The sequence below is a fragment of the Trematomus bernacchii genome, unplaced genomic scaffold (genome assembly GCF_902827165.1).
Source record: "Trematomus bernacchii unplaced genomic scaffold, fTreBer1.1, whole genome shotgun sequence".
Taxonomy (NCBI): Eukaryota; Metazoa; Chordata; class Actinopteri; order Perciformes; family Nototheniidae; genus Trematomus; species Trematomus bernacchii.
Genome location: NW_022987720.1, coordinates 11,358,901 through 11,503,079, shown reverse-complemented (window position 1 = coordinate 11,503,079; position 144,179 = coordinate 11,358,901). Strand labels below are relative to the sequence as shown.

At 40.0% G+C, this 144,179-nt stretch overlaps 1 protein-coding gene across 1 annotated transcript; it reads right to left on the bottom strand.

Moving 5' to 3' along the window:
• Positions 1-26,595: 26,595 nt before the first annotated feature.
• Positions 26,596-127,966, bottom strand: hs3st4 (heparan sulfate (glucosamine) 3-O-sulfotransferase 4). The gene is made up of 2 exons (XM_034143532.1): positions 127,371-127,966; positions 26,596-27,487 (listed from the first exon to the last, which is right to left on the bottom strand). The coding sequence occupies exons 1-2, from the start codon at positions 127,964-127,966 to the stop codon at positions 26,833-26,835; spliced, it is 1,251 nt and encodes a 416-aa protein (XP_033999423.1). The 3' UTR covers positions 26,596-26,832.
• Between the last annotated feature and the right edge of the window lie 16,213 nt (positions 127,967-144,179).

The following is a 144,179-nucleotide window of genomic DNA, read 5'->3' as shown; positions in this document are numbered from 1 at the left end:
GAGAAGTGACTTTGAATACATATCTGATATATTGCAACTCAAAAGAGTGATTCATGCTGAGTTTACATTCAGGAAACACCACTGAGTTTCTGCTCACAGGTAACACTATGCTGTGTGTCATTACTTTGCTGCATACACTATCGTCTGATTCAATAAACAGTCGGCTCTGTCTCCCTTTAGCAGGGACTCAGAAAGCACTGTCAAAAGTGTGACAGTGCAAACTTCAGTTTTGTCATTTACTGAATGCACTCTTCTACAAGGCAGTGAAGTGTATCAGTGCATCATACAGTACAAGACTCCAGAGAGTTTATTAAAGTTCTGCAGATCTCAACCATGCTGTGCGAGTTTTATCTGTGTGTGTGTCTTTGCTGACACGAATAAAAAAACCCTGACATTAGGAAGTATTCACAATATTTTCCCAATTGAACGCCCCGACAGTAGGACTTTGGCAACTTATTTTCTGACCATGGTGTTTACCACTGTACTTCAATGTGTTAGTGTATGTTTTAGTATGCTCATATTCGATGAGCTAAACACTATGCACAGATGAGGCTCATAGGAATGTCAGCCGTTGCACAATACGTTTATATTTGTTTTGATGTGTATTTTTAACTTTAAATGTATCATATCATTTCTATTGAACTGTTTTTCACAATTGAATTAGTTTTTAATCACCTTACATTTGCAGTATTCCCTCATCACACAAACTCTATAATTGTGACAGCTCTTCGTAGAAGTACTGGTGGCTAGACTATCCTTTCACTTTCTCGTGTGTGCCAGTCTTTGTTTTGGCATAATTGGGGTACTGAAGGAAAAATCTGGATATCACTGAAGACTAAGGGATTTGTTAACTGGTGCCCGGTAATATTTATATAAACTTCTATGGTTATCCAGAAAGTATTTCTCAAGTTATTGTAGCCTGGACCAAAGTGACATTGACATTAATATTCCTCTTGCTGCCAGCATGGCTAAGAGGGGCAGTGAACTATTTTTGCATATCATCATATTTGTTTTCCATTTGAATTGTTTGAGAACATGTTCTAAAAAATACACTCATACGCTTTTGATTTTGGTTTACAATGCAACAATAGCAGATGGTGAACATGCCCTTCACACGGCTACAAAACAATTTCCACCACCGAGCCACAAACACCTCATGAATGTCACCTCGGCAACACAGGTTTGGTTTTCAATTACCGACATTCTCTGTATCTTTCTTTTTTTTTCAAACCAACCATATTAAAATCATTTGCATTTTAAAAGATCATTGTGAAATGGTAGAATAGAAATACAATTTTACAGCATGAAAGACCGGCAAGGATATGAGCAATTGTGAACCCATTACATGGGGAATTTATTTTAATCCAACAGCGAAACACAACACAGGCCCGTCAGTCCACTCTGATTTGAAAAAATATGGATTAGCCACAATATAAAAGGAAATAAAAGGGGTTATATTGAAAGAAAAAACTACTTAGATTGAAAGAAAACATGTCATTGATTAAGCAAATGGGACTGTGGACCCGAATAGCACAGTGTGCCTCCAGTACAAAGCAAAACATCCAATTTCTCAGCGGTGGCTTGATGTTGCCAGTGTGTAGTGGGGACTGTACTCGGGCATAATGATGCTGCCTTTCACTCTATTAGACTGATCCATAGGAGCATAGCTTGCATATAGTGATTTTCTTCAGCATGATATATGTGTTTGTTCCAAATTATACTGCAAAATGTTCACAGCAGGCCTTTAAACGTCAATAATGAATCTTGCAATCACGTAATAATAGCGGATATGTCTAGAAATATATAGAAATACCCATTGATTTAACAAAGCAGTGATTTGGCTCTTCAGTTCATGTGCTGGTGGTTGAATACTTGCTATTGGATCGTTAACAGCTTTCTCGCTGTGACGGCAAGAATAGTGTACACACAGTAGGTGGTAATTGTAAAGATTTGGAGTTTGTGGTGTGGTATTACATTATAAATCATATGAAGTGTGTTCTTTTTATGAAGGCAAATTGACAAGAAATAAAAGATGAACGCATACACACACACATACCCACACACTCTTTATATCCCTGTCTAAAAACTGCCACTGAGCCTCATTCTTGTGATAAGGAATGGCAGGCCTGTGATATTAGACAGCTGTTTGATGTATTATTGGAAAATACTTGTAAAGATTCCTGAGCACACACTATAAAGGACTTTTTTTAATCTTTAATGTTCAACCTGGGTTCATGGTGTCGTCATACTTTTCTTGAAGTGATTTGAATAAATTAGAAATATATAAAAATATTTGATAATAAAATAATGTGTCTTAAAAATGAATACTTTTGGTGGAGCCATATTATGATTAAAGGGGCCTTATGATGCTCATTTTCAGGTTAATATGTGTATTTTGTGTCTCTACTGTGACATGTCTCCATGCTTTAATGTTCAAAAAGCTCTTTATTTCTCTCATACTGCCTGTGCTGCAGCACCTCTTTTCACCCTCTGTCTGAAACCAGAGCATCTGCTCTGATTGGTTAGCTGGCCGGCTCTGTTGTGATTGGTTAACCACTTAGATATGTCGTCCACCCCCCCCCCCCCCTTACATTGCGTTGGGATGCTAGCCAGCAGAAGCGTGTTACATAGTGATGTCACTATGCAGAAGTAAAGAAAGGAGTCCAATCGAGGTGTTTCAGTGTGTGGGAGAGAAACTCCCTCTAGAGGGAACTTTGGGATTTTAGCCTTTGTAGACCATTTACATTCACATAAAACCTGTATAACACACTACAGGAAAGAGAAAACCCAAAAGCATAGGGCCCCTTTTTAAAAGAAATATTGGTAAATTAACCATTTTATATTAAATGTGTACCTGATGCCTTTATTTCTCATGAGATGTAATGTTCTATAATAAATAAACCAAGGTACGTGCTCTCTGGCTGTATTTCTACTAATGTATTTGTGTCACATGGTTTCACATGGGTTGAATTTATTGTTGTTTTTTATTAGATGAGTAAAACCTGGGAGTATGTTTATGTTGCAGTGATGTATGGATTTAGGACGTCTGTTAAATCCAGTGACCCACACACCCAGAGGACTCTGCGCTTAAATAAAACCAAATACCTTTGTCGATATGGGTTTATTGTTCCTGTTTATATTGCCAAGGGTCCCTGTTGCACACTTTCTGGTCACCCTTTTGCAATCAAAAGTCAATACTGCAAAACAAAAAGCTAATTGTTACATATAACATGGTTGTGGCAATACGGTAAAAACACAGTTTTGACAGACAACTGCCCAGCTGAGTAAAACGCAACCTAAAGCATACTGTAAGCCTTCCTCCAACATAATCGAAATCTGGGTTTTTTTTCTTGACATTGTGGGCAAAATGCAGGTGCATTCATTATCCTGTAATCACCCTGCTGTTAGTCTTCTGGTATATTATTCATTACATGCAATCCCCACACAGCGCTGTGACAGGAAAGGTAAAAAGAATGAGCTCCATAGATAGGATCAAGTACACCAACCTGCACTGCCATCATTAATGATACAGCCAGAAGTAACCTGCTCTCAAGGCCACTGCTAAGTGACACACACACACACACACACACACACACACACACACACACACACACACACACACACACACACACACACACACACACACACACACACACACACACACACACACACACACACACACACACACACACACACACACACACACACACACACACACACACACACACACACACACACACACACACACTCACACACAGCCAAACTAATCCTCATGAGGGCTTGTCTAATATTAGGATGTGACAAAAAAAAAACGATCTCTAAAATCTTTTGTTCCCATCACCCTGAGAATATACAATTCCAGTCCATTATCGTGGGTACAGGTGGCACTTAATCCTTGGACGTTTCTCATTTTGGTGCGGGAAAGCGCTAACAGCTGGAAAATGTAATGTTTCCGTAAATGATGTTTCCCGCTTGATGGTGAATCCGACGCTTGTTGACTGATAATGTTTCAGGGGGGTTGAAAGCAGGCCAACTTAGAGGGATTTGGGAGGATGTAGGGGAGAGACGGGACAGTGAATCACTCTGCAGGGATCGCTGCACAAGAGGAGCAGCTTCACCTGAATGCAAGCTAAGCTGGGGGGGCTGGATCCCCGTGAATAAGGCAATAATACAGCGACGTTGCATTGATCCACCAGTCATCCTCGCAGAGAGAAAAGCACACATCACCCAGAAGAAGTCTCATGGCAATATGACACATCATTACATTGAATGGAAGAAAATTAGATTAAGGGTCCAATTGGAAAATGTGAAGAGCCATAGAGCGAGATATGATATATGCAATGTGTAAAGATTTACGTAACATGTATGTATAATGCAGACCGGTCTCTCCTTTTATGTAGGCAGATGGAAGGTAAAGCTGTTGGGGTTGGGGTGTGGAATGTGATAACTGGAGCCTACGTTTTTCATGGATGTAACTTTTTTTATTTTATTATCCAAATGTTGAGAAATTGTTGCCTATTTACACATCCAGCAGCACAAAACAACATTAACATTAATTCGGACTCATGTTTGTGTCCATCTGATTAATGTAAGTCCATTTTTTTTATCTAGCTCTGTCTTTTGCGTCCACCATCTCCAGTGGGAAATGTCTTGTTTTGCGATTACATTTTTTGAATTTTCACAAAACATAACATTTGGGCAGTGAGATACAATACAAAGAATGAAGTACCTCAGAAAAAACATGACAGTAAAAACATCCTAATAACATTTCAGCAAGTCATGGCAGGAATAAAACCCAAGGAGAAAAACAAAGTAACAATTATACTAGCAAAAACCAATTCAAAACGAAGGAAAAAAAGAAGGTGTGTGTGTGGAAAAAGAAACATGGTTCATCAACGTCATACAGAGAGTTTGCAGGATCTCAGTATGTCTATAAAATGATACCACTCTTTTTTTTTATTTGGCGATGGAGGCATGTAGTCTCACTTTCTTCATCTTGATCAGCTTCCCATCTTGACTGTGTTGGGGGATGGCAAGTTACCAATAACGTTGATATAGTCACCTGACTAAAAGTGTTACAAAGGCGTACAAGTTGTCTTAAGAGGCAGGCAGTTGGGTATCTGGTGTTGGAAGAAAGACTAAATCTGCAATACATGAGGGCTTCAAAAGCTTGCTTAAAAGACAGTTTCTCTTGTACTGATTTCCAACAAGGAGTTAGAAAGGGGCAGGACAAGAACATGCGTGAGAACATCACAGACGCTATGGTAAATGTTCTTCTCTGTTCCCCAATGGTTGCTTACATAATGTATATCAGAGGGGTTTTGCTTAAAACTCCCTGCTATATCTGGATTGATTCTAAAGAGAGAGGAAAGACCAAAACAGTTAGAGCGCAAGCCATAAAACCAAAATAATGAGCTTAAAGCTAGAATAGCCTTGAAGATTTGGCAAAGTTGGATGATATTTATTTGTGGAATCATCATTAAGACATTTTTCACTTCCACCCATTTTCCACATAATAATAGTGCATTTTTTATACTTCTTTATTTGCCATAGCCATGATTTGTCCCTTCCCTTAACCACATAGTTGCGTGTTAATCATTTTCCAATATACTATACAAGACATGTTCATTGAAGGCAATCGTCCAATATCGATATTATAGGTATCTTACATGTGCCAAAAGCTTTAGTTATTCTCTAAATGCAGTCTCTCCAATAGGGGTAAGGCATTATTCTTAAACCAGAGAGAAATGGTGATTTCTTTGAGATTTTAGCATTTTTATACTGTCTGTTCTTTTCGTTCATATCACTGTTAAACTGCACAAGTTTCACAATTTTGTTCACTGCTTTGTCCGTTGCACGTCTTTGGTCTGACAAAATAATTCAGACTGCTCATCAGAACATCCCAGTATTGAAAAGATTAATACAACACATTCCACTTTAATGCATTTTGTATGAAGCACTGCTGTTGGTTTAATATCTTGGCAGTTCTTAGTGTTTTCACTTACTTGAGATCTTATTCCAAGCATAATCCGAATAAAAAGAATGTTCCACGTAATGACCAATTAAATGGCCATCTTTGTTTACCCTCTCCATGCTTGTCTCGGGATTACATTCAGAATTGATTTTGCTGCAGGCGATCCTGAGCTGTCCAAAACAGTCCTGGCTGTACCTTTCCCCTTCAACCTGAGGTCCCACATGGGGTTTGATTCTGGCCCTCATCTTGTGCCTCGCTCTAGCAGAATTTCTGCAATACAGCAACATTTATATTTCAACGGCTGAATATGAATTATGCACAATAAGCAGTGAGAAGGAATTTAATGATGCCTCGCTGCTACAGGCTTCCTCGACAAACGAAGAGTGATTCCCCCTGTCTTAGGTGTGGGGATGGAGGTGCTGATTTGAACAAATCTTTGACCTCATCCTTCTTGTTGCTCCAGGTTTGCAGTCAGAGCACAGGTTTGGAGGAGGGAGAGACGCGAATGAGGGTACCTCACCCTGTCAGAATATTGATCCGCTCTGACGTCTAATGTAATGATTCTTTGTCAGTAAAGAAATGATGGGACAGGCTGAATTTCGGACGTATCGCCAGCGACTTTTAATTAAGACTCCTCTGCCATCTCCTTTTGACCTCGTCATCTATAGCAGGCTGCAGCCAATGAGAGTTTTTTTTTTTTTCTGTCATCCAAAGAGCAAAACCCTTCTTCCACAAAAAAAGGGATGACTTATCCTCTGTCGCTCGGTATAACCTTGATTTGTTAGGCAGATAAAACGTCTGCTTTGAAATCAAATATTATTCTGTAACAGCAACAGGATAAACAAGTTATCGTATGCACAGAATGATTCCCCGAGTCTTGAAAAGCTGTGCACTTTCATCTGTAAGCCTCGTAAACAACAGACAGACGGTTTGGGCTGCCTGCACAAACATTTGATTTAAGCTTCGGGACAAATTTACACTTTAAAAGATTCATGTGAAACTCCCTTCCATTGGAAACAGTAGGGTTTATCACAACACGGGGATGTTGTGCCTCAACATAAGTTATTATATGCCAGATCAATCTTTTGCAAAAACATTTTTCTAGTTTAATTTGTAGTCACAATATAGAATACTATTGTGGAATGTATCAATATCTCTGATTGTGTATCTTAGGGACATTTACATCTACCTATGTCATTTAGCAATAGCTTGCTGGTGGTTCATCTGCATTGATATTTGCATAGTTATTCAAGTAGTTTCATAGTTTATTGGCCCTTTTTGTGTTGTTCACTTTTGAAATTACAAATGTTTTTTGGATATGAATGGAAATACATTATATTTATTAATTGCTTCTCTAATGTAAGTGGCTTTTTCTCTCACAAGTAAAACGATAGGCCCATTGTTTGGACCATGAGTCGTATTTTACAAAATTCGCATGAAGGACTAAGTAGTTTTAGTAAAATATCAAGACTTCTCCTATAGATTTGGTTCTGTTCTTGGACTGTAAAATAATATGTATTTTGCTAGGTTTGCTTTCAAAGTAGCTTAAATTATATTTTTACATATTATGTAATGAATGCTCAATCTCTATGTAGATTGACCCTTTATCCCTTTTCAAAACATTTGTACTTGTACTTTTTTTAATTTGAATTGAATAACATTTAAAATACATTAATCCGCCGGGGGCCAGGGCAAAACACAACAATATTCACAAAACTGTGTCTCAGGGCTTCTTAAAATGTAACAACCTATTTATGTTTCATACCCACTTAACGGGAAGAAACTCAGCTAACTGACGATATGATCAATTTTTGCCTAAACAAAACACAACTCTAACGCCGAGCGTCTGAATTAGCACTAAGCGAAAGAGTGCTAACGCACTTAGCACGTAACTCACGGAAGCAATCTTTTATACTTCATGCAATCTGCACAAACTAGATCATATGAAAGCTGAGATTCCACAGATTCCAATGGTAATCGTATCATCACTGTGCGACCAAAACTCACCGAAGCGAAAGCCAGCAAAGACAACACACAACTTCACTTTACGGGGCCAAAACGGCAAATAGGTCTTACCTTTGCTGTTTTCTGATCAAAAGTTGTGTTCAATGGCATCAAAACGCAGATAAACGCTGCTGAAGGTTAATCCAATGTCTCTGTGTCCCTTTGAAATGATTACTGATAATCCATCATAATATTTATGTCAATAAGAGTAGTTTTCATAGGCCCTTTCTCATTTCACTCATTTCCCCTCCTCGACTCCTCGACTCCTCGGTCCTCCGGTAGTGACCCGGAAATGGATTTCAGCGCGCCATGTTGAAAGACATCTCATTTCTCTAAATGCACTTCGAGGAGGCTCTCTGGAGGAGCTATAATCGAGGATACACTGATGGGTCCTCCGCGGATGCATTTCCGGCAACAGTGATGTTTCAAAGAGTCATGATGCACGGCCGGACTTATCTCAGCCAATGACAGCTCTGCATGCATCCCCTGGATATTATTTTATTAACTGCTTTCATTGCGACACGATGTTTCCAGTGAGAACAGCTGTGTGGTCCGTGCAGAAAGCAGAGCAGTGTGTATAATATATATCACTCAGTATAACAGGCCTACATTACTCTCTGTATTTGCTTTAGTTTAGTAGATATCTACAAACAAAGAGTCGATATTTTTCTAAAACCATTTAGTGCTTCACATAATAAAATACATAACGGCTGTATCCTGATATATATTATATGCTTTAGGAGCTGTAGGTGCGTGTTGTACAGTGTGTAGGTGCGTGTGGTACAGTGTGTGTATGTGTGTGCATTAGGGGTTTCACCAACTAATCGACTAGTCGATTAGTCGACTACCTCTACCACTAGTTGGCGCTGTAGGCCCTAGTCAACTAGTCGTGAACAAAATGGAGACAAACGTGGGAGATGAGGATGCCGACATTGGCGCTGAGGTGCTGCAAAATGCTCCGGCAAAAAATCCACATAAATAATTCCCATACATGCATACAAATACAAAAGGGACTGTTAGAAATAGTTGAAAAACACAAAGACCATTTTCTGGTCGACAATATTTAGCACCATATACACAAAACATTTATTTCAACGTGGCTTCTTTTTCTTCTTTATGAGTTCATCCTCATATTTTATTTCCTGTTGAACCCTAAGAGCAGTGAAGTGTTTCCTTCTGTGTTGAAGAAACATGTTAACCCCTTGAAAGACCTGGAAACCTTTTTATGCTGCTTTTTTAGCTCTCCTGCCAACACGATCATGTCAGTGTTTCACAGTTAATCAAACACTGACATGATCCACGCAGATTAAAGCAAACCATATTACTCATCCATCTTCCATATTCCGAGGTTAACACGGCATGAGAGGGTGTCCTCGTTGTGAGCCGTTGCTACACGCTAAGAGGTTAACATGGTATCATTCCTGCGTGAGCCATTTTGAGATATATTATTAACTATGATGACACAAATATGCAGGACCAAACAGCAGGAAATGGATATCTGTGGGAGGATTTATGGGGTTTGATTCTCTGCCAAATCAAAGACTTAAAATTAGAAGCCGCTGCCGGTGAGTCAGTGCTAAAATAGAAAGGTGAAATGTTGGCCTTGTGTCCTGCTTGGGGTGTGTTGGTTCAACTGTGGTGCCACATGGATGGATATTCATTTCTGGTCATGATATTGGAGTGCTATTATTCATAATTATATATCACTCCCTACAGCGTGAATACATGCATACAAAAGGCATTTTTTCTCTGACAATACCATTGTCCTTCCCCAGACGTCAAGTTTTGCTATTTTCAAAAAGTAGGTCAGAAAATAAAACACATTTGAAGGTGTGATGTTGATGGGTGCTTTATTTTTCAGGAGCTGAAATGGTTTTCAAAATGTTTTAGTTTGTCTGTGCACGGCCTCCGGCATTTAAGGCTTCCATTGGATTCAAGTCACAACACTGTAAATGCCTTTGGACACCCGCTCAGTGGTGAGCTATATTCAGTCCACTGCAGACTGGCTTCCTCCAAATAAATCTGGTCTAAATCAAGGGACAGATTATTTTCGTTGTATATCTTGTTTGCATATCTCTCAAACAACTGCAGATTATTTAGCCTGCTAGTATGCATATAATGTATTCCTTATATTTCTATATCACATGTAGTGGAGTTTTTGATCATAAAACCCAGCTGCTCTGTCTTTCTTTTCATGGCATGCAGTTATTTTGTCTTTTCTGCACAGCGTCCTCATCTTCCTATCTGCTGTGATGTCATATGCTGTCAATTTCCTATTCAATTAAATGATAAGCCTTTTTTTCACTATTCAAATGAAGGTAAAGTGTCCAAACAATTTTCAGGAACAGAGGTTACTCTACCTCAATTTAAGGCCCTTTGTTCAAAAGGATTTAACTTTAAACCCCCTAAAAATTCTCAGTTGCTTTTACTCGTAACAGGCTTTGTGCCTTTCTTTCAAGCTGTATTCCTGCACAATGTGTGGGACTCTACGGTAATATGGATCCACGTCTTCAGTCTTGATTGCAAACAAAGTCTTTGAGGGCTGGTTTCTGCCGTATGAAACACAAATTGGTGTTTCCAGCAGACGAGAGATGGTCTGATTTGTTGAAGAAATTAACATATTGCTTGTTGTTTGACAGCGGGCTGAGAATACCTGCATACAGCAGTAATCCCAGGAAGGTTCATTACTCTAAACCAGCTCAAACCTTATTCCCAGTGGGACACGTCTTAGAAATGCACACGACTGCTCGATATTTTAAGCTGTACTGTCTTTATATTAAAGACAGTACAAAAAAGAGAGAGTAAAAAAGAGCTCTTTTCTCACTGTTCACATCTGCACTGCAACATATGAAGCTAAATAATGAAAACAATACTCTTAGTATGACCAAGCATGAGCCGTATGAGTCCTGCTTCTGTAAGAGACTAATGATGTTTTCATGCACTCACCGTTGGTCCGCACTGTTTTGCTTACAGTAGCAGTTGGATTGCTCGGGGCGAAAACCTGACAGGACTTTGAGTCCTGCATCATTTATGTATTGTCAGCATCAGGATGCAATGTTTGCACCTGACTCAGTCCGGTGAACACACATATTGACATGTTGCCACACACTAAGAGATTAAATCAAAGCAATCGCCCGTTCCATGTCGTTTCAATGAAAACAAATCCGTTTTTTACGTTTTCTATTAAAGGTGCATTTCACATTGAAGTCTTACAATGTCAGCTGAGACTACAAACAAAGACATTAGGTTAATTGGGGGGAAGTAATGTTGTTAGTTGCATCTGTGCACATTCAATGAACATAGTATGTTCTGTTGGCCGGGAGGATGTTTCGGTGTGCATCTTGTGCATTTATGTTTGTGAAAGACAGTCTGAGCTGCAGGCCATGAGAGTCTAAACATCTGTTTTTAAAATAAAATCATTGTTGACAGGTACTTGCTTCTTCGTAAAAGGGTGGAAGTCAGAATTGGATTTTGGGAAGGGATTAGGTCAACAGGAATGATATCAAGGAACTGTCCTGCATTCCATGTTAGTTTGCAGTATGTTTGATTTCAAATGAAACCTGATTTAAATATTTGAAGCGATTCATCCTTTTGTTATGGCTGCACCTTTACATCAAATGGAAATAGGTCATTCATAAAAATGTACTTGTTCTATTGCACTGTATTTGCTGTACTGAACAATCTGTAAGGAAAATGGAAATAATTCTGGAAATACAATCCACTCAGCGCTTTTATCACTTCCACATGGTCATTTCAAGTCTGTCAAATAGTTGGAGAATATTATTTTGTTATACTGTTCGACCAATGTTCAAACTATACAAAATTAATTAATTCCAATTTTAAGATGGAGAAATAAAAATGTCAGACTGTCTGGTGAGAGAAATACTGTGTGTCAGATGTCGAGTTTCTAAACCTCCCGCAGCCTGACATCATGATTCTGATCTTATTTGCGTTCAAGCTCGCAATACTTTTTTTCATCACTCTTTGATTTATGCCTGCCACACGCAGGGTCAAGTGTACTCCCTCAAATATTATCTCCAGGCTGACAGAGGTAGTGCTGCTGCAGAAGTGGATAGTTTATCATTTAGTAACATTTAGGCGGGGGATTAATGTCAAAAAGAAATGTAAACGGTTTTCCTTACGAAGAGAAAAAGAGTGCTATCAAGCCTGATGAAATGATGCAGCTGTCAGCACTCTTGACCAGCTTTGACTCAGGTTATGTTTAATATGAGGTAATAATAAAACCAATAATAATAATAATAATAATGATAATAATAATAATTTCAATAATAATAATAATTACTATAATTATTATTAAAATACAAATAATTACAGTAACAATTATATTGATACAAATGATGATAATAATAATAATAATTATATTAATAATTATGATACTACCACTTATAATAATAATGACTAAAATACAAATAATTACAGTTATAATAGTGATACAAATGATGACGATGATAATAATAATATAATCAATAATAACAATAAATTATTCATAATAATAGTATTAATCACTATTTCTTACAATATAAATATTTTACCCAACTATGTTTCCCCATGCCTCCTGTACCCTTGCTATTCAAATGTTGTGACATCATTTAGTTTTGCACATTTTAAACTAATACATCAAGATTCAAACATACCTTCAAAGATACATCTGACTTACAACATTGGCCAATGAAAACTGAAATCTACAATTTATAATGTACCAATACTTTGTGTACCGTACTGGACATTTTGGATGCCTTCATTTTGAAATTACAAAAAAAGTCAACTTGGAAATGAAGGCAACCACTAATGACACCTTTCCCCACACACACTGCCCTCATTAGTGCCAGACAGTGGGCCACTGGGCGCTGATTCCCTCAAGTGTAACGGTTCTGCCTCCCTTTGGAAAGCAACACACTCTCTTCTTTATTCTACCTACGCAGTAAGTGTTCTTCCTCCGCCGAAACACGTCTTTTGATTTTGTTTAAGCTATAATATCTACACTGAGACATACACTATGTTCAATCTTTTCAAAACATAGCACTTTGTTTGAAGAATTCATTGTTCTCCCTCATGACATGACTTCTCTGTTCCACATACAACCAGCTTGCTTTATTTACCACTATGTACTTTATTGACTGCACCATATCAAGCCTCACCATTCTGAGCACATACGCTGTGTACACCTTTCTTCCAGGTGTCTTGTTTTTGTAAATCTCTCAGATTGGTGTAGGATTTACTGGACTCCTGTTGTAGGTGCTTTTCAGAGCAGTCAGTTAAAGTGAATGAGTGTGGAAGCCTGAAGTGAGTGAGGCTCATGTTAGGAGCCATGCTAGTTCAGTAAGCTAGTTCAGTAAGCATATTATCCTATCCTAATGCTGGTAGGAGGAAAAGAGCACAGAACCAACCGTTACAATAGGATCAATTAGGTTTATTTAAGAGTGAATGGAGTTGTCACGGTGACACACTTTAGTGACTGGCAGCTTTAAGGTCTTACCCCTTTTAAAAAGTCACTTGCAAGCCATGCAGTGTACTTATGTACTAGTGACAGTAAGTGGACAGCACAGTTTGACAGAACTTAGAAGCAATTGTAAGGGCAAAGGTTTCTATATTGAATTACAGCGGGGAGCTAGTGGCTAGATTGAGCTTTTTGATCAATTAATTAGGCCTCTAAAAGTCCTGCATCGCCCACATATTCATTTTTAGTTAACATAAGATTACAAGGATGTTTTCTCAGGTAGATTGGCCCTTAATAGGTGTTTTTTTTAAATAAGAAATGTACAAAAAAACATCTGTGTAAAGAGAAATGTGGCCAGAGTGGGGCTGAAACTAAAGATGATTCTCTTTATTGAATAATCTACAGATTACCTTCTTGGTTAATCATACGAAAGAACAAATTGTGAAAATGTGATGTGATTCTTGATTTTGTCAATCCACAACCCAAAAATATTTAGTTTAATATGATATCATAATATAACATGTGTGAGGCTGTGTGTGTGTGTGTTTTGCCATTATTGCATAAAAAAAGTTAGGTTGATTATATACTTTTTCTGTGAATTGTCTCTCTCCAAAAATCTAAATATTTACTTAAATATGATGTAAAAAAGAGAATCACAGGAAATATGAGAGGCTGATACATTATTTCATCATTGATCAATAAAGTTGGTTGGATTATTAGAATATTTAGCAATGATTTCTCAAAAATCAATAAATACAATTCAGTTGACTGATTGACGAAGCTTAAGGCTAGAGGGGCAAGGTTGCATTAACTCTATAGAGATGATATTCACATTAGCGTTTTGGCCGAAAAGTGTCAAACAAATGCGAGCCATCACAACAATGCATAAGACAATAACTCTCACCTTATTGCAGGGTCATTTCAAACGAGCCTAATAATAGTCCGCAAGCAATAATGATCGTCCTTTCTCATTGTCAATATCCATTGTTGCTCACTTCAGGTTTTTCAGTTTTATTATCTTTTGTATTTTCATTGAGGTTTTTGAAGTTGTTTGACACTTCTCAGCCACCATAAGAGCCAGCCATAAGAGGCAATTTTCAGAACCATAAAAAGTTCATTAAAACCTTTAAACTTCTTAAATTATTAATAAAAGTGCCCTTAGTCTGAGGCTAACAGAAGCAGTGGCCAGGTGCTGTACAGTAATCCCTGATCACCCGCTGCAGAGCTATGAGTATTCAGAGCATGATAATTGTCCTCAAAACACATGCATGACTTCACAACACAACACAAACAATCCAGCGTCACTTCTGGGGCACACAAGCTCCTTGTGAGGTGAGAGATTAGAGCAGTTGTGTCGGTGGCTTGGGGGGGTGGAGGGGGTCGATAAATCGATCATTTGAGTGTAAGGAGTCAGCTGGACATCGTGAAGGACCTCTAACGTCGGGAGCCTATTAATTGTTTTGTTTATGTAGCTCCAATCACAACATACCACACCTCTCCCACAGAAAATTAATGATTACTGGCAAAAGGTTAATATCCACTCAGCTGAAAATGAATCAACAGCAAATTAATGAGATCATTACCTGCATGGATTGATAACGAAATTAGTGTTCTTTCAATGCATGACTTTCTGGGATGTGGAGGTATTGACTTGAGGAATAATGCATGTGCTGGGGAAGACCTTGACCAGATGGCCTCTGCCGACTGCTGGAGGTCGCAGCCAATGAAAGACCTGTTAGGGCAGGAATTAAATGTCCTTCATACTCGTTAAAACCTACTATCATTGTGTGGTCTTTTGTATTAAAGAGGCCCCATTATGCTTTTTGGGGTTTTCCCTTTCCTGTAGTGTGTTATATATGTTTGTGTGCATGTAAATGGTCTGCAAAGGCTAAAATCACAGAATCTCTCCGACACCCCTTCCCCCCCACTGGCTGAAACGCCTCCATTGGAAACACTAAGGCCCAATTCCAAATCACACTCTACCCACTCCCACTCCGTGGCGGAAAGACACTCGCAGCTAAACGAGGCTCCCTCCTGTCAGATGGAGGGAGTAAATACAGCGGAAGCTTAAAATATTCTTTTAAGCTTTAACTGCCATTTTTACAAATAAAAAATATACATGCAATACAAATGTATTGCACAATAGCTGTGCTTTATTTTAACTGAGCTATGCCTGTGGCAAGCTATTAACAGGCATTGCACTGTGCCTTGTATTTTTCTTTTTTAGTGTAGTGGAGCCTCACTATAGAGCGTTTACCGCGATCCATCTTTGGTGTTATGAAGTGACTGAGCTCGTGAACTGTCTACGGGAGGGCGGGGGGAGCCTCGCTGCGGGGCAACTGTGCACCTCTGTCGCCTGTCAGCGCAACTTACATGATGCCGTTTAAAAAAATTAAGGGCGGTGCCGGCCGTCAGCGTACCGAGCCGGCCGTCAACGGCCCGCTGACGACCGGCCGTTCTGTGATTCTCCAGAACACACAGATGGCCATTCCCCCCTACCCTGTATTCCACCGGGTCACTGCGGCGCCACGGTGCAGACGGACCCGGTGGAATACAGGGTCTACCGCGTTTAGGAACCGTTAAGAAGAAATGGGGCGAAGCCTGCGAGCTAGTTCAGGCAGTCAACTCGTGCACCAATGATACATTAACACGTGACGCACCTCGTCCCTCTTACAACCAACCAAACACATTCTCCTAAACATGCCGCTCTATTTAAGCTGCCAGGTCTTCCTGCCTCTGCCTCGCTATGCTGCTGCTGCCACTGCTGTGTTCACTTGCTATTGCTGCGTTCATGTTCATGTTCCTGCTGCTGTGTTTCATGTTGCTGCTGCTTGCCTGCCCCACCACCACCCCAGCTCCACCCCAGCTTCCACCTGTAGGCTCGGGGGATAGTTATCTAATCATCACTCAATGTTCTTTGTAAATCTGTGGAGTGATGAGGCCCGAGCCTAGACGCCAAACTCAAACTATATGCTGCTATAATAAACATATTGAGTTGTCTGACTGAACTGAAATTGTGTATTTTGTATGGGTACCCGGTACCCGGCATTTTCTTATCGGTTCTCATCTGGAACCGAGTTTCGGTTCCCAACCCTAGTGACGAGTCCTAAAACCCAGACGTGAGTTAGCATTTACCACTACTGGTTCCCTCGTCTCAGAGTCCATGGGATTTCTCCATAGGATTTTGGAAAATAACTCAAAATAAGGTCTGTAGTTGACACAAATTTAAGAGACGGATTAAGTTTTGTTCTACGACATTAAATACATCAGCAGTGACCCCGCTGGTGATTTTGAAGAGTTTACGTGTCTGAAAAACGATGGTTGTTAACAAGTGGCTGAATAGGACTAAGTTGTCGAGGACGTTGTACGTCATTACGCCGAACACGTAAACACTCCCGCTAAGTTTGTTTGCCCCTGTTCTGCTTGAAAGCAAGTACCAGCGCTCTTGCAAACTGTTAAAACAAATGCTTCAACTTGTACAATTTTGAATTTGTATTTTTGAATATCGATCTTAAGTTGGCGTGACGTTGAAGTTGTGCGACCCTGCTGTACTCGGCTGTAGTTCATTTATAGCATAACGTTAGCATTTTGCTTCTGGCTCTTAGATTTATGATTCGAAAATTATAAAAGCAGGGTAGACATGTGGAGATTATCCGGCTGAACAAAACATGCATTTATCAAACAGGTTCGTTTTCCACAGACCTTATTTGTGGAGTTTTCCAAAATCCTATGGAGAAATCCCATTGCTTTTTTGTCGAGGGAACCCATGCGCAGCTTACTTCCGGGTCATCCGTGTCATAAATACGTCATACCTGCACCACTCTATAGACCTCCCTTTGTTACACTGGTGCTTCTATTCGCTAGTGCTCCAGCACATTGTACATGATAGGCTAAGGGGCGGGACATCTCTAAGTGGTTGACCAATCACAACAGAGCCAGACAGCTAACCAATCAGACCAGACTGGGCTCTGGTTTCAGAAAGAGGGTGAAAAGAGGTGCTGCAGCACAGTACTAGGAAAACAATTCATCATTTCTTTAAGATTGTCAACAAGTCAAAGCAAAGGCACAACATTCAAATATTAAACTAAACTAAGCTCTAAATAACACGTTCGATTAGTATTGATGAAGAAAATCAATGTTTTTTTTTTTACAGCTTCCTGTTTTTGCTGTATTGAAGAGCTAAACTATCAGCAGGTCCCCACAGTAATTTCAGGAGTGATTCATACACATGAAATATGTCTCTGCTGAAAATTGTTGCTGGGTTATTAATTGGCAGGGAGTCCGACAGTACTTAGAGAAGACTCCAGAGATGAGTTGATTCATCTTTCAATTCTTCATTTGAGCAGCACTTCAAAGTTAACCAGTCAAAGTGAGTCTGCAACAGAACTGCTCAAAAATCTATATAGGTACCAGCCTGTAGCTGGAGGGAGCTTTACAGTTTTCACAAGATCATAAAGTCTTGTTATATATATATATATTTATTTTGAGACACTGGAAGGTTTACATTCAATTTGATTACTTTTATCCCAGTAAAATAGGTACAAATAAATGCTGTTGATTTTGGAAAATGCTCAATTTTACTTTAATTTCCTGTTAACTTTCCCATTATTTTCCTGGACACAACTTGGTGCTGATAAATTCTGTTTACCGTGTTTGAAAGTATCATAAAAATACTACAGACTTTGGTGGGATGGACTTTGAATCTATCTTTTCTAAAATGTTGATACAGCTGCACTGCATTGTTTAATTTTTCATATTTAGACAACCACATTTAGTGAACTACTTTGCTTTTTAGCAATGCACTCACCAAATGACAACAGTTGTACAAAATAATCCAAAGTTACAAAGTAGACAAACTGAGCTTTTATCATTTGAAAGATTTATGTGCAATATGAGTGGTGTACTTTGTTGAGTGCAAGCATTGGTCTCTAGGTAAAACGCAGGTTATCATAGTAAACAGCTTTTAAAGAGAGAAAAGCTTGTGTGTCCAATGTCATTCAACTTCAATAAAAAAAAATCAAACGGGTTGAGAGCTTTTATTACCATCCATTATACAACCTTTTTCCTCCATTAGTTCAACTCTCTTTTGCAAAGGTATATTTTTATCTTCAAGGACCTCTACTGTCTTTGTAATAACTATATTTAAAGGTGGGGTAGGTAAGTTTGAGAAACCAGCTCGAGATCGCTAGAATTTGAAAATACACAACCAGAGAAAATCTGCCACTTCCTTATAGAGCCCCTCCTCCAACACACACGAACGCGCACATGACCAATGAGGGCACGAGATAAGTTTGTGCCCCGATGGAAGGCTGACAGGCAGGTAGGCCATCCAGTTATTTTAGCCGGGCCGGCTAAAATGATTGGTCGTACTTTTTACAGTATTACGGCTTCCACAGATGACATTTTTTGATGGATTTTTTGTCAAAGCACTTAAGATATTCATTGCTATCGGGATGTTAAGAGCATTCCATGGAATATAACAAAAAGTGTATCTCGAGCCGGTTTCTCAAACTTACCTACCCCACATTTAATGAAACCTTGTTTTTAGAGAGAAACTGCTTCTATAACTTATTTTGATCTAGCCTTTTCATATAATAACTACATCTGCACCACAAATATAAAGCCTGCCTCAACCCCCATGTTAACTATTGGAAGCTACAGTTGCCTTTTAGTCAGAAACTTTATTAGAATGTGATGGCATTACTTCCACATTTTGGATTAGTTCATTTTTCTACATTTGAGACACAAACATAATTAAAGTTGTCCTCCAGAATTTTTTTCCACTGTTGTTTTGGGCCAATAACGCTCAAATTAATTTAATTGATCAAGTTAATTCCAATATTATTACATCCGGTTCATTTGAGGATTTGTTTTGTGTTGAATCATTCCAGTTATGCAAATGTTCAAATTTGTTTTCAGTATTCAGTGAATGCCTGCTGGGATCCGCATTTCTTAGAGGAAATGTCCCATTTCTTTCTTCACAGACTGCTGATGTGTTTACCAATCAATAATGACCCATTAACTCACTGATCCCCGGAACTGCTCAGCTTTGATACCACTGATCATACTCAGTTTGTTTATGAACACATGCTCAATGTTGATGCTGCATTTGGGCTGTTTTTGTCCTTTTTCTTGACACTGATGCTTGCTTGTTTGTCCTCTGGCTTGGATTTTCCTATTCTGCAGCTCATAAATACACCGCCGTCCTTCAGCCAACTCTGAGCATGTTCATTAACACTGAGGCTTGGCTTCTGAATCCAGCTAAATCCATCTGAGACGTATTTGCCCCAGGCCAACACGTATCGCCTGCTGAGGGCTCATCATTATCAGAATTAAGAAAAACCAGTAGAAACTTATTTTAAAAGTTATTCACTCCTGCAATTGTTTTCTAAATGTTTCTATTCTTACTTTTTACAATAGTTACCCCATTCAGCACACACTCAAACTCCATGGCTGGTGCTAAGCTTTCTCAGCTCACCAGAGTTTCTGTTTCTGCAGCGTATTTTCTCAAGACCTTGAAAAAACAAGTACACTCCTGCTTTCTATTCTGTAGTATGAAGGCCTTCCACTCAAGGTGACAGAGCACCACCTATAGAAGAGCTCTCTAAAGGTGGAGTGCTGGGCTTTATGACAAGCCCTAGTTTTGGCCTGCAGCCAAAAACACTCAATTCTTCTCCTTGAGGCCTCGTGTCCTCCAGGTTTCTGCTGATCCTTCTTCTGATCCTCCTTCATAGCCAATGTGCGCCACTTGGTGCCAAGTACAGTAGATACCTACCAGGTATAGGATTATAGCTGTCAAAAAGGATCAAACATTTGCAGGGCACAGGCTCCCAGAGGAACAGACTAAGGTATAGGAGCTTTAGCAGTAGGAATGATGTATTCCTCCCTACAGAGAATAGGGGAAAACATGTCTTTGGAAAGCTTTAGTTGCCTGTTTCTAAGTCACATTCATCTACATTCAAAGGTATCACTTACTTCAAGACTTCTTCAGAGGATAAGAAACTGAATTGTCATCCTCTGGCTAGAGAGACATTTCATTTCAGTAGGCTGAATCTTAATCCATGGATAAAATAATGAGCATCCCACAAAGGATTTATTTTCTCTTCACTGCAGCCTTAACATAATTTGTTTTCTGTTTGTTTTCTTCCTCATGAGTGTCAAATTCATCTTATTTTTAAGCAAAACACCTAAAAACAACGGATCAGGAATTAAATCACGTAGACTTGAGTGGTGGGAAAATACATCTTATTGTGTTTTGTTATTTTTTGTTAAGGCTATGAATCCACTGATTTAAAAACAAAAAAATCATGAGGAATTTGGTGTGGTGAACAGTGGTTTAGTATTGCAAATACTTCCTTTTCTTAATATGTATACTGTGTACATTTCTTCCACTACCACTAAAGTCACAATGATGAAACGATGCCAAAGTTGGACTGAAAGTGTCAGCTTTTACCAGTTGTCAGTGGTGGAAAGTAACTAAGTATATTAACTCAAGTACTGCACTTATTTGACGTACTTGTACTTTCCTTGAATATTTCCATTTGATACTACTTTATACTTCTACTCAAATATCACTAGATTAATTTGATACCTTTAATTTCTTGTTAATGTTAATTCAAATTTAAATCGACAAATAAATTATGACATACTTTTATGGATTGAGATACCTGGCAGTCTGAAAAGTAATTAGAAGTTAAAACCAGCTGCAACATTAAAATTATGTAAACAATATTTGGTCAGTAATTAGAATCCAGTGATTTATCATTTGGAAAATGTGGTGTAATGAGCACTTGAACTTTTGATACTTCAGTATATTTATGTTTTTGTACACTTTATTTTTACTTAAGTAACACCACTGCCAGTAGTCCATTTCTATTGTCTATGAACTGAACTCAAAGCTGGTGTGTGTGTGTGTGTGTGTGTGTGTGTGTGTGTCTGTCTGTCTGTCTGTCTGTCTGTCTGTCTGTCTGTCTGTCTGTCTGTCTGTCTGTCTGTCTGTCTGTCTGTCTGTCTGTCTGTGTGTGTGTGTGTGTGTGTGGTTGTTATTGTGAGTATTAATAAAGAAGGAGGAGAGTACTGGGTTAATATTATTCAGATGCAACCGGATTACAGCACATTATCATAGCACAGTTTGAGGAGCCAAGGTGATTTTCTGCTGATTTCATTAAATATACATTAATTATGTATGTCTAATGTATTAGTCTACATTATCAACAGGTTTATCTTTCAGTAATTAGTGTTTAATTGGTGATTAAAAACTGTGACGCTGCATGCAGCCATTATTTTTCTTTGCTTTTAAAATCATGTTTGCTCAAGCAGGCCTTTCTTTTTTAACATCCTGAAGTACAAGCACTAACTGAACACAAAGCATCTCATTATTTAAAAGAACAGAGGAAAGTGAATTAATAGTAAACAACACAAGAAGGCTGAAAATAGCTTGGGAGATCATTCTAAGTGTGCTGGACCTTTCTGCAATATGTATTTCTGCAAAATTGCTAGTAATCAAGTTAACATTTTACTGTGGCCCACACGGGCAAACGCGCTACAACCACCCATCTTCACCAAAGGCGCTGCATGATCAAAACGCTGCAAAAAGCTAAACCCAGCAAATAAAAGAAATGCTGCAGGCAGCTCAAAGCACAAAGGAAACAGGGACACTAAAAAGTGATGCACACAGCTGGGACCAGAGCGCTTGTTGACGTTCTGGAAATGTTAAATTGGCCAACTGTCACTGTTACCAGAGTTAGTGTGTTTCATAATTATGAGTGTTTTGTCAGTATATTTCAATTGACTAGTGTATTAGCTAGCCAGCTTACAGCAGATCTACATTAATATTAAAAGGAATCATACAATCACACTGTTAAAATAAGCCAATTAAACTTACATTTTAGGTGAGTTGATTGTTGGCTAACTTTATACGCCCTAAACGTCAAAAAGTGCTGCAATCCCAGCTGTGAACAGTTGGTGAATGTGTTCTAAATACTGCGCAGTTGCTTTCAAGTTGGTGAAGTTGTTTATTTATACGATGTGTTTTGGCACATTTGTATTCTTATATTAACATAGTCTTTTAAACTAATTTCAATAATGTAATTGTTTTGGCCATTGTGGCACATTTGCCCCTTTCGGCCACTGAACATTTTTGTCATTTCTGAACACTTTTTCTAATTGTAATATCGTTCTGCATGTGAATGATTTTGATCAAGGAGCTCAAATATGTATGTTAGATTATTGCAGGCCATTGTTCATAAACACAAAAATAAAACCAATTTGAGTGGCTGTAAAGCCTTTACACAGGCCTCTGACTGAGAGGGGCAGTGGTGATGGACAATCCTACCAACAGAGGAGAGAATAGCTTTTGAGGGAAGATTTATGGCAGGATGCTCTTCCTCTCCTGAGGTGGTTGAAGAGGACTTCCCTGATTCAGGAAGCAGCACCAGATGAAATGATTACTTCTGGTACTGACTCTTGTCTGTGGAAATTGCAGGAACTGTTGATCTGAGGATAAAGGAAACCCTTGGTGATTGAAGACACTTCGAAACATAATTTCAGTTCTGTTGTTGTGGACAGCAGCTGCACTCCTAGTTTACTCATCAGCTTCAGAAAGGCAATAGGGTGGAATATGTTGTATTTCCACCAATCAAGGCATTTGGTGGTAGAGAGAGATGAGGAGGAAAAGCTGTCATATCTGGGTTGTGAATCTCATTATGTGCAGTCACCAATGTGATTGTTCATAGCAACCGTTAAATGCATTGTGCTCATTTCCTGACCCCCATTAACACCTATACACCTGAAGACAAAGATATATTGAAAAATAAGGAAAATACATAACTTTAGAGAGCAATGCAAGGATTTTGCTTAATCCTTTTTTTTTGTTTGATTCATAACATTTTGGTGCACTGGTAGCAGCTAAATTCAATGAGTGACTAAGCCACCTTGGGAACATTTCCATGCAGATACAATTGCCGTGTGGCTAAATGAATGATTTCATTACGGATGAGAAAGAGGAGCGCAGTGGGAGATTGTACAGTTGCATCTTGTTTCCGGCTTATTTCATTATGTGGATATTTGTTTTGCAATGATTCACAGCTGTTGTTAACGATGAACAAACACACATTGTTTTTGTTCATTTCAATGAATTTTAAACCTTAGTTAAAACAGGCTTCTCTCTTTTAGGATTTTGGATGTCATTTAATGATGCACGTTCAAATGCTAATACTGAGTGGATGAGGGGAAAGTGGCTTCTCTCAGTTAAAGTTAAAACATATTAGTTGCATATAATACGGCTGTCAGAATATCAGGTTTTAGTACAGAATTATCCTGACCACAAGAAAAGCAATATATTATTGTGATATCTATAGAAAGAAATATTTCAATAAAATGTATCTTTACATTTTTTGTTGTGTGTTTTATCTCTTATTTTGGCAAGCTAATCAACCCTTTGCTTGGCCCAATTGGCCAATCATAGCGTAGCATCAGCCAAGGTCTGACAACTTTAACATCCTGCTCCATATACTGTCATATAGCTTATAATCTCGTTTTTTCCCTTTATTTTCTGTCTGATTTTGAACTAGTTATTGTTATCCATTTTGACTTGGACACTTGCTCAAGTGACATTCATTACCTGTTTCTACATAAAAACCGGTGGAGCTAACAGGGTTCTCGCACATCATGAATTAGCGTTAGCAATTATATGCTATGCTAGCTTTCAAAAGGAATACTGAATTTATAGGAAGAACCTTAAAATCACTGAGTTATTCTGCGTGCAGATCTATCTGTTCCCACTTTACAGCCAAACTATTCACACTTGTTTAGTTCAAACCGAGCACATTCTCTGTACCCTTTCATTATGCAGTGGCATAGAATTGTAGATCATATAACAGAAAAGTGCACTTTAAAACACCTTTCATACACAGATCACAGCCTTTCAACCTAGAATAAACACATAGCTGCAAATCTTTTCACGTGCATTCAGGTAGCTATTTTCACGCCATAAATAACAGTTTCAGCTCTTTGCCAAATTGCCTGTAATGACTAACAACTACAAATGTGTTCTTAATTTTCACACGATGGCACTTAAGCAGTGACAGTTTGATGAGCAGGCGACGCTCATCTATCATCGCAATCCTCTTTACTTGATGCTGATGAACCACATAGACCCCCACCGGGAGGAACACATGAAGGACAGCTTAGCATGCCTTTCATGCGTCGTGACTCTCGCAAGATGTATCACAGTGCGCCGCCTGTTCCTAAAACAAGCAAAAGAAAAAGGTATATATGTGTGTGTGTGCGTGTGTGTTTCGGTTAATGAGAGGTTGGAAGTTTTAGCTTCAGAGAGGAATTCCCTCCTGCGTGTGATCGTGGAAATGCAAATGACAGCAGGAGTGCATATTCATATGAAAATGGAGTCCTCATCTGTCCTAATAACACTGTAGGGTGCTTTCTGCTGATGTCTGTGAGCGTCTCTACACTGAGTAGGAGGGACTGTCTGGTTTTGAAGGTGGATAATACATGTTACAAAGCTTGGGGGATAAAATGTGAATAAATAAATAATGATAAAGGCATTTCCTTAATGTATGATTCACATGTCTTGCTCGCAGTTATTTCTATACGCCTCCCCATATCTGCTCAGTGTGTGAAGAGAGAAAAGGGAGCAGGTAGAAAGGTTGTCATGAAAACACCAAGAAACGGCTGCACATAAAAGCCTTAAAGTGGAAGTTGTGACTCTGGGATAGTGAGACTCGGAGGTAAGTGTTCAGGCTTGGCGCTACAAAGGGCAGTATAGTGCTTACTTTGATTGAATCAATTGCTCTGTGTAAGTAGCTGCTGGTGCCGGCCTCCCCAGGGTGACAGAGAGGTCCGCGGAGAGTGAACCAATCCAGCCATCCGTGGCCAGAGAACAGGGAGGATTAACAGAGCAATGCATCATAGCTGTAGCAACCAGTGATGTGTAGCAGACTGTATTTATTGACTCATTGGCTGTATTGATTGTCTCAATTGATGAAAAGTCCAGAGACAACACACAGACGCACAGCGAGTTATGCAAAATATAATGAATAAAGAAAAATATAATGGGTCATGTGTTTTTTTTTCCATTGCATGAGTAAAGGAGCATTTCACAGCAAAACCCTGTTATTTTCCACACACATCTGCCCAGTTAGTCAAAGTAAACCTGTGATTACAACACATTTCCCTGCCACACATCATCTCATTAAGTACATACAGTAATGGCTTGGTAATTTACCTGGGCATGTATGTTGCTATTCCTTCTCTCTGACATTGACATTGTTCCAGCAGCAGCGGTTTATTTAACACCCCATTAATCTCTACCGACAGAAGACCGCGTCGCAGCAGATGTTTGTTAACAAACTTCTGCTCCATCCCCCTCGTGTTGTTCTTCACCCCCATCGACATGAATCACTGCGTCAAGAGGGTCACGACTCAAACGGTCGAGGACTTTGAGTGTTAACTGTTATTTCGGGAGCCTTTGTGACAACAAGAATTTGTTTTTGTCAAGATGCCGGATTGTTTAGTCCACAGCTCACCCTTTTGCTATTTGCACGACATGGATTCATTTGTCGAATTATGCCAAAATCACTGAGACTGTACCACATCTGAGTGCGTAGTCATCAGTATGCTAATGGCGACGATGTAGAGAAACAATCCAATTATTGAATGAGGGCCACTGTCCATCAGCTCTCTTATTGAATCTGTGTGCAATTAATGAGTGCAGAGCAACCAGAACACAGACACTGAGTAAATTAACACTTTGGTAAACTTAGACAGACAAAAACACGATTGTCTCCACTCAGAAAACTGAAAAAGATTAGCAAAAGTCAGAGGATTATTGTACTTTACGTCTCTCACTTTTCTCTTTCCTGTCTCTTCTGAAGCAGCAGGACAGTGTGAAAAGACATTATACAGAGCTCTGCATGGCCTTAGCCGTTTAAATAGAATATCTTCTTGTACCGTATGCTGGTGAGTGGGTGTGAGGGAAACAAACGGAAGGAAAGTAAAGGGAGAAGAAACAGGCAGATTTCAGCCTTAGGGCTCATGAGGTAAGGACACTTAACTTATCACATGCATTGCCATAGTCAACATGATTTTTATATCAGCTCTATGGTTTTAAAAACAAAAGGAATAAATCATCTCCTTTTCACAAATATAAATATATTTTATGTTTAGTATGTACAATAATGATTCGCCATCATCAACGACATTAGTATTGAAGGGAAAAGCATGTCAGTAAACTCTTGCTAATGGATACAGACACTGCAAAGACAGCCATGATTGATTGGCGTGCTCAAGCACTCTCTCTGAAGAAAAACGAAAGCGAGACAATAGAAGTTCTATCGAAGAAGGCTGGTGGTGTGGCTGCGCCGTGCCATGCCGCGGTCTACTAGTCCTGAGAGCTACGAGACCCACTGTCCTCCTCCAGCTCCCACTCAAAGTTCTCTCCGGTCATTTGGTAGAACATCATGTTAAAGGGTTTGTAGAACTTGTGCAGCCGGCGAATCACGTCCGGGTCTATTTTAGGGTGAGTTCTCCCTTTTGACTTGCCGAGGCATCGGGGAGTGCTGCTGTCCTCTGGCTTCTTCAGACAAGGAAATCCTTTCGTTTTATTGAAGTAAAAGTGTTTGTCTGTGACGATGCGTTTGAGTCCCAGGAAGTCCTGCACTTTGCCCATCTCGCCCGCGGGATCCACGATGAGTCTTTCCCCACTGACAAAGTGCATTTGGGAGAGAGGGAAATACTGCATCCAGCTCTCCAAGTGGAGCGCGTATATTCCGATGCGCAACGCACTCCACGAAGCGTCTATGAGACCCAGCGTCCGGTTCTTAAAAGCCAGAACCTCGAAGGTGTTGATCTCGGGTTTCTTGGACAAAGTCTGTGTGTAGTCCGAAATGGCTCTGGTGACGGGATTACGCACCACTATAATAAGCTTGATGTCCCTGGCCATGGTGTGGATGCGCTTGGGGGCATGGTTAGTCACAAAGTAGCTGGGTGTCTTCTCCATAGTGATCTGGCCCTCCAGCGTTGAAGGCATCAGGTCTCTGGGAACACAAACAGGGGAGGAGAGAGAAAGGAAAATCTGCTTAGCAAAGTATTATCCTCAACACCTCTCCCAGCGCACATGAAATACCCAAGGACACGGCACAAGCAAATTTGGTACATTTATTAAGCAGTACATTATTTGAAATTACAATTGAAAATAGCTGTTATTATCACTGGACATTATGTTGCAGGGAGAAACATACAGCTAATTACACCCATGGAGTAATATGCAAGAGATAAAAGAAAGAAGATGAAACGGCAGGCAAGCAAGTATGCTCATTGCTTAATTGACTCCATCTGTGTTACTCCAGGAGCTGTTTTGGAACTTTAATAATGAGTTTGCTGCATATCATTAATACTGGGGTGCCTGGGGTATTGTTTTGTCATACATTTATTATGCATGCAAGGCTCACACTCTGTGCAGGCAGTTTTATTTCTTATGCACTTCCCCTGCACTGGATGAAGGCTTTGCTTCTCCTCTCGGTGATATGTTTAAGGTTAGGGGGCTGTTCATTGAAGGAAGCAGTGATTAATTATCAGGTTCACGGTGATAATTTGTAGTACAATAGAAATGTCCCCGACTTTGGAAATGTATATCGGGAAGAAAGGAAAGCCATTTGCCATCGCCACAAATATATTTTTGGGTTCATGAGGATGAGTTGCAGGATACAATGCAGAGTAAATCACACGCATAGAAGAAGCAAGTCTTGTTTCAACACTTTCTATTTCTGTATCAATAATAAAGCATAGCATTCGCCTCAAGCAAATCCTTATCAAATGTTTACACTGATGTTAATTCCAATCCGTGCTGTTTCCTTTGTTTGTAGGCTATGTGATTCAGTGCTAAATTGGTACATTAAATCCTCTGCGAGACACGTTGTTTGTTTCACTCCTAACAAACACGTGCGCAGGAGCTTCACAATAAAATATAAAGTGAAACTATAATCCGAGCTAGACACAGCTTTTCCTCCCCAAATTAGGTGATGTTTGCATGAAAATTAATGTATAATCAGCCAAGCCCAAAATCCGAATGATTCTACGTGGAGACTTACAGAGTTGGTGCAGAAGTATTCTCTATCATTTCTGGGATAAAAGCTTTTCCTTTTCCCTGCAATATTTTTTTCCCATTACGCTGCCCTGCACCACAAACCTACAGTTGTAACGATATAGTCACATCAATCATTTGCATCTTGGACATATTCTAAATTAACTGTTCTCCAGCAGAGAATCCAATTTACTCTGCAAAACATAAGAGCTGTTATGCACATATCGACCACCCTCACACACTCACACTCACTCACACACACACACACACACACACACACACACACACACACACACACACACACACACACACACACACACACACACACACACACACACACACACACACACACACACACACACACACACACACACACGCGCACACACGCACACACGCACCCATGGATACTGGTCTGAAAGTCTCACAAGTGGCCTGGTAATTGCATCTCAGTAACAGTATTGCCTTCCTGATGGGTAATTTCCCTCTGGATTATGTTTGTCTCTTGACAGCATAGAACTGTGGTTACTTCTGGACCTGTAATGGGATATTAAACATATCAACTGATGGCATAGTCACGAGAAAGAGTATTCGTTTTCATTATATTTAATTATATTTCACACTTCTTCCCTTACGGTAGTGAATGGTTAAAGATTTGTGTAACCTTTCAAGGACTTTACCATCTAACTCAACTCCAAAGAGGGTAGATGGTTCAAGAATGCAACATCATGATGTATTGCAATAAAAAAAAAGGTCAAATATACCACAGGAAATCACCTTGGAGCAAACAATCTCCCTGTGTGTGGACCTGAGCTGCAGCGTCTCACTGGTAAATGTGTTGTGCATCTTTGGAGCATATCCAATCGACAGGACAGATGTACAATGTTCAAGGTTACCTTTTCCAAGGCGTGCACATAACAAGCTATCGTCCCCATGGGTGCAACGCTAATCATAATGCATTCAATTATAAGACAAAGGAAACTGCACAGGCCAAATACTTTGTTATATTACAGAGGCTCCATTTTGATTGGGAATCAGTCATGGATCATGTACGTCTCAAATGTCAGTGGGACGATGAGGCGGGACGGAAATCAAAATGCTGATAAACAAGCAAATCTCTCAGTGCGTGGCAAATGACACCTCTGGCCTTGCAGTCTACTGGAACTAGAGTAAACAAGAGCAAACCGTTAACTCTCGCTTCTTCTTTTTTCTCATCAGTGGCACAGCTCAGCACAGGTCATTCAGGTGGGTAGGTAAATAAAATCCATAGCGCTAAAGAGGCCCTGCGAAACCATCTGCTGTTTACTGCCTCAGACCGAGGACATAGCACATAACATTAAACTGTCCAAGGCTTTATTTACATAGAGGTGTGAAGATAAAGGCATTCATACTTTATGCATGCAGACCTTTAATGATCTCTACATCGGGATGCATGCAAGAATGATCTATGTGGCTTTCAGATATATAGTTGATGTAAGAAAATAATACGGACAGACTTTAGCGGCTCATAAATCTGGGATACTTCACTGAACAAAATGACAGCCATTTAATTATCTTTGATATGGAGTCTCAATACTGTTTTGTACAGAAACAAATGTATCCCTTGCAACCAGATCCATTCAATATATCATCAACAGTACACTAGTTGGATAAATAAAAACAATATAAGAAAAAATTAATCAGAATCTGGTTTATGGCCAAGTAGGTTTACACATAAGAGGACTTTGCTTCTGGTGTAAATGGTGCTTACATAGACACAGCAAGAGGAACACGTTATGGAAAGTAGCATCAAATAGAACAATTATATAATTATATATATATATATAAAAAGATAACCATAGTACAAATATGATAAATAATAAAGGGGTAGCCTATTTTCTCACAAAGGTTGTGTACATGAAATTCAGATCTGGCAGATATACCCAGTTGCCTCTTAAAGAGCTTACGAAATGAAGGACAATACTGTTCGTATTACGATAATATATACTATTATTAATGGAAAATCATTTGTCATTAATGACAATATGCCCGCTGTATTTATAAATCATGATTTATTACAGCTTTCCATGCTCGCTTCCGATGTTACTCGACCGCTCCGAACAAAACAGCTTTCGCCGGTCACGCACGTCACGGTACGTCACGAGTAGAACACTTTTTGAATAATACACTAACTATATGGCTGATGTCGGAGTCTGGCTCGGATATTTCGACAGAATCGAGTGACAGTGAGTCGTCAATAGACTCGGTGCACTTTCAAGAAGAAGAGGATTTTATTGAAGAGGATGCCGGTGTGGTGGAACCAGATCATGCGGGCGAGTCTAACGTGGTGGAACCATACCAGTTTTAGCCACAGTATTCAAGTAGCGGTAGAGATACAGACGGGAGCGAACATGGGGATGATGATCCTGGATTTGGCGGAGATCCGGTGCGGCAACAGAACACAGACTGGTATACATTTGACTTTAATTCATTTAGACATTTTCATAGATAGTAAATAAATAATAATAAATAGCAGGCACACTTGGCTCAAGCAACAGAACACAGACTGGTATATACATTTGATTATAATTCATAGAGATTTTCATAGATAGTAAATAAATAATAATACATAGCAGGTAACTGCATCATACTCTGCTAGGCTTGGAACTCACCACAGAAGTAGGTCTCCTCCTAAAAATGCAATTATTTCTCAACTATTTTTTGTACATTTAGGTGTACATGTGAAGAATGTACAATCATGGAAACAATTGAAGAGTGCCAATGCTGCCAAGAAAAGGATGTCATGGTGGCCAAAATGGAGGAATTCAATGAATATGAGGGAGATGGTTGCAAACATAACCTGCGTAATAAATCACCCAGGATTCCAATCAAATTGTCTGGATGTTTGGGTGTTGCAGACAGCCTACCATAATTATTCAAAGAGGGACAGACAACAAGCAGGTGATCAGCCACGTAATGAGTAAGTTACTTGTGTTCACAAATGTGTAGAGCTCAGAAACTTTGATGTATTTTTGGGAAGTCTAATGATCACTCTGGCAAAGTTACAGAATAAATAGATAAATAAGCAAATAAGGTGGATTACCATTGACATTTATGATCTTGTATTTTACAGAATGTATCGCTATGTGGCATACCGCCAGCTAGTGAGATTTTGCTAGGGAATACTTGGTAAGAACCACAGAATCCCACTGCCATCATGTGCCATTAAAAAGATCCAGGCGACGTTTCCATCTGACTACTACACGTCGTTCAAGTATCCAGCACTTGATTAGAGTCAATAACAAAACAGATTGTCAGTTCAGTGATTAAATCTGCTTCTACTGTAAACAGCACAACAGCCTCTCTCTTGTCTGGTTTTTCCCACCGACTGCTGAGTGGATCTGGGACATCGAAAGGTTCCTCATCGACATTGTCTTCGCACAAGCGTAGAGTCTCGGTCAAGAGTTCGTTAACATACTCTGCAAAAAATATGTTTTATAATCAAGAATTATATACTATATTTACTAGTGCCCCAATTATGCATAGCATGCCCTGAGGCACTTTGCATAATTAATCATTGTAGTTGAAACTGTACACTCCATTCTCACATAGCTCAATTTTCAATATTTACACAATAATGTTGTCCAAGATTGAATGTTTTTCATTAATTTGGTAAAACGGTACAATTCATTTTATTATACTCTCACTTTCACTTTCTTACCATATGTAGCTGCTGTATTCACACGTCTAACTACATGACCACCTTGCTTTGCTTTGGGGAATTTCACAGTGTATTGGAGTTGTCCTGTACTGGTTTTGGCATGCTTCCTGCCAGAGTTCTCATTGTAGTGCAGTGCTGCTAACTGGGGCAAACTGGTTGACTATACTGTGATATAGTTCCACCCCGTAGGTTTGCTGTGAAGGTGACATCTTCTTGACATCTCTGACAAAAGCTTTCTGGCTGACAACTTTATTCAGCTTTAGTGCTGGCACTGAATCTGAAAATACACAATCAAAAAAGGATATAGGATATACGATAATAGAACAAATATTAGTTCCTCACTGCATATCATTTTGCTTTACTGAAGACACAAAAACATTCCAACACAAAATTTGATGTGTGGTCCATTGTCGTAGAAAATATTATTACCTGCTTTGAGCCATTTTTTCTTGCGGTTCTGAGCTGCAGGCAGCCGACCATGGGCACATTTCTCGAACACTCTGCCATGTTTGGTATGAATGTTTACAATGTGGTTGTTGAGGGACAGCCATTTGTCAGCAATCATTTCTCCATTTCCATCCGGAGTTGATACGGCACACCAATATAGATGGTTCAGATTGGATTGTATCCATTCCCCAATAGCGGTACATTGCTTGTCCTTTGCAAGCTTTACCAGTTTTTTTTGTTAGGCCTATAAAATAGAAAGTTCAGTATTTTTTTAATTGTAGTGAATTGGAGAATTATAATTCTACTATTGTTTAAAAATTAACCTACTTTTTGCAAGGTGCCAAACGTCAAACCTATTGAACATCCAACACCTTATTTATTGTGAGGTCTTGTATGGTATAGGATCCATACTTGGCACAGTGACCAGGGCTATCACAGCGTCCATACCCTCCTAACACCAGTTATTTGTGTCTGTTCGTCTCCTTCAGTTTCTGCACAATGTTGTTCCGGTTCTTGGTCCAGACTTTCTTGATTGCAGGTTGAAGGAATTTCTTCTGATGATTCAGAAATGTCCTTGTTGTCATGGTGTATCAGTTGATGGATTTCAGTACCCTCAGCACTTTTGTTGGTGATGTAGCCGCAAAAAGAATTCCTGCTGACAACAGCAGATTTCCAGCAGGAGTTTTATCAATAAAAGGTTGATTCTGCCATGACCTGTGAGAAAAAGATATTCATTCAATTGTCTATCATACTATACAACCTGTATGAGTATCTCATGAATATGACCACCTGTCAATCATGGCCACAAATATCATTCTCGAATACATATTTTCGCATGGTCATCATTTAAAAATATTACCTTTGAAAACCACAATGTTTGCAGTTTTGATCGATTTCCACAAATGTGCCCATTGTTCTCCGAAGGCGACCTGGCGAGTTCTCTTTACACATCGGACAATGGGTGAATAGTGACATCAGGGAAGACATGAACACAAGCAGAAGCTTACTCCTAAGTGGATCATTGTCGTCCTGGTTGTCAATGTCCCTGTGAAATGGACAAAGAGTAAAATGATCAAGTCTGCAATAAATGGCTGGATCCGACCCTGCATAATGATAATGTAGCAACATTTAAAAAACATGACAGAACGATACTCATCAGCTGACGAATCAGATTCCACGTCTGATGGGCTATAAAGATTATCCTCTTCATGTTGGCTATTGTCGGCCTCAAGCTCTTTTTCCTCATCAATTATGTCCCTTTCAGGGAGGTTTAGCTGCAGGTTGCACTGGATCCCAGCATCCACAGTACATGTGTTTGTGTCCCAACAGTACACGCAGTTGGTTTGACTTCAATCCCTGAAAATAAGCGAAATGATATATATATATATGTATGTATGTATGTGTATCTGTATCTTACATATCAATATTTAAATATTATGATGCTGACCTTTGGAACAACCAACATGGATTCGAACTTGCTGTCCAGCTGACCTGAAACGTGGTCGTGCCTGCATGGACATGTGGTGGGGGGTTCGTTTCCACAGCAATTTCATTCTGAAATGTACAAAACACAGCACGAATTATAAACTACTAATACATCTTTGAAACTAGCTTGAAATTGTATTGCAAGTTTATACATAATATAATATCTAATAACATTCATAATAACAAATGTGGTTGAATTGATTGAGAGAGCAATGCTATCAAATCAAACAATTAAATATATGAATTATGTACATGCATGTGATGAAGATACAAATTGTATTTTTACACAGTCCGTTCTGTATACTTACTGGTGTATACACAGCTTCCTCCCCAGTGTGGATGTGCAATAGATTGTCGCTATCCTCAGTTCTGTCAGTCGCTTCATTGAACAAAGTTTCCAATACCTATGTAATAATATTGACACTTTTCATAACTTGAAGCGGTTGTATGAGGTATAATTTTACTATAAATGCTGTTCATGGGCAAAGTGCATGCAATAATATATGGCATCATGACTTCAACTCATAAATGTGTGAGATTTTACATGTCATTTTGATTCAGGCTTTATGCTTGTAAACATTGAACAACAAGTAGCGCGGCTTACCTTTGCTCTCTCCCTTTTGGCGAATGCATTTCGCCGTCTCTTTAGTGGAGGAATCTGCATCGGGGGACGTGTAGGAATCGGCGTGGTGGCTTGGAGTCTTGGCAGTATCCATTGTTGGAACAGCATCTTTGTTCAGTTTGAAATTCTTTTTTAATCCAATTTCCTTAGCGAGCATTGTGGATTGTTCGACACACGATCTCTCGAAGTGCTGCCCACAAATTGGTCCAGCAAAATCTGCCCTCGTACGACGCACTTGTTTGGTCCATATACGCGACATTTGATCATTTTTTGGCCATAAATCATCCCATAGCCAGATTTGGAAACGACCACACATCGCTTGCCGGTTATTCTTGGCGTCTTATTGCTGTGCATCCTTTGTTGTAATATTTGGCGCTTCAAGGCATTTAAACCGGACTGAGCTCAGCTGTGTTCTACTCATGACGTCACCGCCGGAAATGACCGAAGTTGTTGTTTCCAGCGCGAAGAACGATTGTTACTAACTGACAACTTTTGTATGCTGTTATAATCGTGATTTATTCAAAATACATCAATAATTAAAAAATAATATGGCACATTTCACAATACAAATGCAACCTCTATCATATACCAAGCCCACTAACAGGTGCTAATAGCATTTCGTAAGGTCTTTAAGGTGTATTCATCATTCATGACGTGCCGTATACCAAATCACAGCTAATCTTCATGTTTGTAAAGACAGAAACACATCTTTGAAGATAATCACAACTCTTGCTGCCTTTACGCCCACAACGCAAAAGCGCTTTGGAACATGGCCCGGCATTTAACTCCATGTTTCATTATGTTCTGTCAAACTAGTGTACAGGGAATATTCCGAGTCATGATGAGGTGAGGGATCATGCTAATTCACATTCGCAGATACTAATAGGTCCAAGCTGTTTCTGGAGGAGGAGAGTTTCTCCAGAGAAGCCGAGTTGTTTCTAATAAACTCTGGCACAGAAATAAAAGCTCCCCCAGACTCTCATTTGGATTGATCAGGGCTCTGCTGCAGAGTATCAATCCGCCAAGCTTCCTCCATGTCATGTCAAATACAATCAATTATTCTAAAAGAGTCCACTCATAATAAGCTCCTTAGTCCTCAGAGAGAATGTTTTGGAGACGGTGCAAGTGATGTGGGCAGACTACTGCCATCCATTAAATAACTCACCAAAAAATAAAACAACATTATGATATTGAGTTGTGAATTATACACTAGGAATGTCTCACTTTTTTGTGTTTTGTGTCAATATGGAGCCAGAGAGTAATGTCTCTGTTAGGACAGTGCAGGAATCCTTGCCCTTTGCAAAACGTTTTATATAAAAGAGCAGATGACGGAGAGCTATAGTCAATTTTATCTGGCATTTCCTCAGTAAACCAGCACCTTAACTGTCAGCGCAGGCAGACAATAGAACGGATAACGAAAAGGCAATTATATTGAGGTGTTACTCAGAGTCCGATTTCAAATATCAATCGAGGGTGCGAGTGGCTATTCATCAACCACAGTCAGTCAGGACATTTCAAGTGAGAGATACTGTGGTCAGTTTTCAATGAATAATCACTTTATTACACCCTGAGTGACATGATTGTGATTACAGCAAAAAGAACAAAGGCATTGGTTTACTGAGAGGTGGAGGAAAAAGAAAAAAACAATTGGTCATATGAGTCATTCTTCACTCTGCTCTCAACAAGTGGATGCGTACATGTTTGGCACACATAAAAAAACAAGCCTACAGGCCGGAGCAAAGGGTCTTAGTGGGTCTGTTATGGAGTGGGAGGCTTTGTTTTGTCATGGTGAAGGTGCAGCTTTAAGGAGAAAAACAAATACAGAGTATGCTGCCATTCTCAGCGATCGCATCAGGCTCAAGTAATGGTGGAGAGTTTGGTTTGTTTTTGTTTTTCTCATCCTGAATCCGACCTTTCCACCTGAGAGTAGAGGAAGGAGCCTTCGCTTGCCTTGAAGCTATCCACAGGATCTCGTTATGTAATAATACATAAACCTACTGCAGGCAGAATTTAGATATTTTTACATGAATATTCTCTTGTATGTAGAGCAATAAGTACTCCATGCATTTGCTAAAACCATATGTCTATAGCAGACTCCTGAAGGGGCAATATGCTGAAACATATCTTCACTTTATGTAATCGAGTAATGAATCACTTCAATGATTTTCCAAACCCTTTTATCCAATTAGTGTACTTCATGACACATTTATTCCGTAACCAGAAAACTATTTATTTTATGGTTCCTGCTGAATCTTTTATGATGCGCTATTCCTTTCTCTGTTCGCTTCCAATCCGATATGTTCTCCAACGTAAATGACACATTTCCCTCTGAGGCCAATTTATTCACTAATAGCTAAAACCAGTGCATCGGTAAACCATCCCACAATGATCACATTATTTCTGCCATTGCTTCTAAGAGACGACACAATTCTCATTTCCACAGAGGTTATCGTCAGGCAAATGTAAACTAAGGTTGTCCTAGAGGCTCAAAAATGTATTTTCTCAATCACCTTCCCACTATGAGTGAGGGAATCATTCATAAGCACTTGATTGTTTGTCAAAGCTAGAAGTTATTATTTCTCTCAAGGGATTTTTTTCTCTTTTGGCTCTTCTCACTGGTTTAGAGTGGGCGGGCTGAATTGGACAAATGTGATGTCACTTTTTACCACTCATGATTTAGAAAATATATGAATCAGATCTCAGTTGGCGAGTTGTGTGGTTACTGTTAATCAAATCAGACAAAAATACATCAGAAAGAGTCCTGATTAAACCTATTTAATGAGTTTTGAGCATTAAACTCTAAATAGAAAATGCTTTCTTACGAGGCCAATAATATTTATTGTTTTAAATAAATACTTAAGAATTTAAACAGGCCCTATTATTGGGGTTTTTCCTTTCCTGTAGTGTGTTACAAACATGCAGTAGGTATTTGTTTATGTAAATGGTCTGCAAAGGCTAAAATCCCAAACATCACGACTGAAGGAGTTTTCACTATGCAACACATGCGCTTCTATTGGCTATCTCTCCAACACATTGTACGTTATATGCTAATGAGAGGGAGATCTCTAAGCGGTTGACCAATCACAACAGAGCCGGGCAGCTAACCAATCAGAGCAGACTGGGCTCTGGTTTCAGACAGAGGGTGAAAATAAGTGCTGCAGCACAGGCTGAGTGCTGAGAAGAATAAAGAGCTTTTTGAACATTAAAGAAGAAGAAAAAGAACAAAACACACATATGAACCTGAAAATGACCATAATACGTCTTCTTTAAAACTAGCTTCAATGGAACACACAACCAACACAGTTGCTATCAGAAAGGCTTTTTTCGGTAATGTCACTGATATTCCTACTGTTAAACACATTATCTAACATGCTGATTCCTGCTGTCGTTCAGTGTGCCACAGTGCTGTGCTTTCTACCACCTCCAGCGTAGAGGATGTTGATGGATCACAGATTACACATACTGTATTAATTCAATCACAAATGTTTAAGCTATATGGATTTTAAAAGAATCATCTACATTATTAGTATTGGTGTCTCCTCAGCAAAGTTTGTTTTAGTGATATGTTAACCATATTTGTTTAATGGCAGGAAGATTAATACTTTGAGACTAATTAAAACACAACACATCCTCCCCACTATAAATAAGCCCATTATACTTGTCCTTCTGCAGGAGTGTGGGCTTCAACAGAAGAGTTGAGGACACAAGTGACAGCTGGTCCTGATCAAAAGCTTATTCCCTGCTCTCTCCTGAGTCCCCCCCAAAGACCGTCCCACTTCCAACAGTGGGCCGGCCAGGTACTTCTCCCTGTGTCCCTGCTGCAGCGCTGAGATCTGACACTGTTTTTTAGATGCCCTTTGGACAAAAAACATCATGAAATAAAGCATGGCGACAAGGGGAAATATGGGGATGTTTCCGATGCTGTACCACCCTGTATCATTGATCCATAAGTGTATATGAGCTGGAAAATTACGTCTATTTTTAACCGTTTTTTTAAGGTGGAAGCAATCTTATCTCACATCACAAACTCGGAGGATATTGCTTTTTCAACTTTTTGTTTTAACAATGCTGGCTATAAAAAAAAGGCACTGATGTCTGTTCACAGGCCTAGAAATAAATACCTAATATTATCTAAACCCAAAAATAAAATTCTTACATAATGGCTCATTTGCACTGTAATAAAACCGCCTGCCACTCGTCTGAAGAATGATTTTTCTTCTTTTATTGTTTTGTGCTTGTTTGTTTATTTTCCTTTGGATGAGCTGATGAGAGCTTATTCAATTTGATCACAATTGCCCTCAATATTCAGTGTTATTGATGTTGCCACTACAAAATGAAGCATTTGTGATGTGTTAGTCCCGTCTGCGCAGCGGCTGCCGCACACAGAATGTCAGTGTCATTTATTGATTTGAGTTAAACTCAGAGAGAAAACAGAACATATCAGCCAGTATGTTAAATGCATGCAGACTAATAACAGTTGGTCTATAGAAAATGGCATCTTACTGGCTTTTTAAATGACACTTAACCTTGATATATTGTGATTTAAGTGAATTATTCTGACTTTAAAGGTGGGGTAGGTAATTTTGGAGAAACCAGCTCGAGATCGCTAGAATTAGAAAATACACAACCGGAAAAAATCTGCCACTTCCTTACAGAGCCCCTCCTCCAACACACACGAACGCGCACATGACCAATGAGGGCACGAGATAAGTTTGTGCACAGATGGAAGGCTGACAGGCAGGTAGGCCATCCAGTTATTTTAGCCGGGCCGGCTAAAATGATTGGTCGTGCTTTTTACAGCGCTACGGCTTCCACAGATGAATTTTTTTAATGTATTTATTGTCAAAGCATTTAATATATTCATTGCTATCGGGATGTTAAGATCATTCCATGGAATATAACAAAAAGTGTTTCTGAAATAAATTACATACCCCACCTTAAGAAACCAAAAATAATGTATCATTCATCCCTTTATTCATCTTCAAACAGCCCTCTCACAATGTGTTTTTAGCTCAAAGAAAATCACAAAACGGCCAACTGTAATTGGAAGTCACACCTGAATACGTCAGAGTCAAAGGCTAAAATGTACATCCTGGAAATGTTGCAGATCCGGCTCAGTTGAGCAGAACCAATTAATATGACAGTTTGAATATGATAGATTTTCTTGTCTGAGAAAAATGGCTACAACTTCAGGATCCAATCAATTCACTGAAGTTGACCGCAGAGGAAACTTTGCCGCACCTGACTGCAGAATAGGAAACAGCATTTTACATTAATTCTCTTGTAATGTTCTTTCATGCTCATTTAGTACATGACTATGTCAAAAAAAGAGGTATCTTTCTCCCTTTTCACTAGGCCCAATAATTAACAGTGTTTTGGTTGATTGTTGATTGTTTATTTGACATTATTAAGTAGGGGTATTAGAGACATACTAGTTTGTTGTTTTAAAGGGGTTTAAAGATTTTTTCTGTGTGGGATGTCCAGTTGGCATGAAGGTGCTGGCCACTGTTGAGATGTAGGAAGATAGGCTTAAAAAAAAAAAATAGTTCTGCAATAAATCACATTCTACAATATTACATTTGCTCGTGGGTACAGATAGGTGACCATGGATTGAGATGTCAGCAATAACTAAGAGATATTGTATTAAATAGGACATATTATGCTCATTTCTAGGTTTATATTTGAATTTTGTGCCTCTACCGTGACATTTTGACATGCTTTAATGGCCTGCTGTGTTGTGATTGGTCTACAGCTTAGATGTGTCGGAAATGTCCCGCCTGTTAGCCTATCACGTATGTGTTGGAGCCCTAGTCAATATAAACTTTGAGTACTACAAAGTGATGTCATTATGTTACTGATGTGAACAAAAGAGTCCAATAGTGGCGTTTCAGGCAGGGGGGGGGGGAGTGTGTTGGAGAGAAACTCCTCTGGCGAGAATTGGGGATTTCAGCCTTTGTAGTCCATTTACATGCAAAGAAACCCAACCCGGTATCACGGCAAGACGTGAACATGTGACGATCTACCAAGCTGGGAGACGTGAATATGTCACGGTTTCGTCCCTTCAAACGTGACAGTTACACGGTATTGTTAACATGGCCCAACCAGTGGAGAAATACCCGGAAGTGCCTAGCAAATGGTCTACCGCGCCTATTGGTCGGTTTTTATTGTCAAAATTAGATGTTTTTAATTTATTTTTTAATCGTCACACTCGATTTTGCCGATTTTCTTGTTGCCCTAGCTGGTCGACACCTCTTTTAGCAGAAACAAAGGCTACATTAATGTATTACATCGATGTTAATCCATGTGTGTGGAGGTGAGGATGTGGAATTAACGGACGTGACGTAGTGCGATTGCGTTGCCAGGCAACGCAATTTACAAACTCTTCAACTACAACCCTAATTATATTTAAAAACATTTTAGACAGCCTCACGAAATACTTTAATGTAAATTAAAATGTAAATGTGAAGGAATGTGTGTAATGTGGTGATTGACATTATTCACCCACGGATCTATGGGTTGGGGGTATTGTTCCGCAGCACGGACATCTTAGTTAACCGGACTTACTGTTGATGTGAAATCCGAAAACATTTAAAAGAAATAAAATAATACTTTATTCCGAGTTTGCTTGCTTTTCTCTTTGGAGGTCATCACATAACGGCATTGTAATACACGGTTCGGCTGCATTAAATATGACATATCTGCCGTAGTTCTGTATTTATAGAGCCCTGATGAGAAGACTTCTGGACAAACAGGAAGCACTGCCGCCAAAACTGAAAACGTGACGTGGATCATAAATATATCAGCAATTAAACCACATCTTACATTTATTTTCACACAATACGTCTCCTTGCAGTATCAATACTAATTCGGCTGACTTTTATATTTGATCCAATTGGTAGATAGGCTGTATTTACACCATAATGGTGCACAGCTGATAGAAAGGCACATCTAGTGGTTAAAGCACGTTATTGAATTTTATTATTTTATTATTTTTCACAAAAATGAAACCATCAATAGCAGAAACAGAATTAACTGTCATTAGTAAACCACCCAAAAAAAAAGATCATAAATGGTTTTGTTTTATATATATTTTAAGGATAATAATAGCAATGTAACACTGTCTATGACACTTACTGTATAACACTGATTTGAAAAACATACAGAAAAAACTAATTCACTGCCCTTAATAAAGTATTTAATACATTTCAGGTGTGCTGTTTTGTTTAGATCATTGACATCTGGAGCTCTTTTAATGTCCTTTTTGATTATTGTTACACGAGGTCTTGTCAAAACCTTTATTCCATATTCAATATCCATTACTAAACAAAACAGCAATTCTACTCCACTACAATTCAGAGGTTAACCTGGTATTTTTACTCCACTACATTTATTTTAGTTACTTTGCAGATTCTGATTAATGATGTGAAATATAAACAACCCTTAAATCAGGCTTTAGTTACATCTGAGTAAAATTCAGGGAAAGGTGATTGTCAAGTGCCAACAATCAGGAGAGATATTTGATAGTTGCTGCTTGAGAAGACTAAACATTTATCTGCAGATCCCTATAAAGTATATTCATTACTCGTTATTCTCTACTAATAGTTCATTAAAGACTGTATATAATGGCTATTTTGCATATCCCTTTCAAGATTTCAAGATTTTCTAAGGATCATTGACATATCATATACACAACTAATTCAATAACGTGCTTTAACCACTAGGCGGTGCACACAAGGTACACACAGCCATAATAACTTTGTATTATTAGTGTAGGACACTTGTGTATGTATAACATCTGAAGATGTGTAGTTTTATTCATGTTTTCACATAATTGTACAGGATATTGCTATATTATTTCACATGTTTTACTTATAATATCTGATTTGTAAAACATCACAGACAGAAAGGTATATCCGTCATTTAACAGTAAGCTATTGCAATTCTGAATCCATAGATGTGTCTCCCATCACCCAAATCCCCTGACTATTCTCTCAACTCAGTATTTACATTCTTATATTCAAAGAAAATCAGTAATATCTTTAAAAACGACAAGTCCTTTTATATCAGCTGTGCACCGTTATGGTGTATAACGTATTTTTTTTCGGATTTCACATCAACAGCAAGTCCGTTTAACTAAAATGTCCGTGCGGAACAATACCCCCAACCCATAGATCCGTGGGTGAATAATGTCAATCACCACATTACACACATCCCTTCACATTTACATTTTAATTTACATTAAAGTATTTCGTGAGGCCTTCTAAAATGTTTTAAAATATAATTAGGGTTGTAGTTGAAGAGTTTGTAAATTGCGTTGCCTGGCAACGCAATCACACAACGTCACGTCCGTTAATTCCACATCCTCACCTCCACACACATGGATTAACATCGATTTAATACATTAATGTAGCCTTTGTTTCTGCTAAAAGAGGTGTCGACCAGCTAGGGCAACAAGAAAATCGGCGAAATCAAGTGTGATGATTAAAAAATAAATTAAAAACATCTCATTTTGACAATAAAAACCGACCAATAGGCGCGGTAGACCATTTGCTAGGCACTTCCGGGTATTTCTCCACTGGTTGGGCCATGTTAACAATACCGTGTAACTGTCACGTTTGAAGGGACGAAACCGTGACATATTCACGTCTCCCAGCATGGTAGATCGTCACATGTTCACGTCTTGCCATGATACCGGGTTGAAGAAACCACACACTAGACTAGAGGAAAGGGAAAACCCCAAAAAGCATAATCAGGCCTCTTTCAAAGTATGTTTATTATTCTGTGTGATTGCCTAAAGTTGTCCTCATCTGCACTTTTTATGTGGTGGCAGGAACGCAGACATATTCATGAGGCATTTTTTAGGAAGTGGGTTCATCTGAGGTGATTGGCTAAAGCTAAGTGTGACAAATTATTAAGTGTAATCTCAGTATGAAAGCTTTCCTGGCAATTTCCGAATCGCACAATGTGTACCGAGCCTGCAGTGATACAGCATCTGACAGGATGACAGGTTTGAAGGGCATCAATTACTGTGGGGATAAACAAGTAGCTGCAGAAGATAAAAACTGCCTTCCATCACAGCAAAGCCATATGGCTGAAGCCATCATCAAGAACAAATGGAATAAAACCCGTCATTAAAGACACAGCATCTGTGTCTGATTTCATTATGTGCAACAGAAAGCAGCAAATGATTTTTGTTTAATTTTGAAAATGGTATAATACCTGATTCTGCCTGTATTCTGCCTTCAGGTAATGTAGTAAGGAAAATCTTAAAAGGAAATAAAGATTGCCTGTCTTTTTACCCTTTGTATATCCGAGAGGTTATTTGTTGGCAGCACTATCAGTTAAACACCTGAACATGAACTTTTCCAGGAAATCACCCATCTATCACACTCTCTTTTTTTCTTCTCCGTTTTCTTAAAATTCATTTTGGAGCTGTAGGTCAGTGTGACACTACTAAGGAGGAGGCTGCACAAACTCTTTTCGTTCTCTGCACCAGACATTTGATCATATATCCAGTAATACAGAAATAACTTGATTCAGAGAATTCTGCACTTTTCCCCTTTGATAGAAATGTAAGGTAACTCACAAATGTCAAGATGAATATCAGGGTAATTTATGGCAGGCAAACGTGGTACTTTTGCCATTTCTCATATTGCAAAAATGGGTAATGTGTGCCATAAAACTTGGTGGGAAATGTCAGCGTCGGACTCTTTCTGCCAAGAGAATAGCAATACTACTGCTGGGTCTACATATTTTATCAACCATAAAGCATTTCCACTTTCCACACAGGAAGGCTACCTGTTAAGTTGACCATTTACTGATCATTCTTATTTGTTCCTTTTGCAACCAACAGTATTTTAAGATATAGCAATAGGAATTCGTATAAATTATCAATGTAAAATGTTGCTACCAAACTGCCGTAAATGCACGAAAAATATCCAATGAACACAAAATGCAACGGTGCCACAAATATATAACTTCACCAAATGGACTATAAATATTCCAGGGCTTTTTATGAATAATACAAGATGCTTTCAGTTTATTAGGGAAGTGGTAGCAGTGAGTCGAAGCCTTCTCATGGCAGCATTTCAACCTGATTTCACTCCGTCTACTCATGTTTGTCTCAATGCTGCAGTCAAAAGGTAAAACAGCTGTTCAGTGCACATTAGCATCCATTTCTGAGCAGCTATGAGCCACAAAGGCATGTTTGCGTGATGTGATTTGGAACAGAAGTATTTAAGAAAAAGTATGATGCTCCTTGTGTTCCACACAAAGTAAACCAGTATCCTTACATTCTACATTAAAGGTCACCTATTATGCAAGATCCACTTTTTCATGTCTTTTATACATCAACATGTGTCCCCTCTGTGTAAAGAGATTCTGAACGTTTCAGGAAAAAAGATTCTCTCACTTTTTGTCCTGATCCATTTATATAAAAACCTGTCTGAAAATGAGCTGATCAGATTTTGGCCCCTTTATGATGTCATAACGATTTTTTGGCTTGTGTACCCATTAGCCAATAACCAACCAAGGAATATATCCGAGACCTATAATATATTGATGAAAAACAGTATAATAGGAGACCTTTTAAAGTAAAAAGAATCAGCACGGTATAAAAAAGTCTTTTTATTACAGTCATGAAAGCACTATGATGTTGCCAGTCGGTTCATCTCAGACTTGTAAATATTCCTTGATTATGAACTATAAGATCCTTTCAAAACAAAATCTTGCAAATTAAATTCCCAAGTTTGTGTGATAGTTTGGAGAAATATTCATATGGTGTAGTTTGCTCTCTCACAGACTTGTAATTCACCATTCTCCATGCTCAGCAGGGATCTTACATGGTGTGAGTGTCTTGTGCTTTGTCATGAATAAAAATGAGCAAGGAAATGAAGATGACAATGACACATTTCATTCACAGCCCTGAAATATTTATATAATGGTCATCAGTAAAGGCTTGGCAGTCTTAGTTTACTTTCCAATATGTAATTTTGAATTCCAGCTAATGTGGAAGAGTTTAAGATCTGGAAAGTCTCTAACATAAAGCTTTATGGTTGAATTGCTCAATGGATGAATGTCCAACCTTAACAGTGCCTCTCAAGCATGTAATCCTCAGCAAGTGTAGTAGATGTTAGTTTTACATCACATTGAGTATCTGACAAAAGATCTTGAATAATGTGTTTAATACCTGGTTGCAAATGTCCTTTATAATTCTATCCCTGCACTTTTTCCATTCCAAACAATGCCAGTACTTTCTATAATAATTGATTCTGTTCTAAACATTCATTTATTGAGTTGCTTTATTAAAGAACAGTAGTGGAGTCAGAACTGAGGACTGATGTCATTGAAGTGAAATGGCTCTGTATTTCCACTTTGTTTATAGATGTACAATACTGAAGTGGAATGTGTATTGATTTGTCTTTCCTGTAGTCTGTTATATCGGTAATGTGCATGTAAATGGTCTGTAAAGGATACACTCCAAAAGTTCACATAGGGAGTTTCTCTCCCACCAACTCTCCCCTGCCTGAAACGCCTCCTTTGGAGTCTAATGCATTGTACAGTACGTGATAGGCTATGGGGCGGGACATCACTAAGCATCTGTTGACCACAACAGAGCCGGCCAGCTAACCAATCAGAGCAGACTGGGCTCTGGTTTCAGACAGAGGGTGAAAAGAGGTGCTGCAGCACAGGCAGTATGAGAAAAATAAAGAGCTTTTTGAACATTAAAGCATGTAAACACATCACAGTAGAAGCACAACATACAATTATGAACCTGAACATGTGCATATTATGCTTTAAAGTGGGTGTAAAAAAAAAATCTAATTGTGTTTAGTCAGCCGTTTCCAGCTGCAACTGGTCATCAACTGAATGTGACAACCGTAAATGATTTCCTCTCTCGAGGAGGGCTTTGTGAGACAGTGCTAGTGGGTGAGTGTGGCAGCCTGCTGCTGTGTTTGATTTTAGATCACCATAATATTTGTGATACTGTGCCGATAGCTCCTTGTAAACAATGTGTATCATTTTGAACATGGAGTGAATTGTGTGTGAAAAGTTACAGTACAGCATGTTGATACTGTCAGTAAATTGTCAGACTGTTATTCCTTGTAATATCTTCCTCACTGTGCTCTAGAGCAGGGGTTCCCAAAGTGGGGGTCGCGAGACCACGAGGAGGGGTCGCGAGATGATTAAAAATTAAAAATTATAAAAAATTATAAAAAATTAAAATATTATTATTATTTGTTATTATTATTAATATTATTATTATCCAGTGTTTCCCACATAATTTGATTCTATTTGTAGGGGCACCACCCCCACCCCCCCATGCAAATGAGCCATAATCTCATTAAATATGCACATATTTTAATACATTTCAGGAACACAAATCTGAACATTGGATAAAGTCAGGTTCGAAATTCTTGTTTCATTTTGTAGTCATATTAGAATCTAAGGAGGGATTTTGGATATCTCTTTTTATCACTCCATAAATCAGAAAATACTGTCAACAGCCCTAAAATATTAATTTTCACCATGTTTTTAGGTATAAAATGTTATATAATTCAGGCTATGAATGATATATGAACAAACCATTCTGTAAAAACCTTCAGAATATTGATAGGAATATAACTGGAAGGTTTGGTGTATGTAAGTGCTACTGAAGTGGAAATGTCTCACTAAGAATATGAGAAAAAACGCATTTTGAGAAAACAACCTTTAAAGGTCCCATGTCATGGCCATTTCTACTGATCATAATTCCATTGTTGAGGTCTACTAACATAGATTTATATTGTGCAATTTTCCAAAATCACATTGGTTTCTCATACAGCATCTCTGTATGTGTATTCACTTTCTGTCCTAAACGGCTTGTTGGAGCTCCTGCCCCCCCCTCCCTATGAGCCCAGTGGCCGTCTGCGAGACAGTGAGACACAGCGAAACCCAGCCCGAAACCAGCCTGAACACACACACCCGCAGCCTGGCTGGCTGGGAGTTTGTGTGTGTGCTCACACACCGACTCACAGCCTTGCCGCGTCCCGCCGTCTCAGGGAGGAGAAATCGGCGGAGCTGCAGCTGAGAAAAGATTGAGTGTGTGTGTATGAGGAAGTCTGCGGACTTAACGTAACGGCTCCGTGGACGTAACGTAACGGCTCCACAGATTGGTCCATTTGGGTATGGGCACGTCACTGTACCCAGGAAGAAAACAATGGAAAAAGAGAAATCTCCAAGGAGGCGTTCTGGGGCAGCATAGACAGATCTGAACGAATCACATTGTCAGAAATTGGCACCAGCCGATTGGTTGCTGATACAAAGGAAATGACCATATTTGGATCAGATGAGATTGTGCAGGAGAGACGGAGCTTTCCAACACCTATCTCTGATTACATGGTGCAAACAGCGGTCGCGGTACTTTATGTTACGTTAGAATCAGTGGGGTCGCCTGCCCCGAATGTTTTTTCTGTAGCCCCGGACAATTCTCCCTCAATAATATAATCAGGGGTGCACATAACTGGTACGCAGGTACGCATGCGCGGCACAAATCTGAATTGCGTAACGTCACTTGTATCACTATACGCGCCTTTGTGTACCTCAAAACATCAAAACAAAACACATATTTCATCTACTCGTGTGTCTTGTCAACACTCAATGGAGTAAACTACGAGACATATAAAAAAAAACAAAGACATTAAGCAGCTACGTTGCCATTTCGCTCCCTGCAAAACATCTTCGGATTTTCTATGACTGATTGACCTGGGTGCTGGCCGAGCCGCACAGGACATAACCGACGGACCTGTGAAGCTTTACAGGAGGCAGAGGCTTTACCACTGGACCAGATGACAGAGTTGTTCACCGTGTGCACAGACAGGGTTAACGTCAGTATGAACAACAGAATTGCGCCAAAACTCCGCCAACTGGCTGCAGTGGGAGACTCCCCTGTGCACATTCTGTGCCCCGCGCACACACTGGAGAACTGCACAAAATCAGCTGATCACAACGTTCACGTTCTGTGGTCAAGCTGCTGCAGTTTTATTTACAACAAACTTACTCAGGGTGTTAATGGAAGTGTTTGCAATCAGACAGAGGTGGAAGAAGTACTCGGATCTTGTGTAGGAATACTCTGTTACAGTAAAAGTCCTGCATTCAAAATGTTACTCAAGTCAAATTAGAAAAGTTTTATAAAAATATAGTTAAAGTACCAAAAGTAAAAGTAGCATCAAAGTCAAGTAAAGTACAAATATCTCAAAATTGAACTTAAGTATAAGTGTACGTAACTTCCCACATCTGAAATCAGATATGACTTCAAGTCATGTGATCATTTCTTAGTATTTGATCCTTCAACTTGGCCTCAGGAAATGCAAGGACTTCACAGTTTTGGCAACACGTTTTGGAGAAAACAAATCGGAGGCTTAAAAAGAGACCGGGAGGTGCATCTTCATCATCTTCATCATCTAGCATGCAAGAAGTGTAAATAGAGGACAGTGAAGGAGACACTGAGGAGGACCACGCTTCGTGTGGGGTGAGTACCAAACGCTGTCTCCTGGTACTTATCTGAGTAACTCACTAAAAATGAAATACTATATGACAGTAAAACAAGAATAAAGTTTAAAAGGGGAGTGATTTGTAAAATATCCATAAAGAAAAAGAAAATCTGTTTACAGTTCTGTTTATGTGTTGAGAGGTCTCCATATAGTAGATCTCTTAATTTTGCTCTCAAAGTGCACCAGATTGATGCATTTAACTTCAATATTTTAAAAAACATCTTCCCGGGGGAGCATGCCCCCGGACCCCCCTAGAGGGTGTTAGGTCCACTCCCCACTTATAAAAATAGCACTTTACCCCTGCTTACACCTACAGTATATGCCGTGAGCTGATTATCGAGCCTTCATTGTAACAGTCGCGGGTGTACTGTGTATGTGCGTGTGGGGAGTGTTGCAGTAGAAAAACCTTAATGGGAAACCCTACATGTTTGAGCACCCTCTATGAAATGTCAAGCTACCCCACAGCACCCCCAAAAGAAAATCTCTGGCGCCGCCACTGTGGGCTAAGCCCCGAATGTTTCCAGGTCCAGGAAACGCCCCTGGTTAGAATGCTAACTTTTGGTGAATTTAGGAGAAATCTACAGACGCAAATAGACAAACTATAGTAAAATAAACACCTAAATGTGTATTTTGTACGTTTTCCTTCCAAAAGCCTGAAAGAAAACATGTTATGGAATCAAAATAGTACAACATCTCAAAATTGACCAGTGCATGAAAAACTATGTTTTTGCCTGCCGTGTCTCACCTTAATGAGTGAGACACACCGGAGTTGAGGATCTGTGGGGTTTGTATGTCGATGTATGGGAAACACTGTTATTAGTATTACTATTATTAATAATAACGTGTGCATAGACATTTTTCAGGGGCGGACTGGCCATCTGTAGAATGTCCCCGCAGCGAGGCTCCCCCCGTTGACAATTCACTAGCACCCGTCCCCCGTTAACAATTCACGTGGTGGGGGGTCGCCAGTCTCTGGCACTGTTATTTTGGGGGTCGTGGGCTGAAAGGTTTGGGAACCCCTGCTCTAGAGGTATGAGTTAAGCCTTTAACAAATTATCCAGGCCCCATATATACACTGTATGTAATATTTATATTGGGGAATAATTCCCACATGTGTGTGCTTGAGAATATGTCGTACTTTTGTTATTTTGTTCTCTTGTTCTGCCTTTGCAAAAGCCTCCAAGACTCTTGCTCCGAAATCCCAATAGAGAAAAAGAGAGTAGGCATGACGTAAATCTATTACTTTTGTATGAGAGTTCTACATTTCCCTTTCTCTATTTCTTTACCTAAAGATATTTCAAATATGTTTTATACACACACAATGCACACTGGTGCGTAGAGCGCCCAAGGCCCCTTAAATACCAATCAAACACTGTGGCACCAGTTAAATTATTTTCAGCAGCTGTGGCAGGTCGTCTTGTTGGCCCACCTCGCTCCTCGCTGTAAAATATTGATGTTGGCTCTTGCAATGGAGGGGAGAGAAGACATGGATATGGGTATTATGTCTGTGGTGAAGCTAACATCCCTAGATCTTCTTGAATTCAGGATTCATTATTATTTAGGACAGATCCACATCACCCGATTTCTCATCATTTTTGCCTTGTTTTAGACTGCCAATATCTTTCAATAAAACTCACTAAAACAGCAACACTGAGGCCCACGGCACCTAATCTATAACATGACATAACCTCAAATGTTTAGCATCTCATTCTCCATTCTTAATCCTCCTGTTTATGTTACATTTTAAATGACTGAACGTTGTTTACCATTAGAGATAGGAATAGTGACCATTAAACTATGACTGCAAGGAAAGCTACAAGCCCTTCAGCCAAAAAGGTTGAATATGATGTTTTCCGAAGCCAATAAGGTACTTAAATGAAGGAAGCAAGATTTCTGCTTATCAATACCATTGACTGGTCATGGTCATATAGACAGTGCCATGTTATACATTATTACCATATATTACAAGTGAAATACTTGATTCCGATTGGTCAATTTGGAAATTTCAGAGGTTATTAATTCTCGCCAACAGACCGCTGCTAAGGAGAACAGACTGTTGCCAGGGAGGATCAAGGGACTAATTGCAGAAATATCAATCCGTGGAAAGAAGTCCGGTAAATTGAACATCAGATGTGGAGAACAAACATTAGTTTTGTAAAACACCATGTTATTTTTTCATTAATGACCACCTCGCTGCACATTATCCCTTATCTATTAATCTCAAGTTTTTCCAAAATAACTAAATGTTTTTAGAATCATGGTTGAGAGGTGGGGGTTAACACTGGAGGTCTTATTGTTAAGCAGATGTTACTGTATTGCTTACAATGTCTTATTGTTATACCTCTTGTACATTGGTAACATAGCTGGAAACACATCAATCAAGCAATCAATCAATGTAGAACTGTGTACTGTATTTCTAGATAGCATAGCACACACACTGCTTAAAACAGAAATCCATTTTTTGGGGAAAAAAACACTACAGTTTGTACCCTGCAGCAATCTGCTAGAAAAGTGTTGCTGCTGCGCATGCTGCTCATCATATTTCAAACAATGCAGAACGGTTTGAATAAGAGGAAATAAACCCACTCACAACATTTTTGTTTGTGTGTTGACAAAAGGAATGGATATAGGGGCGTTCATGTTTTATACGCGTAATTATTTTTTAATCGTTAAAGTGAATCATTTGCATTGAAACATGTGATCCAAAGAACCTGGGTTAAGTTTAAGCCTGCCTGAAAGAAAATGACTAAACCACACATTTTGACTGTCATTGGCAAGAAAAAACAATAGATTGTTCTGGTAATTTCCTTTTCAACTAATTTCCATCATTGACAACACCACTTATGGACCTTTAAAACCTTTAACCGTGACTTGGCCTGTTGTGCTTGTGCATCGATTGTGCTGAAAATGCTGAGCATCACTATCACTATGTATGATTATATGATTATTAACCGCACACCCTTGAATCCTCACTGGAGGTGAGAGAACTGAGGTTTACACACACACACACACACACACACACACACACACACACACACACACACACACACACACACACACACACACACACACACACACACACACACACACACACACACACACACACACACACACGGCGACATGAGGGATTATTCACTTCATCATCAGCATGTTTCATCAGAACAGCTGGAATGGTCTAAAGGGAGCTGTTGAAAATAAATTACAAGGGAAAGGTTGGTGGAATATATTTTTTGAACAAGGATTCATGGCAATTTAAAAGGAAAGTGCAAACCAAATGACTGAGCTGCAAAATGTCAATTATCGAGAAGACATTCTTCATACGCCAGCACTTCTAAATAAAGTGTCACAGCTGAGATGTCTGGCGTATCTAAAGTAGTGAAAAGGTTGCTAAAGTTGACATTATGATTCTTTTATGAGCAAGATCATGTCAAAGATATTAAAGGTCCCATGTCATGCTTTTCCGGTTATTACCCGTCCCCTTGTGTGTTATGAAGGTTTTTCTGCTTGTAAACGGTCTGCAAAGTCACAAACCCTCAAAGTACACCCTGTAGCGAGTACAACTCTAACACAGAAAAGACCTGTCTATGCTGCCCCAGAACGCCTCGTTGGAGATTTCTCTTTTTCCATTGTTTTCTTCCTGGGTACAGTGGCGTGCCCATACCCAAATGGACCAATCCGTGGAGCCGTTACGTTGCGTCCGTGGAGCCGTTAGGTTAAGTCCGTGGATTTGTCCAAATGTGCCAATCCGCGGACTTCCTCACACACACACACTCAATCTTTTCTCAGCTGCAGCTTCGCCGATTTCTACTCCCTGATACGGCGGGACGCGGCGAGGCTGTGAGTCGGTGTGTGAGTACACACACAAACTCCCAGCCAGCCAGGCTGCGGGTGTGTGTGTGGCTGTCTCGCAGACGGCCACTGGGCTCATAGGGAGGGGGGGGCAGGAGCTCCAACAAGCCATTTAGGACAGAGAGTGAATACACATACTATACAGAGATGCTGTATGAGAAAGCAATGTGATTTTGGAAAATTGCACAATATAAATCTATTTTAGTAGACCTCAACAATGGAATTTTGATCAGTAGAAATGGCCATGACATGGGACCTTTAAATAAAATGTGGCAAATAAATGATCAGTTGATTAAAAAGATGATACTTGAAACAGCAGCGCAGTTTTGAAAATGTCCCCTCTGTGGGACTAATAAAGGTATTCTGATTCTGAGTTACAATGAGGTCTCTTGTCAGAACACATCATATAGAGATATTTTCAAAGTGCATCATTCATGTCCCTGTGATCTGAAATTGTGTCGGGCTTAAAGGGAGGCAGAGTTGTTTGTAATGTAACATCTGGATGCATGGGAATAGGCCGCTAAGAATGTTATAATCATGCAGACAAGGCCTAAGCTGCTCCATTACGGGCTAAGCTGACCTATCAGTGGGGCTTTTGCTAATCCAAATTGTGCTTTAGCTGGCAGAGATTGCTCAATTCAGACGGTCTGCTGGGGAAAAAAAAGAAGCTAAAATAGTTCACCTGGCATTTGAGCTGCTATGATTTATAAGATATTTATCCCTCCGTATCATATGTGCACAAATGCTAAGCTTTTATTCAGAAAAGCTCATTTTTATGGTGGATTTTCTATTTGCTTACCGTATAAATGCCAGCTATGACCAGTCCGGAGTGCCTTAAGCGTGCTTTCATTTGACACAAGCTTAACAGCCTGCCACACTTACATCATACTCAAATGCACTGATTGACAGTTATATTTACCACTGTAGACAGGGGCAAGCAGGGTAAGATCGACTGTGCTTACTTGTAAAATCACACAAATATTGTTTTCTGACAAAGATTCTTTAAAGGTCCCATGACATGCTTTTCCGGTTATTACCCGTCCCCTTGTGTGTTATGTAGCTTTTTCTGCATGTAAATGGTCTGCAGAGTCAAAAACCCTCAAAGTACACCCTGTAGCGAGTACAACTCTAACACAGAAAATACCTGTCTATGCTGCCCCAGAACGCCTGGTTGGAGATTTTTCATTTTCCATTTTTATCTTCCTGGGTATGGTGACGTGACCATCCCCAAATGGACCAATCCGCGGAGCCATTACGTTACGTCCGCGGAGCCGTTACGTTACGTCCGCAGAGCCGTTGCGTTCCTCACACACACACTCAATCTTTTCTCAGCTGCAGCTCCGCGGATTTCACAGCCTGAGACGGCGGGAGGCTGTGAGTCTGTGTCGCTGCCTCGCCGACCCCACGCAGCAACCAGGAAACCACACCAGTAAGCCAGCTCACACTGTCCGCTCCTCGCAACAGCGAGCCTCGCAACGTCCCGCCAACACGGCACCCAGACCCCACCCAGCATTCTCATCTGTTTGTCATTACTGGTGTCATTTTCTGGTTGCTAACAAACGCCATTGTAACACATAATCACTGATGTTCCGCTGTAACGGTGGTGGACTCATCAGAACGTGGGCGAGCTGACCAATCAGAGCACACTGGGCTCACAGGGAGGGGAGGCAGGAGCTCCAACAAGCCGTTTAGGACAGAGAGTGAATACACATACTATACAGAGATGCTGTATGAGAAACCAATGTGAGTTTGGAACATTGCACAATATAAATCTATTCTAGTAGACCTCAACAATGGAATTATGATCAGTAGAAATGGCCATGTCATGGGACCTTTAAGGGTTCTAAGGAGATATTTTTCAGTAAATTTGGCCTGCTTAAGTATGTTTGTTTTATCCTTTTAGTGTTACTTTTGTACATGGCTATACACCAGGTTAGCTATTTTATTCTGAAGCTGGTATGACTACAGGTAATTTGAGCAGCTCACTGTTTGCTCCATAGATATACTGTGTTGCCCAGGAGGACATGACACAGGGGAAATTAATTTGCTACAGCCATATAATGGTTGGTTATTTAATCACTGTAAGATTTAATCTAACGCCTTAATCGCAACGGGCTGCTTCTCCTCATGAAGTTTCATACCTGCACAAGAACTGAGGGGATTAGAGACACTGTGAAAAGGATCTTACTGTCAGCACATGAAATATGGCAACAAAACAACCGTTCAATTAAACGTCTTTCATTCTGCCATGTATATTTAATAGTTTTCAGGATCAAAGCATGGCAAGCGCCTTCCCACTTCCAGTAACTCAAAGACTTGCGAGCATATTATTGGGTAAACACCAACCAAACATCTCAAATGAGTGCACAGAAAGCCTCAGCAGGACCTCTAACCTGTTTATCACATCTGTTACGCATTATTTCTGCTGCAGTTATCCTTTATCTTTGCGCAAAAATGGACAGACAAACGGCTCGGCTGTGAAATGGCTGTTGCAAGTCATTGAACATCTTGCATGGTTTTCAATACTCCAGATGGGAGGAGATATGAGGATGTAATCCTTCAATGGATCTTGGTGTAGCCCTCAGCCCTTTGAGCGGCTTCTTTGAGCACTTCCAGTAAACCCCCGTACACAGCCCTAATCTCCCCAGCAGAGGTAGTGTGACACGTGAAGTGAATCTGCCATACACACACAACCCAAATGCAGGATGATGTTTTAGAGATACACAGATTAACTTTTGTAATCCACGCTGACAAAGAGAGAGCTTAAAGAGAAATGTGTCAAATGTTTATAGATAGAATAAAACTAAATATTGAACCTTAATCTTCAAAGGCTTTTATATATTGTTGTCCCTACTGTACATGTAATGCTCTATTCTGGGAGTATATAGGAACACATTACAGAATGACGTAATTAAGTAATATCATAATAGTACTTTTGATTAATTTAAATCAACAAAATGACGGTGGCTGATGGGTGCAAATGTGCTACAATGGTCAAACACGTTTCCATTAGGAGAAACCGGCTGCAGTTTCAAAAACGATGTAAATATAAAAACGCAAATGTGCCAAAACACATGCAAATGAAGAAACATTCATTAGCTAGCTTAACCTAGTCATTTCAAATATATTGACAAAACACTTACAATATCATGAAACAGGCTAACAGTGCCAACAGTGACAGTTGGCCAAAAAATCCCCGAAAGTCAACAATCCCCATTTTGGTTGTGTTTTGAGCTTCATGCAGCATTTTTTAGTTCGAGCATTTTGTATTTGCAGCATTCTTTTAGTAAATGCTGTTGTCAAGTTGGTGAGGGATGTTCTTCATTTGCATGTATTTTGGCACATGTGTGTTTCCATATATGCAGGATTTCTGAACCTGCAGCGCATTCCTCTTATTGGAAATGTGTTGGGCGGTTGTGGTGTGTTCGCACTATATAAAACAATATATTTTCTAAGACTACATTCAGTTAATTGAAATAAGTCATCTTCATCCAAAAGTAATTTCATGAGTGCTTCAGTTTCACAGAGCAATTTTCAATTAATTTAAAAGACAAGGGTGTTGAACACAAAAAGATGGCCGCTGCCCTCGACACATAAATAGAAGTTATTCTGTTGGGAGATGTGCAGCCACTTCACCGCTGTGTCAACTGGACAAGTGCAGAGTGATACAAATTGTTTTAATTATCATGTTGGAGCAGAGAATAACCTTATTAAATGGTAGACCTGTTGTTACAGATAATTCAAATATTGGTTTTAATTCCTAAGCTATGTTTTTATTGGAAAACAATGTCATTTATTCGACACGGTAATGTGCGTTTGTGGGATTTACATAATCACATGGTTTTGTGAGTTTATGTTTTTATTATTCTGCATACACCAGTTGGGAGAAGGCATGGTGGGGAAAAAGAATGAATTTCAAAAATATATCCGGTGATTAACTTCTTAGCTGCAGCAGTCACACTTGAGCGCCTCCACAGACTGCTTTGAGCGTGATGAGGTCACATTTTCTCTGACGGCAGGGCAAAGGAATAAAACGAAAACTACCGCTGTGTTTCTGGTGATGTTTTCTCTGAAGGCTGCACTGATATATGGGACAAGACACAATTCTAATCTAAATGATAGCTTGGTGAGCCACGTTGGTCGATTTACAGTACTAGCTTACAAATGACATGGATTAACACATGTTGGCCATCACCATGTATGTTTCACCATTCCTTTATGGTCTGAGGCATTAAACAGCCCAGATACGAGGCATTACACAGCCCTGATATGAAGCATTAAACAGCCTAGATATGAGGCATTAAACAGCCCGGATAAGCACTAGCAGCTGAAGGCCATACAGTATACAGTGTGCCTATAGCACCATGGGAACCATTTGGTTTCGGGTAACATATGCTTGGGAAGCCACGCAGCCTGATGCAGATGCCACACTTGTGGCAATTCATAATGCATCTCAACCTGCTCTACGGTGCCACCTGCCTCTATCCACACAGTATTGGATCCTTAATACAGGGAGATTCCTCTGGCAATTGAATGCTAACACTTTCTAGTCTTGGACTGGTATTAATCATGTTGGACTAATGTAATTGAGCCTATCTGGTGCATACATATTAGGACTGACTTAATCTGTGGTAAGACAGTAAGCCATCTTTTCCCTATCTTGACCAGAGGTGAGAGAACTGTTGCTAACACGGACAGCAATTAACTATTACTTTTTGTTATCAATTTCAACTTTGTATCCATTGGCACACATAGTTTTTTTAGCGGATGTAAAGAGAGTGGATCTTACATCGCTAGGCATCATTGTTGCTGTTCCATCGGCCAATTATTTCTCTTCTGTGTAGACTCTAAAGCAGGCCCCATTATTCTTTTTGTGGATTTCCCTTTCCTGTAGTGTGTGTTTGTATGCATGTGAATGGCCTGCAAAGGTTTACTTCCATGACATCACTATGTAACACTTGCGCTTCTATTGGCTAACGCTCTAACACATTGTACGTGATAGGCTAAGGGGCGGGACGTGCAAGCAGTTGACCAATAACAACAGAGCCGGCCAGCTAACCAATCAGAGCAGACTGGGCTCTGGTTTCAGACAGAGGGTGAAAAGAGGTGCTGAAGCACAGGCAGTATGAGAAAAATAAAGAGCTTTTTGAACATTTAAGCATGTCAACATGTCACAGTAGTGTTAGGATGGCGTGGAAGGGTAGGACCCAAATGCAGACTATCAAAAAGGTAACAGGTCTCGTAACAAAAAGCGAGCTTTATTTTAAAAGCTGATCAAAACAAGGCATGAAACAAATGGGTTGTACAAAAAACTGACCGTGACCCACATGGAGGGAGACAGGAGAGACAACCGTGACTGACATGGAGGAAGACAGGAAAAACCAACAATGAACCGACAGGGGAACACAGGAAGAGACAAGACTAAATACAGGGAGGGGTAATCACAAGACAAGACACAGCTGGGGTAAGAGAGGCAGAAACACAAGGGCAACAGGTGAACACAATCAGACAATCAGACACACCAGGGGAACTAATGACAGGAAGGCAAACACAGGAAGAAGGAACAGAGAAGACACAAGGAGGAAAACATTTCAAAACAAAAAGGTGGAAAATGAAAACAAATACAAAACCGTAACAGAACCCCCCCCTCAAGGGACGGATTCCAGACGTCCCAAGAAAACCCCCAAAAGTCCAAAAAATTCCAGCAGGGTGGGTGGAGGGGGTCTGGAGGACGGGTTTGGGCTGACAGCCCAGGGGCACAGCGGAGGACCCGGAAGGGGTCTCGGGCGGACGGCCCGGGGGCAAGGCAGAGATCAAGGAGGGGGTCTCGGGCGGACGGCCCGGGGGCAAGGCAGAGTTAAAAAAAGGGCGAAGACCACAGCGGGCGAACTCAGGGGGCCGGGCATGAGAGCAAAGGCAGCGGCTGAAAGCGTCAGGAGGCCGGGCTCGAGGGCGAAGGCCACGGCTGGGGAAATCAGGGGGCCGAGCTCGAGGGCGAAGGCCCCGGCACTCAGGGGGCCGGGCTCGAGGGCGAACAAGAAGGCGTCGACGGGACAGCTCCGGAGGCCGGGCAGGAAGGTGCTGACGGGACAACTCCGGAGGACGGGCAGGAAGGTGCTGACGGGACAACTCCGGAGGACGGGCAGGAAGGCGCTGACGGGACAGCTCCGGAGGCCGGGCAGGACCCGTTGTCGGCCAGACAGGAACCGGAGCCGACGGAACAGGCGTAGACGGGATCCTGGACATGACATGGACTGGTGTCAATGGGACCCCGGATGGAGCAAGGGCTGGTGTCGACTGGACCTCCAACGGAACAGGACACAGAGTTGGCAGGACCCCCGGTGGAACAGGTGTCGGCGGGACCTCCAACAGGACAGGACACAGAGTTGGCAGGACCCCCGGCGGGACAGGTGTCGGCGGGACCCCCAACAGAACAGAACATGGAGCTGGCAGGACCCCCGGCGGGACAGGTGTCGGCGGGACCCCCAACAGGACAGGACATGGTGTAGGCAGGAAATCTGGTGGAGCAGGTGTCGGCGGGACCCCCAACAGGACAGGATCTGGTGTTGGCAGGAAACCTGGTGGAGCAGTAGTCGGCGGGACCCCCAACGGGACAGGACATGGGGTTGGCAGGACCCACAGCTGAACCCCCAACGGCACATGACACAGGGTTGGCAAGACCCCCGGCAGAAGAGTAGTCGGCGGGACCCCCAATGGGACAGGACATGGAGTTGGCAAGACTCCCGGCAGGAGAGTAGTCGGTGGGACCTCCAACAGCACAGGACATAGGGTTGGCAGGACCCCCGGCAGAAGAGTAGTCGGCGGGACCCCCAACGGGACAGGACATAGGATTGGCAAGACCCCCGGCAGAAGAGTAGTCGGCGGGACCCCCAATGGGACAGGACATGGAGTTGGCAAGACTCCCGGCAGGAGAGTAGTCGGTGGGACCTCCAACAGCACAGGACATAGGGTTGGCAGGACCCCCGGCAGAAGAGTAGTTGGCGGGACCCCCAACGGGACAGGACATAGGATTGGCAAGACCCCCGGCAGAAGAGTAGTCGGCGGGACCCCCAATGGGACAGGACATGGAGTTGGCAAGACCCCCGGCAGGAGAGTAGTCGGCGGGACCTCCAACAGCACAGGACATAGGGTTGGCAGGACCCCCCGGCAGAAGAGTAGTCGGCGGGACCTCCAACATCACAGGACATGGGGTAGGCGTCGGCCATAGAGCCAACAGGACACGGGGTGCTGGAGTCGGCCGGACCACCGACAGAACACGAGGGGCTGGAGTGGGCCAAACCACTGACAAAACACGGGGGGCCGGAGTCGGCCGGACCACCGACAGGACACGAGGTGCTGGAGTCGGCCGGACCACCGACAGGACACGAGGTGCTGGAGTCGGCCGGACCACCGACAGGACACGGGGTGCTGGAGTCGGCCGGACCACCGACAGGACACGGGGGGCTGGCGTCGGCCGGGGAGCCAGTACTGGAGCCGAAACTGAAGTCGGGACCATGGCTGCTGGGACCGGAACAGGGGCCGGAACCATGGCTGCTGGGGCCGGAACCATGGCCGCTGGGGCCAGAACTGGGGCCGGAACCATGGCTGCTGGGGCCAGAACTGGGGCTGGAACCATGGCTGTATGGGCCGGTTCTGGAGCCGGAACCATGGCTGTGTGGGCCGGTACTAGAGCAGGCACCATGGCTGCTGGGCACGGAACCGGAACACGGAACCATGGCTGTGTGGGATGGTACTGGAGCACGGTACCATGACTGTGTGGACCGGCACTGGAACACGGAAACATGACTGTAAGGTCCGGTTCTGGAGCAGTGACTATGGCTGCTGGGCACGGAACAGAAGCCTGGACCCTTGCTGTGTGAGCCAGGTAATGGAGCACGGAAGCATGGCTGTGTGGGCCGGTACTGGTGCACGGATCCATGGCTGTGTGGGCCGGTACTGGACCACGAGCCGGCCTCCCGACCTTGCGTTTCTCCGAGGCCCCCTGGAGGCTCCGTGGACCTCCAAACGCCAGGCGGGATCCCAAAAAAGGGCCAGAGAATGGAGCTGGAACCACTGGAGCACGGGCTGGAATCTTGGTCTTGCGTCTCCTAGAGATTCTTTGGAGGATCTGTGGGCCTCCCCAGGCCTGGTCATACCCCAGGAAAGGGTTAGAGGCTTCGGACAAGTCCTCAGGACTACTTGTGAAAAGTTGTAGCCACTCAGGCAACATGCTCCTAAGCCAGGGCTGGCGAGCAACCTCCTGACGTGCCTCCTTCAACGCAGCCTCTCTACCACGTCTAGAAGAGGCGCCATTCCAAGTATAAAAAATGTACTCCAGAGAGTACCCAAGACATTCTGCTTGTAGAGCAAAACGATCCGAGTCTGCTGAGTCCAAAGCTGGTCGGTTCATTCTGTTAGGATGGCGTGGAAGGGTAGGACCCAAATGCAGACTATCAAAAAGGTAACAGGTCTCGTAACAAAAAGCGAGCTTTATTTTAAAAGCTGATCAAAACAAGGCATGAAACAAATGGGTTGTACAAAAAACTGACCGTGACCCACATGGAGGGAGACAGGAGAGACAACCGTGACTGACATGGAGGAAGACAGGAAAAACCAACAATGAACCGACAGGGGAACACAGGAAGAGACAAGACTAAATACAGGGAGGGGTAATCACAAGACAAGACACAGCTGGGGTAAGAGAGGCAGAAACACAAGGGCAACAGGTGAACACAATCAGACAATCAGACACACCAGGGGAACTAATGACAGGAAGGCAAACACAGGAAGAAGGAACAGAGAAGACACAAGGAGGAAAACATTTCAAAACAAAAAGGTGGAAAATGAAAACAAATACAAAACCGTAACAAGTAGAAGCACAACATGCACATTTGAACCTAAACATTAGCATAACATGTCCTCTTTAGTTCACCCATAATGCATTGTGGAAATCCCCAGGCTTTCTGCAACTGGTATATTTAAGTGTCTTTAGAAAATCTGACTTAAACTTTTATTTTAGAACAAGACTAGGCCTACGTTCAGACAACCGGCCCCTGCTAGAAGACACATTAGCTGTTCCCAGCTGTCAGTGTTTGCCAACATTCCCAACCAATTCTGTGCCACAGTTTGGAAGTTTAGTTGGCTCTCATCTCTGCCAAAGAAAACTTGCTGACTGGATAATGCAGCGAGAGACATACTGTGTCCCACACTCTCCCCATGAACATGCTTATTAACTGATAAATGCTTATTTGCAAAGCAATGTGTAGACTCTATGGTCTGTTGAATCCGAGTTCCTGTCATCCTTGTATCATGTTTGTCAGTATTTACTCTGATAAAAAGTATTTATTTCCGCACTACCAAACACATTCACATATATATAATTAATTCCTGTAGGAAGAGGGAAATTACTCCCTGTTTTCTGGTGTAGGATATCTTAGAAGTCTAAATTATAAAGCTGGATGAACTTCATTACTATGTATGTTGACTGCTCAACATTCGTTTCCTGCAAACATGTGCTGACCCGGAAAATCTCTTATCAATAACCAACATTTAAGCAGGTACGCTTCCACCACAGGATAAATGAGTTAAAGCAAATTATCCATATGGGCTGAGAAGCATGTTTTAATTACTTGAGGAATCTTCTCGGCTATCTCTAGCTGTCTGCATTTCACCTCAGTATTCAATCAAGCACAGTGATCAAATGATTTGGGAGAGCTAACTGCATTGCGGCTTTTCCCTCGCTGTAACGCAAGGGACTCTGGCACTAAGGGTATATTACTAAGACAGCCTTTTTTCCTAAATATTGCGGTATGAGTTTGTTTACACCGAAACAAGTCAATGTTATTGCGATATTCTGTATTTAATATAGAGGACAATTAGACTTTAAAGTTTTTCTCTTAGTCAGTGCCAAGATTTCCTTCATGACTAGGTTTGGGGAGAATTGGCATACATGTATCGGGTTTAAGTAAGGTACAAAAAAAGATAAGTTTATTCCCCAGTTACAGAAAAAAAGACAATATCAGACTACTGTTACATATCTGGAAATAGGGGATTACTAGCAGGATTACAATGTTATTAAAAAACTAAAAAGACCACCATTTTTATTTTGTAAAAGGAGCAGCTTTAATTTCTTCTTTGAAAGCTGAACAGTTCTGTAGGCTAACATCTTAAATGTGGATCTATACGCCTACTTCCTGAATTTGCTTGGTTATTTTCACTTTCTTTGGTTAATTTGTTCTTTCATTTAGTAGGCAAGCCTATATGTTCAGTCTGCATAGTGTGTGTAAGCTTAACTGTATGTAACTGAAATGGAGCACTTACTGTTTTTTTTTTAAACTGTATGTGCTCATGTGTTACATTGTTGGTGTATAGGGTACTGCCTGAATATGCTCAATGAAAGGCAGGTTTATCTATTAATAAAATCTCTGAGCAGAGGACACATTCTTGATACTTATAAGGGTTCTGGTTACATTTTTTACAGGTACTGTAATTATTAATTGTATCGTAATACATTTTTTAAAGTAACCCTGCCAACCCTGTTCATGAAGTAGTGACTTCTGTGTTACTATACATCATTAACCACGCTCTTTACTAATTTATCATCCAAGAAAAAGCAAGCCTCCCGTGTGAACACCATTGATCTGACCAATCCTTAAACTCTCATGTCACTCTGCAGTAGACGTGGACTCTACCTTAAATAAACATAGTGCTGTGGTCATTTGGATATTATACATTTCCTCTCAACCCGCTACCATAAATTGAATTAGACATTGGGGTGTGGAAAGTTACACAATAAATGAATTGCCTAATGAGTCTTGCGCATACAAGCACTATATTCTCATGATAGCTGATAGAATAAAAGGCGTCTGAACGGCTTATGCTTTAGTCGAGAGCTTACAAAAGCAGTGAATAGGAGCCCTTTGTAGCTCCCTGTTAGCGGGTGTGTCTTCTAATCTTGTAATGGAGGTTCAGATATAATTCACAACACAATGTGACTTCATATTTTCTTTAATACGGATCTGTTTAGGCAATAAATGTGTGAAGGAAAGCTCAAAACAACTTTGCCAAAGGCTCTCTCAAGAGACTTTATCAGCTCATTCAAATGCCAAAAATGAGTTAACAGTTTATTGAAGTGATGTATGATTATCTCCAACAGTCAGACATTTTGTGTAAACGGGCTCCGGTGTGCAATTGAGGGCAGGCAAAAACAAATGCTGTTTCATTTACTGTAGTTCATGTGCTTTTCTAAGGAAAGTTGCCAGCGAGGTGGCAGTTTGTTTTATTCTTTATAATTTTGAGAATACTGGCATTCACAAAAAAAATGTAGGCATTTTTCAAAACACATTATTTGACAATATCGCTTTGAGGTTATCTATTTGTGTTGATTTTTCGCATATAAAAACTGTTACAGTTAAGGTAAATACATCCAAACCGGTTCCCAGTGCCTGAAAAGGGAGGCGTGTGGCGCAGGGGATAGTGCCTTGGTGTTCGGATCAGGGGAGCACAGGTTCAAACCCCACTGCAGTCAGCATGTCGTTGTGTCCCTGGGCAAGACACTTCACCCCAAATTGCTCCTGTGGGGATTGCCCACAGTATTTAGTATGTAAGTCGCTTTGGATGAAAGCATCTAACAAATAACATGTAATGTAAATGTAATGCACAGTGCAACATTACTACCTTGTCCTAAGAAAGCTTGTTGTTATTTTTATTTATTTGTGAATTGCAACATGCAACTTGGACTTAGCCCTTCAAATATGTGATTCTGTAAATAATAGTTTTGTGTTCACTTGTGTTCTTGTTTTTCATAGGTTTAGCTACTTAGTAATAATCAACAAAAAAAGAAATAATAATTGTATTTTTGCCTTTCATTCAAGGATGAAGTCACTACCAGGATACAATATCAATCATTGTAAAGCTCATACATTAAGACATTTGGAATGAGAAGGATTTTATTTTTTTTCTGGCAGGGGTCCTCCACAGACTTTTCGTAGGAACATACAAAAAAAAAAGTTAGGGTTGGTTACAGTATATGTTGTGATTCCTGCTTTGCGGCAATACTTTGGAGAAAACGTTCCTGTTTCAACATGCCAATGACCCTGTGCACAAAGCCAGGTCCATGAAGAAATGTTTTTTCCCCGTTTGATGTGGAAGGATTTGATTGGCCCATCCGACACCTTTGGGATGAACTAGAACTCCGACTATAAAACAGATTTATCCCCACCATCCATGGTGGTCCTCACTACTGCTGCTGTGGCTGATTTGGAGCAAATCCCTTCAGCCAGGCTTCACACACATGGTGAATAGCCTTTTTCCAGACGAACCAAGGCATGTAAAAGCAGCAGATAAACACAAATGGTTGTGAAATGACAGGTTCAACAATCACATGGTTCTAATGTTCAAGTCTACATATACTCTTGGTCTTGAATCTTTACAAAAAGAGAAACAGACTACATTTTGAAATATGTTATTCCCACTGTCATTATGCAAAACTGAAAATGCCTGTTTTTGTTCCATTAGTATAATTCGATTCACAATTCATTCTTTTTTTGTCATTTCCGGCTGTTCCTCTGAGCAGATGTTTTTTCAAATTATTATTACGCACCACAGTCATCTTTCACACAACACAGATTTATGTTGCATGGTTTAAACTGGAAATACCAAACTGTTGGCCTCTCACTCTATTTGTATCTTGAGGAAATTATGAAATTAAGAGTGGTTTCACCATGGATAATCTCAGATGAGCTAGGAGTCATTAATGCTTTTAATGGACAGTTTTTATGTGTGGGCGCAGCGTTTAAAAGCCTGACGGAGAGAGTTTTCTTCTCAATTAATCCTCTGCTTGCTTGTTCCCATGATCGCATTTCAAATACATGCTTTCAAGTCACTACTAATCTTTAAAACACAGCTTAATGTCGTGTGTAAAACCTCTCAGTGATGTGCATGTATTCACACACACACTACGGTGACATGTAATGTGTTGTTGTTTTTTCCCCTTGTAACAAGCTCAGGAAGAGTTCTGCTGCTTGTCTGGGGGGGAAAGGTCTGCGAGCCGGGAGAATTTCAGGGCATATTATAGAGAGACAATATTATCACAAGGTCCACCTCATGATTGCCTCATTATAAATGGTCTCAACATTGACTTACCTCAGCGAGGAAGAAGGCTATTAAAAGAAGCTTTATTCTCCTTGTGGACGTTCATTATTTCTCCGGCTATGGATGCTGACATCTCAAACAAAAACCCTGAAGTGACCTGCCTCAGGCCTGCCAGGGGGAGGGAAGATAAGCCTCATATGCATTCCTCCTGTTTATGTTTTGTATAAATGACAAACAAATGAAGACGCAGATAATGTGATTTTTCATATTCTTCTTGTACACATCTCTTGAATTCATCTTTATCTAACCTGGTAGCAGAGCAGAGGAAACAAAGGGCTCCACGGCTGCGTCAGACATTTCTGGGACAGAATGATGAAGTCTGAGAGAAGGACTATATTATCGATAAAGATATACAAGTCCCATTCGGACAGCTCCGTGTTCGTGATGACTTAATGCGCAGCTTGTGACAAGCACAACCAATCTTTTGACCACGTTGTCAGACATTCAAAATAAAGCCTGTAATTATTCATGTTGCTTAAGTGCTCCAAAGCAGAGAAAGTGTTGGCTGTGACTAAGAAAAGCTTGCTGAAAAAGGCTTGTTTTCTCCTCAGTACAGTTGGAATCCTTATAAATGTTTAAAACCAAAGGCAGTGGCAAGACCCAAGAGGTGAAGACATGTGACAAAAGACACCTCAGTCTCTAATTGCTCGTAGGTAATTAAAATGTCTAACAAATCAGTTTGTATACCTTAAAGGTACATGTTTGGACTATTTTTTTGATGTCCCTGACATGCGAGTAATTAAGTCAGACATTTGTTATGTTGATTCGAAGTGTTTAGTGCACCCATGATATTTCCCTGTTCTTCTCAGAGCAGATGTTCAGTGCAGTTTCATGGAACACCACAGGCAAGTACAAAAAAAAGCTGTCAAAACAAATATGAATGTGTTACAGACATAATATTTAGGTACAATCAATGGGTATATATATAATTGAATTAGAAATCATTCTCATCATTAAGGTGCCTTTGTATGCTCATTTTCAGATTAATATTTGTATTTTGCCCAGTGGCTGCTAAACTGTGATTGGACGGTCACAGTTTTGGTTTAGCGACTGATCAACTAGATAAGTTACTATCTTTTCCCTTTTAACTTACTTCCATTATTCAACACAAAACACAACTATCCTTCTCCATAATTAGATGTTTTAAGTTCTGCTCAAGGTTTCTAGCACTTAGAGCTGTTTTGACGATATCACACCCTCTCTTGCACTCTTCTTGGCCCCCAGACAATCCTCCACCTCACGCTGTGAACTGAGTGACAGAGTGTACCGTCTAGCTGTCATTTGGCCTGACCATGACAGAGAGGCATATGGCTGCAGGCTGCATACACATTCCTCTGTGCCAAATCTGCCTATGCTATGACATTGACACTCTTTCTCTGCTGGAATGAGCCGTGTTCAGACCCTGAGAGCCAACGTACTGTCTGTAGCAGAAGTAATATTACAAAGGTGGCTCTGAATACCTGTCAGGACATATCATTGTTGTTCCTTTTTATGAATTTTAACAAAAGCAATAGCAAAAGAAAACACAATGGAAGCTCATACAACCTAGCAAGACCCCCTGCCGTGCAGATCATGTTTTTATTAGCTGGTAGTTTGTTGTATTTTTCATAAAGACACAACAAATCCTTTATAAAACATATCAGTGGAAAACATCCTGAAAAATAGTTATCTTGGAAACCTAGCATCTGATCTGATATTCCCTGGCTTTTTAAAACATGAAACTTTATATTTGCATCATCTGTCATTGGACAATATCGTAAGTGCAATAAACCATTAGCGATAGTTTCATTGCAACCAAATCAAGTGTAAGTTGTTCTAGTGACCTCTAAATTAGATTTGAATTTCAATACATCACTTGCCAAAACACTCACAGTTGTTGGCAGGAAAGTAGCATTAAGCAACTTGTCACTGTTTTGTTTCAATTAACATAAGCTGTCCTTAAAATGCTGAACACTAGTCTTCTTCAACACCACCCCAGGGGCAATGCCTTAGAGAACAAAATAATTACCAGATGTGCTGACACTTAAATCTGTGGCGTTTTACTGTTTCATTATCTGTGTCAAAACCATTTAGCTGTGTCATCGCGGATGGGAACAAACAGGACTTTGTCAACAATGAACCATTTTGAAATGGCATACGTCATTTACAGATAGATAGAGTGGTTGAACAATGACATCACAGCATGAGTATGTGATTGTATATGGGTTTTGACTCATGGAAAACATCACCCATGGAGACACATTGACCAATTTAAACATGATGCAGTTTGCAAGAGTACTAATTTTGGGAAATACACTTATTGATTTATCTCTGAAACCATTGGCTATCGTTCCAACAACGATTCTGCCTCTAGGGGGCAGGGGGGATATCCTGTACTTCCTCTACCATGAGTAGGTCATTATTTACAAGAGGTATACCGCCATATTGTTTCACAAGTACCCAACTAGCTTATTCATTTATAGTGTTAAATATAGTTGGTTGACATTGTTTCCTTTTGACAAAGCAATCTCCTGATCCAACTCTGCAAATGTGCATATTTTCAAAACTGTCAGAAGTTGAATTGAAAGATATGAAGGCCTCAACAAAAACACTGCTAAAACCTCTCCTTTTCGTAACAGAATGTTTAGTGTTAAATCTACTGACTTTGCTGTTATCCTTTGTCAACTGTTTCTATGTTGTCTGTTTCACAATTTACCCCACCAGACCAATTGCAGTTGTACTCATCAACCAAGGCCTCAGAGTTGTACCATCTGTTGTTAACAGCATAGGTGAAGGTTGCTGTGCCAGAACTAAGTGCTGTGCACAATACGTTGCTTCCTACACTTAGTTATTACAGCGAATTGACTGTACGTGGCACGGTCTCGTTAGAACAGGAGTCATCTGAGACTGATCAGGATATCTATAGGGAATAGCACTGCTTGACATAAATAGATTTTCTGATATAGCCTTCTTTTTCTGCATAGCAATTGCAAATTCAAAACTATTTTTAAAGACATATTAAGAAAAAAAGACAAATGCTACTGTTTTATAAGCATTATTAGCATATTGTCATTCTGCCTCTCTTGGGCCGCCAAGGGAACACGTCTGACTTCCTGTCTTTATTTTGTACAAGGTTATCCTGTAAGTCTGTTCTTTCTTGCACTTGCATGAACTACTAGTGATACTTTAACATTAGGATAAGTCTGGTCTAAACGGCTGTCATTCCTCCAGAGTGGAGAGCTATTTTAAAGGTTGCACAAAGGGATGGTGAAGCTATTACCGGCATACACAAAAGTGTTTTGATAGCTATCTTGATATGGTGGTCTTGTGACATCTTGTGAATAACATTATGAAGGAAATGTCAGTCAAAGCAGTTAAATGTCATCTCAAATACAGGACAGACCAAGGCCTAAAACTGCAATGCAGACTTAAAAAGATAAATATGCCAGATTCAAGAGATGTTACGTTATCAGGTCACTTTTATTTCAGAGCAATTACACTGCTGTACAGTCAGAGTTCTTGCAAAGGCTGAGATGCCCGGCACAGTGTGAGGAGCTCTGCAGATCTGGCACATGTCATCAGTTAGCTCGCATCAAAGCCCCTGACCTTTGCTGCCTCAGAGATTGTCGAGGTTTCTCTACAGTGCTTCCTACAATTGCAGCGTGTACATATCACAGAGAGGGCAAATCCAGTGACCTCGTGGCCACTCTCTACCCTGCGCTTGTTGATGCCCTTCGTGTTTACAACTCGGGGTCTTTGTGAGGTTGAAAAATAAAGAAATGCCTTCTATGACCTTTTGAATGTTCTTCCAAAGCCATTCAAATTGACTGGTGGTTCCAATTATTTGCCTCAAATGTCTTTCAGCAAATATGAAAGGGCATAAAACACAACACTGGGGGGATATTGTTTCAAGTAATGCACCATTAGCACAGCAGTTAATTACCTTATTAAAAAAAACAACAACCTCAAATACTCTTCTACTATTTCATTGGCTTGAGCCATAGGTCATATGATATATGATGATTATCAGGGATCGACATGTAGGCCAGGGAGAACATTCAGTTTTTCCTCGTGCCTGTTCTTTCCCCTGCACTCGATTAACCTTTGCTAAAATACAATGCTAACATCGCTTTTATAGACACAGTGGCGGTAAATGAAATTTGTACAATTTGTACGGAGCACGAAGGCCAACGTGACGTGAAGCCTCTGTTCCTCCAAATCAAAGACTGTGGCACTTGAAGAGATTGCATTTTCTTGGGGTGGAAACATCTGGAATAAAAATTCTATACATTTTCTAGAAGGGGCCCTATGCTCATATTCAGTTTTCATTTTTGTATTTTGTGCTTCTGCTGTTATATGTTTACATGCTTTCACCCTCTGTCTGAAACCAGAGCCCAGTCTGCTCTGATTGGTTAGCTGGCCGGCTCTATTGTGATTGGTCAACCGATTAGAACACTGTGTTCGAGCGCTAGCCAATAGAAGCGCATCATCAGCGAAGTAGTGATGTCATTGCGTTACGGAAGTAAAGAAAAACTCCCTCTGGAGGGAACTTTGAGATGTTAGCCTTTGCAGACCATTTACATGCACAGAACCCTATATAAAACTACAGGAAAGGCAACACTCCAAAAAGCATTCAGGGCCCCTTTAATTCCCCCGGGGATTGTGAAAGAAGATAAGCAGACTGGACGGTTTAAACTGAGGGGATGCAGCCTGTATTTAAACTCATTAGATACTAAGTAGCAAATGCATGGTGAATAAAGAGGGAAATCTTGATTGATTACTTAGGAAGTGACGGATATTTAAATTAAGTGTTTTTATTGATTGAACCCGCGTTAGGACTAATTTGACAGTTCTGCTGAATTGCACTGACCTACACACAACGGACGCTCTTACTGTGCCTGATTGCCCCTTTTAAGCTACTACTCTCTGTGAGTATTAACATCTAACCATGTTGTAAAGTATATACTGTCTGAATATTATATTCCTAATTGTCTTGCCATCGGCTCCTTAAAAAAAAACATTATATTTTTTGAGGACCTTGATGTTCCAGAGGCTATTTTGTCACAAAACCTAATATCCCCAGTGCAATAACAGAGTTGATGTACTGTAGTAGCTACAACTAAACAAATAAAGCAACATTAATCTCCAGACTGTAGCATTCAGCGCACCAGATGCTGAATTATTGATGCCTTTTGCCAGTTTTGCGAGGCAGTCATCCCATTCTGCCTGGAGTTGAACAGGTTAATGACTCAAACATTTCCACAGGTTGATGCAATACAACAAAATAAAAAGAAACACTAAAATGTGGAAGATCTGATGCCATACACGCAGTATACTACTGTAGCTGGGATGACCCTCTGGAGAGAAAAGAGAGTCGGAAACAAACAATGTCATTAAATATGAATGTTTGTCTTCTCTTCCAAAACAACGTATTTGACCGAGTAATGGATTGTTCACATAGCGATTGAGACACAAAGGCCGTTCAAGCAAAACAATATGGCCCTTTGAGAGGATATGATCGCGGTAAAAAAATAGTGCATATCTTAAACTTCATGCAGCAGAGAGACAGTGGAAGTGCTTGGGAAAACTGCAACTTACTCACAGGGTTTGGGTTTTCTGACAAGGGTTGGCTACAGCTGTTATATGACGCTCAAGTCTGCTTCTTAAAATCGTCTTTCACAGTCCTTGAGCTGTACTCTGTTAAATCTGTGCTTTTGTCTGAAGGGTCTCTTCCATTTTCCTTTCCTCTAATTGGCATAAGTGAATGATCTGCCGCACCATTGACACAAATAGATGTAAAGATATTGATTTTCCACTTACTGTGATGACAGTAAAAGGTTTGAATATCGGAATATCGTAAAGTTGACGCATTTCAGGTGTAAGATAAAACATATTGACTATCCCTTTAACTAATGAGGTATCCTCTGTGTCACTGTCACATCGCAGCCTTCCTTCAGTTCACTTAAGGTGAGCGAATCGAGCTGCAATACCACCCACATGGGGTCAAATGTCCGTGACATCAATATAGGTTTATCTGCTTTGAGTTATTGCCACCATCTTTCTTGTTTATGAGGTGTGATATTTGTCTTCCGTGTTGCTTTTTACAATAACAACTCCCCCCCAATAAGATTATCTATAATATCCTTCCTTCTATTTAATCTCTTATGAAAAACAAAAGAAAATCCTTCTTTGAATTTCTTAATTTCATGAGCAAAAACAGAGTTTTATGCAATACTTAAGTATATAATCTTTTTCATCTCCGGAGCAAGACGTAAACCTCTGTTTTTTACTTTGAGAGCCAGTCTGAAGGGTGTAGCCGTAGAGCTTAATCACTCCATTTCTCCATCATCTACAATTCAAAAACTATTTTCCTCTTATCACTTCATCTGGGAAAGGAGAAATAGAAAGGCAAAATGATTAGAACAATTAAAAAAAGTCGCATAAAGACAGCCACACATAAAAAGGTGTGACAAATATTCAGAAGAAGAACAATATATGTACATATCCTGTCCACATAAACCTGCTCAGACCTCATATCCACCGAGGCCTGGGTGAGGGATAAGTTTGCACCTGCACGGTGTGGTAACCATGGTAACAATAAGAAAGGATCAAACCAGGGCCATCTGTTTATTGGAAGGAAAAAGAGATATGAAGAGAAAAGAAGGACACAAATACACATGTGTTTCTATGCCCATGAAAATATCACCAGATGTACGGTTCAAACAGGCCAGGTGTATTTCACAATAAAACAGCAAATGTTAAAGTATAAATTGAAAGATGAATAATTGAATTTAAGTGTTCTAAAAAATGTGCATATATAATATTAAGCATTTAATTGTTCAATAGTGGTATACTCATTATACAGTAGTGTCAACAGATACTTTGCATTATATGTAAATTCAATGAATAAATATGTATTTATTATACAAAGTAAACAAGTAAACCTTTCAGCAAGGGTTATACTCTACAGTAAGTTCATGAACATCTCAGCTGTTGCTCATATTGGAGGTGCACAACTTTTGTGAGGTATGGTTGTTTTTATATTATAAAAGACAGCTGAAGATAGACAGCAGCTGTACATAAGATATATTAACCCATTAGGATTATTAGATCATAAACATATTCATTCAACCAAATTAACCACAAAACTTGGTTTTAGGAATTCCAACAGCCGTAGGTTTAAATGAATGTTACTTTTTTAATGTTACATTTCCACTTTAGTGCCTTGTTGCTTATACTCATACAGTAACTAAACATATCCAAATCAGAAAGAACAAAACAAAAGATTACATTTGTAATAAAAAATATTCAAGATTCAAAGGTTTTATTGTCATATGCACAGTAACTACAGTTTAGTCACAGAATGGGCAAAACATACAAATGTGAGCCTGAACATTTCCTCTGTAAGCGTTTTTGTATAATGTAATCTAAAATTAATACCTTTTTTTGTATCAGTTTGACACAAAATACTACAGGTATATCTGTGAGAAATTATTTATTTAGATTTTTATAAGAACCCAACTTGAATTTTCATTGATTAGACTAAAGCTAATGTTCAGTGTGTGTCCCTACGTTGCCCTTAATTGCTAACTGCTGCTTACATGCTAACACTGGGACTTTGTCCTCAACCGTTAATAAGTAATAGCTTCGAGAGAAGGTATTTAACGGATGGTTGTTGAATTCTAAACCTTCATGAGTGTGTTTATGAGTGTGCCTATAAAGGATCATGGACATTAAGTAGTTTATGAAATGTATTTACATTTTCTCAGGGAATGGTTTTATTAGGCCCAGAGGGAACACATTGTAATTTCCTTCAAGGTGAATTATAATGGAAATATTCTTGTCTCGCTGTGAACGAAATGAGCAGCTGAGTCACAGAATGATGCCTTACCCTTTCAGACAAAATCACCTGTGAGTGTTTTATTAATTTTAGATATATTTGTTGTTTAAACACATAACAGAGATAATCTTTCTCTTCTCTTACAGGATTTGTTTGACAATTACATGTTTGTTTTTTTTCAGGCACTGTTACTCATGTTTGGGAGTGGAGGTTTGCCCCTGATACAACCTGAATAATGTAACACAGATTTTTAAAGGGCTGTGAATATGAACCATAACAAACACAACATTTGGACATTTTAGGGCATTACTGAGCTCTGCGCTGCTTGGTAATCCTTTAAAACCCAACAAATGCAGGGAATTTAGGAATCTAATGCCATGCTCGACCGCTCCGATATGCCTATGCTGCTTTAGCACGGCAGCCTAGTGAACAGAGCCGGTGTTGACATCTAAATCTCTGTTTGTCAGCACGTGTGGCGTCAATGGTAATGTGCAGCTACAACAGCCTATGGGTGAATATCACTGGCGATCATCGGTTTGCGCTGTGTGAGCCATGATTATCGTGTTTGAGAATGAAGCAGAGAATGATCATTATTAAAATGAATGACGGCAAAAACACACCAACTAATTGAGCATGTTAAGTGTCCTCAAACCAAATGAGGTATGACTAAATGCAACCCTGGATATATGATCTGCATTAGGGTTTTTGGAAAACAAAGAGTCTTTGCATTCTCACCAAACATCGCAGCACGCAGAAGAAAAATGGTTGCGTGCCAGATAAGAAGAATCAGCAATCAGGGAAACTGCATGCCAAAGAACAACCACATGATTTCCAAATGTGCTGTGACTATGATGGAAATCCTAAATAAGCTGTGTGCTGTGTTTGCCTGTCTTTTTCATTACACTGTGATGTGCTGTCTGTTGAGCTCCCGCGAAGCGCTGAAGGCAGTCAGACACAGGAAACAGATACAAAAAAAAACCCTATCACTAATTTACAGCACTGATGTCAAACATCTGAGCCTGAGATCCACTTTTTCCTCCAGATTTCCATACTGCAAAATACTGGTCTTTATATGCCTTCTATTAGTTTTACTTCTTGGTGACAATGAAAGACTGTAAAAATAGACACAGTGATCAAAGGCACATCTGGGAGTGGGGAGAAGAAAAGGAATTCATCAGCAGCCGCAGAAAGTGGGTCTGCTGCTCACGTCTGTCTAAAAGCAAAGTAGAGAGTATAGGCGCTCCCTCACGTCTCCTCTGAGAGCCAGGTGCTCAGAATCACCTGCGGTCACCAACTCTCCTACTCCCACGTGGGCTCCCATGCCCTCTGCAGGCGCTATCAATGTTTAAAAGCGGTATAAGCGAGGAGAGAAGGAGAGGCAGAGAAGGGGGCTCGTCATTGGCTACAAGACTAGAAGCAAGAGAAAATAAATCTATTAGAGGGAAGGGAAAGCAAGGCTTTGGGAATAGAAACTGAATAGAGAAGAGACGGTCATTTTTGTTCACTTTTCACCTACAAAACATTCATAAAACATCTTATTTATGAGGCCTTAAAGTAGGAATAGACAACATTTTTGTGTAATTTAAAAGTATGAAGTATCTGTTTTATAGTTAAATAATTTCTGCATTTTACCATTGCATCCTTTGCACCATTCTCTTGTCCTCTACTTCCTTTTATTTATTATTATGTCTTAAAGAGGCCCTGTTATTCTTTTTGTGGATTTTCCTGTCCTGAAGCGGGTTATATAGGTGTTTGTGCGTGTACAGTTCACGCTAGAAGGAGTTTCTCTCCCACAAACCCCCCCCCCCCCCCCCACCCCCCCCCTGTCTGAAACGCCTCCATTGGTATCCGTTTTTCTTTCGTAACAAAATGACATTTCTATGTTAAACTTGCGCTTCTATTGGCTAGCCCTCTAACGCATTGTATATGATAGGGGAAGAGGCGGGACGTCTCAAAGCGCAGACTGGGCTCTGGTTTCAGACAGAGGGTGAAAAGAGGTGCTGCAGCATAGGCAGTATGGGAAAAATAAAAAGCTTTTTGAACATTAAAGCATGGAAACATGTCAGAGTAGAGCCAGAAAACACAAATATGAATCTGAGAGTGAACATAACATTTCCTCTATATTGTGTGGTGCACTATACGAGGAGCCTGAGACTTAAGATGTTCTTCACCAAAACTACTCTGCAGCTATTAATAGTAATACATGTAATTGAATCTTGAATCTTAAATATTACACAATGGAATAGCTGCATGCATAATAATGACAACATGAGCATCTTTTCACAATATAAGCTATACACATATACACTGTACTGTATACCGCTAACAATAGCTTTTCCTTCATAACGGAATAGTTTGCGTAATGTTCAAGTGGATACGGCCAAAAGAAACTAAGCAAAAAGATGTTTGGACTGCAGCCCTACATTTTTCATCACACATGTTCAGTTTGCCTTCCCTGCACCAAACCTTGAAGCAAAGATATTTTTCCAAGTTCCTGTTGCCTGCAGTCTCCTGCTTTGGTCCCACCTGCTCCACTATCCATGAAAACCACTTGGCTAATTCCCCAAGCAGAGAATGACACAAGTATGAAAACATAAGGGATTAATGGGCAACAAAAGACACAAAAGTAACACAAAGTGTCTGCTAAACAATGACTATAGGGGCTATTTTTATTTTCAACACCAACACAGCCAGAAGGAGCCGTTCTTCGCAGGGTACATCTAATGTAATTAAACACTCCGTTGCCACAGCTTTAATTACTCCTCAAAGCTGTGGGTGAAGAGGGTTTTTTTTGGGTACGGTAGCACTGTAGCAGATGACGTGTATTTTTGGTATTATGCCCAGTCACCATGTATCACAGTGCAGTGTTATGTGTGTGCTCCATACAGACAGCCACTTTCAGCACAACTAAGATCCAGAAACCTGCGGTGTAAATTACAACAACCAGAGCCGTCAGCTAGAAGTTGCTCGGGTGAGAAAGTCATTACTGGAGATGTTACAAGTCATGACTAAGTGTTGGGGTATTCTTGGTAGTGAGCAGCATGTGAGTAAATAACTGCTTCAGATTTGGGAAAGCAATACGGAGCGATGAGAGGGTTAAAGCTTGTTGTGTGTGTTCTTTGGCAGAGTCTGAATCAATGCTTTGCCTCGACAGAAGACCTTTTACCTCCAGTCTTCATCCTTCAGAGCAAAGTGTCAGGATATACTTGACAACATTTTTTTTTATGAAGTTGGAATGTCAAACAGCCGTTGAGATCTGGAGCTGATGAACTTCTGTCTTGCCTTTACAGTTAACTACAGATCACTGAACACTGAGTCAAGTATGTTTTGAATTCTTCAAGGATGTCATGCCCTCTTCAAACCTCTGTTTGACTTCAAGGGGTATAGCTTCATCCAATATTCCAAAAAAACACATTTTTGTATTTACTGTAATACAGATGTTTTCAGTTTTCTGGCTGAGATATTCGTCTCTGGGATGTTTGACTCTCCCCAAATACAAGGGGAAGTAACTCAATGTGAACAGATTTCATAATAGTCTTTCACGCAAAAAAGGAAACTGTTTACAGTGAAATTATCCACAGTAACAGGGAGATTAATTCTGGAGAAATGTGTTGCTGTTTGATGCAATTTTGTCAATGCTCTAAACACCAGAAATTCTATTTCATTCTAATTTTATTTTCTTGGCTATCTACAATTATGTTTAACGCTTGATACCAGAAAAGGTTAAAGGAAAAAAAAAATGGTTTGTATGTCAACCCTTCACATGAAGCCTGTATTAACTATAAAGAGGCTATATTATGTTGTTTTGTGTTCCCTTTCCTGGAGTGTTTTATATAGGTTTGTTGTGCTTTGTGTAGGCTAAAATTCAAATTTCAAGCCATAGAAAGTTACTCTTCAACCAACTCCTCCCCCAAACCTGAAACGCCATAGTTGGACTTCTTTGTTTACTTCTGTATCATAATGACATCATTATGTAACAGTGATGCTTCATTTGGCTATCGCTGCAACATATTGTACGTGATAGGCTCATGGGCGGGACATTTCAAACACATCTCTAATCGGTTGACCAATTAAAACAGAGCCGGCCAGCTAACCAATCAGAGCAGACTGGGTTCTGGTTTCAGACAGAGGGTGAAAAGAGGTGCTGCAGCACAGGCAGTATGAGAAAAATAAAGACCTTTTTGAACATTAAAGCATGTAAACACGTCACAGTAGAGGCACAGAATACAAATATGAACCCGAAAATGAGCATAATATTTCCTCTTTAACAAATCTGAAAATGATGGAATTGACAACTCTAACTGAAACATATTGTTTAGCTATGAGATTACATGTTGTGAAGCTTTGTTTTGATAGTATTGATAAAAGCATCCTTCCATTACCCATTTCCACACCAGCTGCCTGTAACATATTGTGTGAATTGTATGTTGAGTGTTCAATAGCGTGTGATCAAACTGTGCCTCATTACCAGCATCATCATTGTGCTGAAAGCTTTGGGAGCAGCAGTCAGCCATGTGCTAACATTGTCAGAAATGTGAGGTGTGTCTGAGCTTAACGGGGAAAAATTAGCATCTCAGAACAAATCCTTCTATATTGGGCGGGACGGAACTCCAGCTCTCGCTGCGTTCAATGTGCATTTCGAGTTGTCAGTGTTAGCCATGTCACATTGTCGGGCACAGCGCTGTGAAAGCAACACACTGTGCTGTAAACGAGATGAGACGAGTCCTGTTGAGAGAGGGCTGCACAATCCGTCTCTTTGTGTGTGTCTCTGACCTTCTAATGATCGAGTCACGGGCCCAGGATGGCAACCTTGTCGACAAAACTGCAACTCACGCCGGATTGTGAGGAGGCAGATATGATTGGTTAAGACTATGGCGCCCTGAGACTGATTTCATAGCACCTTGCGAAGCTGATAACAAAATCCCTCTGACATAAGGGAGGAAGCTGCCCTCCCATTTTAATTACCAGGGAAACTGCACGCTAAACAGTAATAATAAGCTTCCAGATTCTTTGATGGCATTTGTCATTTCAGGGAGATAGGGAAAACTGTCAAGTAGGGCTGACCCCTCTTTAAACTGCCAGATAGCTTTTCAGCTAATCCGGGTGGGAGGCGGGCAGAATGGATAAACACTGAATAGAACTGAGCAAGCAAACAATTTTACCTGCTGCTCAGAGCATGTCTTAAAGTAAACAACCCTGTCAAGGAGATGTTCCTAAATTGTCATACCACGGATCAGATGATGTGCGAGTGGTTTTACTGCAGACCGGGGGGGTGAACTGCGAACCAGTATGTGCTTTTATTTATTTATTGCGCTGTTTTAGTTGTTATAGGACATTTTTACAGAGGACTCTTCTTCCCGGGGTGGCTGAAAATATCTCTTGAATAAGACGGGGGCTTGAAAAAAAAAAGATAGAAATACTGCATTCTGCCATTGTAAGCAATAAGCCCCGGGTGAAAAAAGCCTCTAAAAGCTCAGGTCCTGCTCAGAGCTCCAGTCCGAGCCACAGTATGCTTAATGGCATGGAAACTCTTAGAATCAGGCCTGGTGTTTCTTTATGTCTGTGTTGGTAATGGTGAAGCCTCACGACTGATATGTGCTTGAGTAATTAAGGAGGTCACAGGACCGAAGTGCTTTCTTTTAATGGTGGAGAGAGTTTTAAAAAACATGAAAATTGCGTCTTTTTTTAACCGTATTTTATATTTTCGGATGGTTAAGTGTCACATTTATGCACTTACATTACATCTTTGCATTTTATTAAAAACATTTTCCAGCACATGACTTTCTAAATAAATGCCCTTAAAACAAATACGTTTTAAATGTACCTAACAACATTGCCTCAACATATGTAGAAAAAAATCATGATTTGAAATATAAAAATGAATAAGTAAAACATATAATTATCTGAATATTCTCGATACAATGTTTTCTCCTCTACTGATTTAAAGAAAAAACTATAATTGTTTCATTATAAAAAAAATAGTATATTTTTTTTATAGTACTGAGTCACACATTTTGAGCTTTGATGTTTTTTAGACGTAAACCACTGCAATACGCCTTACATTGTGATGCAGCTGAACCAGACTGATGTGTTTCCTTTCTCCGTGTTACTTTAGTGGCAGTAATGGAGAAATGAAAAATATTCTAGATAAACAGATACAATCATTTAATTATTCTGGTTTCATTGAGAAAGCAGGTTTCAAACGGCGTTATTCCAAACAGTAATGAGGGTCCTTTTAGAGCGCTGTGGAGTTTTTAGTAGCACAGTGAGTTGATGATGAACGACTCTGAATGCGGATCCTATTTTTCTCCTTGATCAATGTTATCTCTCCTTTTTCTGCCATGTTTTTTTGCTCTCTGTTCTTGTCCACTTGTAATAAGTCTCTCTTGAGATAGTGTCAGAGGAAGGGTATGCTGAGCTCTTAAACATCCCCTCTGTTCTTGAGACGCTCTTTGTCTCTCATCAAGTATCCAAGCAGACACGAAAGAGCAAGGCGAAAGGTTATCGGAGGATCATCACATTCCAACATCACACCCTGAGCACACTGCACAATTAAATATCAGTGACACTGTGGCGTTACACGAAATACAACACAATATATAAACCCCTTTTAGTTTCAGCATGAAAATACATTTGTTTCATAACCAGTTTCCTCCAAAGCAGTGTTTCTCCTCCAGTAAACAACACCCTCAAACCCTGACTAAACTGAAACAAAATGTGTCTCAGGAGAGGCGGAAAAAGTGAAGGGTGCTCATTTGATTTACTGCAGAGAGTGCAAATAAGAAAACTTGAAAGACACAGTACTAGAGGCATACATTAAATGATCCTTTTCACTTTGAAAGTTAGAAGCCCGACTAGGACTAGGAATACAGCCATCGGGTGGCAGGGAAAGACGGACATCTGTAAACAGTGAAATGTTCTCGTAGAAGAATCATTATCTGTTTACATGTGGAATTCCTCAGCACATCACCATGATCATTTCTTGTCTCATAGTTCTTGATGTTGACTCAGGTTTGGAATAGGGCTCCAGACACTAAACAGAATATATTTACAATTTATATTACTAACACATCAAATTGAATAGCACGGAAGAGGATTAGGGCCAGGAGAAAAGTCTGAATTATTACTTTATTATCAGAATTCTGACTTTAATCTCCAAACTAAATTATTTTTTACTATTGGTCAGATCTAAAAATAAAAATATGTTATTCTATGCTCTTCTGTAGAATCGAGTATTACACAAAAACACAAGCTAAAAACTAAAAGGAAAAACAAACACAAACAAATACCCTTTAAAGGTAGGGTAGGTAAGTTTGAGAAACCGGCTCGAGATACACTTTTTGTTATATTCCATGGAATGCTCTTAACATCCCGATAGCAATGAATATCTTAAGTGCTTTGACAAAAGATCCATAAAAAAATGTCATCTGTGGAAGCCGTAGTACTGTAAAAAGCACGACCAATCATTTTAGCCGGCCCGGCTAAAGTAACTGGATGGCCTACCTGCCTGTCAGCCTTCCATCTGTGCACACACTTATCTCGTGCCCTCATTGGTCATGTGCACGTTCGTGTGTGTTGGAGGAGGGGCTCTGTAAGGAAGTGGCAGATTTTCTCCGGTTGTGTATTTTCAAATTCTAGCGCACTCGAGCTGGTTTCTCAAACTTACATACCCTACCTTTAATCTTATCTATCTAAAATAGGTTAAACAATATAAACACATACACATTCAAATGGAAAATAATGGTACACATAATATGCATTTCAGAGTCAAATGAACTTAGAGTTACTTTTTTAAATTAAAATATCTTATCTTATTTTTAACTAGAATTTTGAAGTACTTATTAGCTCTAACATTAGGCGAGTTCCTAAGTGCATTGCCACTTTCCCAGCTCTGTCATTAGATGCATGAGAAACTCTAAAGGGGGCTGCACCTAAAGTGCGCAATCGGTACCATTTGTGTGCAAATGGCGGTCGTTACACTTTCTCGAAGACTACTTAACTTGCCCAGTTAATTAGGCCTGAACAGCATAAATGTAGGAAACTGTGAGTGATGTTGAAGACTTTATCTAGTCCAAGAATTATCTGAGCATAAATGTAACATTTACCATGAAATAAATGATTTATACTCTCCTCAAATGTCTTGTTATAAAGTCCCAGTTCTTTCATATCCCTTCAGCGGCTGATAAAGAGGTGAAAAGGCCTTTCCTGTGATAAATTAAGATTCCTCTCTGCTCCTGACATGTGGTGGCAGACGCTCTCTATATTTAACACTTTACACGGACCGTGCTTTCCAATAGGTTCACGAGGACTAGGAGGTAAAAAGGAAAACCAGCCGAGCATTAACTTGCCAGAGCAAATGTCTTTATCCCTCAGGACAGCTGTGAGCATATGCACACAGAGAGGAGCAGGATAAGAGTGTGAATGCTGCGTTGTTCCATCTGAGACTAATTCAAATTGAATAAATGTAAGCTTGTTTGGCTCAGAAAGTCATTATATACCTGATGCATTTTGCTAAAACTTATGGTATGCTTAAAACCTCAATTATTTACTTTAATTATTTTTTACCAATACTATAAGTAATTGGTAGTAAGTAATATGTGGAGTAATATGTGTTCTACTTTCTCCTATACCTATTGTAGAAGGTATTTATATACTTTTACTTGTCATGGAGTGTTTTTACATTGTGCTATTGGTACTTTTACTTAGAGAAAGAAACTCTGGGAAGCTTTGGGATTGTAGCCTTTGCAGACCATTTACATGCACCAACAACTATACACAACCCGGTATCACGGCAAGACGTGAACATGTGACGATCTACCATGCTGGGAGACGTGAATATGTCACGGTTTCGTCCCTTCAAACGTGACAGTTACACGGTATTGTTAACATGGCCCAACCAGTGGAGAAATACCCGGAAGTGCCTAGCAAATGGTCTACCGCGCCTATTGGTCGGTTTTTATTGTCAAAATGAGATGTTTTTAATTTATTTTTTAATCGTCACACTTGATTTCGCCGATTTTCTTGTTGCCCTAGCTGGTCGACACCTCTTTTAGCAGAAACAAAGGCTACATTAATGTATTAAATCGATCTTAATCCATGTGTGTGGATCATAGACTGGTGTGGATGTGGAATTAACGGACGTGACGTTGTGCGATTGCGTTGCCAGGCAACGCAATTTACAAACTCTTCAACTACAACCCTAATTATATTTAAAAACATTTTAGAAGGCCTCACGAAATACTTTAATGTAAATTAAAATGTAAATGTGAAGGGATGTGTGTAATGTGATGATTGACATTATTCACCCACGGATCTATGGGTTGGGGGTATTGTTCCGCACGGACATTTTAGTTAACCGGACTTACTGTTGATGTGAAATCCGAAAAAAAATACGTTATACACCATAACGGTGCACAGCTGATATAAAAGGACTTGTGGTTTTTAAAGATATTACTGATTTTCTTTGAATATAAGAATGTAAATACTGAGTTGAGAGAATAGTCAGGGGATTTGGGTGATGGGAGACACATCTATGGATTCAGAATTTCAATAGCTTACTGTTAAATGACGGATATACCTTTCTGTCTGTGATGTTTTACAAATCAGATATTATAAGTAAAACATGTGAAATAATATAGCAATATCCTGTACAATTATGTGAAAACATGAATAAAACTACACATCTTCAGATGTTATACATACACAAGTGTCCTACACTAATAATACAAAGTTATTATGGCTGTGTGTACCTTGTGTGCACCGCCTAGTGGTTAAAGCACGTTATTGAATTAGTTGTGTATATGTCAATGAACCTTAGAACATCTTGAAAGGGATATGCAAAATAGCCATTATATACAGTCTTTAATGAACTATTAGTAGAGAATAACGAGTAATGAATATACTTTATAGGGATCTGCAGATAAATGTTTAGTCTTCTCAAGCAGCAACTATCAAATATCTCTCCTGATTGTTGGCACTTGACAATCACCTTTCCCTGAATTTTACTCAGGTGTAACTAAAGCCTGATTTAAGGGTATTTCACATCATTAATCAGAATCTGCAAAGTAACTAAAATAAATGTAGTGGAGTAAAAATACCAGGTTAACCTCTGAATTGTAGTGGAGTAGAATTGCTGTTTTGTTTAGTAATGGATATTGAATATGGAATAAAGGTTTTGACAACACCTGGTGTAACAATAATCAAAAAGGACATTAATGGACATAGAGCTCCAGATGTTAATGATCTAAACAAAACAGCGCACCTGAAATGTATATTTAAATACTTTATTAAGGGCAGTGAATTAGTTTTTTCTGTATGTTTTTCAAATCAGTGTTATACAGTAAGTGTCATAGACAGTGTTACATTGCTATTATTATCCTTAAAATATATATAAAACAAAACCACTTACTGTATGATCTCTTTTTTTGGGTGGTTTACTAATGACAGTTAATTCTGTTTCTGCTATTGATGGTTTAATTTTTGTGAAAAATAATAAAATAATCAAATTCAATAATGTGCTTTAACCACTAGATGTGCCTTTCTATCAGCTGTGCACCGTTATGGTGTAAATACAGCCTATCTACCAATTGGATCAAATATAAAAGTCAGCCGAATTAGTATTGATACTGCAAGGAGACGTATTGTGTGAAAAGAAATGTAAGATGTTGTTTAATTGCTGATATATTTATGATCCACGTCACGTTTTCAGTTTTGGCGGCAGTGCTTCCTGTTTGTCCAGAAGTCTTCTCATCAGTGCTCTATAAATAGAGAACTACGGCAGATATGTAATATTTAATGCAGCCGAACCGTGTATTACAATGCCGTTATGTGATGACCTCCAAAGAGAAAAGCAAGCAAACTCGGAATAAAGTATTATTTATTTATTTTATTTTTTTCGGATTTCACATCAACAGTAAGTCCGGTTAACTAAAATGTCCGTGCGGAACAATGTCAATGTCAATCATCACATTACATACATCCCTTCACATTTACATTTTAATTTACATTAAAGTATTTCGTGAGGCCTTCTAAAATGTTTTTAAATATAATTAGGGTTGTAGTTGAAGAGTTTGTAAATTGCGTTGCCTGGCAAAGCAATCGCACAACGTCACATCCGTTAATTCCACATCCACACCAGTCTATGATCCACACACATGGATTAACATCGATTTAATACATTAATGTAGCCTTTGTTTCTGCTAAAGGAGGTGTCGACCAGCTAGGGCAACAAGAAAATCGGCGAAATCAAGTGTGACCATTAAAAAATAAATTAAAAACATCTCATTTTGACAATAAAAACCGACCAATAGGCGCGGTAGACCATTTGCTTGGCACTTCCGGGTATTTCTCCACTGGTTGGGCCATGTTAACAATACCGTGTAACTGTCACGTTTGAAGGGACGAAACCGTGACATATTCACGTCTCCCAGCATGGTAGATCGTCACATGTTCACGTCTTGCCGTGATACCGGGTTGAATATACAACACACTACAGGAAAAGGGAAACTCCATAAAGCACAATACAGCCCCTTTAAATGAAAGATCTTCTCCCACCACTGATCTTTTCCAGTGTTTTTTCTGATGTATTCATACTGTGTTTCAGTTATGCCTTACAGTTTACTTGATTTAATGAGCAGCATGTGCATACAATTAGTATAATGGATGAGACATTCTGATGAGATTTAATAGGATGCAATTCAATATAAATATTCAGTAAATGTAAATGTGCTTCTCCAAGCTAATTAAATGACTGCAGTGGGTTATACGGGGTACAAATTGGTCTTCACTGCCCAGACTGTAACAATCCAGCAGACACAGATGGGAGATAAGGGTTGCTGAACAGAGAAAAGAGGGCTTGGGGTCCACTTTTTAAAAGAAGTGTACTTCTGACCAGAAAATAATCAGAGCATTCACCTCTGTTTGCTTTCATTACGACGATCCTGAGGTACGTCGCCCATTGGAAGCCTAGTGGTGGTTAAGGCACTTGGTCATTTGGGTGGAAAAGCAGAGATTGTTAATTTTTAACTTATCTCTTCATTTATTTATTTTCTGCATGCGCGGCCTCTTTGTGTGGTCAATCCCGAAGCTTCAAAAGAGCTTTCTTATGCACGGGCATAGGGAGCCAGTCATGCAGGGTAATGTTAGAGCATGCAGCAAGGGCATGTTCAGGCAGAAGAGACAACGCAGTATCTGTGAGACACTGGATTTCTGGTTCTACACATTTAAATAGCTTTCTTTTGTATTTTTTCACCACACAACAGATGGCGCCAATTATAGTAAAGTCTTAATTAGCCTAAAACCCTATATTCAGCCCATTGCCATATGTACATGTGTTAAATGTACCATAATGATTTGAAAGCAATGACAGGGATGGAAAGCCTACAGTAATTGTGATCTTAGCGTATATGTCATAATAATGAACAGATCATATACAGTCAAGCCACCAGGATAATGGTGAGGTACAGAAATAACAGTCTCACCTGACACTGTGATCACAACTTTTTTTTTCTTTTATAAGGCACCTTTGCATTTGGAATGTTACCCAACTTGTTAAAATGTGACACCTGAAGAAATCATACCATTATATCTTGGCGAAAGATACAGCAGTACAACCATTTAAAAAGTCGCATCAAAGCCAGCACATGTTGCTGTTGAGGCGATATATCAGACTGCATGTTGTGTTAGGCTGTAATGAATTGTCACAGAATATAAACGTGTGTGCCTTTGACATACTGTAAGCCAAAACACAAAGGGATAACAGAGCTAGTTGTCTCCAATATTGGATATGACACACTATGCCCGCAGAATCGCTAATGAACTTCATTCAGTTTCATGCTAATGGTTATCGGGGTGATTTCATTCCCCCAGCCTTTGTGTGTAATTATTGATTGTCCCCGTAAAGGTGGGTTGTACAAAGCCCCGTTAACAGCAGGTGGACCTTTGGCAGGAGCATGTTGCTTTTATTTATATTCATGAATGTATAAAATCCCGAATAATTTTCACATACCAAGTCCACTGGAGCTAAGGAGCGGCTACCTGGAGCTTAGTTTCATCTTCCTTCTCTAACAATCAGAAAAAACTATAAGAAAATCCTCAGGTTTTCAATTAAAGCCAGTAAGATAAATACTTTTCTAAGAATCATTTATTCCATGATAATGGGAATGGGTGCATTGAATAAATATTGCCTGAAAAGGACTACTATTACATGTTATTCCAAGCCGACATTATACTCATTATAATGATTTATCTGAGGCTCTTGAAGAAAAAAACAATGTGTGAATTATTTTTCTCCCGGAGGATAAATGGCACAAATTAAGTAAAATCTCAGCTTTCCCATTCATGGAGTGTCTCAGCTTGAGGACCCAGTGGTACTTTGTGGTAGAAGTGACGCAGGCGATTGCCCTAGGGCACGGGAGAGGGTTAAACAAATAATAGCTTGCTGCTCGCTTTGTGCCCCTTCTTCTCAGAGACATAGCTCAGTCAAATGTGAATAGTGTAATCTCCAATGTGGATACATATTATCCATACATTTATTTCATCATGAAAGAATGATGCTGCTCATAACTCCAGATCTCATCTCATAATCATCATAATTACATGTTTTCATCGTGCACTGCGGAACATTGTCATTATTGATAATTCTGCTAGACAGTCAGAAGTAGCCATTATCATTTCCCAGAGCCCGAGATGACCCCTCTGTCTTGTTTTGTTTTAGCAACTGTCCAAAATACAAAGATATTTAGGGGTGGGTTCACAAAAGCTTTCTGCGGCATTTGCAGAAGATTAACTGGCAAAAATAAGACAAAGAACAAGAAGTGTAACTCTCAAAGCACCCAGACGGTGAAACACAGCCCTAGTGAGATGGCTCTGTTTGAATAAGGGTCTAGGCTTCAAAGACTTCCACTTTCTATGCTAAAGAGCCACATTGCTACATTAAAATTCACTAAGCTAAGCTAATAGTAGAAACTTTATAGGCATGTTTGCTCTAATATTAGCAATATTCTTTGTAAACTCGACTGAAATGATTCATCAATTATCAGAATGTGTGCGAAGAAGAATTTCATTATTTTATTATTACAAAAAAAATTGAAAGCTCTAGTTTTCTGTAATTGCTAATGCAGCATGACTTTCCACAGTGCACATTTGCAAAACTCTAAACAAATGCAGGCCAAAAAAATCCAATACGGGGTCTTAACACAGTTTCAGGGGATGCTCAAAGGGGGGAAGTTGTGGTCTGAAGTCACGTCCAACTGCAAAGTGGCCTGTCTTTTTAATTGTTTAGTTTACACTGGAATAAATAACCTTATTAGATACTATGGGCTTCCAGGTTTTGAACAAAAACAAGCAGGTGAACTAAGGTGAGTCCTTTATCCCAGCTTTGTTTAGGAGGAGTCTTAGACTTTAAAACTCATTTGAGAATTGCTGAGTCATTGTTAAAGGAAATACCTAATTTTGAAGATCATATTTTCATGAGCAACAGAAGGAGCACAATATCGTCTGGTTTCATATTTATTAAACTCCATTTAATAGCCCCCGTTCTCCCGGTCTTAAGCACTGATTACCAAATACTTTGCAGGTGGGCTGCACAGTGTAGACTTTGCACAGGCATACCATGAATTCACCGTCATGGCAATGTGAGGCTATTACCATGTGTTTGTTGCTCATACAAGTGGAAGTATTGCTTGTATTTCCGTCATGGCAGGCCGCCACTTGTCAACCGGAAATCATTTTTTAAACTTCTTTAATGCAGAGTGAAATGGAAAGCTGATTTGTGCAGCATGGTGAAGCATCACCCCTGCTGGCATGACTGGGCTGACCTGTTTTGGGTTCTGGAAGAATACAACAGACTCGCATGAAACGAACACACCATTAATGGACATTTGTTGTGGATCACTCACTCCAAAATGTCAACGCGGTTACAGGCTGCCACTTTTCTTCTCTTGCAGGCCTGGGAGCGAGGCGACGCAGGGTCACTGTTAGAAAGCCCCTGCAGCTCTACATGTGCGTGCATCATTTATAGGCTGGCAACAACACACACACACACACACACACACACACACACACACACACACACACACACAGACAGAGCAAAAACTGGTATGTTATTTCCGTTTGTTTAGAGATGCCTGTATGTTTGAACTTAAAGGAATTTGTTTTCCCAAAAATCTAGGATTATTTTGATCCAGCAGCCTCGTGTTACAGTCTATCGTGGACTCTCGAGGTAGAAGTAATTACTGATTCCAACAACAATTTTGTCCCTCTATAATTTGTGCCAAAATGAGAAGAAGAAATGAGAACAAACACCCACACAGGTAAAACCACTTTTTGTCAACACAGGTGGTAGAAATCCATGCATGCTTTAAACAATTAACAAACTAAATACATGATGAAAACTGTGACTTCCCTTTATGAGATTAAAATGTATGTTTTTTAAAACGTTTGCCGCAGATAAACTCATTTCTACAAATGGGGATTAGGGCCACAATGGAAATGTTTTTGAGATCGAATTCTGACGTTTTTTCTCTGAATTCTGTTTTTGATCCAATAATTCTGACTTTAATCTCCCTTTTGTTCAGATTTCACCATATTCTTTTTATATTTGACCCTAATCCTCTTCTGTGCATTTCCTTTCAATTCCTAAATTACAAATGTCATTGCAAGTAATTTACAGCAAATTCACGCTCAAGTCCCCAGATTCACTTTGTTGAAACCAATCTGACAGCATCCAATCAAGTTGCAGGACAGAACCATGAAGAATGCATGTAAGTTACTTCAGAAAGCGCAAGTTCGAATTGTACCAAAGTTGAACCCAAGATTTTATTTTGGTTTATTTTGATCATATACAAAAACTATACCCTGTCAACAAAAAACAATAGCTTTTTGCAAAAATTGAAAAAGCCATTACATCTGTTCAACATCGTCTTAGCATGACTTGTTTAGGACTCATAACTCAAAGTTTTAAACTTTGGACTTCAATTTGAAATGTTTTGATTGGAGTGCAAAATCCTGAGACAATAACCACTAACAAAAAACTAAAAAAAATGGTTTCTTGAATGTATTACAACATGGCAGGTATACAGTCATAAAAAAACAATATTGTTGTATTGGCAGTGTTTACTTTCACAGCTGCACCTACAAGACGTTTATATGTGTTTGTATAATTCTGACAAAATCAAGAGGGACATTTTAATGGATTTAGTTTTATGGACTTGCTGTTGGGTAAATTCATAACAAACACCACCTGCAATGGCATATGCTACCTCCATCCGCCTGCGAGAATAAATCAAATGCAATGATCTCAGAATAAATCCAAAATGAGTGCAGGACTTTTACTGCACATTCTCTGCACTGTAAAAATGTCGATGAAGACAATAAATCCCCCCAGAAAGGATTGGATGATTATAGCTTAGTGGGACTTCAGATTACATTTTTTGTTTTTCTATGTTTGTTGTTGCATTTGGAATTTTTCATTTTGCTTCTGAACTCGGTCTCATTGAGGCTTTGTAACAGCACCCCTTTCCCAGCGGAACCCCGTATAAACTGTGAATTACTAAAACTGAGTTTCCTCGGAAGTAGGTTGAAACGGTTCTGATGTTAAAAACGATGTAAAAGCTTCCGAGCAAGCTGTTAAATCTTTCAGGGATGTTTGCAAATGCTCTGAGTAGGGACACAAAAACCTACTCTCCTCTGTGTACCTGATGCATTATTTAGCCACCTTCGAACGACACTAAACGGTCTGAAAATTGAATACACTTCAAGGAGGCAGCGACTAATTAAAACAACCTTTTCATTTATGCACATGTGGAGGCGGTGCAAGTGTAGTCCTGTGTCCTGGGACGGCTGCCACGCTCCCTGATGGACGGACAGGCGCCCCCCCCCCCCCCCCCCCCCTCGGCTGTCTCTCTCTGGCACCAGATTACCTGATTGATTACGGCTTCTGCCAGTCCTCCTGAGAACTGCCAATATCCAATGTCTTGCCAAAATAAAGGCATCAAGTGTGCATCTACAATTACAAAGCTGTGAAGCTCTGCACCTGGACTGCAGGCTTATTCCCATCTGATGTGTGGAATGTCATATGCTCCGGGCTCCTGCATCTTCTTCTTGAATATTGGGCCTCGTTTTAGGGAAGATTAAAGTCATCAACAGCTTGATGGTGCTCTTGGTGAAGTTAAAAGAGAGCATGATGAGCTGGAAACACGATGATAAGGAGCGATCCATTCGAACGAAATTCTTTTGAGCTCCACAAGGTATGGGATAATTACTCCTTTCCTTTTATCCACTACGGTGTTAGATGTAGCCGGTGACAGGATATGCAGTCCAATACATCATAAAAGAACCTGCGCTCCTAAAGAACTTTGGGAGTGTTATTAAAGGTGAAAAACACACTTCATTAAAAAAGACAGTGGCGAGATGTGAACAAAGGACAGGAGTGTGTATCAAGACAACACTCTTCTTTTCTTGAATTAATTCTGCCACACAGCTTTCACTATAGCATCTCAGATTACAAAAGCAAATTGCTATGTAATTACATGCTAAAAGTGAGACAATTACAGCTATCCTCTCCCGTCTACAGTAACAGCTGCATAATCACATGTAGATGAGTTTTTGGGGGCTGATATCACTTACCTATGTTGAATGGCATACTGAAATCACTGAGGGGCAATTTGACTCTCTAAATCACTTATTCTGCCATTAGGAATGAGAGAGACTCGTGTACGGAGAATGATAAAGTGTTGGGATTTTAATGCGCCAAACACTTCTTAAGGTTAAAACACATCTGGGGTGTGATTACACAGACGGTGACATCTTGTTCTCTAAATAATGCATATATAATATTAGCAATGGTTTGGGTATTTGCTGAGTTTAGCTCCCTATGCGTTTCGCTGGGAAGTAAATGTAATGAGGCTGAAGTTAATCTTTTTTTAACGGAAACCGGAGGCATATAGCCGCCCTGCTTATTTTTCAGCTTCTCAACCGCGGTAACTCCCGGCGATCACTTATCAGCAGGCAAATCAGCCCAGTCATTGACCTGCTGCCCTCTGGCACTCATTAGTGCGGCGTGTGACAGTGATGGAAGGGTGGGCTTGTCCTGGAGTACGCTGCTCACAAGGGTTACAACTAGTGGGTGGCCGGATTAGTGTGTACCACATAGAGCTCTTTGGTTTGCTCCAGGCAAGCAACACCCCACCTCTCGTCAAAAACCTGTATTCCACCTTTTCCTTTCCTCATTATTCTCTATTTTGTTACCCTGGATATCGGAGGAGAATTGGAGAGCCAGCCCGGCTGAGTGATGTCATGTTGCTCAGAAAAGCACTCAAGGCATTATGGGCCCAACGTGCTGAGTGTTGAGAAAGGATCAGCTGCAGCGCTCTGGCTCTTTCTAAAGCTTCATGGTGCCATGCATAGTGTGGCTTATTTGGAGAACCCCTGGGGTCACTGGGTCACTGCCTACATTGTGAGGGTTATTGACTAAAGACAGATAAATAGGACGGTGTACCTTTAAAAGCATCAAGCCGTGGACACAGTGACAGCTTTAAATGAAATCCAATACAGAAGCCTTTAATGGTTGTGTCAAATTCATATCAAACATTCAAACAGAAGTTCAGGGTTATAGAATTGTACACATTTATTGAATATAAATTTTATTTTAGTATCATTTTTTGCACTTAAAGTACCTACTATTACAATTCAAGTGATGCCTTATGTTATAGAATTTGATTATTGTATTGAATTATCTCATATCAAGATTTTCAGACATTAATTGGCAAGACGGCAGCATTTTCACCTGCTTACAATATAACATGATCTCTAACTCCATCATAAAGATCCCAGCTCAAAAATATCATCCGTCACAAACGATAAAGGAAAGGCACATACTCAACGTATGTGCGAGCCGTTACATTGTCTGTTTTTTGTTGTTGTTTTTTTCACCTGGTTTATTTTCAGATCCACACATCTCCTCCCACCTCTTCACAGTTTCACCAGGAGAGTGAATTTCAAATGCTGATACTACTATAGGTGCAGGCGCTGACACATTATCAGGATTCTTCCTATAGCTTGAGGTGTCTGATGGCTGTGCTTTCTCTCAAAAGACAAACTGCAATTGATATAATTACTGCGTGTGACGTTAAATATGTAAGAAATTGCAGCAAACGAGAGGACTTGAGTGTGTGGGATGTGTGGCTGATCTCATTCTTTAGTATAGGCGGGTGTGAACTCTATGGAATAGTGTTCTCCCACGTTCTGTATTGTCCAGATTATGCTGGTTGGACCGAAGCTCCCGTGGTATTTAATCAGCTTCCCCAGACCATTACCCCACTATGGGGGAGTACAAACACCCAGTATTGTCATTCTCTAATTCTATGCTATCTCTTATTAAACCAGCACGACAACAGCAGACTTGGGAGTGTGTGTGTGTGTGTGTGTGTGTGTGTGTGTGTGTGTGTGTGTGTGTGTGTGTGTGTGTGTGTGTGTGTGTGTACAGACGGTTGGACAAAGCTTTAAGGAATGACAAGAGCAAAAAGGTCCACAGAGAGAGAGTACATCAAGGAATATCTCAACCTCTAAAAAGGATTTTAATTGGCTATTCAACGATATAATTACACAGAGCTTGAGTCACAATTACTGCAAATATATGACCTCCAATGCTGTTAACAGTATTTCAATTGGCATTGTAAGTCTATAGCTGCGCTGACCTTATAAAAAAAGTATTCATTAATATAATTATACTCCATTTAACATTATAAAAGAGACAGTGAGACCGGTTCTTTTTTCATTCAATTTGCACCTCTTTGACTTTGCTGGTCAAACCTCAATGACCTGACTTACAGCACCTTGGTGCCCTGGTTTGTTCAGCTTTTATGTTTTAGTGTGTCATTATAGAGGAAATCATACTGAAGATATTTTTGTACAAATGCAAAAAAGATAAGCGAGAGGTGTTTGTGAAGTTCTAGTACAGAGCGATCCGGCCTCTCTGGAATGGAGATGACTAAGCACAATACCTGGCATTTACATCATTATGTGCCACTTTAGGAACAGATGAAAATTGAGGCGCACAATTGTGTACAAAAGTTCAAGTGTTCAAATTGTCATTGTGAGTGCATTTTGAAAGTGACAACATGCTAGAATGAAGTGTGCACCACCAACAAATTAACACCATCAATCATGATCTGACTGAGCTAATAAATGTTTGTTTTTTACCTTCACTAATGAATCGGATAGCAGATGTTAATCTAGGCATGACATGATTTAATTTACATCAATTAAAGTGATGAACATTAGCTGTTTTTGTTACAGTGACAGTCAAGATTTTTTTTTTTGTTCTCTTGAAAACAGTCTGAGCTACAGAGAGGATACATATGTGAAATGTTTAAAGAGACTCTTCTATGTTTTTTGGGGTTCTTCCTTTTCTATAATGTGTGAGATTGTGTGTTTTTCAGGATATAAATGGTCTGGAAACACTTGCGCTTCTCATGGCAAACGCTCCGACAAATTGTACGTGATAAGCTGAAGCTGCATTCACAAGATTTGCTCTTTGCTCACCGCGAGGTTGAAAACAGCGGTAAAACAGCGGTGAAAAAAGCCAGTGATGTATGGTTTCTATGGTTACTCTCTACTAGCTTGCACTGCTCCAACCAGCTGTTATACGATTGGTCGCACTTTGAAAAGTCAGTGGTAACTAGTTCAAAGTTGAAATAATTTGCAACACAACGGCAACGCCAGCCAGTGCAGAGCCATCATGTAAATACAGCTTAAGGGGCGGGACATCTCTAAGCCGTTGACCAATCACAACCGAGGTAGCCAGCTAGCCAATCAGAGCGCACTGGGATCTGGTTTCCGACAGAGGGTAAAAAGAGGTGCTGCGTCACAGGCACAATAGAGCCGCTAAAAACAAGTATGAACCTGATAATGGGCATATTAAGGCCCGTTAAAGACATTTTGCCTGACTTCACTTAACAGTTCAAAGTAGGATGCTTCCGGTATCAGCCTGTGGGAATGGGGCTGGGAACTGGCAGACTCAGCTGTTTTCTTCAGTATTGGGTTAATGCAGTTGTGCCACTAAACCTGTCAGAACCTGTAACAGCAGGGCAGATGTACAGGTGCGAGCTCTAAAACGCTATTACTGGTGCTACAGTTAACAGCCATACAGAGAGAGCTACGGAGGCACACATGTCATAAACCTGGTGTGTCAAAATAATCCAATTAACATTACACTATTTTTCATTGTGGACCATTTCCCCTGCTGACAGATGATGTTATTTGTTAAATTATGAGATGTGTTGTTTGGCATATTTCCAATTAAATATGTAATTCTTGTTCATGGCAATGATTGTAGAGAGTTACAGGATTACGGTGTGATAATTATGTAGGTAAAGTTTGTTGTTACATTTGAAGACTGTCAGATTTACCGCAGAAAGTAGACTTCAGCGCTGCGGTCTGATGTGTCTTTGTACAAAAGATGAGAAGATTTGAAAGCTATGTCACGCTTTCATCTCAGACTGACTGACTTCACAGGCCGGTCTCCACAAATACAGCTACAATTTAAAGTGTTTTACCGTGTGGATCCATCTCCAAGTCTAAAAAAAGCACATACTAAGATGTCATTATAATGCAGACAGAAGATTCAGCAAGAGGACACCATACCCAAGAACTTTTCCTCCGCCAAACCATTTATTTTTGTATCCATTTAGTTTCTGATTCCGATGCCCTCAGAGGGGACGACAAAAATGATTTACTTTGTGCAATACAATGTAGGCCTTAAGCCCTAAAGCAAGGGTCAAGCCCCGAAGGGTTTACTCTGACCAGATCTGGAAGCGAATCAAAGAAACCAAACCCAGAACAGTCTCCTGGGCTTTTTTGAAACTCTGTTAAGTTATTACACACAGTAGTAAAACAAATAAATCCACGAGTGAACACAAACAATTACATTTGGCTGCCAAGTAAGAAAGGTTTCCCCTTTTTGGTGGCTCTACACGATCTGGACTTCTGTATTTTTGTCAATAAATCTAAATATGTTTAGTTATTGAAGTGGTTTTCAGCTTTCTCTAGTCGTTAGCCCTTGGCAACTTAATTATAAACAAAGCTTGATTAACCAGCTAAACCTTACATCTATGCTACATCAGTGTGCTTACAGATAATTGAATGTGACTCCTTTTGCAGTGTAATATTTACAGCTGCAATCGTGGAGGCTGGTTTATTCTGATCCATATATCTGATTTATAATAACCAATTAATGACCACATCAAACCTCAACATAGGCCTCAAAACCAAACATCACAGCAGGCTATCATACAACGCAGAGTACTGCAGATTGATATGCTATAGTTTATCTGCATAGTAGGTAGGTAGGTCAAATAGCAGAACTGCTTATATAACAACACATTTTCAAGCGTTATATTTAAAAAAAATAAGAACATGTGAGGCATGGGATTGAGTCCTTATCGACATTGGTTAAAGAAACCCATGAAGATGCAGAAAAACAAAAAAACTTGTTGTCAATATTGTACACACAAGATTCCATAAACCATGTTTTCAGGGCAGCTCATGCCTTATTAAGAGAGGAACCCCCCCCGTCTCCCTACAGTTTGCACCCTAAGCTATATGCTCACAACACCAGGATTTATTCAGCGTTTCAGGGCTTGTAAAACCCACAAAAAGAGGCAGAAAAGAATAATGTCACACAATCACACTTGATTATTTGTCAGTAATCAACAACATGGCACAAAACACATTCTGATTTAAAAAAAACCTTCACATGTTGACACATTGTCTTAATGAATACTGTAAATCTCTGATAACATGGTAATCCTGCACAGATTAATGTTCAATGAATAATTGATCAGCCGTTGTTTACATATTACTGAAAACATTGTTGAAAACTGGCGAAAACAAATTGTGCCTTAAAAACCTGCATTAAATCGAGCATGACCTGTAAAAAGCCAGTTAGTAAGTTACTGTAGGAAGATAAGAGTCCTGCAGTCTACTCTCAATTCCTTATAATGTTGGATGAGAGGCATTTAGTTTAATGAGGCTGTAAAAACTGAAATGTAAATGTAATGTAAGCCATTTAAATACACCTAGTATGTTTCTGTTACCTGATTGGACACTTTATTGATCAAATTATCTAAAGGAAATGTTGACCTTTACGATTAGTGTGCTGTAAACACTTTGTCTACACATTAAGCAATGCTCACATCCATAAAGGGGCTCTATTATGCTTTCTGGAGTTTTTCCTTTCCTGTGTTATACAGATTTGTATCCATGTAAATGGTCTGTGAAAGCTAAAAGCCCAAAGTCACACCAGAGGCAGTTTCTCTCCCACACTCCCCCGCTTGAAACTCCTTGATATTTACTTTGTTTACTTCTACAACATAATGACATAATGACATCCCTATAACACTTGCTCCTGTATTGGCTAGCGCTCCACCACAATGTATGTGATAGTCTAAGGGGCGGGACATTTCCAACACTTCTAAGCTGTTGACCAATCACAACAGAGCCAGCCAGCTAACCAATCAGAGCAGACTGGGCTCTGGTTTCAGACCGAGGGTGAAAAGAGGTGCTGCAGCACAGGCAGTATGAGACAAATAAAGAGCTTTTTGAACATTAAAGCATGTAAACATGTCGCAGTAGAGGCACAACACACACTGTTATGCAACGTGAACATTAGCATAATAGGACCCCTTTAAACAAGAAGATGAACAGTTCAAAGGTGTGAACACAGAAGAAACCAGTCATCAAATTAGTCTAGTGTTTCTAGTTTACCATCACATTACATGAATGTTCTTCAGCAGAATGTTGCAAGCAGTGAGACTCATTACTTCCCTTGATTCAAGGGTAGTTCTTTGACTAATCTGTTGTGCAGTGTCAAGAGCGGGTTTTGATTAGATGGCTAGCTGAGCGGAATAGATGGTTTACTGTTGCCATGGAAAACTGTGTGGCACACACTGATCATCTCACCATTTCAAAAGAGGATTTTGCTCCAGTAAAGTTCTAACGATATTGGATCAAAGTAATCATAATGATCAAAAGATTCATAAACCGGATGCCCTGTGTTAAAAAAGGAAACATGTGTGCTAACAATTGCCTTTGTTACTAGTGTTGTTAATGTGTTCGTTAAGATTTAACAGGCAAAAACAGGATATTTCAGAGTCCTCTCATGAAGTGTTGTGATCTACAATCAGTGCTCTTTACACTTTTTTTGTATTAATCAGCAATCCATAATTTCTACTCTCTCACAGCTTACTGTTAGCATACAATTTGCCCTTTACATTGCAAGTACAGATCAGAGTTTAAATAAACAATAGATAACGGAACCAGATGCAGAACAAAATGTACCTGTAAAACACTTTTTGTAAAGATAAGATTTAACGAGGACATATACTCATTTTCAGATTCATATTTGTATTTTGTGCCTCTACTGTGACATGTTTCCATGCTTTTGTCAACCGCTTACAGATGTGCCGCCCCTTAGTCTATCACATACAATGTGTTGGAGTGTATCCAATTGAAGATCGAGAGTACATAGTGATGTCACTATGTTACAGACATAAACAAAGGACTCCAATTGAGGCTTTTCAGGCAGGGGAGTGTTTGGGACAGAAACTCCTTCTGAAAGGAACTTTGGGATTTGAGCCTTTGCAGATCTACATGTAGAAAAACGTATACAATACTCTAAAGGAAAGGGAAAAGCTCAAATAGCATAATAGGGCCTCTTCAAATCAAAACTAGAAAACGAAAACTGATGCAGAACATTTTTACACTTTTAAATGTAAAGATACAAATTACAGTTATACTGCAATACTTTACGATCTTAGGATACTTTGTGCTAGTTTTGGGGTCCAGATATTTGCTGGTCTCACAATGAGTGGTTGTATGATTACACACCAATATGTGGTATAACACTCATTCAGGTCTGTGAAGGGTTACATGCATCCTGCCTGTGGCTTGTGCCTGCCGGCCTTACTGTTATCATTGACTGGCCTCTATCACAGGGCTGCAGCAGGCATTGCCACGGACAGGTATCACTACAGCCATGATAAATGAGGACAAAAGTGAAGGTGGATATTAACATATCCCCTCATTACCATATTAACAGTATGCCTGAAAATGTTGCCCAAGCACTTCAATTAAACTACAGTTGAATGTAGTGTCACTAATACATTACCTATGATTCTTCAAAAAAAAGTCCAAATTAATCAGTTTTTCAAAGTACAATCTGTGATTTATATTCACTATGAAAAAGGAGGGTCAACAATGTGAGGGGGTTATTTTATCAGCTAGGTAATTATTTTCTTCTGCTTTGTGCTGAGAGCAGAGATCATTTTGCTCCGTTAACTGAAAAGGATTTCTGAATGCTTCACCAAAATGTAACAAAATGATGAAGGTGGGATTAATGCAACATGAGGATGCCTTACTATCAGGGATGTAACAATTAAACTAAGAGTGTTGAAGTCTGTCGGTGTTGCAGAAAGATTTGTCCCCTTCACTTTTTTGAAGAGTGGAGTTTGACAGATGGGGAGGACTGAGCAGAGCGTAGGTTAACATACGCTAAGGCAGGATGCTAATTCCCATATCGCTACAGAGGCACACTGTTTACATAATATTCTAAGGGGACTTGTGAACCACGTACTGCATGCTACTGAATATCAGCGCTCCATCATTTCCACATTACTGGGCATCCAAACGGCTCATTTTCATCAGTGAGTCACACAGAGCTGTATATAAATAAAGCATTTCTGTTCAACATACAGGCGGGGTCAAAAGGTTTATCAAATGTTCATCTAGACGCTCACACAAGAAGGACGTGTGATCTCAACATTTAACATGCCCTTTGTATCAATCTGGCATCAGATCAGCAGTGCTGCTATGTGCCTGTCTGAGGCCAAAGTGCAGCGGTTTGATATGGTATCAAAGAAGAAGCTGCTCATATCAACATTTCACATCTCACAGCTATTTTGAAAAAAGAAATGATGTAATGAAAAGCTCAATCACTTCAAAAAATCCCTGCAGCAGAGCCATAGGTGTAGTACTAAAATATAAACATATCGCCAGTTAGTTAGATTAAAACTTTTTCATCAAACCAATTTCATTTAGTTCTTTATTTCTATCAATATTTCCCTAACCTCTCGATGTTAAATCATCCTACGTCTGACTTTGTGGCGATGTGTGTTCTCTCTGCCCTGCTCAGCTCTGTGTGTTTATGGATGGTACTCGCTTCGGGATAATTTTTGATCGTGTGACATTTTAGCAACGAAGCCAATCTAATCTATACATTCGAAACACTGTCCAGATATTTAGCACTGTAATGGTAACGTTTGCCGTGCACCAAGATAATCAACTTCTCAAATGTACCGAAGACTGATGTTTACGGAAGATATGAAAGATAAATTCACGCTGTGATTGGTTGTTCCTCGTCACCTGACTAGCTGTGCGCACTACAGTGTTCCTGAACTTAAACTAGGATACTGTTAACCAAGAGGCGCTTTCACACCAAGTACTTTGCTGTACTTCGTTCCCAGTACTTATTTCATCAGAACTCTTTAGTTGATGAACTAAAGAGCAGATCGCGTTCACACTGGAATAAGTCCCTGAGGGAGGATTAGGCAAATGAAGCCGCTGACGTCACTTCTTCTTCTTCTGCTTTGGGTTTACTGGGAGGCCGCAAACAACTTCACGGCGTATACTGCCACCCGAAGTCCCCGGCCGGAAGTCCCCGGAGTTGGGGACTGGCTTCAGTAGAAGCTGCTGGGACTCCCAGCAGCTTCTACTGAAGCCTTCCGAGTAAATCGCCAGAACGGCGACACCTCCTCATCTCCACCGCTCCCATGTTTTTTTTCGTGTTGCCATAAGTTAGTCTCTCTTTGTTGGTGCGTGGGGCTAATGCTAATGCTAATAATGCTAATGCCAGCAAATACAATGGAGGCTTCACAAAACTTTTCAGAGTTTTACGGGGCGTGGTTTGCAATTCGCCCAGCCAATCAGACATAGGAACCTTTTTCTCCCAGGAAAGTACCTGCTCTCTAGCAGGGACTGAAAAGGGGGTGAAAAGGTTCTCATGAACTAAGTTCTAGTTCCGGATTGTTTTGGTGTGAACGCAACATTTCAAGAACTATACTGGGAAAAGTAGTAGTGTGAAAGTGCCTAAGGACACAGCTGTAGTGAGCCTCTACATAGACAACAGTGGATTTGAGCACGCAAAAAAAAAGAAGTGATCGGTGCCTTTTGTGGACTGCAAATATGACCTCAATAAAAGAAAACCGGTCTAGTGCTCAATCCGGCAGCAGTACACTGCTGGCTACACTAAGAAAGAAAAGACTAAAGCAATTGTAGACTCTTTCTAATTGTTGTAAACAGTATGCAAATGCCCCTTACCACATACCTCCTTTGTTTCAAATATTTATAATGTGAAATAACACATTTTTGGACCTGTTGAAACGTCAGGCTGTCAGTGTGAGGAGCGCCTCGTCATGCCCATAGGCGGTGTGAATAGAGTCGCACAGCTGGAGTTATGTTCAACGTAAGGCGAAGTGACAGAAATGCTAATCAAGTATCAAAACTGACAACGCTCTCCCATCGACGCACATCAGACCTTCAATGATTTATTAGTCCGAGAGAAAGCATGTGTCACTGTGTTGAGTGCTCATGGGTAAACACGGCTCCCGCCAAGGTGCACCACTTAGCCGCCACCCCCCCCCCCCCCCCCGCCTCCCCTCGAGCATGAACAGCACTCTCCGAGAGGGCCGCTGATAGCGCATGTTGAAGAGTAACTTTCAAAACAGGTAAGCCACACGCATTATATCTGAGCAAGTCACTTAAGAGTGTACTAAAGGGGCTATTATGAGAGCAGAAGGTAGAAGGGGGATGTGTGTCCCTACTTCAAATGGGTTCTTCTGCTGAGTAAGCCCTGCCGCACTCCTCCTTTCCCCGACTCCCATTTCCCTTCCTGTCCCCAGATCAGAGAGAGGATGGAGAGCTGCAGCAGACCCCAATTATCAGACCGTCATTCACAATCCTTCGTCTTCCTCCTCAATCGCTCCTCACTACTGCATTCATTTCAGTCAGGCGATTCCTGCCAGAGCCGGAGGGAACCAGGGGGTGGAGAGGTTAAAGACTCCACACAGCAACTTAGCTTTGGCATGAGAAGTGAAGGGGCCGAGACACAAAAGAGAGCAGGCTTTGCTTTCCCCCCTTTGCTGGATATTATTTGCATCACGGACAGAGGAAGAAAGTTGTCCGTTTGCTGTGTCTTCACTGTGGTGCTGCCAATTAATTCTGGATTCCTTTTGTGAGTGGATGGTTGTAACAGGGCCTGGTTTGATGGATAAACAATGCTCCAGTGCATAATTTAGTTGAGCATGGAAGTGAAAACACAAGATCCATTCACTCTCACCCTCCCTGTTGAATTCTTAGCATCCACTTAAGTTGACTGCGGCGTTGTAATGAGATTATTTTGATTGAACAACAGCAAAAACTGATAATTGTCACTTTTCTTCAATTGTTTGCAACATAGGCTAATTGGGAGATATAAACATGTGATCACGCCTGCTTCCCTCTATGCAATAGAAAATATTACATATAGTGATAAATATTGGAATAGCTGCTCTCTGCATTATTTATACATCTTAACATCTGAGAGAATGCGTGCCCCCGCCAACACATTTCATTGGCTGTCTTGCGAATCTAGACAGTCCCTTCTGCCTCGTTGTGATGCTATAGTGGGTTTGTTCATTTTTTTTATAGCAATGGGGGAAAAATAGAATGGCTAATGATGTGATTATTTAGCTGGGCACACCAATATGTTTCAATTCCCTTGAGAAAAGCATGAATCATTACAGAATTATAGACTTCCCATATAGAAAATGCTGTCCTCGTGCCAGCAGCTAAAACACAGACAATTATTGTCCACGGATCCCATTTGTTTTAACTTCATTTAGGAATTTGTCAGTGTTTATAGTCATTAAAAATCCTTTTATCAATTTGTTAATTCATGCAGAGATGACTTCAGGCGAGAAAAAGGTTGAAATGAATATTCTACTTAAGGCCACATTTATTTTCACCTCATCGTATGTGTTATAAATTGTCTGCGATGATGAGCAGTAGTGTCCTGTGTTTTTTTTTCCCTCCTGGACTGATTGTGTTACTCTGGGGGAGCAGTTATGTGAATATGGTGCCGGCTTTCATCTGTTACAGTATGGACAGTACGAGCCATTGTTGCATGAGAGTAGCCTGGAGCAATTTATGCTTTCATGTGAAAAGTGAAGGGGGAGAATTCTGTGGGAGATTAATGGTACGTAAACAATATAGATGACTGTGTAAGCATAGAACCAGTGTCCTGTGCGTGTTTTTTTCTTTATCTTTATACATTTATTTATTTATTTAGTCCCAGGCAATCTGTGAAGCATATGCGCTGACGGAAAGCTTGCTGAGAGGTTTACACCCCAATGTATCTAGAACTGAAATATGCCACATATCTCATACTTGCACATGTAGACCTCAGTGATTCAACATTTGCTATGAATACCTAAAACTCCCTTTTTGGAGGGCATGTTTGGGTTTTACGACAACAGATAAACTTGTCCAAACACCGTCTTTCTGGCCAAATATGACTCATAGGGAGTAAGGGAAATGTTGAACATCTTGCATCATTAAGCCATTTCTCATGTTCTTGTCTGGTGGCCCTTTTCAGTCTTTTCACATTTAAAAGAGACGGCATGAAAAAGTATCGTTCATATTTGCAACTGTGTTACAAACAATCAGACGGTTACGGGCAAACCACAAGGAGATGTTTGGCATTATTCAAAGTTTTATTTCAAAAGGCACATGCCGGGTTTTCATGGCACCTTTGCGCTTGAGTGAAATGAAATGCTTGCTGGCTAAAGTTGATTACGCAGGGCCAAATCAAGATAAACACATGCCTAAACACATGCTGACAACATTAATAATTCTTCTGTCTGACCACATCCATCTCATCGAATCATGAAACAACGTCTGATATGTGCAGAAAAACAGACTGGCACTGTGTAACGCTTACAGAGAATGGCTCATTTTACTCTTTGTTACATCTTAAGCGTGTTAGTTACACATACTGGGCTACAAATGGGCACAATACTGATATTATCTTTGTTTATTTAAAAGAAATAAACACCAAAGCCTTGAAATGGTGTATATTTCTCTGCATGTTTTCATGAAATCACTTCCAACAAAGAAAACCCTTTTTTAAGGTGGGTGAAAATTGGTCTTATGAATCTTGCACACATGAATGTAGGACCCTCTGAGGGTTCCCAATGGAATGCAAATGTAAGCATCCCCAAGGGAATTGTACTTTTAATTAATTTGGACATGGACCACACATTCTGGACTCGGGATTGAGGTAAACAGATGAGTGTTTGGCAGTGTACCTCCTCTATGCAATAAAGATGTCCCCAAAGCACCACCAAATAGCTCTAATATGCAAGTGCGGGAATGCACAGTGTGCCCTGATTTATTTGCTGTTATTAATGGGGCGGTGTTGAAGGAAGTGGTCTGTGGCTGCCAGCACAATATCTGACCTCTGAGAGTGCATTAAATCAAGGCATTAGAGAACGCAGTAATAAAGAGGCCAGCTGAGGCACTGAACCTGCTCCAAAACAAACAAACCACAACACTGGCATAGAGGCGGCTGAAATCACACCCAGAGGCTCCTTTCATACAGAGGAAGCCAACATGGAAGTCCACCATCATGTATCAGTACAATGGCAGCAGCTGCTAACTGTGTATCCTCAAATGCATATGGTTAGGCATCATTAAACACAAAGCCTCTCTTTTTTCCTTGTGGTGGTTAAGATCAAATAAAACTGCCTCAACGAGACTACTTGTTCTTTATTGTAGCAGTGAAATTGCATTTAGAGTTCTTTCACTTAGCTGTTCTTGGTATTTATTTGTTTTAACAAGACTAAGAGTCATAGTTATAAAAGCTATGTCATGCTGATAAGATGGTGCTTTGACCTTAACATCATCACTTCCTTCACTGACAATGCTAACATGCTGTTGCGGATGGCCATGTCCACCATTTTAATGAGCACTAAACACAAAACGCAGCTGATAGAGATGTCATTTGTTTTGCAGGAATGTGGTCATAAATCCTTATAAAGAAAAAGAAAAACCTGAAAAAGCCAGGGGATCATCAAGGTTAATACATCTTGTGGTGAATATAAATTGCAATCCATCCAACTTATGGTGGAGCTAGAGGTAATATTGGAGAATCACCAAAGTCATTATGGTTCATCCTCTGGAAACCATGAATGTCTCTATACAATTTGTGCCAGTCCTTCATGTAGAAGTTGTGATATTTTATTGGAAAGTTAAAGTTTTGACCTGACGATTGCGCTAGAACAAAGATGAACTAATCGCCAAAGTCATTGAAATGAAACCCTGTGTAAACCATGAATGTCAACAATATTGCATCACAATCTAGCTAAGCAGTTACATATTATATTATTTGCAGCTACACTGCTAGCATTGCTATAAGCACATACATCGCATCTTTGATTTGGCCAAATGTATTCACTTTCTCATTGCAGCAGATTAAGACAGCAGATATGAGCACCATTGCAAAATCCTAAAGGCTATGTGGGAAATATATTGTCTGCAAAAAGTTGTACTGATCTCATTTAAACATTGAATATAGAACGTAAAACTGTACATATCATCTGTCAGAAGCATTGTGCTTGTTAGTTTTGTACTGAGCAGAGGCAGCCATTTCCCAGTGGTGACATAAACAACAATCACAGATACAACACAGAAGAATTGTAATTGCTATGTTATATAATGACAAAACATGGCAACCTTAATGAGTTCACTATTTGTGATTTTTAAACAAATTTCCCCAAAGATCACAAAAATCCCTTAAAATGTAAATGTAATTTTGTAAAATGCAACTGTAATGTGCATACACCTGGCAACCATCTGCTCTACTTTCCTCTCACAGTCATTATGACCAAGACTGTGCGTTCCTTCCCTAGAGCTGTCGCTATACATAATGTTTAGATGCAGCGTCCACAACGGCCTCTTGAATAATTTTCATATCTACTTGATCTGTCTGTCAACTCACAGTGTTTGCACAAGCCTTTACACTTAGACACACACTCAGCAAAAGCTCCATAAAGCTCATGTATATATGCTCAGTATATTTGAATATATATTTTTCAGCAGTCATATACCAGGTTTGTGTGACACCAATTAGCTGTTTGTTTTTTCCTTGGGTGATTTGTGGACTAATGCTGCTCTGGGGATTTCCCATAAACTCTGAAAGATGTAAGCTACATGTCAAAGCTGAGAGGGAGGCACGTTGTAGGAAATTCAGATATAGTGTATAAAAACTTTATCAAGGACGATGTTAAATGTGGCTTGGAGCTGTGTGTGGAGCTGTGACATATACATAGGGGAATGTGCTCTAAGACTTCACCACCCATGCTAAATATGCACATAAAATCTATCTGTTACAATCTAAGGATGTCTTTGCTTACAATGTTGGTGGTCAACCTCTGAGTTTCTATTTAGAAAGGTGTGCGTTGTGTTCAATATTTAATAGTTGAATTCTACTTTTTTTTTTTAAATGGTAAAAATCTAGTTCAGCGTACATGCCAGAAATAATTTTAAACATGTTCCACATGTACAAACTCTGTTAAAGAGGCCCATTCCTGTGATGTGTTCTATAGGTTTTTTTGCATTTAAATAGTCTGCAAAGGCTAAAATCCCAAAGTTGAAAAAAAAAACTCCCTCACCTCGACCCCCACCCCTGCCTGAAAAGCCTCCATTGGACTCCTTTGTTGACTTACGTAACATAGTGACATCACTAGGTAAAACTGCACCTTCAATTGGCTAAAACTCCAACACATTGTATATGATAGGCTAAGGGGCGGGACATCTCTAAGTGGTTGACTAATCACAACAGAGCCTGCCATCTAACCAATCAGAGCAGACGAGGCTCTGGTTTTAGACAGAGGGTAAAAGGGGGTGCTGCAGCACAGGCAGTATGAGACAAATAAAGACCTTTTTGAACATTTAAAAGCATTGTTCATTAAACATGTCACATTAGAGGCACACAATACGAACATGAACCAGATAATTAGCATAATATAAAAAAAAATCTGATTTACTTCAGTCCCAGATATTCTGGGGAGAGAGGGATCTTTCACATGTTCATAGCCTCAATACCTGACATTCCTCTTTCAAGTAATTGAAAAAACAACAGGAGGCTGAATGATTGCGATTAAATTCCCTGCACAATTTCTTTGGCAACTTTCACAATTTGACAGAACATGTGGAGGACATTGTTGTGCCTTCACATGTTGAGCTTTTATAAGTGAAAAAAAGGCTCAAAATACAAAAAGCAATGACGTCATTGAGAAAAAGAGCTACATCCGACTCTGTGGGTTAGCACTTATCTAAGGCAGGGGGGATAGCCTACGGGGCATAGCCTGTGTGTGTCACTGTCTCATTAGAAGTCAGAATCATTTCCCACCAAACCTACATTATGCAGACTTTACTCTGAGTGGCAAGCCTCATGAAATATATTTGTATTCTTGACATTGTTATGGCTTCATGTTCGAAGGAATGAAAAAACGAAATTGTGTTTTTTGAGAGACAACATTTGATGAATTGATGGAGAGCAATTAGAGTAGGTGGGTTTGGAAGTATAGATGAGTGTTTAAGGCGGTATTTTTCATTCCAAGCCCTCTGGACCTGACGGCCTGCTGCTTTTCAGTTTGAGCATGTAATCAGGAAGTGGTTTGCACCTGGGACGCCAGGTGAAGGCAATTATGTGCAATCAAGTACCTGGCAGGGTATACGGAAGCGTGGCACTGTGTCCTCAAGACCAGAGTAATGAGTGGTTTTGGTGCATTAAACATCTTGTGAGGTGTATTCTGTTGAGAAGGAGCCATCATTTCATGTTTTGATGTGGTTTTGAAGAACTCTCAGAAAGCATTAACCCACTCTCAGATTCAGATCAACTTTATAATCCCACATGGGAAAATGTGTTTAGTCTTTCGTCTGGTGCGTTGATGCGTGTTTAAAAATGTATAAACCAAGGCATTACTCTATTAGTCAACAGAAGGATATCATACACTCTTCAGCCCAAGAAAAGTATGCAAGTGTAAATAAATATCCTATAAACACTTCAATTCAAAGTCTCTTATACGGCATGAGAAATCCATACTAACATGTTGCAATATTGTCACAAATAAAAATAAAGATATTTTAAAATATGTGGCTGCCATTGTGCCAATATGTGATGATCCATCTGCTCAGATGTGTCAGTACACCAGGACCATGACATAACATGAAGAAACATATGCACATCACAACTGGTAAATTACACTATATATATTATTTAACTCAAGGTGTGAAATTCCTTCCTCGAGCGTTGCTCTGTTGCTTAACTAATTATCATGGCACATTAATTTTTCCAGACCCTGAAGCGATTGTTGAGTTTACCTAATGTGCAGAGCGTACGTGTTTATTCCTGTAAAAAGAAGGTGTATTACAAAACAAATGCAAGAGAAAGCTCATCGCTCTGAGCTGAGAAAACGGAGCCAGCAGCCGCTGCTGAGACACCTTCATTTGTATTCCGCAGATTGCATCAGAAATTTGGAAAATGTTAATTGGAGACAATGTGTTAAGAAGCAGATATGGTCTGACATGTAGCCAACATAATAGTATTAAGGATGAATTAATTATTACAATACGCTGAGGGGGGATAACAGAATGCCATCCTCAATCCGTAGAAACACATAATAGGTGATGAAGATAGCAATGAATGCTAAATATTTGCTTGGGTAAATATGCCGGGGTGCCTTTCGGCTGACACATTGAAATCAAAAGACACTGGTTCCCTCCATCCAGCAGTGGACATGTTGACAAAGCACTCATTTATTACAGATCCCCAGCCTGGCGAGCACTGTGACGCTGATTAGGAGGCTTGTACGAAATAAGCTTGAGAGCCCCATTTCACCAGAAACCTATATTCATTTAGTTCTGCAGATTTATACATCATACATTATCTAGGCACGGAAATACAGCATGACATGAGAGTGTATTCTGCCCTTTTGAGAAGGGGGTTAATCTCTCTTTCTTTCATGAAGAAACCTCAATCTTGCAGTGACCAGCATGTCTCATATGATGCAGCGGCTGAAGCAATAAATTGAATTAAATAAACCCATTAGTTACAGCAGCTACCTTCTCACCTCGGCCCAGATACACTTTCATGGTGAGTCGGTCCTTTATGAAGACTAGAGGACACAGCTTTACAGTGGGATAGCAGAGTGACCTTGAGTCAACAGAAAGAAAGCATGTCCTTGTTCATTACTCAAATCAATTAAGAAAGCCTGTTTGCTGCACAGCACAGTTTTCTGCGGGTGTTTAAAAGTAAATGTATGCTCATTCAAAAATCAATTCATACTGAGGATTCTGCCTCCTTCTGTCTTGTAGACATGAAACAAACCAGAGGTCGATTAGAGTAGAGAGCGACTGTTGGGAGATTGTCCATGGGCGTACTTAAAATGCATGGAATGAATAACCAAGCGCAGTTCGGATACCTCATGAAAAAAGGACCCAGTAAAAAGTCAAGGATCCATATCCTGCAACAGCCTGAAAGCATGTTTTCACAGATGTCTCTCTGCCACATTCTCAAATGAAGTGCATACTGAATTTAGTTTTTAAAGTGAAGTGTCAAATGTATGGCAAATTCTAGACTGGGAAAAAAACAAACATCAGAGATCAAAGAGGTTCCCATAGGAATGAATGAACTTCTGATTGACTTGCATGTGTAAACAGATCTATAGAAACAAGGCGTAATGGTTTGGATTAGATTTAAGGCCATGATAAACACTGACCTAAATCCATTGTCCAATAAATGTAAATATTTTAAACGTTTGAGCAAACAACCATATTTTGGTGGGATGCTAATGTCTGTGGTGCTACATGTTACATATTGTTATCTTCAGACAGCAGTCAAGTCAAATTCTAATACATAAAGAAAAGTCTGAGTTTGATTACTAGGTTATAAATGTTTTTTAGACCTTCATCCTACAGTATGTGAATATTAAAGAAAATGTAAATGTATAACTACAATGTAGGTGAACCGGAAGCCAAGGTTAATGTTATGAATGTATGGCCATGCCCTTACATGAATAAGACCATTGAAGTTTATTATGATATCATCCTATTCTTATATGCTATAGAAATACGGCAGTAGTGTAGGTTTTATATGTTAGCTAATGCTTTGTTGTAATGTTGGTTTCACCACAACATAATGAAAAAAAGCATCTGAAGGGAAAATGAATTCCTTTATTAGCCCTGGATGCATAACACTGCATAATGAGCACTGTTTGAACTAAAGGTGTTATTATTTTTCCATTTGTCTGAATCACAAATCATTGCTGATTTTGTGTGGCGTGCTATGCGTAGGAGACAATGTATATCAAAGGAGTTTCATGGTGGAGAGCAGGTTACAATCTTATTATAAAGGCAGAACACGTCAACTCTTTCATAAATCTCTAATGTCAATAATCCAAATTATCTTGAAAAAACAATCACTTTCTCGTACAGCCATTAGCAATTAGCATAATCCCTAATAGCGGCCTTTTGATTTTCATTGTCTTAATCCAGGTCCCAAGGGAGTTCAGCAAATGCCGCAGCTTGTGTTAATGACTTCCAACATACCAACCGCATATAGAGCGCTGGTGGTTGAGATGATAGCAATATGCTTTATCAAAGATATATTGAATTGGGTTTTTGACTGATCGAAGCGTTTGACAATCCAGCGCATACAGAATATACCGAGTGTGTTGAGCGCAGTTAACACGTCTAATACTTTGCTCATACATTGTTTCACACTGTGCTAAAATTATTCCAACGGAACACCCCATGGTGATTTGAGGGAGAAAAAAATGAGCATGAATAAGTAAACAACATAAAGCGATGAGAAGCTTCAAAGGCGATGGGACAATCACAGCAAACAAGATCCTGGAAGCCAATGAATGTGTTTGTCTTTGTTTGTGACAGTGACTCAGGGGTGTAAACAGAGGAATTAGCTCACACCTCCGGAGTCTCAACACATCACACGGCCATAATTGAATTAAGTCTGTCAGATTGTTGCTGAACTGTAGATGCTACAATGAGCACAAGATGCATTTGCCCCGAAAATCACCTCTACATAAACGCTCCTAATTTTTTATTTTGTTAAATCCTTGGAGAAAAAAATGTAATTGCAGAAAAATGACCACCCTGAAAAATGAGCTGATATGTTAAGCAGCCAGCGTTAGATGCTAATTTATGTGCTTTCTCAAAAATAGCCAAGGCTTCCTTGATGGAAAAAAAGCCATATGCTGCATATTGCTGCATACGTCTACTGCATAATGGTTATATGATAATGCTGCCTATACCAGTGGGAGAAGCCAACATTTTTATTCCCCCCATCCCTCAGCATAACACACTACAGAGGCACCTATCAGCTCACGGACACACATTTGAAACAGACTCCCAGCAGTCCCTGTATCTTGGCTCCATGACCATTCCTGTCAGGGTTTTCCCTTTGACTGAACAAATGCATCAGCTTGTGTCATGAGACCACATCCCTCGCAGCCAATAAGGAAGCATGAGCAGCCCAAGTGCTCCAGGGGATGTGGGAGGAAAATTGGAATCTTGACAAGTATGATTGACATGCGTATTTTACCCAAGGTAGTCTTATTTGCAGAGATTTAAAGACGTCTGTAAACCAGCGTGCTGCCCAACAGAATCATTGTTCCTGCAGACTGGTGGCTCATCACGGCACTTCTGTTGCATGCAAATCATCTTTTGGGAGAGACCAATCCCCTTGGGCATAAAATGACTTCAGCTTATACTTTATTTCGGGTCCAAAATAAATAATTTAACAGATGAAGCTACGTCTTTCATTTGCAGACAATCTGTCCATGTCGTGGAACAAAAACACAAGCCTAAGTCCTCCCATTCTATTTATGTGACAATGGAGGAGAACGGCTACTTTGAATTGTATCCGCTTCTTTTGATGGGCACAAAAATAAAGTGGATATGAGCCGTGATGGTGAACCATAACCCACGGCCACTTCATAGCAACGGAAGGGGGAAAAAATAACTATGAATTAAATTCTAACCATAAGTAAAATAGACTTCCACTTGAAAGCATTGGAGTGTAGCTAGAGCATGGCAGAAGAAAGAGCTGAATGTGTGTGAGAGGAGAGGAATGCACATGAATTTTGAACAGGACTGAAGGCAGGATGAAATTGGCTATGCCCATTATCTTCTCAAGAGGTCCTTTTTTTCTCCCCATATGCAAAAAGGATGGAGCAGTATTACTCCTTCCATAATTCCCATGTTACAATACAGACCGCTACAATAAGACCCAACCAATCTGTAATCCTGGAATGGAATGAAAAAGTAGCGTCTATTCAGCGCAAGCAAAACCGGTGAAAGGAAAAACCTCCTGAAAGGTAATTCACCAATGTGCCTTCAGTAGCTGTTGATCCACAGTATAAGGGTATTTGCAGCGAATCAGAAACCTGAGGAATAGTCTTATTATGGCTGTACTAATTAGCTGCGCTGAAATAGTTTAAGCTTTGTGGTGTTTATTGTTGAAATTCAAATCTTCAGTGTATTACACAGAGGGGAGTTTTCATCTGACATTTCAATAACACAAATGATGTTGAGTCATTCTATTAAACCCGCGCTGGTCCATCTGCAGAAAGGGTATTTAACTGGAAAGTCCTTTTAGTGCAACCTGATATTTGTTCACCTGTTTAGCTACATATTTTAACGAGGGAACTGTTTTAATGAGCATGAGGCCAAATGTTTATACTGCAAGTGTCTGCAGAACATTGAGTAATGATGCATGTCATTTGTTTATCCTCCGACATCCACTTGTGGAAATTCAACACCGTCTCACTCCCTGATAGTCCAATAGCGACTTGTGTGTAGTGTCTTCGGCAATCCTAAACTCCGAAAAAATATTTGTTTCTCCGAATCGAAGGGGAAAAATACAAAAGCATTACACACAATTTAAACCTATCAATGTTGTGTAATTAACAAGGATAATCTGGTGTGTTTGAGTTGATGAGTAGTGCAGATATCACTGTAAAATCAATCGACAGTAAGGAGAATACTTATTTCCGGGTGTACAGTTCTCCGTTATCCAATGGGAATGGACGCTCACATTGCCTTTAAGGGCCGCCGACATGGACCGACGCGGTGCTTCCATGAGCGTCAAATACCGCCGCCGATGGGAATACATTGCAATCAGTTGAAAGCTCTTTGCGTCCGTTTATGAAGCTGAAGGGGACTCGGCGCGTCCCAACTGCACGCCAAAGGACCCTGACCAAGCGTCGCTATTGGACTATCAGGGAGTGAGACTGTGTTGCGAAATTATTAGGGCTGTCAGTCGATTAAAATATTTAATCGCGATTAATCGCATGATTGTCCATAGTTAATCACGATTAATCGCAAATTAATCGCACATTTTTTATCTGTTCTAAATGTACCTTAGAGGGATATCTTTCAAGTTTTTAATACTCTTATCAACATATGAGTGGACAAATATGCTTTATATGTTTGTTTATTATCATTTGAACAATGACAAATATTCTCATGAATATTAAACACAACAACCTCTGAACATTACAAATATTCGCTTCAATTCAACCTGGAACCTCTTTCATACAATAATACTTTGTGTGTGTGTGTGTGTGTGTGTGTGTGTGTGTGTGTGTGTGTGTGTGTGTGTGTGTGTGTTTGTGTGTGTGTGTGTGTGTGTGTGTGTGTGTGTGTGTGTGTAGACACTGTGATGAATCGTTGGAGCTATGTGCAGCTCAAGGCATATATGCTCGAATGGGAGCTGCCTGGACGCTGCAATCATGTTGCGCGTACGATCCGTGCTGAGTGTGCTGACTTTTCGTACAATGTCACACTGTCTGGCTACCTGCATAAAGTCAAGTGCTCGGCGCAGTTGTCGGCGAAATGTCATTGAAACAGCTCCTTAAATCCGTTAGCGCAGCTAGCTAGCACCAGATGCTAACAACAACAACACGTAAGGTGTGCCTCGCTCGCGCGAGTCGCGCCACACATACACACTCCCTCCCGGTCCTCCCGATGGCCAGTCCGGGCCTGCCGGTGAGCGTGGAAGTGTGGTCTGCCACAAGCGGGCGGCAGGAGCGAGGCTGTCAGCATCAGCTTGTCGATGGTATTTTACACTCGATGCGCTCTGAAACTACGGCGGCGGAGGACAAAAAATACACATGCGTTAATCGCGTTAAAATAATTAGTGGCGTTAATTTTTTTTTGCGTTAACGCGTTATTAACGCGTTATTAACGCGTTATTAACGCGTTAACTAGACAGCCCTAGAAATTATACAGCATGAGTTGGCCTTGGTTAGATACTGGAAAAAGGAACATTTAATTTAACCATGAGACAAGACATGTTTACTTTTGCAATGTTTAGCCCAAGCCATGAACTATCCTTATTCTAGCAATACCCTTGTATACCTTTGTGCTGTAAGTAGAAAACCCAAATGACAGCATGTGATCCACCTGTCAATCACAAGGTAGCCCCGCCCTAACACATATCCAGCTTTATCTTCTATTTTACTCTGAAGGGGACTATCATTTACAATGTAAACATCATGCTGTTTTGAAAAAAAGACTTGACACTAGCCATTAAGATTGAAACCTCATTAAGAAAATATTAAATAAAATAAATCAAGTGAAAGTAAGGACCCTTTTTCACAGACTTCTATACGATAGGACTCATTTTTTGCTCCCAGGGAATATATACACAGGGGAAATATAGTACATGATAAACATTATGTATGTGGCATTGACATTTAAAAACAATATTACAAAATGATCATTATTGTAATTGTTTTCATATAAAATAAGAATAATCCCCTCAGGGTTTTCACTGGAGGTTTGGCCTAGGGCTCCAATATGTCCAGAAACATCCCTGCACAGATCCAACATTAAACCATTTTCTACTACATAAATAAGCACATAAGTAAATACATGCAGTGCATATATACATTTACACGTAACCTGTTCCTATCAAATACCGTTCCCAAAGCTTCTTCCTTGAAAAAGAAAGTTATAAGTTATATGTATGATCAGATGTTTGTTAACAAGCCTGCTATTAACCCTTGTATGGTGTTCGGGTCTGAGGGACCCGTTTTCATTATTTAGCTAAAGAAAAATAATATGATAAATTATGTTTTCAAACTCACACTCAATGGCCTTGGCTCATTTTCTGTGAAGGACATCAGAACACATTTTCAATGACCACCCACTGTACACCCCCCTACACATTTATATTACACACAGGATGTTCAGGGCTGTGTGTGTGTGTGTGTGTGTGTGTGTGTGTGTGTGTGTGGTGTGTGTGTGTGTGTGTGTGTGTGTGTGTGTGTGTGTGTGTGTGTGTGTGTGTGTGTGTGTGTGTGTGTGTGTGTGTGTGTGTGTCCACCCCTACCTGGACCCTTTGTCACTGAAAGTACTGTACGTGTCACTGGAGGTTACGGGTAGCAGTGTTAATCAGCAGTAAACTCTCTCTGACACTTTTCAGATGGATTTTTAACAATTTGTACAGCCTCCTGTCTGTCCAGGAGTAGGTTAGTCAATTCTTATTGTTGTTTCTCTTCTATAGGTAAGGCAAATCAGGATGTAAGGATATTGAAATAATCCTGACAAGTGTCTGATATGGTCAAAGGTCAGAAAAAAGGAAAGATGTGCTCTAGTATGTAGGCAGCAGCTCACACCCCCTCCTATCCCTTAGCTGCTGTGTTTGTGTGTGTGTGTGTGTGTGTGTGTGTGTGTGTGTGTGTGTGTATGTGTGTGTGTGTGTCTGCTCTCACATTCTTGCGGGAACCAATCTAAACATTTTTCACACTCTATCCAAGCTGCAAATTTGGGGCGGGACACAATAAATAAAGCTTGGCCAGTTTGGGTCCTTGCAGCTGATCAAGATGGCCAAACGATTCTCTGCTCAGAGGGCCTTGCAAATGATTTTGGAAGAGAGAGAACCATTTGATGATGATGTAGAGGAAGAGGAAGAGGCTTCAAAATGTGAGGATCACATTTCTGAGAAGTCTGAGTCTGACAGTGACTTTGAAGAAGAGGACGAGATTGAACATCAGCTAGTTACAAAAGAAAGACGAGCCACGGGACCAGCCGGTCAGCGGGCAAAAAAACAAGTAGCCCTTTAAGTCATTAATGTGATCTAACAAATGTACCAATATGAACCATATATGCTTGTAATTGAGATGAAGTAAACATCTGTTGAGTATTTTAACATCAAATAGTTTGATTGTGTTGAATTGAAACCCCAAAAAGGCAGCGTGTCCACCAGACCCACGAACACTGGCTGAGTAACACAAATATCAACACCACACTAGGGTTAACATTAAAACGGCCTGGAGGGAAGACTTTGGGTCCCATCTGGATGATGTGACATTTGTCTAAAAGCAAAGAAGATAACATGTCCTAACAAATCCCATGAGACCCAATACAAGGTTATTCAAAGACTGCATGTAACCCCTGCTATTCAAAGTAAATATGATCCAATGTGCTTCATTATGCGTAACATTTCAAATAAGCAGTGGCAATTACAGTCATCTCATGTGGTCGTGCCCTAAAATGGTATCTTTTTAGGAGTCGGTGCAAACTGAGATCAGAAAAGTGTTTGGCATCGAATGACCTTTTAACCCATATAACTTTGTCCTCGGATCAGATTTAAATTACGAACGTAGATATAGGCATATTATTGGTAGTGCTTCGTATGCAGCACGACTCCAGAGGCCTGTACTACAAAGCCGGATTTTCCTAACCTGGATATGTTTGAGTTAGCCGGTTGGCCCAATCCAAAACATACGCGCTCTGGCTAAACTGTACTACGACGCTGGTTATCAAGTGGATCGCTCAAGCCAGCCGTGTCCTATCTAGTTAGGTGCGCGTTCACATGAAAGGGGTGGTATTTGGAGCATTCGACCAATCTCAAACATGGACAAGCGTACTGACAGCGCAGCGTCATACTTCCTGAATGAAAAGTGAACTTTAATATTAGTCAAATATGAAGAAGTTAAACTTTAAACATCCATGACTTAAACACTTTATCCAGGATAAAAGCCACATAGCTGCACCTGCAAGGTGAATACAGCTGGTAAAAGAAAAAGTGTTTGAATGCGTACATTAACAGGTTTATGAAATCACTGCCCCGTCCAAGACACGAGTGGATCTGACTTTAATTAGGAGAATTTGACTCGAGTGTTTCATCAACTTAATGTGTTGCTTAAAATAATACTTCTGCATACAGTATGTGACACTGTGAGTGTTGCACGGCCAGATACGGCTCAGCTGACTCAGATAAGGAAATATATGATACATTATGATGTGATATGATATGAATGATAATGGGACACATCGCCGTCTGCACTCACAGTGCCGCGGACTGTACTTAATGTTACTCTGATCCGGTTACTTATGTCGTGGCAGATATTTAAGTAAGCTTTCTTAACGCTAATATTATAATAGTCAGATTGCTCTGAAGATGGGAGGGGATATTCTATTAATGTTCACGTTCACACAGTCAGTTGATTTTTGCCGGCCGTCTTTCCTGCAACGGCAGTTTTTCTGTATTTCCTCTATCCTGTAATATGAATTGATAGCTTTAAACTCCGCACACGGAGCTCTGATTGGTCAGCAGGCGGTGCTTTCACTGAGTTGATCTCTTAGCCTGCAACCTAACCTCCTCCCGAGGAGGTTAGCCGCTCAGCATAAGTTACCATGGAGATCTAGCCCGCTAAAAAGAGAACCAGCGTCGTAGGACCGGAAAGCCCGAGTTTTCCCTGAAGTCAGCCGGCTAAGCGAAAATCCAGCTTCGTAGTACAGGCCTCAGAAGTGGTTGGATGAAGATCCGCCTAATCTTTTGTTATGGTTTGAAAAACTGATGTCAATCCTTCCTTGGAGCAGCTGTCACACAGCGAGGAACTCTGGATGAGTTGTTAGGGACTGGTCCAATTGCACCGTACATGAAGGAAGAATGGTCAAGGGTTATAACTGGGCGTAAATATAACACGAGTACTAGGTTGCTACTGTTGCTGTTTGTCTGTTTTTGTCATTGTTATTGTTTTGTGGGTTTTATTATGTTTTGTTGTGTGTCCCTAATGTTTTTTGTATTGTCTCACCTGAAAATAAAATAGAAAATATTGAAAGAGAAATACCGTTCCCAAGGATGAGACCATTCAAAATGTGAATAGAATTACATCAAGTGTAATATATGTGGTTATGCAGATTTACCTTTGAGATAACATAGGCACTCACAGGAACATTACCCTTCAGCTGCTTGTTTGATAATCACTGAGGGGTGCCTATTCTATAAAAAGTCACTTCTCTGCTCATGGAGAGGATGACTTAATCATATTGTTGATGCAACAATATAAAGGTAAAGGCTTTACTGTTTACCACATTGATTCATATTCTTGTGTGCGAGGTAGTGCAGCCTGCTCTTTCAGGCGCTGTGATATAATGAGTCATTTTCTTTTGCTATGCTGCATCCAAAGAGATCCTCAAACAAGAAATAAACATGATTGTTCCTGTGGTAACTGGAAGCTCCGCGATGCTTGGGAGTTTAATCAAGTGGAAAGAAGCTGGGCGATGAGAAAAGGCCGAACTGAAGCGGTCCACTCTCTTGACAGCGCGGGGGTATGCTGCTAATTAAAAAGTTTAATTCCACAACTGCAGCATTGGCATCAGAGCACTCGGAGGTGCGTCCTTGTGAGTCTTGGCGCCGTCTTATCAGGCGTAGGCAGATTCTGCCATGTTGGGAAGGCGCGGCTCGGGGAGGCGCTGCAGCAGCACACAGGCCCAGCTGGAGGGGATGGCAGGCTGCCTGCTCGGGGATCTGGCCCACCTTGCTCTTTCCCCATCTCCCCCTCTGAGTGGAGGCGCAGGCTCCCAGTCAGGCGGCAGGAGTCAGGGGCTAAGCTGCCCACGGAGCAGCTGAGAGAGGGAAAGCAGGGCTAAACAAGGGATAAAGGCAGGATTTAGACTTTTTTTTGTAGCTCGACTCTGCACTGGATCCATGTCTCCATTACACGGCTCCTGTCACCGGGTGCTTTCTTATGACCGGAGGTTGCAGGTACACAAAGCTCCATGCTGCAGTACACACTGTTCCTTCAAAGTCCAACAGCAGCTGAATCGGACACACTATAATGACACCGCCTCCATGAATAGACTGTAACATATCTTTTTTTTTTATGAGCGAGATTTTTTTCCACATTGCCTATTTCTTTGGTAAGTTGAGGAGTGAGTGCACTCTATTGTGTGACCTTGGTTGGAGTAAAAGTTAGCTGTGTGGGATCTATTGATTGAGCACAATGAGAAATGGCACGGCTAATTCTGTGACATGCTCTTAAAAGGCCACGTCTCACAAAGCCTCTAGAGAAGATTGAAACATCCAGTAACAAGAACATGCCGGGATGAAAAAACAATATCTGCTCGGACTAATCAGCACGAAGCTGGAAGCTATTGCTGACTCGCTGCTCAGCACAGCAGCGCTGAAAGGATGAGAACACGCACTAAAGATTTATAGGCACATCCTCTCAGCTTTTATTACACAGGGGGGTTAAAATGTCATTTTAATAACACAGAGATATTAGAGTTTGCAAACCTCAGTAAAGCTTTGGTTCTGCTTCACAGTTATCTGATATGTCTTGACACTGCAGGCGAGACAAAGGACACACAGGAAAAGGCCTTTGCATGTTGACAATAAAGATCTTAATGTCAAGTGACTATCATAATATGCTTTATTCATTAGACAGTAACTCAGTTCCAAGAATGTGTGCGATGAAAGTCATGAAACTGCTTCAAACTAAAGTTGGTTAGATCGTGACCTAATGTTACTTCGCCTTTTTCTCCTTAAAATATGCTTTTAATTTACTGCTGCCAAGCACCGACTGCGGGGCTATGATTTTGATAAATGATGTATTCGCCTCATAAACAGGTGAGCTCGGCAATAAATTCTTTCAGACTGGGTCAAATACAGACTTCCTGGTGCAACAAAATGGATTGCTTGCATCAGGTTTACACAAAGATAACTTATTTGTTGTTATAAATGCACAATCTACACTGCTACAACAGAGAGGGACACATGTGTCTTACATAACTGTGTTGTCTTTCTTCTGGTGTTAACTATACTCGCAGTGGCAGTTATTTGATGAAGTACAACGTATAAATCAGGTTTATTTCCTGTTAAGTCTTATACTGCAAAACTTTATGAGAGAAGTATAAATGATGGCTTTTGGCCTTTTATTGTAGGACTGGAAGTGATTGTAAAACTATTAACTGGCTTGTTCATAGACAGCTCATTTGAGTGGATTGTATATGAACGCATTACTGTGGATTTGAAACGGCTTGTTAAAGAAAAATGATGTCTTATGTGGAGAAAATGTAAAGGATGTGCATCTGGCCTTCTCAGAATACTTAATACATCATTATCTGCTTCATCTGATCAAAAACACATATCTACTTCAATGTGGTTCAAATCAGATTCAACAGGATTCTATAAGGTCATTTTTTCCCTATTGATCCGTATTTTGCCACCCTTTCAATTAGTCCACGTGCTTTTTGTAAACAGCACCTTCCTTCAACCTTCCTTCATTCTCAAAATAAATCTCGCCCCCACAAGAACCGTTTTTCACCTATTTCTACAAAGTAAAAGCACAACTGAAGCACTGTCGAGGCCTGTGGCTAGTTTGGGCCACACACACACCTGACACACCTTACACACCTGTGACGTGTTTACATCGTGCATGGCAGTGGGATTATGTAGCAGTGACCTCCGTAACACAGCCTGACCCCTTTGTTCCTGACTTAGTGGAGGAGTTGTTACATGTGTGTGTAAACATGTTGAAAGCACAGTTATTAAGGATTTTTGCAATTTTCTGTCTTATATTGTTTTTATGCTACGGTTGCGCAAAATGTCGCACAATTTTACACCTCAGAAAGGGAATACAATTTTTTTTACATGTACACAAACTGATAATCTTTCCCCAGACCTGAGTTTTATAAAAGCCTTGATTTCAGTTGCCTAAAAATTCAGTTTGGGTGTGGAAAGGGCCAAAAAGCATAAAGAAGGCAAAATAATACCCCTACATACAGTATGTGAACTATATGTGACAAAGTCAATGCCACAGGTATATTTTATTTTATATTAATGATGCATATTTGACAGTTTCTCAGTTGAGATTTCAGCAAGCATTGTAAATTGGAGAGTCTCAGATTTGTGTTGCACGCTCACACTCAAACATCCTGAGCAGATCACAAGGTCACAGAGACCGAGTTACTTGACATGTTAAGATCTTTGTTTCACAGACATATTGATTTTTGATAAATTCACACACCATTTGTTTTGCATCTGAGGTTCTGTCTGTGTCTGTGACTCTTGTATTGATCTTTTGATAAGGATCAGTTCAACTTTTGCACCTCTGGCAGATACAGATACTGATAAAGAAACCTGAAGTTAGAGCACCAACACATTTTCACAAATTCAGTACCTCGAATCTTAGCTTTTGCTCGTAATTTCAACAAACGTTTGAGCTCAAATTCTGGAAGCAATATAATTATTTCTTAATTCCATTATTACATAGCATATTTCTGAGCATCATTTCTACATACCAGCTTATTTGAATGAGAAGAAAGACATTTTTACTCTTTGTGAAAAGACTGCCTGTCCAGTTCACACATCTATACAGAGCAGAATTCCATCGCTTATTATCAGATGAGAAAACTCATTCCTCCTGCTCAATTATTTGATCTGGCGACCCACACTTTTCAAATGAAATGAATCTAAATCGGACAATTTGACACCTTTTTAAAAAGGTGTTTTTAAACACATCCACTGTTAAACTGCCAGTTATCTCTACTACATCGTAAAGTCCATAAAAAGATATACAGTATGTTTCTATTTTGTGATTGAATTGTTTACTATCATTAGACAGAAATACAAGTTCTCTCAAAACTAAATATCATTAGTATTGATCATGTTGTTTTACCTGTTTAAAATAATAATGTCACATTTCTAGCAGACTGCAGTTCAGCATTAGAACTATTAGGTTTTTTGTTCTAGTTTCTTGCTCTAGCAGTTGGTCCTTTAATGCCCTATTTGTTCACACTAATTTAAACACTATTTGTTTGGCATTTTGCGAAACAATCCTCACTAATAAACCCTCATTAGGCCGGTTCCTAATGCCTGCTGCGGATGCTCCCCCTCAGCATGCATAAATCCTCACGTATGATCGATAATCAATGACATTCTGCAGGACAATTTATGAGGCACATTATCTTTTCCATGAACGCTGGCAGAGGGCTTGAGTAACATTTGCTATATTGTTCCTCGTGCATCAAATATTTTCCTATTCTAGGATCAGCGTTTGCAGCAGGTTGGGGGAATGCTCCAGAGAACAGATAAAGTTAAATCCTCGCGGTGGTGGCTCATCCTCTTTACTCAGAAATAGAGGCGACATTCGAAGTCGCCAATTGGCTGATGAAGATCCTCTGTGTACGCGGTAATGATGGCACTACAATGCTAATTGCTTGTTCAAGCAAGCCCAAAACACACTGGAGAAACTGTCCAAGAGTGCTAAAAACAGGAAAGCTGCACCAATCACCAATCTGGCACGTCTATGGAGGCTCGTATCAGACCCAGACTAAACTTAAAGTGCTGATGTGAATGTCAGATGTGTGCTGGATTTGTTATTGACATGGAAATGTGTGGTTTTACAGAAGGCTAACATCTTCTTTATGCTACATGCAGGACTCATCACTGTAATTCATAATTTACAGACTGAATTCAAACTTCCAACCACATTACAAAATAACTTACAAAAGGTCTTTAATCATTGTTTCTTGTAAAGGAACGAGGCAACTTTCAAATGTCCTCTTTTAATTATGACCGATTATCTTCTTAATATTTGTATTAAGAAGTTTGAGTTAATTTGGCTCATTTTTCTGAATCCCTCTATGCTTAGAATACTGGGAGTCAGTAAAGTGCTAGCTTTGTAGAATAAAATACAGCAGAATAAATCAAAAAGAACAAAAATAAATAAATAAATAAATAAAAAAACTCATTTTGAGGCACAATTATATGCAGTCACGTCATGTGAAATTCAGATTTAATGTTTGATATGAGTTTCAGAAAGCTATTCTTTTTTTTCCACATGAATAAAGTGCAATTTGAATGATTGCTCCACTATATAGAGTAGCACACTTACAGCTTTACGTTTTAAACTGGCAGGTTTCTGATATAAATCCTTTAGTCAGAGCCACACACACACACACACACACACACACACACACACACACACACACACACACACACACACACACACACACACACACACAAACACAGCAGCTAAGGAATAGGAGGGGGTGTGAGCTGCTGCCTACATACTAGAGCACATCTTTCCTTTTTTCTGACCTTTGACCATATCAGACACTTGTCAGGATTATTTCAATATCCTTACATCCTGATTTGCCTTACCTATAGAAGAGAAACAACAATAAGAATTGACTAACCTACTCCTGGACAGACAGGAGGCTGTACAAATTGTTAAAAATCCATCTGAAAAGTGGCAGAGAGAGTTTACTGCAGATTAACACTGCCACCCGTAACCTCCAGTGACACGTACAGTACTTTCAGTGACAAAGGGTCCAGGTAGGGGGGGGGGGGGGTGGTAATGCACCGGATGGCCTCGGATACAGCAAAAGCGCCCAACGTGTGCAAGGGCATTATTTATCATTATTTAATTTACTTCAGAAAAAACCATGACACGTATTGCATAAGAAATATTTAAAAAAGAACTGGGAGCTAAACTGGGCCAGGCAAATTGAATGAATCCATGAATCCAGTGTTGGAAAGTAAAGAAATACATGTACTCAAGTGTTGTCCTTAAATACAATTTTAAGTTACTTTTACTTTACTTACTACACTACATTTGGAGGCAGATATTGACTTCACTAGATTTATCTGAGAGCTTCAGTTAATTAGCAGATTAATGTTATCATTACAAAATCTTATTTAACTAAAACATTACAGTGTATTATTATAGTTGAAGCTACCAAGGGATGTATAAAGCTTTACAAATGAGCCATATCAATTCATATATATGATTCTGAAATGGACCAAACTGCTAAATAGTTAACATTACTCTTGGAACTTTAAGTATCTGTTCATACATATACTTTAGTAATTTTATTTGAGTACAATTTTGAATGCAAGACTTTTAATTGTAGCAGAGTCATTTTAAAAGTTTTCTTAAAGGGGACCTATCATGCAAAATGCATTTTTTTATGTCTTTTATACATAAATATGTGTCCCCGGTGTGTCGGAGAACTCACGCAGCGTCAGAAAATAAAACCCTTTCTCTTTTCCTCCGTACCCAAATCTTGTAAAAACGGGGGTACAACGAGCGGATACAGATTTGCTGCCGACATGACGTCAAAGTTGCTATCAGAAACAATGCCTGACGTGTTTTGGACGTAATCTCGTCTTTGTTTACATTAGCAAGCCTCGCTAACACTCAGAGCTAACCTGTACTGAAGAGCACATGTGTTTAAAAAGCAGGAAATAAAAAAAGGAACTCACCTTGTGATAAAGTATGCAGTATGACGCATGGCTACAATGGGTGATCTGTTTGGTATTTTAAGCAAAAAACTTCACAGACATGTTTTGTATAGGTATGGCCCTACAATATATTTTTCCAATATAGCATAATAGGTCCACTTTAACTAAAATATCTCAACACCTCTTCCACCTCTGCATGATTTAGATACATGGATTCAAGTGTTTTTAATTCACAGCACGCAACTCGATGGATCTTTCCCTCATCCTGCTCTCTTTCCTCCAGAGCATTACGCAAAGTGAAAGAAAGATAATCCCCTAAAGGCAGATGGAGAACAACAACTCAGACACAGACAAACAATCCCAATTATTTCTAAAGATCACTAAAGCTGAATATGTGAAAGGACAAATATCAGCAGTCCACAAAAAGGCTCCAGAGCGATAATACATCGATAGATCCTTTGTGTTGGGAACAGACTGGAGGAGAATTTGAGTATATGTAAACGCTTTACAAGATAACTTTGGGTTACATTCCCCATCCAAAATGAGGAGCAGGTGTTACTGTGACAGGCCCACATTCATGAAAGTAATGCTCTCATTCAACTACAGCAATGTCAAATGGTTGCAAACATCTGTAACTCATCATAAATTCACTTCCATTAAGTCCACATTAGCCAGGGCAGCACAGACAGAGAAGAGAGATGCAGTATGATGCATCATTTAGAGGCAAACAAACAAACAAACGTGGCCTGAATACATTTTTATTTTAAGTATGTGGAAAAGTTGAAGGAGTTTTGATTCTTTTTCAACCATTCAACTTTGAGAATGTGTGTGTTTTTGTCTCCTGAACGCATCACTCTGAGGTGAGCGGTCTAAGACAATGGCAGATATGAACTGAAAGCTCCTTCAGGGGTTAGTTTGGCTCAGGGGACCCTGAAACACACGAGCACACTTATTATTATTTATGTAAGCATGTCATCCTCCTGTCTAATGAGCCTTTCACCGTGAGCGTAATGAAACAGCTTGCATTAACACAGGCTAAATGAACAGCCAAGAGCTCCCATGTCTATGCAGCAAGATGAAAGCAGATGCTCCGCAAACCCAAACACCAGCGTAACGGACCTACACAGAAACAGAAGGGACATTGAACGCCGCGTCATTCTCACCAGCTCATTGACTCCATCAGAAAGATCTTGAATCCCCCCCCTGGTAAAACATCATTATGTGAGAACTACGCCTAGCTGAGCCATGACCAACTGACCATGAATGAACCTTTAAATTGATTTGTTTCTCCTATAAACGCGGCAATGATAAACAGGTTTCTCTCTGGCTAATAAACCCAGACTCTAAGTGAGGCGGTGTAAACACATTCCTCTGAGAGCCAGCTACAAAGCTGAAGACAGACAGGGGCGTCAGAAAAGGCAGCATTTATTACATGTTAGATTATATGCAATTTGGTCGGGTAATTGATGGGCTGTGTTGTGTTGAGAAAATACCGGCTGACTTGAAGGATCAAAAAATGGCAGGAAATAAAAAGACTTGTACTCCTAGAAAATAAAGCTTTCCCTTTGTTTTTTAAGGTAAACTCTAAGCATGACTATGCATGTGTGTATGTGTGTATAAGACTTTAGGGGTAACCTAAAACTGTGCAATAAATAACTTGATTTCTCAAAATATGTGTAGTGAAAATTACTAACATTATTGTAATGATATTTCATTTTTACCGTGGACACATGAAGTAGCCTTACAACAATAGGGGCCTGTTTAAAATACTAATGTAGAGTGTACAAACAAATATGATATTACTTTAAAGATCAAACACATTTTAATCAGACATTTAACAAATCTGAAAATAAATCCTAAACGGATACAGTGACACCCCACTGTGTATGTGTGCAAATAGAGTGTAACCCTGTTAAAGGTCTAAACTTCAGCTAACTTGATATAACATATGTGCAGTTCAGTGTGTAATAATAAACCTTATGATTCATGAGAAAATGTCTAGAGGAAGATTATATTACTCACTTCTTGCATTTACTTTGACAGTATCTTAAAGGACCAATCCGGAGTTTTTCAAACTTCTACTAGTTATTTGTGCATTGATTACCATATCAACCTTTTTCAAGATTGTTTGAAATGTTTTCCCTGCAATTTCAAGCAGCCATACTTCATGTCACAATGTTCTAAATAAAAATGAACCTGCAGAGATTGGATTTGGATCAAACATATTCAAATGTACAGTGAAAAGGGGTTGTTGAATTGTGCTAGAACAATTTGCTCATAACACTGTTGTGTGGCTGGAAGTAGAGAGTGAAAAGTTTGCATTACCTCGCAACAATTCATTAAGTTTGACCATGTTGGCAGAAAGCACTCTTAGTCTCTTGCAAATTGATTTCCTTAGCTCCAACAAGCGAAATCAAGACTTGTGAATACGTGAAAGCAATATCAATGCATTCAGAAATAAACAACCCCCCTGGCATTCTTTGGAAGATGGATTCAAGCAGCTTTAAGAATGAATATTTTGTAATAAATCAGGCCAAAAAACACACTGGCCCTGGATTGAGAGTGAAAGGGAAACTCACCGGTACCAGTCCAGCCCTTTCTCGTAGTTCCTGTCAAAGAAATGTGGCTCATTCCCAACGGCTCTGACGTCCGGGTGCACCCTGAGCGCCTCCAGCAGGGCTCTGGTCCCACCTTTCTTCACCCCGATGATGATGGCTTGGGGAAGTTTTTTCACTCCGTAATCCATGGTGCAGTTCACCCTGAGTTCGCTGTCCGTGGTGCTGAGTTCCTGGTGCTCCCTCTCCAGCGCGGTGGTGTGATACGCCGCCGCAGATTTAGTCGGAGACGCCTGACTCCTAATCCACTCCACTGTCCTCTGCTCGGCCTCAGCATGATCCCTCGCCGTGGAGACCGCGGTGGTTCTCTCGGTCTCGGTGAATTCGCTCAAGCCCTGGGAAGTGGAGTAAAGTTTCTCCCTCAATGTCACAAAAGTTGTCTCCTCCGTCACCAGCTTCCCCTGATACGCGTAGTTCTCTTGCAGAGGGAACTGCAGCGAGTTGTAGCAGCTCATCAAGCTATAGAACAAGTAGGTGACAGAGAGGGAGAGGGTGAACATGAATAAGATTTTCCGGGGCACTTTAGAGGTGAAAACCGAAGTGCTGGACCAAAATGCCATCTCTGATAGCAGTGATCCTCTCAGAGAAGTGGCCAGACATGTTTCCACCCCGAGTCTTGCATGGACAAAATCAACAGCAATAATCAGTCACTATCAGCGCAGCTCCAGCTTTAAAAGCGTGAAGCTGGACCGAACCAACCTAATCCAACCAAATCGCATATTTATAGGGATAGCAGGGAAATGGATCGTTAAAATTCCGGGAGAATATCGCGTCCCTCTTTTTCTTGAGTATCGATTTCTTATTCCAAGGCTGACAGAGAATGTCACAATTTATTGGACTGAACTTGCAGATTTGAGACGCTGGACATCAGGCGTCCTTCCAAATGAGCAGCCTGGCTTGAACTGGACAATGTATGATGGGCACAATCCTGGCATTTTATAAAGAAGGAGGAAAAGAGAAAAAAGAAAATGAGTGTTCAAAGTCTTCTTCTCATCAGGAGCCCGAAGTCCTGATCAGTCTGCGATACAACCAAAACCCCATTGTATGTTTCCAAAAAATATCCTTTTTTATTCTCTGACTTTGTGTGGCAGAAAGTCCGCAGGTTTTGCACAAAAGCATCCACTCTTCTGACCACAGCAGGCTGCTGTCGCCGTCCTTTGCGCCTCCTCAGATTGGCAGGATCCTGCGATGTGCGCATCGGCTGAGTGAGCTCATCTTACTGAAGCACTGGAGAGCACACAGCACAACTAGTGTGTGTATACACCCACTTTGTCCTCTATCCGTGCACAAGTAGCTATAAACGTCAGATTTCCTCATGAAATAGTTGCGTGGAAAGCTGCTCCTGCTCGTTCCTGCGCCTGCTTGCAGAGATGGGAATTACAGTGCGGGAATATTTTAGGGCTCATTACGTTTTTGAATTGTTTCATACTGTTTAAAGTTCACTATAAAACTCCATCTCAGAAAGATTTTGATAGATATTATATTTTACAGAAAGCTCATGTCTGCACCCTGCTGGTTTTCTGAGGAGCAATGCATAATCATTTGAAATAAAAATACAGAAAATTAATGATTTTAAGAGATATAAAAGCAGCATTTATGAATCAAATGGATAATGAGCATCCCTGTGTGTTCAATTAAATCCATGAGTCACAGTTCTCCTATATTTTTCTAATTGCAAGAGAACTATCCTGCGTTATGTTGAGGATGGTTCGCATGCTTAGGCATTATTATAAACTGAATTTATTATACATGGGTGCAGACTATAATTACCAATGAGGATATTCACCAGACCTTAACTTGTACTCTTTGTTGCCGCAATATGAGGATTTAAAAACGTGTGCCACTGAAATGTCTCCTAGTATTATAGAATCTCATTCATCACACACCTCCAACACACCAGGAGAGCCGGCATCCCACTGATATATTTGCAATTCCCACCTTTCAGTACAGCATACCACTGTTATATTTCAAGTTCAGAGTTTGGAAATATTTATGTGTAGGACTTTAAGTTGCCCAAATATGTTTCTTATAAATCTCTTTAGCTGGCTCGGCATGCAAACCAAGGGATCCAGGAAGTCAGTTTATTATAGAATGTTGCATTCAGTGCATTTTCACCAAATCAGACGTTTGCCATTGCTGAATTTTCTAACATATAGTCAAGCTTTTTCTACCCAGTAGATGTAAGGTGCTGTCTAAACTTACAATCTACATTGTAGAGCTTTATAGCAAATGTTCAGCTCATTGTTTATCTCTCCAGCCCGCAACATAACCGTTCCAGTTCACTATCACCGCTATAATAGTGCCGTTTTCGGCATCAGCAGGCAGCTGTTTTCAGCAAAACAGCTCTGAAAACCCACCAGCTCAGCACCAAATGTCACACAGACACAGTACTGTACCACTGTAGCGACTAGCTTGTGATCATAGTGGAGCATATACTGTAGCTTTTCAAGAGCCTGATATTTCTCAGAGTTGGACCATAAACTGTGCTCAAAGAGGAAACAATCTGACTTTATCTTTTGGTGGTCAGAAACAATACACCAACGAAATGATAATGTTGTTACATAACTGGCATACATACATCACAAACAATTCAGCCATTTCAGATGTAAAGGGGCCCTATTACGCTCATGTTCAGCTTCATATAATGTCTTTTGTGCCTCAATGATGACAAGTGCATTTTCAATGTTGAAAAAGCTCTTAATTATTCTGCCTGTGTACCTCTTTTCACCCTCTGTCTGAAACCAGAGCCCAGTCTGCTCTGATTGGTTAGCTGGCAGACTATGTTGTGATTGGTCAACTGCTAAGAGATGTCCCACCCCTTAGCTTATCACGTACAATGTGTTGGAGTGCTAGCCAATAGGAGTGATTAGTGTTATGTTATGATGTCACTATGTTACAGAAGTAAAGAAAGGAGTCCAATCAAGGTGTTCCAGGCAGGGGGGGGGGGGAGTGTGTGGGATCACCTTTGGATGCTGGTTTTATGCCAGCTGCATAGAAAAGTCATCCTGACATGAAAGCTCCGGACTATGAGGGCTTTTCTCACACCTTAGCTGGTAGGTTAATCCTGCATTGACTAATTAGCCAAATTAGTCAATGCAAAACACGTTTGCATGACTGAATTCATCAGTATTTGTCGCGTCTGATTTTCGTTGTCATATTCCAAACAATGGGAAATCTCTTGTCATTGGCAATCTCGCCCTGTCTGTAAGAAATGCAGGTGATTGGTTGAGGGGGAGGAAAGCATGCAGAAGTGTTTGGAGCACAGTGGTGACTGGGTGTTTGGCAGTCAAGAGAGCGTAGGAGAGCTCAATGGGTTTGTTGAAATTGTTGCACTCGTAAATTGCCACTCGGAGAAGCGGAGAGCTCTCTAACAGCAAACTGCCCCGTTTGTAAATCCTCACTGTTATCAGACTTCCTCTACCTGTCCAAGAGCCACCCTGTCAGGGCGTTCTGAGCATGCTCAGACACTCAGCAGGACGTGTCAGTGTTAACAACACAAGTGAAGTGACGTTAAGATGGCTGCCGCTACTTAATGCAGTTGATAAATTATTATCAGAGCGCGAGAGAAAATATATTGACCCGTTTTATCTTCCCTTTGTTTGGTCTGTTATCTGAGCCATTCATAAAGCGCTCAGACATTGTCTGTCCCTGCGGAAGCTTGTGCTCAGATTGTGTCTATTTGCATTTACAAACAAGCAGTCACTCAGGGAAAAAATGAAGTTTATTGAAATGTAGTTTAAGTCCTGACAGCTGCATCGTGAAGAACAGAATGTATTGGTTGTGTCAGAAGGTCGATATTGAATACACATTTTATACTAAACATACCGGCAACAAGTGAAGGTCTTATCACAGGAGGTTAGAAATGACTCTCCCTTCTCATTGTTTCAGTAAACATGGCACAAGCTAACCTCTGCAGTAGTCACAATCTACCAGCACACACTCAAGTGTTCCTCGTGATGAGGCTGTGAGCCACACTGGCCCTCTCTGCGGTGCCATTAGCATTCGGCTTGTGTCTAGATTGTATTCAGATCAGAATGACCCATAATACATTTATACCTAGAATTACAAATGTGTCTGAGCTACACAAAGTGTGTGCTGCTGCACTGCAATTACGATGTCTAATCCTGACGAAATCACTCAGAATTAAGGCAGATATATCTTCTCACAGGCTTTCAAGGAGGCTGCAGGACTTTGTTCAAGACAGGTACATGTGAGTCTTTCATACACATGTGACACATCTGGGCCATCGTGTTTTAATACAGTGTTTATGCTTCATGAATATGATATTAGAAAGAGTAGACACTTTTGAAACTACAGATAGATAGACAGTTTTACTCTCCTGGATCGCTCCAATAACCTATACATTTTTTTAAGGAATTCACCTAAAACCAAAATAATTGTCAAAAAATATATGAACATATTTCAGAAATTCAAATTGTGTTTGGATCTCATTAAAGTTGTTGTATGTTATAACTGAAACATTTGATATTTTCCACTGAAGTGCGTGTGTGCTGCCCATAAGTAATTGTTACATACAGTAAGGCAAAATGGGATTGCTCTTTCACAGAGTTTCAGTATTTTCTTTTGTGAAAATTCACTTTTACAACCTCTTCAAATCGTCAAATGTATTGCTAGATCAGTGGTTATGACAAACAAAAATTGGAAAATTAGTTAAAGAAAAGCAGTCTTGTAAGTCTTCTGGAACTAAAATGGAGGACGCAGTTTGGTGCTAAATACAGAGTATTCAAATTCCTTACATTTAGTTGGTTGTTTACTGAATACCTGTTTACAGTCATCCTGTTCCTCAGACTTTACACTGACTCAGAACTGCCTTTCACTACATGTCTGTGCACTAAATATTAATCTTGGAAAGACAGCCTTCAGATATTTTCTGTTTGTCCAGAAAGATTTACATGGAAGACTGACAATTAACATAGTGATATTAATAATATTCAAGTTAGAGTAAGTCAAGATCCGTTCTATTGATTGTAGGTTGAACTGTTCTACGTGTTTTAAATGTGTTTTTCATACCTTTGCCAAGGATGTTTCAGAAAGCATACATTCATAATAAGACATATATAAATATTGTTATTGTGTTACGATATGTTAACTTATCCCATTACCATTTTCATTATTTGCATTTATCTGTACTCAGTTTGTAAATGAGATCTCAATCTTAATAAGACTTTGAGATTAATTAAAAGTATATATAAAAAAGGTTAACTTTATTGCTGTGTTGTGCTGTTTATCACCAGGTGCAGATCAAAAGGAGACAGACAGCTCAGCAGCAGTTATTGGTGGTCAGTGCATGTTGGGGGGTGCAGCCCTGACAGCCTGAAGGCAGTTAGTATAGAAGAGACTAAAGACTAAACTGCATCTTATACAACACCTTCCATCTCAGCATAGCTCATTCAGTATCTGACTTATCATCTTAATGTGCAAAACGCTCTAAAGACTGGTTTGTGATTAAAACGAAAATTATTATTCAATTTATACTGCAAATCAAAATGTCGTAGACGAACCACTGAAGTTCCTGTGCTGTCAATGCAAAATACATCAGGCGCCTGGCACTTTCCCGATATAGTTCCAGCTCAGGAGCTGCTGCACCACCTTGAGATTTGGGTCGTCTAATATGAAATGACCGGATTGTGAACTCTGCCACAGCCTGAGCCTGTCTGGCGCGGCAGAGATGAACGAGCCGTCGTGGGGAAGCGTTGGCAGGTACTGCCTTCCGGACTGTTACAGCGCTCAGTGTAATTTAAGTCAGAGCACTTTGGCCAGTATCACGCCGTGTCGTTCCACTGGGACTGACAGCAGAGATGCTTTATCAGACTGCAATTAGACTGAGGATGTGACCGTCCCATCTATCTATGTTAAAACCCACTATTCAGGGGGAAATGATAAAAAAAGACTGTGGAAATATCATAAAAGGAGCAGATTTCTCTTTAAATACAGGGGACATCTATACAATACTTTCATGACCTGCTAATTTATTGCACACATGTTAACCTCTGAGAGTCATGCGCTATACAGTCATGACAAAGTAACCTTGACATGTTACATTGTAATGAAAAAGGTGTCAAATATATAAAGTAAAAAACACATGAATTGAGGCTTTCCACACAGTTTATGCTGCTGGCTCAGGTTCAGTTTAGTCAGCCATGTTTTTTGCATTTAATGAAGATAACAATTCATGAGGACATTTTATGAGGAAAGTGCCTCAGGTCATACTTGAAGGCATTTCCCTAATGAAGGACTTTGAAGAATTCCTCTGCAGGAAGATTGGTAATGCACACAGTACTATGCCAGTACTGGGACATTAGTATAAGGAATTCCTCAAATAAGTTACAGGGTTTTTTTATTTTTTACATTTACAACAACTTTTCTGATCCAGAGCTTTTCCAACTGCTGATAAAAGAAGGAATTTCTAAAGAAACACCAAACAGGAATGACACATTTAGTGCGACAAACCGACCTGAGATTCAGACGCCCAACGAGGGATGTGAGAATCCCATGCTTTTATTTCTGGGCCTGGCAAATGCATTTGAATCCGTATCACACAAACGTCTGAGGAAAGCAATCGGTTTCTCGTTAGCAAAGCAAACATAATCAGAAATCTGGTTAATGCACATGTGAAGGTAAGCTGAGCAACAGAATGTGCCGAGAAAAAAAAACTGCATTCACTGCATCCTGAGACCTGGAGCCTGGGGCTGAGCATATCAACAGAACCTGGGATGTATAAACAGAACCTGGGATGTATAAACACAATGTGCAAATATGTGTGCCACCCTGCAGCTGTGCACCCTGGGGAGGCACTGTACCATCTTGACGGCAATTGGGTTTATTTGGATGCAGGCAGAGGTGGGAAGTAACTAAGTACATTTACTCAAGTACCATTTTTAAAGAATTTAAAAATATATAATTTTAGGCTGCTTTGTACTTCTACTCCACTACAATTCAGAGGTAAATACTGTACTTTTACTCCACTACAGTTATTTAATACCTTCAGCTACTTTGCAGATTTTGATTAATGATAAAACTAGCTGCACCTTTACCAGCTTTGATAATACTTTAATGCATCAATAATTATAATCAAAACATATAATATATATTATTCTGAAATGGACCAATCTGCACAATGAGTACTTTTACTTTTGGTACTTTAAGTATATTGTGATGCCAATACTTTTGTATTTTTACTTGAGTAACATTTTGAATGCAGGACTTTTACTTGTAACAGAGTATTCCTACACTTTGGTACTTCTACGTTTACTTTAGTACGAGATCTGAGTACTGCTCCCACCTCTGTTTGGATGACATTAATGAAAGGGAGGGTTTGGGCAATAAAAGCAATACAAAACATATGCATGTAGCTGTTTATGCTAACATGCTAAAATAGAGTTTAAGTGTTAATATCTACTTTCTAAAGATATAAAGTAGTTAGCTTACTGCAAAAAGGTATTATAACTACCAACTGACCTAGAATGGATTTTGTGATCAGAAAAGTAAACATCTAAATAAAGTATTTCACGCCTGTACACATCCCTTTTGAACAAAGGATAAAACAATACAGTGGTGCAGTGATGATGGATTTCTGTTGGCCGACACAAAGTTAGCTTTGCAAAGGGCTTCCTCAACAAGAAGCAATAGGATTTCCCCATTGATTTTGGTATATTGCAGAAAATAAGCTCTGTGGCAAACACACATTTATGAAACTTTGCTTGTTTTGGATATCCTCCACATATTAACAGCACTTTTTTGAAGCTTAAATGCAATTTCCAGAAGTAAAAAGAAAACACTAGGCTAACGACGAAAAACATCATGGTCACATGGCTGCCCATCACCCTCGCTTAGCTAATGGCGAACTCGTGTTGGTGTGATGACGTTTAGTAGTCTCATTTAATCACTAACAACCGCTGTTTTTATGACAAATAAAAGCTTTAGACATTCACAAGTGGGGTATGTATTTTATGTCATATGGACTGAAAGTAAAATCTCTTAGGCTTGTTAAATAAAATATTTCAGGCTTCTAACCGCAACGATGTTCAAAAAACATTGCCTTTGAGATGGGGGATTGGTTAAATGCTAAGTAATCTCAGGACTCATTTCAGCAACACCCTATTTATGTAATGCTTTCCTTTGCATACTTCTACAAGTGTATCTTCTCTTAACAGATTTAAGATAATATGTTTTTGTTACGTAAAAGTTTGGTTATGAGGGCAAGTCAGTTGTTGTTGGAAAAATATGTAGTGAGTAGTGTGAGTAATGTCAGTGAAGGAACGGGAACAAAATGGAGGCAGACTGGAGTTACTCTCAGTGTATTGAGCCCTTAACTCCAGGTTACAACCCTGGATTTAGCAGCTTGCTGAGGTCGTCACCCTGTTGGAACACAAAATGACGGCTCGATCTAAAGGTTTCTGAAAAGGGGTCCTCTCCCCTTTTCTATCCGAGACATCCGTTTGGACAAAAGAGAATTTGGATGCACCATATTTCAAATAAGAGAGTCAAGCAAAGAAAATCCTATTGATAGATTTTTGATGAATTCAACAAAAGAAAAATCTGTAAGAATCATGGAAGACTAACTGCGATATATTTTCAATAACTGAGTTTAAAGTTGTTATATCTATTCTTCTTGTTACTGAAATAACTCTTGTAATGTTATGTTTATGATGCTTTGGCACTCTTAATGAATTTGCAGCGTTTGGCAGGAAAGTGGTTTTAGACATAATACAGATTTTTTGTGGGGTTTTTCAAGCAACGTTATCTATTGCAAGATTTTAAATCTTTTAGTTCTTGTAAATCTTAAAGTCTGTGTTTGTTGACAGAAAGGAACGTGTAACGGTTAAATTGAAGGCCCGATTGTTAGAAAGTGGAGCGTTTACAGATGGCTAATTGCAGGAGCGGACAGATATTGATTCAGTTATCTATTAAGCTTGTTTCAGTGCGATGTAAAATGTATTATGATTTATAGAGAAGATCATTTGCACTGATGAGATAATTTAGTTATTAGAAGTGTGTGTGGATATTTGCCTCTGATGTGTGTGCCGCTCTTTATTGGTCATTCTTCACAAGCACTCACACACCGACGGCTCCTCTGATCCTTCAATAAATAAAAACACTTTTAGAGCGTGGTTTTGCAGAACATGCACGTATCTGAGCACTCACACAGAATAGTTACATCGTCCTCTGTCGTTGTAATTCTTGCATAGCTGCAAAAAAAATCCTGAATTCCTGAGTGGGCTGTTTGAAACCAGATAAGTTATCTGTCACTTCAGCCTATTATTGTTGCTGGGAAGCTGTTTTCAATTGCTGAAGTTGCTAACACAACTCGGCAGGGTCAACTGTCAGGATGACTAATTGATGTTGGGATTGACGGTATTGATTTGTTTGTTATAACATTACAGATCTCTGTGGACATGGTTTTAACCCGGTACCAAATCAGGAGCTGCGTCTCCCTCAAGATTTGCCTTTCCAAAACCAAATACATCATAACATGTCAACAAGGCCTGTTCTGTTTCAATGTGATCGAGGAAAGGAAGCCTTGTTCTGCTGAATTTGGAGGACACATCATTTGTGACCCTAACTTACTAGCGCATACAAGAGGACCTTTAAAAGTTAGATTATACCAAAGGGATATACCATTTCTATAGGGTGTTTGGCATTGTGTCAATATGTAAACCAACAACATGCTCCACTGGTTTTTGTCTCTTTAATATTCGTGACAGAAATGCAAGTCCTCTAAAAGAATACACTTTTGTCGGGCCTACGAATTGGTTGACAGATCTTGCATTTCTTATCATGTCACGTTCTCGATAGAGAAGGCAGCTGTGGAATTTGTTGTAAATTATTAAGGAGGAATCATTGGATTTATCTTTCGGAAAATATGTATGATACTCATCCATTTCCTGTTTCATCTCATCTTTTGTTTTCTGGGCAGCCCTCAGGTGATTGCACACTTCGGAAAGGTCTTATTTCCAAAATATGTTTTCCCAAAATTAATCAACAATAAAATAACAAGTCTCTATTTGAAACATACAAATGAATGCAACCTGACTATAAGTTCAGTTTTTGCTTCCCTCAAATCTAACAATGATGAGTAGTGAAATAATATTTTAGTTGTCAGGTGTATTTCCAGATGTGAGGCTTTTACTATTAAAACAATAACCATAGCCTATCTTATATTGGGGTTAAACAAATATTCTGTCGTTAATGGGTGTAATAGTATGGCAGAGGATTAGGGAGAATTCTGACTTTTTTCTTAGAATTCCAAGTAAAATGTCACTTTTGCTCAGATATCCACATTGTGGGCCTAATCCTCTTACGTATAATAGTAAAATATATGTGTAAAAAAAGTAGTATAAATATGAACAGGACTTTTTATGTTTAACTTGGATATATATGTATTAAGAGTTTCCCCTTAAGTGATACACTTATTTACAGTTTCCACACACAGGTTGTGATTATCAAAACACCACAGTATAATATTTCACATTATGATTCTAATCACACATAGTTGTTTTTTTCGGTAGTTGTCGCAGTGCAAAGTCAGAACACTGAGTGTATTAGCCGATGGCCTAACTGAGAGGACCAAACGGATGGCCTCTGGTGGGAATGGCAGTCATGATTCTCATCGCACTTTGCCGCGGCTAATATTGTCCTCCCTGTTTTCTAATGGCTGGGGTGTCGATGCTGAGGTGAAATGATAGATACTAGCCTTTACTTGATCAATACTTCTGCTCCCCTCTAATGTTGACCAGGCTGCCACACAGCAGACTAATTAGATGATAAAACCTGATGGATGTGTATTAAACTCAGCTGGCCCTTAAGAGAACTCCTTTGGGCTTTGATCCATTTTCAGCTGACCTTTTGCATCCTAACTTTATTGTAGGTGGATGCAGTTATATCAATATGCTGGATGTTTGTGAAGCAGCTATTGGCCTAGGTTGCATTGGTAACAAAAACATAAAAAAGTATACAGTATATATAAAAAAACTCAAAACTTTACCGTGATAGATATGGTCAGACTCTTTCATATAATAGGCATATAAGGATTTTAGCCCTGCTGATTTTAATGTTATATTGCTGTTTAAATTCAAATTCACAAAAAAAACAACATTGTTTTGCCAAATTATTAACATGAAATGCATTATGCTGATACAAACATGTCATGTTTATTTAACTTTTGTATTTGTATGGTAAAATATCGAATATACCTATTACATTTTCCTATTCAACGTTATCACACTTTATACATATCATTATGCAACACAATGTGCGTTACACATAAATAATTTATAACTGACAAAGAAGTGCAGTATACAATGCTAACGTATACAGGACATGTACATATATACACCCACACACACACACACACTCACTCATACACACATATACACTTACATCAGGCCCTCACCATACTTACAGTTCATATGCAGTACATACCCTGAAGTGAGCCAATATATATATAATGCATTTTGTAAAAAGGAGACACTGGATTAGTTATCACACCCCTACTATATTAATAACACAAATCATGAATACCTATTGATCCTCACTTGAAAACACAATATAATGAGATTTCACATATTTGCTCTGAGATAAGTCACAGTGGCTTTGCTGTAAGAAAAGGGACAAATTATCCCGACTGGAGATTGTTGTGCCAGAAAATCCAATAACCTCTATGAAGGGGTCATATGTTCAATAGCATTCTATGAGGATGTGTGGACCAGTCGACCATTACTGCAAGGAAAATGAAGACGGTGTAAATCAAGGCTGCTCCGAGTTCACATGGTGTATTCCCAACACGATCAGTGAGAGGCCACTGGAATGTCCTTACAGTCACTGCAGAACATTTCAATATGGTTACGTATAACCATTAAGGGAATGTACATTTAGAATACTTCAAGCATATTTTGTGAAGTGAAAAATGTATTTCTAATAGCAAAACAGAAGAAGCTAGATTTTTTTCCAACAGCACAAAAATGACCAATACTCTGTTGTCGAGGAAAAACTCATTTCAAGACTTTTCTAATCTCCTCCTCTCATCTACTCTTCACACTCTCACAGCCTTTCACTGACAACAACTGAAAAACCTTCTAAAACCGAAGAAGTGAATCTCAGACAATTGTTAAAACTGTACGGTATTTTGCATTATAAATATCAAAAATATAACACGCTCAGAGTTAGTGTTTTTTTCCTAATAAATATGGAGATAACACTTATGTATGTAGGATGTTCCCTCATAAATAAGGCTTTTTGTAGATGCTCTACAGTTTGAAGAGGATTTTGTGGGTTTCTCCTTTTTTTCTCACATTGTTTACTCGTGCATTTTGATCCCATTTCCCTATTTTACTCCATCCTCCCATTGTGTCAGTGAGCTATCTTTAGGCTGTTGATGTTAGAATGATGCAACACTTTGCCTTCTGTGCATTTTTCTGCAAACATTTCAGAGCTCCAACCAAACAATGTGGCACAATTACAGAGTGTTGAAATTGTTGTCCTGTTGGAGGCATCATCGCCTTGAAGCAACGTCTTGAAATAGTTAGCTCTCGTGCTGTCAGAAAAGGAAAAAAAACACTTTCCTCTAGTGGCCTATCAGTGGAGACTGTCTTGAATTGATGACATCCATTTGCCCTTCCATAACATGTGCTATGTAAGTTAGTCCCAGCTATAACTCCACAGAGTTTCTGTGAAAGGCTTACTTTTCCCAAGGCGTTACAGTGACGCCATGGACTGGAGCGAGCTGCCCGTGGACCGCAGGCCGTCTCCTGGGTCTCTGTTCCTGAGTTAGCCAGACGTCCCCCGGTGCCTCCCAGGTGCGGCTCCCTCAGCATAATTAAGGTGGGATCTGCCAGTGCTTCTGGGCCAGGGTCATTCATCAACTGGATCACCTGCAAGATTAATGTGCACTTGCTGTAGCGCTCCAATGGATTGCTGCCACTTGCTGAGATCATTAGCGCTGGCCTCCATATGACTGCAGAGGGCTCCGCTCAGTGGATGGGAAGATTTGCAGCTTTGCATACTAAATGAATAGTCCATCATTGCCTAATTAAGGGATTATTGGAGACACTTGTGTCCAGTCCCCCGGACAGTAAACCATAACTGAAGGGCAAACTAGATAGATTAGCTCCACCTGCTTAGTAGCAAAGTGCAAAGTAATGAAACTGCTGACAAAAGTAAGCTCAAAAGAGAACGAGGGGGGAGTGCAGCATTACACAGCGTATGAATCCCAAAGGGATTCGGATACACTCTTTAATAACTCACAGTTTTTACAGCGGAAGGAGTCGAGATTGCACCATTTCACCATCCAAGCACAGTCCGGCTACATTGATCGTGTGAATAATAAAGTGCTCCAACTTTAAGAAGAGACACTGATTGAAATTAGAGCCTTAGGCTGCATTCACGTGATCTGCAAGTTGCTCTTTGTTCACAGCGAGGTTGGATGCAGAGTCTTGTGGTAAAAACAGCTAGTTATGTTTTGTTTCCATGGTTTTGTCCCCTGCTGGCTTGCCCCGCTTCATTATGTAGTCATCTGATTGGTTGCACGTCAAAAGATCAGCAGAAACGAGGTCAAAGTTGCAAGAATTTTGAGCGCAGCGCTTGGCGAAGATTTTTGAGCGATGCGCATCGCAGAAGGTAGCGCTTCCGTCTAATCGGGTGGCTCTCTCCATAGAAACACAATGGCAGAGCTTTTTTTCAGGTATCTGTGAATGCAACTTGAACTTCCATCAAACTGTCCCTATCTTTGTAGAGCATTACTAATCTGATGATTATTATATTATTGATTGAATGCATCAGTATTACAACTTTGATGTTTACACTTTTAGCTCTGTTTTTGTTCTCTATCAACTTCTCAGGGAAGTATCTAGCTGTTTAGCAGCTACATGCTAACCTTCACTCTCTGCTGTTTGGTACCGGCGGTTCATGTTCAGAGAGTTTTTTAAATGAAAATATCTTTCTAGAGATATAAAGGTCGAAAAGCTAAATGATGAACTCAAATGTGCAAAACCAACATTCACCTCCCATGTTCTTTCAATATATGAAAGCAATAAGGCGGATTGAACCTTTGCTTCAGGTGGTGAAGCAAATATACTTCTTGGCTCTAGCCAAACAATGAACACATTAGCTGTGATGTGATCCCTTGGAACTGCTCAGGATAATGTCACATTTCTTTATATTCATTTGTCCTACTTATATCTCTGTGGTATAATGATTATTGATTTTCTTTGCTGGAAATAGGATAGTGAGACCACATACATAATGTCAACTTGCACCTCGAGCAAAACATCAAATGAGCCTGCATAGTGCAGAAGAGTATTGCTATGAGGTTAATGTGACATTACAATATATTTATTTGGCAGATACTTTTATCTAAAAAATGTCCTTATGTGCTAGATGTCATGAAAAATATAAAATGACTTTCTGACAACAACATAATTATATCATAATAATAATTAAATAGCTGTCATTATAGTCAATTTCTATTTGATGTTGTTTTGCTACATATTCTTCTTTCTGTGTCTTTGCACTGCATATACCAGGCAAATTCCTCGTATGCATAAATCTACTTATATATTAGATATTTGCATACACAATCTAACACATTTCAATATGTCAAAGTGATCAGAAAAGAGAGGAGGCTCCACTTCACGCGTCGTGTAAACTGTTATACGTTTCCACACATAGAAGAGAGGGGAGGGCTGAGCACAGCTTTTCTGGCTGTAAGCCTCCCTGTATATGAGGCTTGTTTTTCATTGACTGTGTCAGGAATCATGAGGGCTAATCCCTCAGAGACTTCAGATGAAAGTTTCAAAAGAAATAATGAAAGGCAAACTGCCTGAGGGTGCATATCGGGGTGAGCGTACAGCAAGCAGGAGAGAACAGCAGCGGCGCACGACAAGAAGCAGAGGAAGAACATAACAGCTTCCCTTGCTGCCACCCCCACCAGTCTAACTATAAATCACATATTCTGTCTCCAAGACATAAACAAATACGCAGCGGAGCACATCAGAAACTTGGCACAGCATGAATACTCATAAAACGTAACATTTTGCTCCTAGTTCTTTCACAAATATCTGAATGATCCGTAAAAAGGACTATAAAAGGTAACAAGAGGCCACAGGTTTTTTTTTCTATTGGCTGTATATCAGTATGTCTTTTTTGTATTATCAAGACGTCTCCCAATATGAAGCTTTTGCATGTTTTGTGACTGAGATATGTGTAATTACGAGGCCGAGCTGTTTATGATACAAACCCATTGAATCTGATCTGGCAGCAGTGTTTGGAAACGGTCCTCTGTGTGTGTGTTTTTGCATTTATGTGTCTGTGCCTGTGTGGGTGCATGGGTGAGTGCCATGTGGAATCTGTCCACATTGTTAGGTAGCTAGGTAGGTAGGTATGAAATGTTGGCTTCACACTCTGGAAGAAAAATGAAACAACGTAACCTAATTTATATATGTTTGCATTTAAAACAGCAATCTTTCTGATTATAATTAACAAGATAATTGTAATAGCTGGAAGAAAAAAGGCATGAATCTGCTCCTTGGTTCACACCCCATGTTTGCACTGTTTAAGTAATTTATGCTTTGTTAATACACACCATCTGTAAACTTACAAAAAGGCCACAGAGTCATTTTGCCCGCAGGAGGACTGCATGTGATTCTTCACTAAACTGACCTCTTGCTTCACTTTTACTTTGACATTCAAGCGACTGGGAATGGCACCATATGTTTCTCTCTTTCCTTTGAGTTGAACGATAAAACGACTGAGAGATGAGTCAGTGTCAGACGTAACCAATTTTGCCTTCGCCATTGCCTCAAGTTGGCTTTATGATGTGTTTCACAAACAAATCATTCTGGTGCTTTCAGCAGATGAGACATGTAGACTCTGACTCGGGGGCTTGAGCTGCATAGAGTGTGCTCCATACCTCTGAAATGACCACATTAGAATGCCATACTGTTCACGAGCCATGTGCAGTGAATGGAGAACAGCCCTAATAGTGCTGGCAGAGAAATGCATCAGCATTCTGCGGGTCATCCATATGTAAATGTCTTTTTTTCTCCCCTCCACATATAGTGATGATTCGTAGGTAGATGCAGGCAACTTGGCCAATAACCCTTGCAATTATTAAATACCCTTTTCTTTAAAGATGCTGCTACGACATATTTCTTATGAGATCAGTTTGGCTGTTCAGAGTGGTTTGTATCACTGCTTCCAGCCACAGGCAGAGCAGGAAATACGTAGTTTCATGGACGCTTTGCTCATAATTGACCTTCTTATAAAACATTGACTCAGCTCAGTTTAAAGTACTGTGCCCACAATAATGATACAATAATAAAATGAGGCGTAAAACCTATAGTTATACTGTTGTTCCTACCTCTCAACCAATTTAAACATATGTATCTTTTTATGGCAAAAGATGAACACTGTGCATTGTGCTAAGTCCATATAATGTACAGTTTTAAATGCAGTTTTCACTTCACAGCCAGCTCATGAAGTGCAATGGTAATCTGCTTTCTGCTGAGAACAGGTGCGGTGTGAATCAGCTGCTTCCTATCAAATGCTTTAATAATAGCACACTGTATAACTTTATGAATACTCATTTCCTAAAAGGTGCTTTGAACCTTAAGATCATATAGCACCTTGCTGTTTTACATGTTAGCACCGTTAGCAGGTTAGAATAGACACTACATATATAGAAAAAGGTGTTTCTTCACGATGTGCATGTTTTCCTGGCACCTCAATGTGCTAAGCTATTTTGAGCCGTCTCAAGGT

Bases quoted from the DNA above. Each gene is read 5' to 3' on its own strand.
- hs3st4 (XM_034143532.1), bottom strand. From the start codon at position 127,966: ATGGCATTTTGGTCCAGCACTTCGGTTTTCACCTCTAAAGTGCCCCGG. The intron at 27,488-127,370 runs GTGAGTTTCCCT...TTGTGTTCCCAG, and splicing joins AAAGGGCTGGACTGGTACCG to AGACCTGATGCCTTCAACGC.